We start from the raw sequence: 144,179 nt of genomic DNA, 5'->3' as shown, positions 1-144,179 counted from the left end.
TTTTATTAATCCTCTCGAAGCAAGGACACAACAATACCCCCTCCTTCTACCCCTTCTCTTCTCCCTTTCCTCCTCCTCTCCCCCTCCTTTCCTCCCTCTTTTCCCACAACAAAATAACTTCTCCTCTACCACTCCCCCTTCCTCTCCTCTACCCCTTCCCTCTCTTGCCCCTTCCTTCTCCTCCTGCCCTAACCTCCTCTACCCCTTCCCTCTCGTGCCCCTTCCCTCTCCCCCTGCCCTAACCTCCTCTACCCCTTCCCTCTCTTGCCCCTTCCCTCTCCTCCTGCCCTAACCTCCTCTACCCCTTCCCTCTCTTGCCCCTCCTCTACCCTTCCCCCTTCCTCTCCTCTACCCCTTCCCTCTCTTGCCCCTTCCCTCTCCTCCTGCCCTAACCTCCTCTACCCCTTCCCTCTCCTCCTGCCCTAACCTCCTCTACCCCTTCCCTCTCCTCCTGCCCTAACCTCCTCTACCCCTTCCCTCTCCTCTCCCCCTGCCCTAACCTCCTCTACCCCTTCCCTCTCCTCTCCCTTCCTCCCCTCCCTTCCCTTCCTCCCACACACTCATTTCAATCCATTATGCTGCTGGTGGAGGAATCAAAAGTTCACATCACACGCGCGTCTTTCTGATTAACACCCACGCACAGTTAGAATAGAACAATACCCCTTTCCTACCTCTTCTCCTCCCCGTCTTTCCCTCCCCACACACAATAATTTTCATCCCTTCATACTTCTGATTAACCTCCCCTTCCTCCCCTTCCTCTCCTTCTCTCCCCCTCCTCCCCTCCCTCTCCTTCTCTCCACTTCCTCCCCCAAGAGAACCTCCTCTCCTACTCTACCCATTCCCCCTCCTTCTTCTCTATCTCTTCCCCCTCCTCCCTCCAACCGCCCTTCCTTTCCTCTCCTTCCCTCTCCCTCCCCCCACACACAAAGCAACCACCCCTACTTCTCTTCCCCTCCCCCTCCTCCTCTATCCCTCCTCCCTCCTTCCTCATCCCCTCCTTCTCTTCTGCCCCAATAAAACAACCTCTCCTTCTCCTCTTTCCCTTCCCCTCCTCCTTTGTCTCTTTCCCCCATCCTGTCCCTTCCCCCTTCTCCTCCTCCTCCTCCTCCTGTCCCTTCCTCTTCCCTCCTCCCCTTCGCCACCCACCCCCCACCCCACACATACTCATTTCCATCCATTATGCTGCTGCAGGAATCAAAGTTCGCATCACACGTGCGTCTGTCACCTCTGTTTACACTCCTTGTTTACCTCCTCCCTTCTGAGCTGTTTATTTCCTCCGGCGCGACATTTTTTACCTCCCGGATGAAGAGGGGACGAAGCTGACGAAGGGAGGGAGGGAAGGTGAAGGGGGGAAAGAGAGACGGTGGAAGGAAAGGGGTGGGTGGGACGAAGTTGAAAGGAGGAAACGGAGAGTAGGAAAGAGGATGAAATGGAATGAATGAAAGAGATGGAAATAGAGAGGGTGGAAGGAAATAAAGGGTGAGAGGGACGCGGCTAACGAAAGGAGGGAGCAAAAAGAGTGAGAGAGGGAATAAGGAAAGAAGGAAAGGGAGTGAAATAGGGAGGAAAAATACGTGAGAGGGAGAAAGAAAGGCAAAGAAAGGAAAGAGGAAAGAGCATACGAGAGGGAAAAGAAGAAAGGGAGATCATGACGAAGGATAAGAGAGGGAAAGAGTGAAAGGGAGGGAAACAGGGAAACGAAGGAAAAAAAAAGAGGAAAATAGCAAGAGAGGAGAATGTAAGAGGAACAGAGGGGAAGGAAAGAAAGGAAAAAGGACAGGAAACGTGGATAAAGAGGGAAAGAAAGGGGAAAAGGACAGCTAGGAGGAGAGAGAGAGAGAGAGAGAGAGAGAGAGAGAGAGAGAGAGAGAGAGAGAAATCAAAACCTAAAGCAAAAGCAGAGGCAGGTAGCAGCGTGTCACAAGCAGAGAGAGAGAAGTGAGGGCAGAGCGAGGGGAAAGAGGCCACCCCAAGTCCCCAAACACAATCAGTATCCCGCCGGGGCCCGGAGAGAGTGGATGTGTTGCCGTCGCTCCGGGCTGCCTGGCGTCTGAGGGAACCCGCGTGTGTGTGCCTCCGCCAGAGTTTCCGTGGTGCTGACCTGGTGCTGAGTTCCGTGCTAGGGCGACGCTGACTAGGTGCTGGCGGCTCACCTCGTACCTACCGTGTTTGTGTGTGAGGGTAATCTTGGCGCCCACGTGTCCCGGCTTGAAGTTTTTGAGTGGGCCAAGTCACCTAACCTAACCTACCTGTGTGTGCGTGTGTTTGCGTGTGTGTTTGAGTGCGTGCGTGCGCGTGTGTGTGTGTGTGGTGTGGAAACTGACCCATCGCCACCACTGTCACTTCCGCTGCTGACCTTGGTGCTGTGGTGTGCTGAGCGGGAGTGTGTGGTCAGCGAGGAGGCAATCGCATCAGCTGACTGGCTAACCATTGAACGAGTGACTGGCTGTTTCCTCCTCCTCCGCCCACCGCCTCCTCGTCCGGCACTTCGTTATCTACAGGTGAGTGGGATGAGATGAGTGAGTGAGTGACTGATAACTGACTAACTGACATGACTTGCCTTTCACTTTTTGGCGATACTAAGGACTTGCCAGCTTAGAGTAATTCCACGTGGTCCTGACCGATAAACTGAGTGACTGAGCCCCTGCAAGTGGTAGAATCCCCCGGGGCGTAACAGAACCCCTTGTGGCTCCCCCTTTGCAGTAATGTGAAACCCCTGGCAAGTGGTTCGATTCCGCTGGGTGTGAGGCATTCCCCAGTGTTCTTGAGGGGCGTCAGAGCGTACAACGGGTCCCAGGGGAGAGTGGGGAGAGTGTACATAAGGGGAGGAAGAGGAAACATGGAGGCATGGAAATGCAGGCAACAGAAAGACTATTGGCTCATTACGAGGTTGCGCGCTCAGGTGATTTAATCTGCTCGGCAGCCAGTTGATGCCCGCAGAGCAGATGAAAGCACCTCGGTATTCAGTGTACTCCCGACCCAACGACATGACGGTCGATTCGATTTGTGAAGGAGTTGATGGTATTGGCATTTACTACTACCTGAGGGAAGATTGTTCCAGTGGCGGATGACTCGGTTTGAGAAGAAACTCCTGCCAATGTTTGTGTTACATCGACTCGACTGAAGGGGTAAACCGTTATTTCTAGTTCTTGAGTTGGTTTGCGGTTCAAAGAGCTTTGATTGAGGAAGAAGAAGAAGAAGAAGAAGAAGAAGAAGAAGAAGAAGAAGAAGAAGAAGAAAGTGGAGAAGAAGGAGGGAGGTGGAAAAGGAGAAGGGAAGGAAGAGGAGGAAAAGGGAAGTGGAGGAGGAGGAGGAGGAGGAGGAATGGGGTGATTAATTGCCTCCCCTGATATCATTAAGCAAACTAATGATAAAGATGGGTTCTGATCCTCCTCCCTTTCCATCCCCCTCCCCCCCTCCCCCCCCCACCCATCCTTTCCCTTACCTAACCGGCTGTGGGAGAAAGATGGAAAAGGAGGGAGAGATGGAAGGAGGGAGAAACGGAGGGAGGGAGGGAGGGAAGATAGAAGGGAGTGACAGATGTGGGTGGGGCTGAGTAATGGAGGGAGGGAGGTGAAGGGAAATGAGAAAAGTGATGGGATCAATAGAATGTGGAGAGAATGAGAGCAGAGTGAAGGAAGGGAGGAGAAAAGGGAAGAAAGGCAGGGAGAAGAAAGGGTGAAGAGAGAATATGGATAAAGAAAGCAGGGTGTTAAGGAAGGAAGAAGGAAAACAAAGAAGGAAAGGAGAAAAGTTCGTGATGAGAAGAGGGAAAAAGGAAAGAGAAGAGAAATGAAGACAGAAAAGAAGGAAGGAGAAAATGGAAGGGAGAAAGGAAGTGAGAAAGTGGAAGGTGAAAAATATAAATGAAAAAGTATTTATTTACCTATTTATTTATATTTTTTAGGTGCTGCCAATAGCTCGCTCTCTTGAGGGGTACCTTGGACGACACCTTCCCGAAATTCTTTCATTAATAGAAAATGCCAAAACCTTGCTTTTTCTAACTCTTCCCGTGACTTCTGGCATCTAGCCAAAAACATCTCCTCCAACTTCACTTCTTCATCTTTCCCTCCACTCCTCAGTCCTGACGGCAACACTGCCGTCTCATCTATCTCTAAGGCTGAACTCTTCTCTCAAACTTTTTCTAAAAACTCCACTCTGGACGATTCTGGGCATATTCCTCCTACTCATCCCCCCTCTGACTCCTTTATGCCTGTTATCAAGATTCTTCAAAATGATATTTTCTATGCCCTCTCTGGCCTCAATCCTCAGAAGGCTTATGGACCTGATGGAGTGCCTCCAATTGTCCTTAAAAACTGTGCCTCCGTGCTGTCACCCTGCCTGGTCAAACTCTTTCGCCTCTGCCTGTCAACATCTACCTTTCCTTCTTGCTGGAAGTATGCCTTCATACAGCCTGTACCTAAGAAGGGTGATCGCTCCAATCCCTCAAACTACCGTCCTATAGCTTTACTTTCTTGTCTATCTAAAGCTTTTGAATTAATCCTTAACCGGAAGATTCAAAAGCACCTTTCCACTTCTGACCTTCTATCTGATCGCCAGTATGGGTTCCGCAAGGGGCGTTCTACTGGTGATCTAGCCTTCTTAACTGACTCTTGGTCATCCTCTCTTAGCCGTTTCGGTGAAACCTTTGCTATTGCACTAGACATATCAAAAGCTTTTGATAGGGCCTGGCACAAATCTTTGCTTTCCAAACTACCCTCCTACGGCTTCTATCCTTCTCTCTGTACCTTTATCTCCAGTTTCCTTTCTGACCGTTCTATTTCTGTTGTGGTAGACGGTCACTGTTCTTCCCCTAAATCAATTAACAGCGGTGTCCCACAGGGTTCTGTCCTATCTCCCACTCTTTTTCTGTTGTTCATTGATGATCTTCTTTCCATAACGAACTGTCCTATCCATTCCTACGCCGATGACTCCACTCTGCATTACTCAACTTCTTTTAATAGAGGACCCACCCTACAGGAACTTAACGACTCAGGGCTGGAGGCTGCAGAACGCTTAGCCTCAGACCTTACTATTATTTCCGATTGGGGCAAGAGGGACCTGGTGTCCTTCAATGCCTCAAAAACACAGTTTCCCCACCTATCCACTCGACACAATCTTCCAAACAACTATCCCCTATTCTTTGACAACACCCAGCTATCACCTTCCTCAACACTAAACATCCTCGGTCTATCCTTAACTCAAAATCTCAACTGGAAACTTCATATCTCATCTCTTACTAAATCAGCTTCCTCGAGGCTGGGCGTTCTGTACCGTCTCCGCCAGTTCTTCTCCCCTGCACAGTTGCTGTCCATATACAGGGGCCTTGTCCGTCCTCGTATGGAGTATGCATCTCATGTGTGGGGGGGCTCCACTCACACAGCTCTTCTGGACAGAGTGGAGGCTAAGGCTCTTCGTCTCATCAGCTCTCCTCCTCATACTGATAGTCTTCAACCTCTTAAATTCCGCCGCAATGTTGCCTCTCTTTCTATCTTCTATCGATATTTCCACGCTGACTGCTCTTCTGAACTTGCTAACTGCATGCCTCCCCCTCCCGGCCCTGCTGCACTCGACTTTCTACTCATGCTCATCCCTATACTGTCCAAACCCCTTATGCAAGAGTTAACCAGCATCTTCACTCTTTCATCCCTCACGCTGGTAAACTCTGGAACAATCTTCCTTCATCTGTATTTCCTCCTGCCTACGACTTGAACTCTTTCAAGAGGAGGGTATCAGGACATCTCTCCTTTCGTATTTGACCTTGCTTTCGGACACCTCTTTTGCTTCTTTTTTAGGAGCAGCGAGTAGCGGGCTTTTTTTTATTATTGTTTTCTTTTTTTGTGTGCCCTTGAGCTGCCTCCTTTGCTGTTCGGTAAGTTTTGATATTTTCTTCTTGTCTTCACATTTCAGTTCTTGCCTAATACTTCGTTTTTAATCCTCTAGTGACTCCTGTTTTCCTATTTAATATTCTGTTTGTTATTATCATCATCGTCATCATCTTCTTCTCTTCTTCTTCTTCCTCTTCTTCTTCCTCTTCTTCTTCTTCTTCTTCTTCTTCTTCTTCTTCTTTTCTTCTTCTGGAGGTGAAGGGAAGTGGAGTGGGTACGGTCTCTCTCTCTCTCTCTCTCTCTCTCTCTCTCTCTCTCTCTCCTTGGTAATCCTTATTATTACAATTATTCTCTTCTTTCTATTGTTCGCTATATTACGTTCGATTTTTCCATCTTCTCCCCCCTCATTCCTTCCTTCACTCCCTCCTCCCTCCTTCCTTCCTCTCCCTTTCCTTCCCCCTCCCTCTTGCTCACCCTCTTGCTCTTCCTCTCCCTCCATCCATTACACCTCCCTCACTTCTGTTCCTTTCCTCCCTCCTCCTCTCCTCCCTCTCTCACACCCTTCTTTTCAGCCTTTTCCCCTCTCTCCCTATCACTTTCACTCCCTCCCTCCCTCCGTCCCTTCCTCCCTTCCATAACTCTTTCTCATTTTTATTCTTTTTTTTTTTGCTGTCCTATTATTCTGTTATTCTTTCCTCCTTGTTGCTTTTCCCACCCTTCTCTCCCTACCTTCTCCCTCACTCCTCATTCTCCCACCCTTTACTGCCGCTCGCACATGTTCTTTCTCCCCTATTTTCCTTCCCTTTCTTCTCGGCGGTGGTTGAGCGGTCAGCGTGCGGGCGTGGTGAGCCTTCAGACTTAGGTTCGAGTCCCACCGATACACGCTGACAGTTTTCAACCATCGGCAAGTGTGGCGGAAGATTACCCACATGCTGCCCAGATCTTCTCAGCCCTAACTTCAGCGACCTTGGTCAAAAGGAGCACTGTGGGGCAGCACGGGCCAAACAAGTCATATGTCACGGCAACCACCATAAATAAAATTCGCCTGCGCCACTTAACGGGAAGGGGTCGTCCAAGGTACCCCTCAAGAGAGCGAGCTATTGGCAGCACCTAAAAAATATAAATAAATAGGTAAATAAATACTTTTTCATTTATATTTTTCACCTTCCACTTTCTCACTTCCTTTCTCCCTTCCATTTTCTCCTTCCTTCTTTTCTGTCTTTATTTCTCTTCTCTTTCCTTTTTCCCTCTTCTCATCACGAACTTTTCTCCTTTCCTTCTTTGTTTTCCTTCTTCCTTCCTTAACACCCTGCTTTCTTTATCCATATTCTCTCTTCACCCTTTCTTCTCCCTGCCTTTCTTCCCTTTTCTCCTCCCTTCCTTCCTTCCTCCCTTCCTTCACTCTGCTCTCATTCTCTACACATTCTATTGATCCCATCACTTTTATCATTTCCCTTCACCTCCCTCCCTCCATTACTCAGCCCCACCCACATCTGTCACTCCCTTCTATCTTCCCTCCCTCCCTCCCTCCGTTTCTCCCTCCTTCCATTTCTCCCTCCTTTTCCATCTTTCTCCCACAGCCGGCTAGGTAAGGGAAAGGATGGGTGGGGGGGGGGGAAGGGAAGGGAAGGGTATGGAAAAGGAGGAGGATTAGAACCCATCTTTATCATTAGTTTGCTTAATGATATCAGGGGAGGCAATTAATCACCCCATTGCTCCTCCTCCTCCTCCTCCTCCTCCTCCTCCTCCTCCCCTCCTCTTCCACCTCCCTTTTCCTCCTCTTCCTTCCCTTCTCCTTTTCCACCTCCCTCCTTCTTCTCCACTTTCTTCTTCTTCTTCTTCTTCTTCTTCTTCTTTTTTTTCTTCTTCTTTTTCTCCTCTTCTTCTTCTTCTTCTTCTTTTTCTTCTTCTTCTTCTTCTTCTTCTTCTTCTTCTTCTTCTTCTTCTTCTTCTTTTTCCTCAATCAAAGCTCTTTGAACCGCAAACCAACTCAAGAACTAGAAATAATGGTTTACCCCTTCAGTCGAGTCGATGTAACACAAACATTGGCAGGAGTTTCTTCTCAAACCGAGTCATCCGCCACTGGAACAATCTTCCCTCAGGTAGTAGTAAATGCCAATACCATCAACTCCTTCATAAATCGAATCGACCGTCATGTCGTTGGGTCGGGAGTACACTGAATACCGAGGTGCTTTCATCTGCTCTGCGGGCATCAACTGGCTGTCGAGCAGATTAAATCACCAGAGCGCGCAACCTCGTAATGAGCCAATAGTCTTTCTGTTGCCTGCATTTCCATGCTTCCATGTTTCCTCTTCCTTCCCTTATGTACACTCTCCCCACTCTCCCCTGGGACCCGTTGTACGCTCTGACGCCCCTCAAGAACACTGGGGAATGCCTCACACCCAGCGGAATCGAACCACTTGCCAGGGGTTTCACATTACTGCAAAGGGGGAGCCACAAGGGGTTCTGTTACGCCCCGGGGGATTCTACCACTTGCTGGGGCTTTAATGTGATTGGGGAGGGGAGTCGTGGGGATTATGTCACATCCCAAGTTTCTGCCCCCCCCCCCCCCCTTCCCAGCCTTTCCCCCTCTTTTCCCACCCTCATCCCTCTCTTTCTCCATCTTTCTTCAACTTTCTCTTTCTCAGCTCTTTCCCCTCTTTCCCTTGCCATTTCCATTTGTTAGTCTTCTGTTATTCTCTTCTTCTTAATACCCCTTTCTCTTCCCTCGGTATTCTCTCCTCTTCCCAAGTTTTCCTCCCAATTTTGTCCCAGTTCCCTTCTCCTCTTTCCCCAGCTTCCTTTTCCTTTCTTTTTTCCAGTCTCCTTCCTTCTTACCCCAGTCTCCTGTCTTTCTTCCTCAGCCTCCTTCCCCTATCTTCGCTCTTTCCTCTTTATCTCCTCCTCCAGTTTTCTCTCTTCTTTTTTTCCCCAGACTCCTTCCTCTCTTACTCCTGCCTCCTTTCATTCTTCCTCCAGCTTCTTTTTCCTCTCCCCCCAGTCTCCTCCCAAGCTCTTCCAGTGTTTCCTCCTCTCCTTCCACTTTACCTCCATCCTTCTATATTTCTTCCCCCAACCTTCTTTCTCTCTTCCTCCAGCCTGTTCCCTTCTTCCACAGTTTCTCCTCTCTCTTTCTCCAAGTTACTGTCCTTCCTCTTCTGCCTCCTTCCCCTCCTTTGCTATCTTCCTGTCATGTGTCTTTTTCTTCCTCCCCCTCCTCCCCCTCCTCCTCCTCCTCCTCCTTCCCCAATTATTTCGATTCTTCCCTCTTTCCTTTCTTCCTGTATAGCTTCAATTATTTTTTTTCCGTTTTCTCGTTTCAATTATTTATTTTCGCGATCTCTTCTTTCCTCTCCAAAACTCTGTCCTCTGTTATTGTTTCCCTTTTTTATTGAATTTTCCGTTCTCTCTCTCTGTGTGTGTGTGTGTGTGTGTGTGTGTGTGTTGACCGCTCTTGACAGCACCGGAAATCGTTATGGAATGATGTTTCAGGAGCAACCAAAACAAGAACGAGAAAAAATAAAGAAAACCCGGAAAAAAAATAGCAAATCGTTGACGGTCATGTAAAAGAAAAACGGTGACAGAGCTAGAGTGAGTAAGCGGAGGAGGAGGAGGAAGAGGAGGAGGAGGTGGAAAATTGAAGGATTGGAGGAGAGACAGGTGTAAGTGGAGGGAAGGATACCAGAAAAATTGTGTCAGAAGGGGAGGGAGAGAAGACAACAAGAGGAGGAGGAGGAGGAGGAGGAGGAGGATAGTGACGGAAGACAGGGATGAAAAAGAAGAGAGGGAAAGGAAAACAAGGACAGAGTAAGGAAAGGAAAGGAAGACAGAAGGAAGGAAATATATGGAGGGTAGATACATGTAGATTAATAACATATGAATAGGAAAATAGGGTGGAAAAGGAAAGATGGAGTAAGGAAAGGAAAGGAAGGAGGAAAGGAAAGAAATTTGGAGAGAGGGGACAGGTGAGGAGGTAAGGTAAGAATGGAGGAAAAATGAAAAAAAGTGGAGTAATGAATGAACAGAAGAGAGGAAGGAGAGACAGACATAAGGGAAAGAGGGAATGGGTGATTATAGGTAAGGTTAGATATGGGAAAAAAAAGGGAGGGAAGAAAAGGAAGAAGGGAGAGGAAGAGAGAAAGAGGGAGAGATATTACTGATCAACTTTTTTTCTTTTTGTCTGCCTGTGTGTGTGTGTGTGTGTGTGTGTGTGTGTGTGTGTGTGTGTGTGTGTGTGTGTGTGTGTGTGTCTCATTAACATCGAATATCAGTAATAACATCTTTGAGCGTAGGTAGGAATAACCCCTTACACAATTACTCCTTAAATGACACTCCTCTAAGCAGGTCTGGGCGTGAGAGAGACTTAGGAGTCCTAGTGAGCGCTGACCTCCGTCCTAGGGCTCAGTGCATTCAGGCTAAAAATCGGGCAAACAGAGTACTTGGTCTCATCTCAAGGAGCGTGAGCAATAGGAGCGCTGAAGTCATCCTCAAACTTTACTTAGCACTAGTTAGACCTTATCTCGATTATGCAGTTCAGTTCTGGTCCCCCTATTATAGAATGGATATCAAGATGTTAGAATCTGTACAGAGGAGGATGACAAAGATGATTCAGGGGGTGAGAAACTTGCCTTATGAAGACAGGCTGAAGCATTTAAATCTACACTCTCTAGAAAGGCGAAGGTTGCGAGGAGACTTGATCGAACTTTATAAATGGATGAAGGGATTTAATAAAGGGGATGTCAATAAAATTTTGAGAGTGAAAGAGCCAGGTAGGACGCGTGGAAATGGTTTTAAGTTAGACAAATTCAGATTCAACAAAGACATAGGCAAGAATTGGTTCACCAATAGAGTGGTGGACGAATGGAACAGGCTTGGGAGCCATGTTGTGGGTGCCAATACCATAGATACATTCAAGAAGAGGTTAGATAAAGCCATGGATGGTGAGGTAAGGTGGGGTTGAGTGAACAGGAGCTGCCTTGTATAGGCCAACCGGCCTCTTGCAGACTCCTTACGTTCTTATGTTCTTATGTTCACCACCACCACCACCACCACCACCACCGTTACAACAAGCCCGTCTCTATTATTGACTCTTTTTTTTCCTCATTACACGCTCGATAGACTTCGGTAAACACGGTAATTATGTCTCTCGCGCCTTTATTGATCTCTATTTTATTATTTACGCTTTATTATTTTAGGGGAAACTTATGTATTATTTTTTTTATTTTATGTGGGAGGAAGGGTGTTATTTTCTTATTGCCTTTTTCTTCTTGTATCTTCTTTTCTTTTATCGACATTTGCATTCTTCTCTTTCTTCTTCTCTATTGCATTCGTCTTTCTTTTCCTCTTTCCTCTCTCCCACTTTATCTCTTCATTTGATATTTGCGTCTCTCTCTCTCTCTCTCTCTCTCTCTCTCTCTCTCTCTCTCTCTCTCTCTTAATATCATCCTCAGACACATTATTGCCTTCCAGACTGAACGACGTGATGAGAGAGAGAGAGAAAGAGAGAAGAAACTGTATCTTTGTATGGCTTTTGGAAATATATGTTGGAAAGGCCGAGAGCGTCGACGAGTGCGGGCCTCACATCCAACGCCACTCCAGACAACGAAAAACATGCCTGACACCTCCGGCAACTCAATTGTCGACGCTTTCCTTATTATTGCCGATTCTGAAGAGTGCCGCGGCGTGTGTCAGCGTGGAGGGGCGAGGCGAGGAATGGGATGGCGTCGTGGCGTTTGAGTGCTAAAAAACAAACAAAAAAAGAACAATGACGTGAGTTTTGAGAGCGGCGTGAGTGTGTCTCTAATCACTGAACGACAATCAAGGAAATTGACGTTTTTCCTTTAATTACGCCGTCGATTACTTTACCGAGAGAGAGAGAAGAATCGGTTTATGTATCAATATGATGCTTAACGTAATGGTCCTCTCTCTCTCTCTCTCTGTGGCTATTTTTTCTTCTCCGTTAATTCCTTCTCTCATTCCTTTCCCTCCTTCCTTCCTTTCTTTCTTTCTACCTTCCTTTCTTTATTCCTTTCATTCTTTAACCCTTTCTTTTTTCTTTCTTCCTTTCTTTTATATTTTCCTTTACTCCATTTTTATACATTCTTTCCTTAGTTTCATTTATCATTTATTTCCTTCCTCCTTTCCTTTTCTCCTTCATTTTCTACCTTCCTTCCTTGCTTTTTTCCTTTTTTTCATTCCTTTCTTTCATTCTTTCTTCCTTTCTCTTCTAGTTTCTTTTACTCTATTTTACGACATTCTTTCCTTCGTGTCATTCATCATTTTTTTTCTTCCCTTCCTCCCTATCTCCCTCCTTCCTTCTCACACCTGTCGCACCTGTTCACCTGCCTCCTCCCTGCGTGCCTCCCTTCCTTCCTTCACCTAAAAACAGGACACTAAAAGGTTCATGTTTTCCTAAGTGTTTTTCGCGGTAATATTCCTCCTCAAACAACTTTATCTTCGCCACTATTCCTCCGTCACGTTTGCCTCCTCGTCCTCCTCCTCCTCTTCCTCTTCTTCCTCCTCCTCCTCCTCCTTGTATTCTTTTTCTTCGGATTCTTCCTTCTCCCAAACATTCTCCTTGCTCCTTGCTTTCTGGCTCCTCCTCCTCCTCCTCCTCCTCCTGGTCGTTGTCTTTTTTCTCTCTTATTTCTTCCTCTCCTCCTCGTTGTTGTCCTTTCTCTCTTTCCTTCTCTTTTTCCTCTTCCTTTTCCTGATATTGGTGGTGGTGATAACGGTGTAGGCAGTGTTGTTGCTCCTCTAGATTACCTATATAAAATGTTTTCCTTCCTTCTTCTTCCTCTCTCTTTCTTCTCCCTTTCTTTTTTTCTCCCATTCTAACTTCCTATTCTCCCTCCGTCTTCTACATTATCGTCTTCCTCTTGTTATTACCTGTGTTTTTGATGTTGTTGTTGGTGGTGGTGGTGATGATGGTGGTGGTGGCGGTGGTGTCCCTTTAAATGCCCCGAGAACCAGCTTTGTGCTCTGCCAGATAAGTTTATTGTAACGTAATGTATTAGTTTGTATTTCTTTGTGTGTGTGTGTGTGTGTGTGTGTGTGTGTGTGTGTGTGTGTGTGTGATTAGAAGGGATGGGAAGGGAAATGAAGGGAAAAGAGATGTGAAGGAAAGGATGAGGAGGAGGGGAGGTGAAAAAGATTAGAAGGGATGGAAGGGAAATGAAGGGAAAAGAGATGTGAAGGAAAAAATGAGGAGGAGGGGAGGTGAAAAAGATTAGAAGGGATGGGAAGGGAAATGAAGGGAAAAGACATGTGATGGAAAGGATGAGGATGGAGGGATGTTAAAAAGAAAGTTAAGCATGTGAAATGAAGGGATAGAAAGGGAAGCTTGGTGGACGAAAATCTGTAAAGGAAGAAAAAGCGAGAAACAGGAAGAAAATTGAAGAAAGAAAAGCAAAGAGGATGGGGGTTATGGAGATGGCAAGAGACAGAAAATGTAGTTGACAAATGGGCTTGTGATATATTTTGTGGGGAGGGAGGAAAAAGGAAATAGGAAAAAAATGACTTAACAGGAAAAGAGATGTGAAAGGAAGATGAGAGGATTAGCAAGAACGTTTGATAAAGGAGAAAGATGAAGTAGTGTGGTATACTATAAAAGGAAACAAAAAGAAGATCGCAAATAATAGATAAGACAAAACAAGAGAAAGAAAATAAAACGCGAGGATGAGCAAGAGGAAGAAAAAGATTAATCACCACAAGGATGAGATGGAGGAAAGGAGAAGAGGAGGAAAGGAGGGGAGAGGAGGGAGAGGCAAGCAATAAAGATGTCATGAGAGGGAAAAAGAGAGAAGGAAGGAAAAGGGGAAAGTTGAATGATGGGATTATTAGTGTTGTTGTTGTTGTTGTTGTTGTTGTTGTTGTTGTTGTTGTTGATTGAAAAGAAGAAATGGCAAAGTATGTAACATCAAAAGAGAGAGAGAGAGGTGGGTGGGAGAATGGAGAAAAAGCGAGATCAAAGGTGTGAAGGAAGAATCAAAATAAAACTAGGATGGGAAGAATATGACTATCTTAAAATTAAAGCAGCACAATCAAACAAAACAAAAAAAAAAAATCACGGAAGGCACATAACAGAACAAAACCTTTACAGTGAAACACAAATAAAACAAACAAACAGACAAAGCCTGAAGGCGGATCATTGGCATATGACCACTAAACACACTGGACCACCAGACCTTACACGCCCCAGGTCACCTTGAACCTTACCTTAAAGGTCACGGTCGAGACAGACAGGACGAACAGACAGACAGACAAGGTAGACAGACAAGCACAGGCAGGCACGTCAATATTTGCCTCCTCTCTCCTCCATCTCTCTACCGTGCCTGCTATCTCCCTCCATCCTTCCTTTCTTCCTTCATATACTGCCAGCCTTCCTGTTTTTCTGATTTTTCTTTCGCCTTCCTTTCCTCTTACCTTCCTTCTCTCCCTGCTCCCTTTCTCTCCTTCCTCCCTCTCCCCTCTTCCTTCCTAAAACTGTTATGTTCAATTGTTTCCTCTTCAACTTCTTTCTCGTTTCCCCTATCTTCTTTATCCTTTTACTCCTTCCTTTTCTCTCTGTGAGGGAAAATGAACTTCAAGTACATAGAACATAAGAACACAGAAGCACAAGGAGAATGGAAGGCAGGTGGCCTGCACAGAACGCTCGGATCCCTCCTAATACTCACGACAGAGTGGCCTGCACAGGGCAGCCTGGGATCCCTCTAATACTCACGATGGGTGAGGTGTAATTTCAGGGGCACAGGGTGGAGGCTTCGATCCTCGTTTTACCGGCGGTACTAGGCACCAGCACCAGTAACCTGTCTGCCTTACTGCACCCACCTCCCTCCCACCTGTCATGCGGACATTAACATTGCTGTTACTTCCTCTATTGTTAACTTACGCTACTTTTAATCTAGGTTGTGGGGAGAATAATAATATATGCAATTTAGGTTTGACGTCTTGCTGCAATCTGTCTGAAAACATACAGCGAAGAAGGGTCAGTATAATCTTATACCCCCTGAAAGACTTATCCAATGAAGACTTGACAGCTATTGATACTCTGTGCGCTAACAACGCTGACAAAGGTGGGAGGTCTATTCCAGTGATCGACGACTCTATGTATTGAAGAAAAAACTTTTTGCGCATAATGTGTTACATCGGTTTCCTTTAACTTCATACCGTTGCTGCGTGTTCTTGTGTTGGTGTCCTCTCTGGAAATAGACTATCTGAGTTAATGGTAATGTCGAATCCATTAAGGATTTTGAACACTTCAATTAAGTCCTCTTATCCCTTCGCTTTTGAAGAAAACCATATCTAAACGCTTTAAACGCTTTCGTCATTAGCAAGTTCGGAGCGCTTTGGAACATTTAGTTTGGTTGCTCGTCGCTGTATCACTTTCTAGCAAAACTGTGATCTGTGATATAGTTCGGTGACCAGAACTGATCGGCGTATTCTAGAGTAATGGTCTTACAAATGCTAATATAATAATCTCTTCGCGCATAAAGTTCGGAACGTGACTTATAATCAAAAGTTTCTTGAGATTAGTCCTAACATCACCGTGAAAACTTTTTACTCGCTGCAGAACATTGATCCACTCATTTTAAGAGTGTTACTGCAATGGCAACACCTGGAATCGCTCATTTTACTTGTTTGCACTTCCTTTGAGCTCATGTCCTTGAATCTGATATTTAAAGTTAGGATTTTTTTTTCACCTATATTGCATTTTACTTTACCATTTATCTGCATTAAAACTCATTTGCGCATTTTTCATCCAGTCAGCAGAGTCTTACTAGAGTCTGATTAAGAATCTTTTTCGCAACTTTTCACTTATTCATTACAATTGCCTCCCTAATTTGGTGTCGTCGTGCGAATTTGGCTACTTTTGATAGAATATCAGTTTCTAAGTCGTTCCGCAGTAAATTATATGAATAGTGTTCTTCCCAGGACCGAACAGCAGGGCACGCCACTGGTGAGCAGGTTGCCAATCGATCTTCTATTGCAGAACTACCACTGTTTTTCTGTCGGTGAGAGCAGTCATGAATCCACGCACATAGATGGTCGTTAATACCGTGGGACACGCAGTTTAGAAATCGCGGAGTCTAACGTGAGGAACTTTATCAAACGCTTTCTGAAAATCTGATGGTCCAAGGCCATATGGGCTTCGGGCGTCCGAACGTGAATAAACATCGTTGAAAAAGTTAATAGGTTTGGTAAAGGCAAGACCAAATTACTACCCAAATCCATGCTGACTATCAAGTATTCAATCATTTTTCAAGGAAAGTGATCATTTTATCCTGATCATTTTTCGAATGAAGACATTTAGATGAGGACAGACGTAAAGGCTGATGGGACGATAATTACTGAAGCTTGTTTTTTATCTCCTTTTTTAAAGATCCAGGTATGTATTGGCCTTTTTCCATTCGAAGGCACACTGTCATGCTAATGACTTGTTGAATATTAATGTTATGGGTGGTTCAACTGTTGACTACATTCTCTCAACACGCGAGGAGATAAATAATGTCAGGCGGAAGGATTTATTTGGATCTATTTTCTGCCCCAGTACGTACGCACACCTCGCTGATATCAATGTCGGTCAAGTTCAAGCTTATGTTCTTCAGGGCCTTGAAAAAAATTTCTTCAGGGCTGGAGATCGATGTATGTTCTCTTTTGTAAATACTTCACTAGACAAGGTTGAATTTAGGACCGACGCCATGCCTTTATCATCACTAATCGTATTGTGCCACATAATAAGGTGGGCCGATATTATTTTAACGAGTTTTTGTTTCTGTATGTAACTGAAAAATATCCTGGGATTTTTCTTGGCATCGAGTGATATTTTCATCTCATATTCGCGTTTCTGTTTTCTGATTTTTCCTTTCGCACTCTCTTGACATTGATGTAATTAGTATGATCCTGTGGTGTTATGTGACAAGTTATATTGCTTTAGCATACATTTCTTTTTTCGACGATGATTTTTTGTAGGTAATTATTCATCCTGGCAACGGTTTTTGATTATCAGTCCTTCGTGGCTTGAGTGGGATGAATTTATTTACCTCGCTTTATGATTTGTGCAGTAAAACGATTAACCATTTCTTGAACGCTGACGTTGTTGAAGCAAATGATTCCATTTACTGGACCAATTCTCTTTTTAGGTCATAAAATTTGCTTTACTATAATTAGGGTATTAAAGTGAGTTTTGCTCGTGCTTTTTGTTTCAATATTTAAAAACGCATCTGATTATGTTGTGAATTCTGCTGGTTTACCAAATAAGCTCGCGCCTACACCTCACACACACGCAGTTTATGAGGATGGCTGTCGGTCGACGAAGACTAAATCCAGAATGTTATTTCCTCGCGTCAGCGCGGTAACTGTTACTGATAAAGAAATGTATTGCCAAAATTGAATAATCTGCGCGGTTCCCTTCCACCATCGGCGAAGATAGTGCAGACCAGTTAACAGAGGGTTATTGGAAGTCGCCGCATATTACTGCATTTCTGTTTCCTGATAGACATTTTATTTGTATCTCTGCGTAGAGATTTCCATCAGTCTTCATTTGATTTAGGAGGTCGGTGAAATTACGCCCAGAACATACTTTTCATTAAGGATCGTTAGCTTGTACATACAATGAATCATAAGCCTTTGTTTCGGACTGTATAAGCGTGAGCCGACTTCTAAAATTACTTTTAGCATATATTATTACACCTCCACCTTTTTTTGTGTAGACGACGACTTAGCAAAAGCGTTGTAACCATTGATAGCTACTTACTTGGCAACTGATGCTTGTCCGCGTATTTAGCCATGTTTCTGTGATCCATAAATGAAGTCGGGTTTTCAGTAGTGGTACATGGAATTATCAAGTGGCTACGCTTCTGAATAATGCTACGGGCATTTACATAGAAGATGTTTAATTTATTCGACGAGTGTGCGCCATATATCAACTGTCGATTCACTGAGACATAATTAGCAGAACCCGATTATCTACAACTACCTCTACCTCACCACCCACCTGTGGCTGTTGACCTGACCGCTATCAGGTATCCCCCACCTGGGATCCCAACGACCCTGACGATCTATCTCAACACTCAGCTACACCTGTGCTTCCTCCTCACCTGAGATTTTGACAACCTCCACCTCTGTGGACACTCACCAAGTCTGACTGAAGACTCCTCCCACTCCCAGCCAAGCCAGAGTTTCCACACCTCGTTCCCGCTGCACCTGACTTTTCTTTAACTCTTTCAAACTTCCTCATCAACACTCAGCCCCAGCCTCCGCTGCCTACCATTTAGGTGAGAAGTCCATCGTTGTAATGACAAGCTCCTGTCTCTTTGAATCAAAAAATGATCCCAGACGATCCACAAACACTGGCTCCCTCACATTTACACAGATCCCTGACACGTTCGACTAATCCCAGAAGCATTCCACTGAGAATGAGGAACTAACATGTCATGCCAGGAGCAATTCACACACAACTGAACGCCGCCTGCTGTCCCTCAACTTCCCGACAAACTTCATGTACTTGTCTGAGACCTCCTCATGACCAACAGCACAACTACATTGTTTGTTCCGACCAGAATGTAAACAAACACTGTCTTTCTCTGGTAGTGAGCGAATAGAATCAAATCAACCTTCTCAGCTACATACTCAATTCTACGTCCAGGAAAAACTACATGCCTCACCTCGCTCCTTCCTACAAAACTCCTGGTCCTGCTGCTCTGCTAAATGCCATGTACCAACATATGAACGATGCTAGGATCGCTCTCAACTTGAGTCTCCTAACACCTGGAACCTGTTCCTCGTCACGACCTCCACTGTAACTAACATCTGCTGCTACAGCCTTACTCCTTCTACACAACCTGCTGGGAAGGAATCCTAGTGCACCTACCTTCTCCTACTACCTGCTATACTCCAACCTCTCACTTTTCAACTTCACCTTAAACTCACTCTCCCAAACACTAGCTAGCATCCAAGACCCTAACACACCCTCCAGAAACTGTACCTGCTATCTGTGCCTCTAACAACACTTAGCATACCTCCTTGGAGGGAGGAGGAGGAGGAGTTAGAGAAGGAAAAAGAAAAAAGTAGTTGGAGTAAAGAGAGAAGATTCATTACAGGCTGACTGGAGAGATTGAGGAGGAGGAGGAGGAGAAGGAAGAAGAAGTAGGAAGAAGAAGAGGAGGAGTGTAAAAGAGGAAGGAGAAAGAAAAATACAAACATGCAGTAAATGGAGTAGAGAAGGCAATGGAAGATAGAATGGGAGAAATAGAAGAAGAAGAAAAAGAAGAAGAAGAAGAAGAAAGAAGAAGAGAGGGAGGAGGAGAAAAGAAGAAGAAGAATAAATACATAACATATTGGCCAAATTGAAAAAAGTTAAGAGAGAAAGAAGAAAGAAGGAGAGAGGAGGGAGGAATGATGAGGAAGAAAAAAATAGTTGCCAGGAGAAAAGGAAAAGAAAGACTGACGCGTAACAAAGTGGGTGAGAAGAAAAGAATCCCAGAATCTGGAAATGAGAGGAAAAAGAAACAAAACAGTGATACTTACTGCCTCCTGCTGCTGATGATGACGATAATGATGATGGTGATGAAGTAAATGATGAAATAGAACGAGAAGGAAAAGACTGAAAATGATAGTAAAAGTTCAGACGTAGAGAAATGGAAATAATGAGAAAAAAAAAAACGAGGGAAAGGAGAGAGGAGAGAGAGTAAGAGGAAGAGGAGGTAAAAAGGAGAACTAGAAGAGAGAAAAGAAACAGCGAAATTGGATTGATAGAGAGATGATAGGTAGGGTTGACAGAAGAGATTCAGGAAGAAGGAAAGAAGAAGAAGAAGAAGAAGAAGAACAACAACAAAGAAGAAAGGTAGATGATGATAACAACAAAAATATTAGCAAAATAATGAGAAAAATAATAAGAAGACTGACAATGAAAACAAAATATACTGAAATATAACAAGAATACAAAATCGTATGACAATAGTGACAAAAGAGGAAGAAAATGAGGTAAAAAAATACAGCAGCAGGAAAAAAAGAAAATGCATAAAGCAAGAAACACTATGAAGAGAAAAAAGAAGTTGAAGAGAAGAAGAGGAGGAGGAGGAGGGAGGAGGGAGGAGATGAGTGTGGGAGGAAGCGGCTGGGTTGACCATAGTCCTGCTACAATGGGAGAGAATCGTACCATTAACCAGCGTCCTGATGAAGCTTTATGTTAATGAGGCATCGATGAGAAGGAGGTGGAGGAGGAGGAGGGTGGCAGTGGAGATGATAGATAAGAGGGAAGAGTTTGGTGAAGGGCAATTTTAGGTGTTGACAGAGGAAAGGAGTGGAGAAGAGTAGAAGGAGTAGAAGGAGGAGGAGGAGGAGGATCAGGAAGTTAGGAAGGGAGAGGAAGGAAGTATCAACTGGAGAGGGGAGGTATGAATGGTGACAGATGGAGCGAGGAAGGAAGGAAGGAAGGAAGGAAGGAGGGAAGGAAGTATGAGAAGGAAGGAAGGAAATGAGGAATGAATGAATAGGTTAATGAATGGATGAAGAAAAGAAAGGAAGGAAGGTTTGAAGGAAGAAAAGGAAAGAGGGAAAATAGAAGTAAAGAAAGAGAAATGGAGAGAAAGAAAGTAAGCCAAAGAAAATACAAGAAGAGGAATGCAGAAAGAAGGCAGGAAGAAAGGGAAGAAGGAAGGAGAGGAATGCTGAGGAAGGTGCGAAAGATAAAAGGGAAGATGAATAAAATGAGAGGAGAAAAGGGAGGAGAAAGAGGAAAAACGAGAGGAAGGAGAGAAACAGTTGATAAGAAAAAGACAGAAAAGAAATTGAAAAAAACTATGATCCGTAGATAAAAATGATTAGATGATGAAGAGAGAGAGAGAGAGAGAGAGAGAGAGAGAGAGAGAGAGAAATTAATCATATACAGTGATAGATTTTAATGGTCTTTTAATATCCACACTTCTGAACAGTACTCACTATTTTCTTCATCCTTTTCTCTACTCTTTAACTCACTTTCTTCACTTAACAAATCCCTTCCTCCTGTCTCTCATTATCTTTTCCATCTTTATTTTTTCTTTTCTTCATGCTTTTTTTTTTTTACGAGTCTACTTACTTGATTTAATTTTTTCACATGCTCCACTTCATTCACTTTCTCACTTCACCTCTATTATTTAATATTCTTCCTTTTACCACACCTCATCTTTACCTTCCTGCCTTTCAGATCAAGAGGGACTTAGATGTGTTTTTTGTTATTTTTGTTGTTGATCCTTTTATGTATTCTTCTTATAGTAGTAGTAGTAGTAGTAGTAGTAGTAGTAGAATAGAGTAAGTAGTAACAATAATAATAAGCAGCATCACCATCATCATCATTATTATACGAAACTGCGTTCAATGCAGCTAACTTATTTTTTTATCATGGTCCCATGAAATGTTACCATCTCTCAAGCCGTGGAAACATTCATTTCACATTTTAAACTCTACATAGCTAAACAGGCTCATTTAAAGGAAAATAAAACAGTAAAACAGTAAACAAAAGAAACGAAAACAAAAAACTCTCTATCAATACTTAATTTCTGGTGCTCAACAGCAACAACAACAACAATAACACACACACACACACACACACACACACACACACACACACACACACACACACACACACACACACACACACACACACACACACACACACACCTTTACATCCCTTTTCTCTTTTTCCTGGCTCACTAAAACAGGTAAACCCTATACACCCTTTCAACCCTACATACCGAAGAATCAAAAACAAAGGTGAAACACATCCTTGCCTCAACAATGCATCCTCTCATCATGGTGTGCAGATCCCACTGACCTCCATAGTAGCTGGCACCCGATATGGGGCCTTGGCCATCTCTTTAGAATATTCCGATCCCTGAACAAGATTACATCCATCAAAACTCCTGTTGTTAGATTGTGAGGTGTGTGCCGGTGAATTAGAGTGGAGCAGAAGGAAGAGGAGGAGGAGGGAGGGAGGAGGGTGGTAAGTGATGGAGGAAGGTGGAGGAAGAGAGAGTGCTAGGAGAGAAAGATGAAGAGGAGGATGTGGGAGGAGATAGAGTTAAGAAAGTTAGGTGGAAGGAGGAGAGAGGTGGAGGTGGTATATTGATGGGTGAAGAGGTATGGTGGAGATGGAGTGAAAGAGGAGATGAAGGGAGGATGTATAGGAGGAGATCCTAGAGGTAGGAAAGGTTGGAGAGGAGGAGGAGGAGGAGGAGGAGGGAGGATGAGGAAGATGAAATGGAGGTGAATGATAGGGGGATGACAGAGAGAGAGAGAGAGAGAGAGAGAGAGAGAGAGAGAGAGAGAGAGAGAGAGAGAGAATGGTAAACGTGATTATTCTCTTGTATTTTTTTACAGCGTGTATCTTTTTTCTTTTTAATTAAGTGAGAAAAAAGTATTGCATTGTATTTTTTTCTTTGTTGACATTTCGGACGATAATTGGAGCACTGGATGAACATAGATGAAAACAATAAAAGAAAGAGAAGGTTTTGGTTATTGGTGCTTCTGATGCTGTTGTTGTTGTTGTTGTTGTTGTTGTTGTTGTTGTTGTTGTTGTTGTTGTTCTTCTTCAGCTGATATTCTTTTTTTTTGTTCATATTCCTATACTTATTCCTCATATTGTTGTTGTTTTTTTATATTATTTTCATTACCTCTTTCTCTCATTCTACAACACACACACACACACACACACACACACACACACACACGTCCGTATATAAAGAATAGAGGCGTTATACAGATTAATGGACACCATGAGCCAGCATTTCTCTCTCTCTCTCTCTGGGGATGGTTGGAAAGTAGGGACAAGAGAAGAAAAAATAGAAAATAAGAAAATAAAGGAAATAAAAGAAAATAAAGAAAATAAAGAAAATAACGAAAAAAATATATAAAAGGATAAAATAAAGAAGGAGATGAAGAAGATGATGAAAAAGAAGAAGAAGAAGAAGAAGAAGATGAAGGTACAGGAAAATGTTTGAAAGAAAAAGTGTGTGTGTGTGTGTGTGTGTGTGTGTGTGTGTGTGTGTGTGTGTGTGTGTGTGTGTGTGTGTGTCTTTTTTCTGTAATAAGAGAAGGAAAATATACAGAAACGTAAATCTAAATTAATTGTTTGAACGTTGCAGAAAAAAAGTAAAAGATTGGAAGTCAAGGAAAAATCGGACACTTTTGTTGAACATCCTCTTTACATGGAGTTGTTTAAGGTGGAAAAAAAAAGAGAACTGGTGGAGGAAAGAAGAAAAACTATAAAGGAAAAAAGACATTCTAAAAAGCAAGCGAGTGAATGCTTTATCATCAAGTAATTATTTTGTCCGAATCGAGGGAAAAAATGAACCAGAGAGTGAAGAATATATGAGAGAGAGAGAATAATGTGAATATCCAGAGAGAGAAGCAGAGAGATGAGAGAGTGTACTCTCTCATCAGAGAGAGAGAGAGAGAGAGAGAGAGAGAGAGAGAGAGAGAGAGAGAGAAAAAGAGATTAGTGAAGTGTATCTTTTCTTTTAATTAAGTGAGAAAAAGTATTGCATTGTATTTTTCTTTGTTGACATTTCGGACGATAATTTGGAGCACTGGATGAACACAGATGAAAAGAATAAAAGAAAGAGAAGGTTTTGTATTGTTGTTGTTGTTGTTGTATTCTGTTGTTGTTGTTGTTGTTGTTGTTGTTGTTGTTCTTCTTCTTCTTCAGCTGATATTCTTTTTTTGTTTCATATTCCTATACTTATTCTTCATATTGTGAAGTTTTTTTTAATATTATTTTCATTACCTCTTTCTCTATTCCCACCAGCCCCTCCCCTAACCACCACCACACACACACACACACACACACACACACACACACACACACACACACACACACACACACACACACGTCCGTATATAAAGAATAGAGGCGTTATATAGATTAATGGACACCGCATATCATCTCTCTCTCTCTCCTTCTCTTCAGCAGGTATCTCTCTGTATGGTTGGAAAGTATGGACAAGAGAGAAGAAAAAATAGAAAAGAAGAAAATAAGAAAATAAAGGAAATAAAAGAAATTAAAGAAAATAAATGAAAATAAAAGAAAAAAGAATAGATATAAATATAAAAAGGATATGAAAGAAGGAGATGAAGAAGAAGAAGAAGAAGAAGAAGAAGAAGAAGAAGGAATCAGGAGTCATAATGGCGTTGCTGACTTCACGAATAACTGACTTAGCCTCGATTTGCGAGGTGCTGACGCTGTGGCTAACCTCCTCGTGCTGACTAAGGAGGTGCTGGTGGCTGTGTGTACGTAGATGTCAGGCGGTTATCGATGATGTCACTTGCACGCAAGTGGTGACGGTGACTGATAGGAGAAGGGCTGACCAACCATGCCAGATTGTCGTACTCAGCTGCTTATATTTACCGACTTCCGACCCAATAACTGTCTCCTGGGCCTCAATAACGAGATTCACTTATAATTATCGTTAAAATAGTTAGTTCCTGATGTTTCTTGGCAATAGTTATGCGTCAGAAACCGGTAAATACTATGCTCTGAGTACGATGATCTGGATCTGTGGGTCTGACTCACTGACAGATCGGAGTAAAAATATGAACGATTAGTGAAGTTGAACAAATGAAGAAAATGCAGTAATTTGAAATCCAGCAACAAAAAGCAAAGAATATGATAGTGAATAGTGAATGCTCTCGTATCATCCTTCTTTACCTCTTTCCTTCTCTCTGATCGAGGTAAAAGAAAATAGGGAAGAGTGAACTTGAGCTGATGAAGTAAATATATATAATGAGAAAATCCAGCAATATAAAGCAAGCATAAGACAGTGAATGCTCTCTCATCATCATCATTTTTATCTCGCTTGCTAATCGAGGGAAAAATGAACCAGTGAATTTTAATATATGAAGACGATACAGTAATGTGAATATCCAGGAAATTTAGGCAAGAATGAGGTAGTGTTTACTCTCTCATCATCTTTCTGCTTTTTTCTCTCTTCGATCGAGTTAAAAAAAGATTTGTGAAGTTTAGTACGTGAAGAAAAAAGATTAGTGAAGTTTAGTATATGAAGCTTAGTATGTTTAGTATTCTTAGTATGTGAAGTTTAGTATGTGTTGATTAGTGAAGTTTAGTATGTTCAAGAATAGATTAGTGAAGTTTAGTAATAACAACTAGTATGTTTAGTATTGTCGTAATAATGTTAAGTGTGAAGGAATACTGGTGTCCATTGTCCGCTTTATCGCCCGGTTAAGAAAAAGTAATGGTAGTTCTCTTCAGCAGGTATCTTCTTATATAAATTCCATGCAGTTTTTCCATGCTTTTTTTCCTTTTTCCTCTTCCTTCCTCTATTGCTTATTTTTACTCCTATTTTCTTTCCTCTTCAGTCTATCTTCTTATAATAGTTAATCCAGCTTGTCAGCAAAAATACTGAAGGAACTCTCTGTTGTTTTTCCTTCCTCATCTCCCTCTTCCTTCCTCCCTGCACTGAATCATCTGTTACTATTATCGCCTCCCTCTTTTTTAATCGATATTCTCTCATTATCTCCATTCTCTGACTTATCCTTTTTCAGTCCATCCAGCGTTGAAAAATTTATTGCTATCATTAACCCTTTGAAACATTTAATACTACTACTATTATTAAACTTATATATATATATATATATATATATTTTTTTTTTTTCGTTCGTTCAGTCAGACCTTAATTAAAAGTGACCGTCAGGTATTAGGCGTGTAACAAAATTCATGTTACTATTTTTTTTCCTTTCGTTATTACCGGACCCGAGTTCATACGAGAGGATTCCAGTATTTTATTATTGCTTGTACTGACCCTGTGCCCTTTCCTTCTCTTCCCGTTCCCTTTCCTTTCCTTTCCTTTCCTTTCCTTTCCTTTCCTTTCCTTCCCTTCCTTTTCGCTGCCTTCATTTCCCTTCTCTTCCCATCCCTTCTCTTCCCATCCCTTCCCTTTCTCTTCCCTTCCCTTCCCTTTCCCTTCCCTTCCCTTCCCTCCCCTTCCCTTCCCTTCCCTTCCCTTCCTTTTCCCTGCCTTCACTTCCCTTCTCTTCCCATCCCTTCCCATTCCCTTCCCTTCCCTTCCTTTTCCCTGCCTTCACTTCCCTTCTCTTCCCTTTGCTTTCCTTTCCTCCTCATCTCTTCCTTTCCCTTTCCGTCTCATCCTTTCTCTTCTTTTCCCTTTCCTTTCCTTCATTTCCTTTTCTTTCCTTTCCTTTTCTTTCTTTATATTTCCTTTCCACTCCTTTCCTTTCCCTTCCCTTCCACTCCCTAACATCCTCTTTTCTTCCCTTCCCTTTCCTTTCCTTCCCCTTCCCTCCAACTATGTCTTATTCCTTCAAATTTCTCCTTTTCATACATTTCCTTCTTCATTTTTCTTTTTTTCTTTCTCTCATTTTTCCCTTTCAACTTCTCTTTTCTTCTTTCTCATTGTCCCTTTCTCTGTTTCCTTTCTTATATCTCCGTCTTCTCCCTTTCCTACGTCGCCTTTCCTTTCTGTTATCCCTTTTCACTCCTTTACATTCCTACTCTTCATTTTTTTCCTCTCAGACGTCACGGTCATTGCATAGATTTTTCCCTGCTCCTTTTTCTTTCCCTTTTTCTCCCCCGTTCCTTCTGTCTCTTAGCGCGTGTCTCTATCGGGAGAAATGTCGATTCGCGATCAGCTCCAATTACTTTTTTTTCTCTCGTCTTTGTTTTTTCTTATCTCGCAGCGTGGATTTGTCGCAAGCGTTCAGAGCAGTGATTATATTTATCGGCGGCACCTCGCGCTGTTTTGTGATCCCGAGCGAGTGGCGGAAAGGCTTGCGTCGGGTTCGTTGGGTGCTGATGGTTGTGATAGTGATGAAAGCGTTGGCGATAGGAGAGAGATAGAGTTGTTGTAGGCAGCGGTGGTGGTGGTTGAGGGAGTTGTAATGGTGGTTGTTGTATTAGTAGTAGTTGTAGTAGTAATGATGATGATAATAATGATGATTTTCTTTTTCTCAGGTATGATGATGATGGTGATTGGAATGTCTTCTCTTTTTTGTGTGGACCTTCTACATGTAAGTAAATTATTCTTGTTTTTGTTTTTCCCTGCTCTTGTTTTTTTGCTATTGTTTTTTGTCCTTGTTTTTTGTTATTTCTTGTTCTTTTAGCTTTTTTGTTCTACTTGCTCTTGTTATTTTTGTTCTTTTGTTCTTTTAGCTTTTTCTTTTTCTTGTTTTTTTGTTCTTGTTCTAGTTGCTCTTGTTCTTATTGTTCTTTTTTATATATATAGCTAGTTCTTTTTTCATGTTTTTGTTCTTGTTCTTTTCCTTGTTCCTCTCATAGCACTTGTTCTCTTGTTCTTCATCTTATTTCTTCGTCTATGCCCTCTTTTAGAAGAAGAGAGGAGTCGTCAGGAGTATGTCAAGAATGTGTTCCGTCATCGTATTGCAAGAGTATACTAATAGACAGCTAAATAAATGCTAAGTGATGAATAAGTAAATAAACTGAGTAAAAGTAGACGCATGAATACTGACAACCCATAACGCTGCTCGGCTAAACAAAATCTGGTCTGGCGGCGGCTCGTTATCAAAGTTTATTAACAAACCAACTGATGTGATGCTGATTAGCTGCTGACTAGACACCAGAGACGCTGCCTCATTAGACTACTCCTCCCCGTCACCCCCGCCACTGTAGCAGTCACCGCTCAAATTCCGTGTTCCTTCCCCTCAGTGTCATAAAGGCACTGTAACACAACACTGTACGCTTAGTGGGAACACTGTGACACTAACTGTTGCTGGGGACTTGCTGCACTGAACTGTTGCTGGACACACTGCACTGTACACAAGGATCCACAAGTGTAGGCTAATCCAAGACGGCGGTGGTAGATCCAGGAGGTGGTGGTTAATCCAGGGGGCAGCTAGTAATCCCAGTGGGGTGTCACACTGTGTTTACGTGTCTCTCTGAGTCTGTGTGGTGTGTGGCGGCGTAATCTGTAGCAGTCACCGCTCAAATTCCGTGTTCCTTCCCCTCAGTGACAAGAAAATGGGGTGCTGCAAAGAGAGACTAAGATTCTCAGTGTTTTCATGTAATGTCCATCGTCACTGTGTCTGCCAGTCTGTCTTGTCGCGTCTTCATCGTTAACTTTCCTTGTATTCGTTTACCTTTGACTGTCCGTCCACGTTCTCTTGTCGTCCACCGTTACACATTGTTCCACACATACACCAACACTTAAATGTTAACCTACACAAACAACATTCACACAAACGCATACACAAACAAACACCTATCATATGTGTTGTCCTTGTCGTAATGAGCTCTGTAAGTTTTGTCCAATAAAGTAACCCAGGCGGGTATGACTTTCTCTATCCGTGAACCGATTAGCACTTAGAACACTCGCTACCACCAACACCACCACCACCACCAGAAAAATAACAACAACAACAACAACAACATAACCACCGCCATCACCACATCCCCACCTTACTCATCGCCTTTAGTTTATTTTTTGTATTTTTTTTCATACTTTGCCTCGTCCTCCTCCTCCTCGTCCTCGTCTTCCTCCTCTTCCTCCTCTTCCTCCTCCGCCTCCGTATCCTCTTCCTATTCCTCCTTCTTTTCCTTCTTTTCCTCCTCCTCCTCCTTCTACAACTACTACCACAACTACTTCTACTACTACTACTACTACTGCTACTGCTAATGATAATACTACTACTGTTGAAATACGATGTTCTGTTAACTGATTTTATTCTACTTGTCGTTTATTTACTTATTTACTTTCTTACTTTTACGCATTTACTCTCACGTTTATTGGTTTTCGTTGACTCTGAGTAGCAACAAAGTTCGTCTGAGTGACCTTCGTTTTATCAGACTCAAGGAGGAGGAAGAGGAGGAGGAGGAGGAGGAGGAGAAAAGAGAAACGAGGGAATAAGGGTAAAAGAAAAAAGAGGTAAGGTGACATATGGTATAAAAAAAAGAGAGGGGAAGAAAGGGGAGGGGGGTAGGTGTTGAGGTGGGAAGGAGGGAAAAAGGAAGGGAGGAAGAGGGGAGTGGATCAGGTTATGTAAGACTTGAGGGATGGGAACTAGGAGGAGGAGGAGGAGGAGGAGGAGGAGGAAGAGGAGGAGGAGGCGGAGGCAAAGAGGGGGAAAGACGTAGAGAGAGAGAGAGAGAGAGAGAGAGAGAGAGAGAGAGAGAGAGAGAGAAGGGTACTAAGTGAGTTATCTCTTACATAAACAAAGACAGAAAGAAAAGGAACACGAAATAATGGAAACAAAAAAGAGAAACAGGAGGAAAGAAAAAGTGGAACGAAGAGACGGCAGGAAGGGTGAACACAAGGACATTAGGTACTAGACAGACAGACAGACATAGACAAACAGGATAGGGAGGAACATAAGACGGAGGGACAGGAAAGAGAGAAGGAAGGGACAGGACAAGAGTGACAGAAGACCAATTTTAGGGACAGAAGAGGGAGGGAAAGGAGAAAGAGGAACAGGAAAAGAGGGAAGGGACAGAAATGGAAGGGGAGAAGGACGGGAAATGGTTCTAAAAAAATATCAGCTGGAAGTATGCCTTCACACAGCCTGTACCTAAGAAGGGTGACCGCTCCAATCCCTCAAACTACCGTCCTATTGCTTTACTTTCTTGTCTATCTAAAGCTTTTGAATCAATCCTTAACCGGAAGATTCAAAAGCACCTTTCCACTTCTGACCTTCTATCTGATCGCCAGTATGGGTTCCGCAAGGGGCGTTCTACTGGTGATCTCCTAGCCTTCTTAACTGACTCTTGGTCATCCTCTTTTAGCCGTTTCGGTGAAACTTTTGCTATTGCGCTGGACATATCAAAAGCTTTTGATAGGGTCTGGCACAAATCTTTGCTTTCTAAACTACCCTCCTACGGTTTCTATCCTTCTCTCTGTACCTTTATCTCCAGTTTCCTTTCTGACCGTTCTATTTCTGCCGTGGTAGACGGTCACTGTTCTTCCCCTAAATCTATTAACAGTGGTGTCCCACAGGGTTCTGTCCTATCTCCCACTCTTTTTCTGTTGTTCATTGATGATCTTCTTTCCAAAACGAACTGTCCTATCCATTCCTACGCCGATGATTCCACGCCGATGATTCCACTCTGCATTATTCAACTTCTTTTAATAGAAGACCCACCCTTCAGGAACTTAACGACTCAAGGCTGGAGGCTGCGGAACGCTTAGCCTCAGACCTTACTATTATTTCCGATTGGGGCAAGAAGAACCTGGTGTCCTTCAACGCCTCAAAAACACAGTTTCTCCACCTATCCACTCGACACAATCTTCCAAACAACTATCCCCTATTCTTTGACAACACCCAGCTATCACCTTCCTCAACACTAAACATCCTCGGTCTATCCTTAACTCAAAATCTCAACTGGAAACTTCATATCTCATCTCTTACTAAATCAGCTTCCTCGAGGCTGGGCGTTCTGTACCGTCTCCGCCAGTTCTTCTCCCCTGCACAGTTGCTGTCCATATACAGGGGCCTTGTCCGCCCTCGTATGGAGTATGCATCTCATGTGTGGGGAGGCTCCACTCACAGCTCTTCTGGACAGAGTGGAGGCTAAGGCTCTTCGTCTCATCAGCTCTCCTCCTCATACTGATAGTCTTCTACCTCTTAAATTCCCGCAATGTTGCCTCTCTATCTTCTATCGATATTTCCACGCTGACTGCTCTTCTGAACTTGCTAACTGCATGCCTCCCCCCCTCCCGCGGCCCCGCTGCACTCGACTTTCTACTCATGCTCATCCCAATACTGTCCAAACCCCTTATGCAAGAGTTAACCAGCATCTTCACTCTTTCATCCCTCACGCTGGTAAACTCTGGAACAATCTTCCTTCATCTGTATTTCCTCCTGCCTACGACTTGAACTCTTTCAAGAGGAGGGTATCAGGACACCTCTCCTCCCGAAACTGACTTATCTTTCGGCCACCTCTTTGGATTCTTTTTAGGAGCCGCGATTTGGGGGCTTTTTTTTTTTTAATGTTTAATTTTTTGTGCCCTTGAGCTGTCTCCTTTGCTGTAAAAAAAAAAAAAAAAAAAAAAAAAGTAAAGTAGTATAAAAAAAAATGGAAACACAAGTGACAGAAGTATAAGGAAGAGCTGCAGTAGGCCATTAGGTAACAGCAGGAGGGAGGGACAGGAGATGGAGAGGGGGAGGGAGAGGAGAGGGGAGTGGAGGGGGGAGTCAAAGAGGGGGTATCCTAAATGAATTACCCCCCTACAGAAAGGCTTTAGAGGCGGCAGAACAGTGGCCGACTTAAGGAGAGGGAGGGACATAGCTAGAGAGAGAAAAAGAGAGACAGAAGGAGAGAGGGACAGATAGAAGGAGGAATAGGAAAAGGAAGAACAGGGCCCGTATCCTCGACAACTATTAATACTAAACTTGGTATTTTTTTTACGTTGTTGCCTATTGCGCCGGTAGGCATCTTCCCGGTGGGGCCTGATGGTCAGCCCAAGGCTTCTTCCAGGTGGGGCCTGATGGTCGGCCCAGCCCGTTCTGGCGCAGGCGAGTGTTTAACTTTCGACTTTGGTATTAACTTCACTCTCAAAGTGTATCCTCAACAACTATTAGCCTAATACCTACTCTTAACTTTGGTATTAACTTGAGAGTGCTGGCGAGGACTTCTAAACACTTAATAGTAAAGTTAATAGTGAATCCCAGACCCAGACCCATATCAACATGGCCGCCGGGCTTCCTCGTCCAGCCCGCCTCCGCAATTTAGAGTTTGATAGGGCGCTTTGGAACTGTATAACGATGGTGAACTTGTCAAGACATATATATTAGACCGTGCAGGAATGGAGTATGTGACTGATTTGGTGAGAAGAGAGCTACAAGATCCAGTTCAAAGGGAGCATTCCCTCACCCCGGGGTTGAAAGTGATTTTGACGTAAAGGTACTTGGCTACAGGAAAAATGCTGCAGTGTTCAAGTGATGAGTTAGGGGGTAAGCCAGAGTAGTGTAAGCAGGGTGATTGTGGAAACTCTGGCCGCCCTCAGTGACCCGTAGGTAGTCGGGAGGCTTATCCAGTCTCCCCTTGATAGGGTGGAGATCCGTGTAAAGCAAGCAGAATTCTCCCAACTTGCCGGTGTTGTGGGAGTGATAGACTGCACCCATGTGAAAATAATGGCACCAAAGGAAAACGATGTAGTTTATGTCAACAGAAAAAAAAAAAAAACACAGCTTGAACATACAATTAGTGTTTGATACCTTTGTTATTGATTAAAATGTGAAATATTCGAGTTAAGGAAAACAAAACATGGGAAAAAAACTTTTATTTGTAGCAGAAAGGTACACACATGCAAATGAAAAAGATGACATTAAAATTGCATTAAAATGTCATTTAGAATATGATTTATAATCATTGCTGCCGGTTATTCATATTGAGATAATGGTGGTAAGAAAGCTTGTTAGAGACGTCTGCCAGTGTGAGGGAGGAGGAACGAAAGGTCGAGGTGACCACATTGCGAACATCATGACTTATGAGTGAAGTAAAACGAGGTTACTTGGTTTCTGTTTACAAAGTTCCAAGTGGAAAAACAACTTTATTGTGAATTCAGTGTATACTTTTCTGTAGTATTGTGTTTACTGAGTGAATTGGTGACCAATCTGTTGCTATTTGTGTCTTGCTTGAAGATATTCATCATTGGATTCAAAGCTATGGTATTAATGTGCAATAGTCATCTTAACAAAATACGTAGTATTTAATTATATATGTCAACCTATTTATTTTCATGAGATCATGGTATGACCACTGAAAAACATAGTTTTTTTTATCTTGGCTTCATTACAAATTCAGTATATAATTACTCTATTAGTGGAATCTAGTTTTCAGCATCTTTTATTATTATGCCAATATTCTAAGCACTCAGCTTGCAAACATGCTTAGGTTTATGTTGTCAGCTTGGGTCGGACTTATGTGAACACTTTACCAAGTGACCTAAGATTACTCAATGCTCGCAAAGCTATGGTATTAACGTGCAATGGTCATCATACCAAAATACGTAGTAATTAATTATATATGTCAACCTAATTATTTTCATCAGATCATGGTATGACCACTGAAAACATAGCTTTTTTTTATCTTAGCTCCATTACAAACTCAGTATATAATTATTCATATATTCAATAAAGTAGTGGAATCGAGTTTTCAGCATCTTTTATTATTATGCCAATATTCTAAACACTCAGCTTGCAAACACGCTTAGGTTTATGTTGTCAGCTTGGGTCGGACTTAGGTGAACACTTTACCAGGTGACCTAAGATTACTCAATGCTACCATATAGGTATACTACATCTTTGATTGTGAGTTCATCAGAGAGCACTGGAGAGCAGCATGAGTCTAATTAGGTGCTAATGAATATCCTGCCTGCATCACAGACTACATAAAATGCAAATATGATCAGTGCCTAAAGGTGTTATAAGCTAATGATGGTAAATATATATATATATATATATATATATATATATATATATCTATATATATATATATATATATATATATATATATATATATATATATATATATATATATATATATATATATATATATATATATATATATGTATAAAACTGTCTGCCCTAATGTCCCTCCCACTTTTGAAGGCCAAATGACGCTCATGATTGTAACAACGCATCTTGTAACACCCATGACTGGGTGCCGGTGCAAATCTCCTCATTTAACACCGATAAATTAATCAAGGCTCTAGGGAACTCGGAAAAATCCAAGTTAGAGAGTGCTGGCTGTGGAGATTGAACCAGTGACCTTCGACATACAAAGCCATGTCTGTCAGTCGAGCCAATATAGGTAAAGGTAAAGTTGGGGCATACGCTGTAGCAGCGCGTGGCCTCGGTGCTCATCTCCGTAACATTGGACCTTGAGCCTGTGGTGGGAGGGAGCCCATTACCCCGGGACACAGGGCCAGTGTGACATCCGGGTTACCACAGTTTCCCCAGGTAGTCATTTATCGACCAGCCCGAGAGGGAGGATGATCAGCTGGGTGAGCTGCACGCCGACTGCCCAGGCCGGGATTCGAACCCGGGCCCGCGTAGAAGCCAGGCATGCTGACCACTAGACCACGGAGGCGTATTGGAGCCCAATCTCAAGTGAACCCACTCACAATGGCACACAATTTTTCTCCGGTAAATTTTGTGCTTTGAATGAATTTGCTAACCATTTCTGTCGAAAAACAGCAGAGATTATTTTTCACCCCTTACACCCTAACCTCCTCAGTAATAAAAAAAAAAAAGTGAAAATCATAGCCTTGAGGCAGTAATATTCAGCCCCAGCATCAAAAAATTATACTGCTGCCCTATGAAAGGCATCTCTTAACTCCGATGAAGTAGGTGGTGACTGTGGTGGAGCAGCTTCATTGTCATCCCTTGCAGTGGCAGGTGTCATTGGGCCAGCAGATTATGAAGCAGTGGCTGGTGTCATTGGGCCAGCAGATGATGAAGCAGTGGCTGGTGTCATTGGGCCAGCAGATGATGAAGCGGTGGCAGGTGTCATTGGGCCAGCAGATTATGAAGCAGTGGCTGGTGTCATTGGGCCAGCAGATGATGAAGCAGTGGCTGGTGTCATTGGGCCAGCAGATGATGAAGCAGTGGATGGTGTCATTAGGCCAGCAGATGATGAAGCAGTGGCTGGTGTCATTGGGCCAGCAGATATTGAAGCAGTGGCAGGTGTCATTGGGCCAGCAGATGATGAAGCAGTGGATGGTGTCATTGGGCCAGCAGATGATGAAGCAGTGGCAGGTGTCATTGGGCCAGCAGATGATGAAGCAGTGGCAGGTGTCATTGGGCAGCAGATGATGAAGCAGTGGCAGGTGTCATTGGGCCAGCAGATGTTGAAGCAGTGGTTGGTGTCATTGGGCCAGCAGATGTTGAAGCAGTGGTTGGTGTTATTGGGCCAGCAGATGTTGAAGCAGTGGCAGGTGTCATTGGGCCAGCAGATGATGAAGCAGTGGTTGGTGTCATTGGGCCAGCAGATGATGAAGCAGTGGCTGGTGTCATTGGGCCAGCAGATGATGAAGCAGTGGTTGGTGTCATTGGGCCAGCAGATGATGAAGCAGTGGCTGGTGTTATTGGGCCAGCAGATGATGAAGCAGTGGATGGTGTTATTGGGCCAGCAGATGATGAAGCAGTGGATGGTGTCATTAGGCCAGCAGATGATGAAGCAGTGGCTGGTGTCATTGGGCCAGCAGATGATGAAGCAGTGGATGGTGTCATTAGGCCAGCAGATGATGAAGCAGTGGCAGGTGTCATTGGGCCAGCAGATGATGAAGCAGTGGATGGTGTCATTAGGCCAGCAGATGATGAAGCAGTGGCTGGTGTCATTGGGCCAGCAGATGATGAAGCAGTGGCTGGTGTCATTGGGCCAGCAGATATTGAAGCAGTGGCAGGTGTCATTGGGCCAGCAGATGATGAAGCAGTGGATGGTGTCATTGGGCCAGCAGATATTGAAGCAGTGACAGGTGTCATTGGGCCAGCAGATGATGAAGCAGTGGATGGTGTCATTGGGCCAGCAGATGATGAAGCAGTGGCTGGTGTCATTGGGCCAGCAGATGATGAAGCAGTGGATGGTGTCATTGGGCCAGCAGATGATGAAGCAGTGGCTGGTGTCATTGGGCCAGCAGATGATGAAGCAGTGGCTGGTGTCATTGGGCCAGCAGATATTGAAGCAGTGGCTGGTGTCATTGGGCCAGCAGATGATGAAGCAGTGGATGGTGTCATTAGGCCAGCAGATGATGAAGCAGTGGCTGGTGTCATTGGGCCAGAAGATGATGAAGCAGTGGCTGGTGTCATTGGGCCAGCAGATATTGAAGCAGTGGCAGGTGTCATTGGGCCAGCAGATGATGAAGCAGTGGATGGTGTCATTGGGCCAGCAGATGATGAAGCAGTGGCAGGTGTCATTGGGCCAGCAGATGATGAAGCAGTGGCTGGTGTCATTGGGCCAGCAGATGATGAAGCAGTGGCTGGTGTCATTGGGCCAGCAGATGATGAAGCAGTGGCTGGTGTCATTGGGCAGCAGATGATGAAGCAGTGGCAGGTGTCATTGGGCAGCAGATGATGAAGCAGTGGCAGGTGTCATTGGGCCAGCAGATGTTGAAGCAGTGGTTGGTGTCATTGGGCCAGCAGATGATGAAGCAGTGGTTGGTGTCATTGGGCCAGCAGATATTGAAGCAGTGGCAGGTGTCATTGGGCCAGCAGATGATGAAGCAGTGGCTGGTGTCATTGGGCCAGCAGATGATGAAGCAGTGGCTGGTGTCATTGGGCCAGCAGATGTTGAAGCAGTGGATGGTGTCATTGGGCCAGCAGATGATGAAGCAGTGGCTGGTGTCATTGGGCCAGCAGATGATGAAGCAGTGGCTGGTGTCATTGGGCCAGCAGATGATGAAGCAGTGGCTGGTGTCATTGGGCAGCAGATGATGAAGCAGTGGCTGGTGTCATTGGGCCAGCAGATGTTGAAGCAGTGGCTGGTGTCATTGGGCCAGCAGATGATGAAGCAGTGGTTGGTGTCATTGGGCCAGCAGATGATGAAGCAGTGGCAGGTGTCATTGGGCCAGCAGATGATGAAGCAGTGGCAGGTGTCATTGGGCCAGCAGATGATGAAGCAGTGGTTGGTGTCATTGGGCCAGCAGATGATGAAGCAGTGGTTGGTGTCATTGGGCAGCAGATGATGAAGCAGTGGCAGGTGTAATTGGGCCAGCAGATGATGAAGCAGTGGCTGGTGTCATTGGGCAGCAGATGTTGAAGCAGTGGCTGGTGTCATTGGGCCAGCAGATGTTGAAGCAGTGGATGGTGTCATTGGGCCAGCAGATGATGAAGCAGTGGCTGGTGTCATTGGGCCAGCAGATGATGAAGCAGTGGCAGGTGTCATTGGGCCAGCAGATGTTGAAGCAGTGGCAGGTGTCATTGGGCCAGCAGATGTTGAAGCAGTGGCTGGTGTCATTGGGCCAGCAGATGATGAAGCAGTGGATGGTGTCATTGGGCCAGCAGATGATGAAGCAGTGGCTGGTGTCATTGGGCCAGCAGATGATGAAGCAGTGGCAGGTGTCATTGGGCCAGCAGATGTTGAAGCAGTGGCAGGTGTCATTGGGCCAGCAGATGTTGAAGCAGTGGCTGGTGTCATTGGGCCAGCAGATGTTGAAGCAGTGGCTGGTGTCATTGGGCCAGCAGATGATGAAGCAGTGGCAGGTGTCATTAGGCCAGCAGATGTTGAAGCAGTGGCTGGTGTCATTGGGCCAGCAGATGATGAAGCAGTGGATGGTGTCATTGGGCCAGCAGATGATGAAGCAGTGGCTGGTGTCATTGGGCCAGCAGATGATGAAGCAGTGGCTGGTGTCATTGGGCCAGCAGATATTGAAGCAGTGGCAGGTGTCATTGGGCCAGCAGATGATGAAGCAGTGGATGGTGTCATTGGGCCAGCAGATGATGAAGCAGTGGCTGGTGTCATTGGGCCAGCAGATGATGAAGCAGTGGCTGTTGTAGGAGCAGCTGATGGTATCTTTTCCACAAGTAATGAACAATGTGCTGGGATGGTCTCTAGCAATACAGCAGCGGGGCTGAAAAAAAGCGTCATATATAAGTCATGATTAATGCATGTAACTTAACCCCTTAACTGTGGCTTTCCAGCAAGAAAACGTCACCAAACTACAGAAATGGAACAAATAGTGGCTGCTACAATTCATTGAAGAAAATGTAGTCCTACACCTTGGGAGGGGATATCCAGCATACCAATACCACATGGGAAACACTCCGCTATCCACCGCAGAGGCAGAGAAAGACCTGGGACTATTATGTAACCAGGCTAGCAGTGGAAGCCAAATCCATGCCAATCGTAGCGGATGGGTTAAATAGGTACGTAGTTGAATAAAAAGGGTCTTAATGGTGAAATGCTACTTATTAACAGAAATATTCCACTATTTGTTATTGGTTGTAAAATAATTGACTGATAAAGTGTGTATCTACAAAGAATATGAATTTAAGAGGGATTTATATTCTCGCCAAAAACATACAGGCCAGTCAGTATTTCACTGTTGCTTGACTGCTGCTGCTGTTGTTGCTGTCCTATCCCTGGCACATCATCAGCTGTGTCAATGCTGAATGGTTCTGGTACCCCTTCAAATACATGAGACGAGCAGCCTATGATGTCATACACCAGTTTATCTACCACAGTTAATGTCATAGTTACATAGGCAGGCGCCTGTGTATCTGTGGTGGGGCACTCAGGTGCTGGGGGAAATGTCATTGTTATGAAGGGGCAGGGGTAAGCCAGTGTATGCTGTGAGGCCTTGGTGTGGAAGTTCCCTGTCTGAACTGTGCAGCTAATCCCCCATACAGTGAGGGCCTTTTTTACTCCCTCAGGGGCTGTGCAGCTGAGAGAGTGGTGTACATGAGTGTGAATGTGTGAGTGAGTGTGTGCCTGTCTTGGCTACCACCCTTCATTGGGGGAAGACAGCCAAGGTATTTAGATAGATTGATAGTCATTGACAGATGAACATTAAAAAAATTTCTGTATCAAATATGCAGTTCACTGCTATGAACTTATTAACTTTAAGCTGAAATAAAGGCGTTGTGGCCAGTATAGCTGCATTCTGTGAGCACATAAAAAACTAACTAATACAAGTTTTACATATCAAGACATAACAACTAAAAAAATTACCAGTCTGCCGCTGCTCATTCTTGCACTTGGCAATGCAAGGCTTTGATTTTTGTTGTACGTTGTACCAACGCCTCTCACAGTCATCCTGCGTACGGGGTCCACTCCCAGGGAAGGCACTGTCAGGGTATAAATGTGAAGCAAGTTTCTTAATCGTTTCACTATGGCATGCTGTTTATTTCCCATACCTTCTCCAATAACATGTAATACATGCTGTGATGGAAAGCTAAATCAGTACCGGTATTTTATTTACATGCATCATAAGACATTAACTTTTTAGTTGTTATGAACATGGCCAAAAATACTACTTTTCATTACCTACTTTTCTAAAATGCTTTTCTCTAAGTAGGATGATATTACACAATACAGCTATACAAAAAAATTCAAAGCATTAATCTTAATTTCATTCTTTTGAGTACTTCTAACCTAACATTATATCACCAGAAACTGTTTGACCAATGCTATTAAAATAATATTGTAATCTTACTTTACCATTCTCATCAAATCTACCTATTCCGATATAGTCTTAACATAAAATACTTGTAAAAGTGTTGAGAGTCTGGCATGCCCAACCCCCCCCCAAAAAAAAAAAAATCTAAAAAAAGAATAAATAAAATAACAGGTAAATATGACGGCTTATACTAATCCCCTTTCCACCCTAACAAACTTGGGGACCTACCATGTTAAGTTAGGACGTGTTAGGTAGGACAGGTTTAGCAGGAGTCGGTTTAGTTATGTTAGATTGTTGAGGGAGTGGGGGTTGCAGCAGAAATGGTCATGATGATGCTATTCACGTGGAGCAGTAGGAAAAAGTATGTTCTGTTTGGAAACTCTGTGGTTGCATTTGTATACAAAAATACCCATTTGACGAGGTTAGGTGAGTTTGCAAGTTACTTGAAGCATGAACATGTGAATATGTAACAAAAAAAAAACCAAAAAAAAAATAAGCATTAACCTTAATTTCATTATCTTGAGTACATTCCAATCTAACATTATATCACCATAATCTGTTTGACCAATGCTATAAATATACTATTTTAATCTTACTTTACCATTCTCACGAAACCTACCTATTCCCATATAGTCTTGACATAAAGTACTTGTAAAAATGTCCATAGTCTGGCATGCCTAGCATCCCCCCCCCAAAAAAAAAAAAAATAATAAAAATAAACAAATGAAAATAAATTAAGAATAAAAAAAAGGTCAAATATGCCTTAACTATCTATACCAACCCCCTCTTCCCCCCCAACAAACTTGGCATGTTAAGTTAGGATGTGTTCGGTAGGACGGGGCAGGTTTGGCATGGTTAGGTTTAGTTATGTTAGGTTGTTGAGGGAGAGGGGGTTGTGGTAGAGATGGTCATAATGAAACTATTCAGATACAGAATGAAAAGGTATGTTCTGTTTGGAAGGTCAGTGGTTGTGTTATTATGTAAAAAATACCCACTTGATTAGGTTAGGTTAGTTTGTAAGCTAACTGAAGCATGACTATGTGATTACCAACCTTGTTACAGCTTCTGCCACTTCAGTCCACGCTCTCTTCTTATCCTCAGGGGTGATGCTCTTCCCATAACACCCTCTGATTATACGTATTTTTTCATGAATTTGACGTAAGAAGACCGTTTCATCTGGCGACCAATTAAACTTACTCCTTTTCTGCGCTGGTTCTCCGGCCCGTAGATGTGCTCATTGGGGCAGATGACGTGGTTATGGTGCGGTAATTTCAGCAGAGCAAGTTGTGACGCAGGAGGGGAGATATGTCGGATGTTTACGTTTTGCACGGAGGCGTCCTTAGCAACGAGCCCGCCATAAAGAAGAAGATAATAGTAGCCAGGATTTGCTAATACTTACACTCAAAGTTGACGAGGATAGCTGTTACTCTTAATAAATTGAGACTATTAACTTTGATAGTAACTTTAAGAGTAAAAGTGAATAGCCCTCGAGGATACGGGCCCAGGAGTCTTGGGAATGGAGAGGATGTGTCGCACTCGGCTCCCTTTCCGCAACAGGCGGTAGCTGAGAGCGAGAAGACGTTCAAAGCAGACGTTTAACGTCAGTGGCATACCGAGGGGGTGGGGGTATGGGGCCATGGCCCCCCCCTTTTGCAAAGGAAAATAATAATGAATAAATAAATGTTACAGGAAAATAATAGGAATATGTATATTAGTATTACGATTATGAATGTGTGTGTGTGTGTGTGTGTGTGTGTGTGTGTAGTTGAGAGCTCAGTGGCACCGAGTGACCGAGCTATTTCCCCTTTGGTTTTGTTTTGAGTTAATGGTAGGATATAAGGTGTGCTCTGAGTGAAAAAAGTAAGGTGTTAATGATGGGTTCATAAAATTGTGTGTAGAGTGCGACGTCAAACTGTCAACTGAAAGCGACGGAGGGGTGTTTGTAGCGGGAGACAGGAAAAAGAGGAATACGAGATTGGGATGGCTCTGGCAGAGAGAGAGAGAGAGAGAGCACGAAAGTCGTAAGTGTGCCTCCTCTCCTTGCCTCTCATATTTACTTGATTTTAGGTGTAAGGTGCGGTCAAAGTGATTGGAGGACTATATAAGTGACTATATAAGTGAACTTGTCTGGTGACAGTGGTGAGTATGTAATAAGATTCTGTATTATGTCGGGGAGAGTGGCAGGCGACGCGAGACGCGTATGGGACCTGTAAGGTCGACCTTTGCCGCTATAATAATTGAGTGGCTGCGTTCTCTTCACAGTGTCCTCATGATATCAGGCTGTGTGGTGGACCGTCCCTTCCTGAGTGGACAATAGTCGTGTGGCAGGCTGGGCCAAGGTGCCAGAAGAAGACATTAAGTTTTTGAGAGATGGGATGAGAAGTTTTCAGGTAACAACTTGAGATAAGGACAGAGCAAGGGTGTTTGCTGTAGAGGAGAGGGCACAGCTGCATGTCACCAAAGAATAAACTTGATAGGGGAATGCTTTGCCTGGGATTCTTACACACTACTGACCCTCACACACCAGCTATTTCTTAAGGCAAAGAGAGAGGTAAAATGCATTCTCAGGAGTGGTAATTAGAGTTCATGGCACAGAAGCCTTGTCAAACTGCCACCAGGGTCACAAAATTACCCACGGAAAGGCCCACAACTCCTACAAAAGTCACGTCACGTGTGTGTTTGGGCGCTGGAATCTCTAAATAATGTGGCCCATTGCCCGCTCAGAACAGATGGCATCACTGTAAATACTCACCTGCCCTGCTCCATGACGGGCTCGGGCCGACCACCAGGCCCCTAAAGAAGGCCTACCAACTGTGGGCCAGGATGTAAAAAAAAAAAAATAAATAAATAAATAAATAAATAAATAAATAAATAAATAAATAAATAAAACAAAATAAATAGATAAATTGATAAATTAATAAATAAATTCCAGCAGCACTGACCTGCGGTGGAGTGCCACATGTTGAAGCAGTGGGAGCACACGTGGCCCGTCCAGTGGCCCCCGTAGTGGCCCTGGCCGGGGAAGGACGAGCGGGAAGTGATGAATGGCCGCCTGGCTCCCACACCCTGCAGGGGTCTGGCAACAAGTAATGGCCATATTGATAGATACTAAATGAAAGTATTGATATGTTATAAGAAAGAGGACTGGCGGGCACTCCTGAACTTGGTAGCTGCATGCCTCAACCCCTACCATCCATCATTTTAAACACTGGCTCGTCTCTATGCTGCCCTAATCCCTTATGCAGGAGTCAGCCAGCCAGCATCTTCATTCTTTCATCCCTTTGGCTGGTAAACTCTGAAAGAAAAACAGCCTTCCTTCATCTGTATTTCCTCTTGCCAATGACTTGGGTATATCATTAATACATTGTAACGATACTAAATGCACACCACAAACTTACTGCAAGCACATCACTAATGTACTGTGCCCATATTGAATGCATACCACAAACTTACTGTGAGCATATCCCTCCCTGCACCTAAAACTCTGAGCATCATAGACTTATGCACTGGTGGCACTCGTCTCTGACAGTCCGTAGAGGTTGTGGAGGTTGTAGTGGAGTCCGATGTAGTGCCTTGCTGACATGCAGACCGTGTGGTGAAGAGAGAGTCTCCGACCACTGGTGGCAGGAAGGGCGGACGCTCCAAGTTGTTCTGCTGACAGCTGTGGTGACTCCTGGACCAGAGGTTTGTGGGTTCATTCATGTCCTCAGAGTGAGTGCGTGAGTGGAGTAAGTACATGAGTGAGTGAGTGAGTGAGTGGAGAGAGAGAGAGAGAGAGAGAGAGAGAGAGAGAGAGAGAGAGAGAGAGAGAGAGAGAGAGAGAGAGAGAGAGAGAGAGAGAGAGAAACATTTGAAACATTTATTTATAGCTATTAGTTATACAAAATTATATATGTTATATGCATATATATATGGACAGAGCTTTAAGCTGTACAACTAAAGCTAGCCTGTCTAAAGCATAGCTTTTTAGGCAAGACATATATAATTTATTTGAAAATTAGTGGCTGTGACAACATTAATAATAATTGTAGTTAAGATGAAATGATTATGATAACTTTACATAATGTTAAAGTAATAGAATCATATATTGAGCATGCGAGATAACACAATAGAATAAACGCATACATACATATATGCATACACACACACAGACCTATATATACTCATACACACACACACACACATGCATACACACAAGCTTACACATATACATATGCGCACACATACACATGCGCACACATACACGCATACACCCATTCATATACATAAGTAAATTGCACATATGTTGCATTAATTCATTAACATAATATTTTAAAGTACATACACATATGCACATTTATAAGGAAAAAGTGAATTAGTTAATAGGTCATTATAATATTAGTTTTTGATCGGCTTTTGAATGTGTTGAGGGAAGGAGCTTCTTGAATTTGTTTGGGGATAGAATTCCAAATTACAGGACCCTAATAAGTAGTTGAATGTTGGAGTTTTGAAAGATGATGAATAGGAAAGATCAGATTGTCGCGGTGACGGGTACTATAATCATGAGATGGGAGGAGGTCACGCATTTCATTCTTATTTTTGTACATGAGTGTAGCTATTTCCAGTTTAGTTATATCATCCAGTTTTAAAATTTTGGTTTCCTTGAAGAGTGGACTAGTGTGTGCTTAATAGTTGCTGTTAGTAATAATTCTTACAATTTTTTTGAGCTGCAATCTTAGGGGGGTTAAATAGGTGGTGTATGTTGTACACCAAATGGGGTTGCAGTAGGTAATTAGTGAATAAATGTGTGCACAGTATATTGACTTTAATACATTTTGAGGCATGGGATCCTTTACTTGATAAAGTAAAGCAATGTGTCGTGATAGTTTCAGTGTAAGGTTATGTATGTGATATTTAAATGATAATGAATCATCATAATCTACACCAAGAAATCTCACTCTATCCATTTTATAAATTATTTCATTATTGATTTTTAAATTAATCAAGTTAGACGCTTTTTTAGTAGTGAATAGCATAAAGCAAGTTTTGTTTGTATTAATTGTAAGTCTGTTACATAGACACCATTGGTATAGTTTTTCGAGTTCATGATTTGCATTTAGTACAAGTTGATCTTGGTTCGGACCTGTTAAGTAGAGTGTCGTGTCATCGGCAAACAATATACTTTTAGCTTTAAAGAAAAGATTTGATATATCATTGATGTATATTAGAAACAAAATTGGGCCTAGAATGCTTCCTTGAGGTACACCAAGCTTAACAGTGGTAGTAGACGATTTTTCGCCGCTAAATACAGTACATTGATGTCTATCTGTTAGGTAATCCTTGAACCAAGAGAGTATTGGGCCTCTGATCCCATAGTGGTACATTTTGTTAATAAGAATGTTATGGTGTACTGTATCAAAGGCTTTAGCAAAATCTATAAATATGGATAAGACACGGAGTTTTTTGTCAATTGCAGAAAGTACATCATTAGAAAATACATTTAAGGCAGTAAAAGTGCTGCAGTTCCACCTAAAACCATGCTGAGAAGGGTTTAATATACTCTTAGTTTCAAGATAGTCAAGTAAATAAACCTTCATTAAAGTTTCAAATATTTTAGAGAAAATTGTAAGTTGAGATATTGGTCTATAATTTTTAGGGTCATCATCAGGACCAGACTTGTGGATAGGTGTAATTTTTGCAGTCTTCAACAGAGATGGAAAAGCTCCAGTTGTAACAGATTGATTAAAAAGTATAGCCAAAGGGATTGAAATGAAATGAGAGTTTCTTTTAATATAAGAGGGTGATATATCGTTAATGCCTGATTTTTTATTGTTTAATGACTTATTACTGTAGCCAAATCAAAGGTGGTAACAATAGGGCACATCATAGAATTTGGAAAGTTACCTTTAAGATAGTCTTTCGAGTATCTATTGAAGGCTTCCGATATATCTGACGGATCACTTAATACTGAATTATTATACTGCAATGACTTGATATTGTTTGCTTTGTATGTATTACCTTTTAATTCATTGACTGTTTGACAAATCTTTTTGGTATTTCTGCAAAAATTTGTAAATATTTGGAAATAATAGTTCATTTTGGCAACCCTAATATTCTGAGTAAGGTAATTTCTATATTGTTTAAAGGTCTCATAAGAAACTGTTCCAAGTTTATACATTTTAAACAAGTTACATTTATGTTTGATAGATTTAAGTATTCTGCCTGTAAGCCAAGCATTATGAAGTCTTTTTGTAGTTACATATTTTGTTTTAATGGGGAAACTTTTATTGTAACATTCATAAACTCTTTCATAGAAAAGATTAAAATTATCATTTGAGTTTTCTAGATTTAGTAGTTCCTCCTGGTTTATTTCATGTAGCTCATTGGTAAGTAGATTATGATTATTGGTGTTGAAGACAGTGATCAAAGTCCCTCTCTCTCTCCCTCACCTTCCACGGCAGCAGGGTGAGGAGGAGGAGGAGGAGGAGGAGCTCAGTGAGTATGGCCCACCAGGGAACACTTGGGGCTGTGGCCAGGGGTGGCCACATCCCTGCTGTGGACCTGTGGAGGGTTACGACAGGTCAGGAAGGGTCAATGTGTGTATGTTTACCTGTGTTTGTATATGGGAAAGGGTTACAATCCTCTACAATACATCTTTAGGGGTGAGAAACTTGCCATATGAGGACAGACCTAAACATTTAAACCTGCATTCTCTAGAAAAGCAAAGGGTGTGAGGAGACTTGACAGAGGTTTACAAATGTATGAAGGGCTTTAATTAATAAGGGTGTTAATAAGACTTTGGTGGTGTGAGGCCAGGTAGGACACGTAGCAATGGGTTCAAGTAAGATAAATTCAGGACACAGGAAAGAAATGATTTACTGACAGAGTGGTGGATGAATGGAACACACCTGGCAGTCATGTGGAGTGCCAACACAAGATACATTCAAGAAGAGGTTAGATGAGTTCATGGATAGTGAGGAGCTGCCTTGTATTGGCCTATCAGCCTCTTGCAGACTCCTTATTATCTTGTGTTACGTTATATCTCAAATGCATGAGTAGACTAATGGATGCCTCCTCCTCATCATATGCTAGCCTACTCTTATGGCTTGAAATAACACAAATAATGAATGCCTGACTCAGCGATGGGTTAGCTCAGGCAGGGGTTATGTCCCTCACTGACAGACGGACTGACTAACCGGGACTTCCTTGGGGTCACTGTCGTGCGGTAGAGCGGTGACTCACTGGACCACACGACTGGAGACAATGACGTCCTGATGGGGCACTGGCGGGGCGACGCAGGGGCAGCAGAGGACACGGCACAACAGGGCAGGGATGACAGGGAGGATTGAGTTTAGTTATGCACACGGCAGAGGTCAGAGTAAGTGTTCATTGATCCGTTTAATTTGTCAAGCGTAAGACTACCTAAGCCTTTCCTTGGGCATGAAAAACAGTATTGCCAGCTCTCCCTCACGAAGAAATGCCAACTATTACCAGCTCAAAAAACAATGTCAGCTTTTAAACTGTTTTCTGCCTCCCTTACATTCCATAGAGTTCATTTCCATCACTTTTTGGGGTCTGTTTGCTATTACTGACAGGGATAATGAGTGTGTTGGGTGTGGCCACTGACCCACAGCAGAGGTTCATGGGAAGCGTGTAGGGAACAGTGCCTGGCTGACTGACATTGCTGGGACTGATCTCAAGGCCTGGGTCAATATCCTCAGAGAGTTCAGGCCTCACACACCAACAATGGATAAGACTCTCTGGGTACTTCCATGGGTAGTGGTACGAGGCTAATTATAATTTGACAGGGCTTTGGTAGAGGTTGTATTAGTAGTAATATTTCCATGGGCAGTGTTATGAGCCAAGTGATAGCATGACAAGGCTTTGGTAGATGTTGTGTTAGTAGCATTTCCATGGGCAGTGTTATGAGCCAAGTGATAGCATGACACGGCTTTGGTAGAGGTTTTGTTAGCAGTATTTCCATGGGCAGTTTGAAGAGCAAAGTGATAGTTTGACACGGCTTTGGTAGTGGTTGTGTTAGTAGTATTTCCATGGGCAGTTTGAAGAGCAAAGTGATAGTTTGACAAGGCTTTGGTAGAGGTTGTGTTAGTAGTATTTCCATGGGCAGTTTGAAGAGCAAAGTGATAGTTTGACAAGGCTTTGGTAGAGGTTGTGTTAGTAGTATTTCCATGGGCAGTTTGAAGAGCAAAGTGATAGTTTGACAAGGCTTTGGTAGAGGTTGTGTTAGTAGTATTTCCATGGGCAGTTTTAAGAGCAAAGAGATAGTTTGACACGGCTTTGGTAGACTCAAGGATAATTTCCGGTAAACAAGAGAAACTGTTATGTAATGTATCAGTCTTTTTAAAATGCATAATGAAAATAGTTACAAATCACCAAGGATGAAGTATAAAATCACTGTTGAACAACTCCGCAGAGTATGTCGGGGATGTGTCTGGAACAAGAGGTTCACAACACACTGCTTGAAACTTGCTTTCCAGAGGAATGTTAAGGATCACTGGATCTCGGAGTGGCATTCAACAGTAAATCATCATGCAGTACTTATGTGACTTATAAGGACAGTTTCTCTTTTCAAAGCTACTTAATAAGGTTACCAAATCTGTACAGAATAAGTCTTTGTAAATTTAGAACTAATAACCACAGATTACCCATTGTTGTAAAAGGCAGGTTTACCAGAACCCCCAGAGAGGAGTTTTGTGGCAAATGTGGCAACAATAGTCTAGGATTACCCATAGTAAGTAACAATAGTCTAGGATTACCCATAGTAAGTAACAATAGTCTGGGTAGTGATGCCGGGGTGCAGAGATATAACCAACACCATACCTCTTCTTTGGCTCTGAAAGGATATGATGACCTGACTTGGCAACAGAAAATGGGAGTAAAAACATGAGTAGGAGATTGCGAGCTAAGATAGTGGTGCTGATGAGGCCGAATTAATACCAAGAACTCAATTTCTTTTTTACCTCTGAAATGACATATACGTACCGGGTCAACAGTTAGTGATCCCAGTGTTATGGTGGAGTGTCTTGCAAACACTTTTAGCCATATATACACAGCCTCGCCCCCAACCCTTCCTGCAGCTCACCAGATGTCTAATACTCAGTTTTCTTTTATTCTGCCATCTCTGGAAAGAGTTAAGTTGGCTATTGACAATTTGGATAATAACACTAGTATGGGTCCTGATGGCATTCATCCTCTGGTTCTGAAATCTTGTCAATATCATCTGGCTTACCCTTTACACCTTATTTTTACAAAATTATTAAATACTGGACAAGTGCCCTCAGCATGGAAAAGTTCTAACATAGTCCCTATATTTAGGAAAGGTTTGCACTCGGACCCTTTGAATTACCGTCCTGTGAGTCTAACATCTATATGCTGCAAGATGCTTGAAAGAATTATTGTGGAACAACTTAATCTTTACTTGGATAATAATTTAATTTTGTCTGATGCCCAGTTTGGCTTCAGAGCAGGAAGGAGTGTCAAGGATCAGTTACTCTTGACTTATGATGAAATTAGTCAAAAGTGTTGATGCAGGAGGTACAGTTGACCTAATCTTACTTGATTTCTCAAAAGCTTTCGACACAGTTTGCCATTCCATTTTGATCACAAAGCTACATCACTTGGGTATTTCTAGTAACATATTGTCTTGGATTCATAACTTTCTTACCGGCAGGAAAATGTCAGTTGTTGTTGACGGTTAGTACCTGCAAAAGTGTGTTAAGTGGTGTTCTGCAAGGTTCAGTCCTGGGTCCCGTTCTTTTTCTTATTTACATTAACCACCTGGCGTCATCACTTAGCTGCCAATATAAGATCTTTACTGATGACTTGAAAATTTATATGAAGGTTCAGAGTAATAATATTTCCTCCACAATCAACTGTATAGCTACTTTCCAGCAAGATATTGATGTACTGAATGGAATGGCAAAATCATGGGGTCTTAACCTCCACCCAGACAAATGTGTGGCTTTGAGATTTGGCAGAGATCTCCCTCCTGCTGGCCTTTTCGACCAGTACTTCATTGGTGATATTCCTATCCCATTTACCACTCTGAGCAGAGATTTAGGGGTAATGTTTGATGCTAAACTGAAATTTCATGACCATATTCGTTCTGTGGCTTCCAATTTACTGAAATCAACACTGTGTCGTAGAGGCTTGATCCTTGTTTACCTTTGGTACGGGTGTACACTGCTACCTTACTGTACCCACATCTCTCTCATCAGTCGTCTTCTCCAACGAATCCTTTGATAGCCTTTTTGAATTTTGCTTTGACTCTCATTCGACCGGCTTAGTCGCCGCACTACACTACCACCTGTCGTCCTCATCCATGTAGCTATCCAGTCTACTCTTAAAACAGGCTATCTTCCCTGCACTCACTATGTGATTGCTGAGTCTATTCCACTCCCCCACCACTCTATTACTAAACCAATGCTTGCCTATTTCCCTCCTACATCTATACTTTTTATAATTTAAATCCATTACTGCATGTTCTATCCTGCTGGCTAATTCTCAGTACTTTACTTATATCGCCTTTGTTATAACCCTTGACCTATTTGAATACTTTTATCAGATCTCCCTGCACTCTCTTGAGACATGTCACCTTGTACATGACCTTGTTCTCTCCCTTTACTCCATTCCATCTAAAAGGAAAACTCTCGAAGTGCACTCCACACTCTCTCTTTCCCTCTCCTCCATTCCATCTACAGGTAAAACTCTAGAAGTGCACCCACCCACTCTCTCTCTCTCTCTCTCTCTCTCTCTCTCTCTCTCTCTCTCCTCCTCCATGAAGGTCTGTGTACACTTGAGGGCCTGGCAGGCAGAGTGGGGCTGAGGGTGTCACAGGCTGACCTGAGGGTGTGGAGCCTGGCTGGGGCTGGTGTGGGGCCCTGAGTGGAGTCGTGGCCGGAAGTGTTCTACTGTGTGGGGCGCCGCGCCCTGGCCAGGGTGGGACTGAGGGTGTGGAGCCTGGCTGGGGCTGGTGTGGGGCCCTGAGTGGAGTTGTGGCCGGAAGTGTTCTACTGTGTGGGGCGCCGCGCCCTGGCCAGGGTGGGGCTGAGGGTGTGGAGCCTGGCTGGGGCTGGTGTGGGGCCCTGAGTGGAGTCGTGGCCGGAAGTGTTCTACTGTGTGGGGCGCCGCGCCTGGCCAGGTGGAAGGCAGTGTTGGGGATGAGGTGTCAGCCACACACCACTCTGTTTGTTTACATGTAGGGCGACATAGTCCTGATGATGATAATGATGTTGTTCCTGCCTTTGTCTTTGCAGCGGCGCCTCCCGAACGATGTTTAGAATATTTACATAGATTTACATAGAAAATCAGACCACACAGACCCCATGGTCCAGACTTGGTGGTCTGTCCTTAAACCTAAGTGATTTTACATTAATCAGAAGACTCCAAAACGTTGCATTTCTACTCTAGTTGATATTACGTTGAAGGAAGTGACGGTCGAGCTTATTATTGAAGGAGTCAATCGTGTTACACTGGACCACTGATGGTGGAAGCTTATTCCATTCTCGCACTACAACGTTGGTGAAGAAAAATTTGGTACAGTCTGAATTTACTTGTCTACATCTGAGTTTTACGCCATTGTTTCTCGTGCGCAATGTGTCATCGATCATAAGCAATGTTGATCTGTCTACATTCGTGAAACCATTAAGTATTTTAAAACATTCGATCAGTTTTCCTCGGAGGCGACGTTTCTCAAGAGAGAACATGTTAAGGGTAGAAAGCCTTTCTTCGTAGGATTTGTTGCGCAAGGAAGGGATAATTTTCGTTGCCCGACGCTGAACACCTTCTAATTTAGCAATATCTTTTGCATGGTGGGGAGACCAAAACTGTACCGCATATTCCAAGTGGGATCTGACTAAACTGTTGTAGAGCGGGAGTATTACATCTTTATTCTTGAATACAAAGTTTCTTTTAATGAAGCCCAACCTTCTGTTCGCTTTATTTGCTGCATCGATGCATTGCTGTGAGAATTTGAGGTTTGACGCGATTTTGACCCCCAAGTCTTTGACGCATTGAACGCTTTTGAGTTTAACGCCGCGCATTTCGTATTCGAACTTCTTATTCCTCGTTCCAACTTGAAGGACCTAGCACTTGTCTACGTTAAAGGGCATCTCCCATCTATCCGACCAAGCTGAAATTTTGTGCAAATCCTCTTGGAGGCTTTGCCTGTCTTCGTCTGTCAGAACCGAGTTACCAATCTTTGTGTCGTCTGCAAATTTACTAATGCGGTTATTGAGTCCAACATCCACGTCGTTGATGTAAATAATGAAGAGCACTGGGCCAGAACCGAGCCCTGAGGACGCCACTAGTGACCGGCGCCCACTCTGAGTTAAATCCGTCAATCACTACTCTTTGTTGTCTGTTGCTCAATCAATTCGCGATCCATTGGTTTACTTGACCGTCAATACCTATTTGCTTTAATTTGTAAAGTAATTCATGATGTGGGACTTTATCAAACGCTTTCTGGAAATCAAGATAGACTACGTCCACTGATTTGGTTACGTCATATATTGAGAAGAGATCGTTATAAAAGGTCAATAGGTTTGATAGACAGGATCTTTTGTTACGGAAGCCATGTTGTAAATCCCCAATCAATGAGTGGCTTTCAAGGTAACTCACAATTTTGTCTCTAATTATGCTCTCAGTAGCTTACCTACAATTGAAGTTGGACTAATGGGCCTGTAATTACCTGGTACTTTTTGTCTCCTTTCTTAAAATCGGTGTCACGTTAGCCTTTTTCCAATCTGAAGGACGATGCCTTGTCGCAAGGACATAGTGAATACAGAGAGTATTTCGATATTTGTTTCTTTAAGGAGTTTTGTATATACTTTTTAAGGTCCATGACTTTTATTTGTTTTAAGTGATTTGAGGGCTTTAAGGACTTCATCGGTTGTTATTTCAAAATTAGACAATGCATGCTCGAGATTTACAATAGTACTGGTGTTGGTGGTAGCGAAGAAGACTGTTAGTATTAAACACCGACGAAAGTAATTGTTAAAGAGGTTTGAAATGTGTTGGCTGTCAGAGAGAGGAAAAAAGGGGGATAAAGAAAGAGAATAAGTAAGACATTAGAGAACATATCAAAGAGGAGGTAATAGAGGGTGTTATGTGGTGATGAGGATAGTAGAAAGAGGAAGGGGAGAGGTAATCGATGAGAGTAATAAAGAGATTGATTGATAGTTTATTGTTGCAAGTAAACAACAATGGAGAAGGGAGGAGGATAGCTGGGCACGATAACAGAAAACCTTATTCCGGATAACCGATAACTGATAATGGAAAACCTTATCGGTGATAACCGATATTCGTTAACTGGAGACACAAATATAGGCGATAACCGATAACCAATACCGATATAAATCCACAATTCCGATAATAGCTAGCGATAAGTCCGAAAGGCGGTGGCTGAACTGGTAGCGTGCTGGGCCCACATTCACCGCGTGATGGACGACGCGGGTTCGAATCCCCACGCTACCACCTCGGATTTTTCAATCACCGCCGAGTGGCTCAAAACTACCCACATGCTGTCCTGAAGACCACCCATCAACAAGGACTCTAGAGGAAGCCGTCCAAGCGAATCAAGAACGAGTTCCGGGGGGGCAGCATGAGCCAATGCAAGATGGCGCCACTATAAACACTCGCCTGCGCCAGAACGGGCTGGGCCGACCATCAGGCCCCACCGGGAAGAAGCCTACCGGTGCAATAGGCTGCGACGTAAAAAAAAAAAAAAGGCGAAAACGATACTATATTGATATTTCAAATAAAAAAAAAACATAGATGAATTCAAATTTTCATTATCTGTATTTTAGAAAACTTACAAAACCTGAAAACCACACGTTGACACGTACCTATGGATGGTAATACTAGAAACACCTGAACCGGTGTTGTGTTATTTGGCGTCCCCACCGTCAAAAGCTGGCGCTTTTGTTACAGAGCTCCGAGGTAGGTGTGAAATCAATGAAGTTCAGTTTCCCACTGAGCACACACAGAGGCAGCCTGACAGGTTGATGCGTGATGACTGGTGCAAAGTGAACCTGTTCAAACATGAGAAGGAATGCTATCCCCCAACAAGCACGTTTCATTGGCAATAATATCACATTAATGTGTGTTCCCAAATGGGAACCTTGGCAGTTAATGGGTTAAATAACATACAAACATAAGCGCAGAGAGAGAGAGAGATACACACCACAACAAAGAACAAAGCAAACTTTAACTAGGAACACACACACACACACACACACACACACACACACACACTCCCTCCTCCCCCATCAAGGCAAAAGGAATAAAACAACACAGCAAAGTGGGAATGGGAATATGAAACGACGCTGCAGAGAGGGAGGAATAGGAATAGGAACAGGTGGTTTGGCGGGAGTGGGAAAGGAAAGGCAGAACGTTAGCAGGAATAGAAGTTTGGAATACCGTGACACAACTGGAAGATGAACCTGGAATGTAGGAATCAAGAGGAATAGGAAGCAATGATGCTTGTTGAACGGAATGGCGAGACGCTGCGTAAAGTAGGAATGGAGATGTGAGAAAGCTTGGAATACCGTGACCTATGCAAGATCCATCAGGAATTACTGGAACAATTGGAACCGAACCTGGAATACGAGGAAACGAAACAGACATCAGTAATAATAATTGCAAAGGAAGTGAAAAGGTTGAAATAGGAGGAGACTGAAATCCGTGAAATTTGCAAGATATACATTAGGAATTAGTTGAAAAATTTGAACATGAACCAGGAATACGAGAATACGAAACACACGTTAGTAATAGGTATCAATGAAGCTTGTAGGAATAAATGACTGGAAAGCCGTGAAATATGAAAAGTAGTAGTAATAGTAGTAGTAGTAGTAGTAGTAGTAGTAGTAGTAGTAGTAGTAGTAGTAGTAGTAGTAGTAGGAGGAGGAGGAGGAGGAGAAAGAGGAGTAGGAGGAGGATTGAGAGAGGGAAAGTGAGAGAGAGAGAGAGAGATTATGAACTATATCATAAACTATTACATGATAATTAAACTATTCTAAACGATATTATCCAAACTTATTCACTCATGTATTCACTCTCTTCCCCTTTCCCTCACCCTCCCTCTTCTCCAGGGTTGTTGATTTTATAAATATTTTTTAAAATAAAAAAACGGATTTTTTTATTTAAATCAGATTTTTTTATTTATATCGAATTTTGTAATTTCTTTTTTTATAAATGAAAATAATTAAATGAATGTAAACCTCAATATTCTCTACATTAGTTTGCAACACTTGTTGGAGTATTCTTGTATTATATTCCATCCTTATGAGTAACCCGGCTGGCTGTTTGAGCCGATCCTGAGACTGACCAGCCGCAGCCAGCCAGCCACTGGCCAGCACAACTCTGTCTACTCTCTTAACAGTCTAACCAGATCATGTCATGTTTTGGACATGTCCTCACGGATGTTGCACAAAGAAACATGACAGTAGCTTCAAATGGAAGTATCAGAAAAGGCTGTGGATGATCCATGTATGTATGTGAAGTGATTCTTTGAAAAACGGGCAAATGTTTCAAATATTTCCTTGACTGTCACTTCCTATAGTTGGTGATTTTTGTCCCTTTTAATAGGTTTTCTTTAGTTCATTTGAGTGTTTGGAGGGGCCCAAGACTACCCACATGCTGCCCTCATGATTGCCCATCAACCCAGACTCCAACGAAACTCTCTAAAGAGGATCAAGTGAAGTTCGGGAGGGGGGGATTAGTCAAGCAAGATGGCGGCAATATAAAACAGTTGCCTGCGCCACCAATTGGCTGGAACCATCCAAAAGAGTAAAGATGAGGGCATATGCTGTAGCTGAGCATGGCCGCAGTGCTCATCTCCGTAACATTGGCCCTTGAGCCATTGGTGGGAAGAGCCCATCACCCCGGGACAGGGTCAGCGTGACATCCGGGCTACCACAGTGTACCTTCCCCGGGCTTCCCCAGGTTCCCATTTATCCACCAGCCCAAAATGGAAGATGACCAGCTGGGTGAGCTCCACGCTGACTGCCCAGGTTGGGATTCGAGCCCAGGGCCGCGGAGTCATTGTTAGGCACGCACCACTAGACCATGGAGGCACAAAAAAAAATATCCACGGGGTGAGAAACTTGCTAGATGAGGATAGACTTAAGGTGGAAAGTCATTTTTACGGTTGAAAAAATCATTTTTTTGAAAATTTCCATATGAACTTGCGCGGCTCGTGCGGAGGTACTGCGCCGCACTGCCAAGCGTTAGAGCGTCATGGTGGCCTTTAATTAAATACCTACTACCCTACGCACGGGGTATTTAAACATATTCTGTCACTTCTCTTTGTGTATCTTCAATTTGCATCCTCTTTTTCCGATTTTTTTCGTGATTATATGTAATTATGGTACTGTATGATAGTCTCTCCACATCTCCACGCGAGAAGAGTGAGTGAGTAGCGGGGAGGCAGAGTATTGATTTTGTGGCGCGGGAGGTACACGCTCCGCCCTCACACGTGCATTTCGCCTTGGCCTGCTTATACCGTCTTCCAGTGGATTTTCAGACACTATGGGGAAGCGGAAAGCTGTGGCTACATCAAAATAAAGCAAAGTTTGCTGGCCTAAAAAGGGTAAGATTTATGTCTCGGCTCATAATACTTGAGCACAACTTGGGATATGAGGCAAATAGATACATTGCCTATATAGGCTTCCCTTCAACTCCTGAGGCAACAATAACAAGAAAACAAATGGATAAAGCCAGGATTTCTCCACACCAACCAAAAAAGAAGAGAAATGAAAGAAAAAGTCGCTAGTCTGCAGATTATCAGGCAGGTGGCTTTGATGCATAAACCTGGCGACAATGAATGAGTTGGGTGGCGCCCAATGATACCCTCCCCTCTGAGGGATTGATAGTTTGTCTTTTAGAATACATTGTGCATTCCTACATGTATTATAAGATACAAAAGGGGACCAGGTGCCTAAATCTACTTAGAGGAAAATCAATTGTGAGCACATCCTCCCCGTAGAAGTGACCTGAGATGACCTGAAAGAGCTTCCTTGGAAATCTGACCTCTTGAACATTATCAGAGGAGTAAGATAAGGAACGAGACATAGTTGTGTTGTGCTAGAAAACATCTCTGTACCATACATTGTCACCTAAACATAAAAGTGCGTTTTTCTCAAAATGAAAATTTTAATGTAAAGAATTATATATCTCGACCAGTATTTGGACGATTTTTTTTTTCAGCATAATACTCAGAAAATAATTATCTACAAAACTGCATATTGAGATTTGGTAATGTCGAGGTTTGTAGGATCTGTGATTTTTTTTTCGATAGTTTTTACAGAAAAAAAAATTACCGCTTGAATTGATTTTGTTTTGTGCACTTATTATTTGCGATATACAAATGATAATATGTAGTATTGTTCCTTTGGGTGTCATTTAACCCGGCAGCGTCGGTGGACCCATTTTTGGGCTCCCGCGATTCGGTCCGCTGAAACGGCGGACCCAGTTTTGGGCTCGGCTCAAAACACCTAATTCGAGCTAATTGTAGGCGGTGGTGGCATAGAGCAGCCCACAATGCATGAACTGGGTCATTGTGGTGGGTGATTGATCTTGAGGTTGGCTTATTTGTCATAGGTAGTGCTGTAAGGTCATGGCAGACTGAATTAGCTATCCATACAGTAATCACTTGTCAAATCCTCTAAAGTAGACAACAAGTGACTCTCGGCTAGATGCCACGTGTCACGAGACTGTTTATTTTGTAACAAACACCACCAACAAGAATGGAGTTTGAGTATAAGTAAATATTTTAACGGCTTTATGATCATGAGAGGAGTACTCTGATGTACGGTCCATGCTCTTTTCTTAGTCTCAAAATGCAGTGTAAGGTTACCGTTTCTCAGGCACTTCTCAGCTTTCCCATAGCCGAAGCCCGAGGTTAAATCTTAGATAAAGGATAATAATTTTTTGAGCATGTACAACTTAAAAAACAAAAATCCTTCAATTTTTATGAAAATTATATTAGGGGTACCTCACTGTCTAGTGTTTAAACTGTAAAAAAAATCATTAGTCTAGACGAAAAATTACGCCCACAGGAGATCAAAATGTTCGAACACGACCGTAAAAATGACTCTCCCCCTTAAGAATCTAATGCAGTCAATGTTAACAAGATAAGAAACTGTATGGAGTATGCATCTCATGTGTGGGGGGGCTTCATTCACACAGCTCTCCTGGACAGAGTGGAGGCTAAGGCTCTTCGTCTCATTAGCTCTCCTCCTCATACTGAAAGTCTTCTACCTCTTAAAGTCCGCCGCCATGTTGCCTCTCTTTCTATCTTCTATCGATATTTTCATGCTGACTGCTCTTCTGAGCTTGCTATACTGCTACTACACTAAACACGCGGTTGTGGGCGGAGCAAGAGTATGGGATCCCTTGTACAGCCTTGCCGCGTGTCTCCCAGCCCGCGATGTAGAAATGTTATAATTTAAGTTAAACCATGGCAAATGTGATCAGCAAATATGCATACACATTTAATCTTAGTATTATAACGTATGGAAGAACAGTTAACTTATTATGGATAAGATATTTGTAAGCATACAAAGAAACGTGGCATACATATTTTACAGTGTTGCTAAAAAATGCTATACTTATTATTGAGTTTCACTTACGTTTGGGATGGGTAAGGGTTTCACAATTATATTAAGATTATATCGTGTACGTTAAAATAAGCTGACATAGGTATGAAAAAACATTAAAATCCTCGCGGTAACACTCCTTGCCAACACCCAGACACGCCCGCCATCCACACAGGTAGAGAGGTCAGGTGACTCCACTCAGGTCAGTCGGCGTCCTTGACCAGACACGATCGATATGGCTGCTCCACCAACACTCCCCCAGCATCTACATAGCCAAACAAAACAAGTTATCTTCAATGTCCGCCAGTATTTTGAACAGGAAAAGCAGAATGGAAGCACTCTTGAAGCCCTGTCAAAGGTTACTCGTCGCACAGCTGTAGCAACTCATGTCAGCGAAAGACCTGTGGAAAAAAATAACAAAGAAGCGAGAGAAAATGTTGAGAATCGCGCTCCCAAGTTTACATCTCCCAAGAAAAGGCAGCGATCAAAACCCATCATGGACTTCTTTGATAACACTAATGAAGATGTACTGCACAGAACAGTTTTGCGGTTCTACGCAAGAAAAGAAATCCCCACACTCGAAAAAATTCATGAAGAAAGGAGGAGGAGGAATTAAGAGAGAGAGAGAGAGAGAGAGAGAGAGAGAGAGAGAGAGAGAGAGAGAGAGAGAGAGAGAGAGAGAGAGAGAGAGAGAGAGAGAGAGAGAGAGAGAGAGAGAGAGGTGGTTAAAACTTGTCAACTCTGTACTGCCGCGTATTCCCTAGAGGCCTACGTCACAGCCGCTCGTTTGAGCTGGTAGTATTATAACAGTATGCCTCCTCCTCCCCGCGACCCCGCTGTACGCGACTTTCTACTCATGCTCATCCCTATAGTACTGTCCAAACCCTTATGCAGGAGTTAACCAGCATCTTCATTCTTTCATCCCTTACACTGGTAAACTCTGGAACAGCCTTCCTTCATCTATATTTCCTCCTGCCTTTGACTTGAATTCTTTCAAGAAAATTGTATCAATTTATTTACACAACCTTCAAATTTCTCTTTCACGCATACAGGCAGACAAACACATCTGGATCACGGGTGATTTCAACCTCCCCGACATTGACTGGACTGCAATATCCCCATTTGACCCTCCCGATGCTGACGCCCCAGACAACTATTCCCCACACAAACAGACTCCATCTACGACACATTCGTTGACATCATAATTACATTTCACTCTCACAAACAGTACTCCAGCCAACACGAACACATACTGTAACGCGCCCACTGGCACGGTGGCCCTTTGACCACAGCACACACACTTGACCTTTTTCTCACCAACAACATTCTTAACATAACAAACACTCAGGTTGTTCCAGGACTTAGTGACCACGACATACTCATCGTTGACGCTGGCCTCCGACCGATAGACATAAACAGAGACCCAGACAGATATTCCTTTTTTCAAGGGCTGACTTAGACATGATCAAACAAGACCTAACTGCCTTCAGCACCGACTTTTTTGCGACAGACCCACACACAAGACTTCCTTCCACCAACTGGAACAACCTGAAACACACCATACACACCTCAATGAACAGACACATACCACAAAAAACATTTTCTAACAGGTACACACTCCCCTGATTTTCCAGGGATCTACGTAGACAACATCGCAAGAAACAAAGACTCTACAGACGCGCGCAGACATACAACACAACAGACAATTGGACCGCCTACAAAAACCACCAAAAGACATTTTCCAAAAACATAAAAGTAGCGGAACGCAAACCCAACAACTTACCCCAGAGACAACGTAAGAAATAACAAAAGAAACTTTTCAAATTCTTTAAGATGCGCAGACATGACACTAACACGATTACATCACTTAAAGTCAACACTAACACATTAGTAACCAGCCCACAACACCAAGCACAAATACCCAACACACAGTTCCAATCGGTATTCACACAAGAACCCAACCTGACACCAAACATGCCACTGCCCTTCCCCCATAGCCCCCTTGACATCACGACTAACGGAATACAGAAATTCCTGGAAGGACTCGACACAACTAAATCCACGCCCCGACAACATTCCCGCCTTCATCCTTAAATCCTTTGCCCCCATCCTTGCCCCCATCCTTCAGGCCAGATTCGCCCAATCACTGTCATCCACCTCATTACCCTCTGACAGGCTCATGGCAAACAATAATCCTTTATTCAAGACAGGTGACCGGACTGACCCAGCCAATTATCGCCCCATCTCACTAACATCGATTCCATGTAAAATTTTCGAACACATAATACACAAACACATAATGAATCACCTTGACACAAACAACATCCTTACTGACTCACAACACGGCTTTCGACCCAAACGCTCATGTGAATCGCAACTCATTACTACATATCACGACATGACGAGGCTACTTGACCGACGTGACATTAAACAAGTTGACACTATTGTTTTAGATTTTGCCAAAGCCTTCGACAAAGTCCCGCACAAAAGACTGACATTAAAATTGAAATACTACGGTATTCCAGGACCTATTCTTCACTGGATCACTGCATTTCTTACTAACAGGACTCAACGTGTTCTTCTTGACGGATCTTCATCCGACACTGTCCCTGTTTCTTCAGGTGTCCCACAAGGCACCGTTCTAGGCCCCTTCTTTTCCTCCTGTACATTAACGATCTTCCACTGTCAACGCCTAACTCCTCCACTAGACTATTTGCTGACGATAGTTTACTGTTTAAAGCAGTAAAGACTACTGACGACTGCAGACTACTACAAAACGACTTGGACGCCCTCGAGCGGTGGGAGCGCACCTGGCATATGCACTTCCGACCAGACAAATGCAAACTATTAAGATTCCCCAGAGCGCAAAACCCCATCCCTCACACTTACACTCTCCATAATTCAGATTTAGAATCAGTTCACACACACAAGTACCTTGGTATCCATCTCTCAACTAACTTGAAATTCAACACTCACACAGACCACATCGGTGCCACAGCCAACAGAACACTGGGGCTCCTGAGGAGGAATTTACATAACTGCACACCTGACATTAAACACATAGCTTATGACACACTTGTGAGACCAACACTGGAATACTGCTCCACGGTGTGGGATCCTCTCACACACAGAAACATTGATAGGCTAGAACAAATCAACACCAAGGCGGCTAGGTTCATTACAAACAATTACACTCGAACGCCTGGAATCACAACACGGATCAAACAACAGATAAACATGGAACCTCTTCACATACGCAGACAAGCACACAGACTTACACTTATGTACAAGATCACAAACACTCACATCGACATTGACCCACACACATACCTACACAACGCAAACAGTCAACGTACTCGTAACACACACATATATAAATACCAAACATATCACACTAACACTGACGCATACAAGCACTCATACTTTCCACGCACCATACGTGACTGGAACAGCCTCCCTCAACAGATTTTAGACTGCGGTACAATAGACTCATTCAAAAAACAAATACACACTCACTTGTCACCACAACACACCAACACTAACAATTACACTTGAATCACTTCCCTCCCCTGCACACCCGGCTCCCCCGTCCCCCCAACAGCCAACAAATATGCGTGTTATGCACCTGTACGGCTGCCCTGCGCATTATTGTCCAGATCCAGATCCAGAATTAAGACACCTCTCCTCCCGAAATTGACCTCTCTTTTGGCCGCTCATTACTTATGTTTTTGTGGGAACAGCGATTAGCGGGCTTTTTTTTTTTACAGCTTTGTTCGCTGCCCTTGAGCAGTTTCTTTAGCTGTAATAAAAAACAAGAACAAATGAACAGAGGTTGCTAACCCATGGTTGCCCTGCACACATTCTGAATGTTTTGGCTCATGATTTGGAAATTGGTAACATAGAAGAACATGTGGTTCATGTTGTAAAATACTTATAAAACCATCACTCTGCCTCAGCAAGATAACGTGAGAAAGGCGGTCAACGTCTTGTTCTGCCCCAGGACACTAGACGGACCAGGCGTGGCTGACTGAAGATGTATATCTATATTAGCTCAGGTAAATTTGTGAAGTTGACAGGGAAAATATTGATATCAAAGCTAGAGAGTGTTTTATTTGTTTATTTTTCCATTCTATATTGTTGCCCTGCAATAAGATCAAGATTTAAATCAATGAAAAAAAATATATATAAATCTTGATTTAAATCAATGACTTAAAAAAATAGATAGTTCGACAAGACTTTAAGCGTTGTGAATTTTGAATGTAGCTCAAAATAGATGTTCTGGATCGTTATCCACAAACATTCACATTCAATAAGGCTTTCATAGCGGTTGTGGGTGCTTCTATGGGTAGTTATGTGAGTAGTAACAAATGTACGGAAGTGGGGGTTGCCTCAGCGGGGGGGACTGGAAGTGGGGGTTGGGGGTGAGCAGGGGCTACGGCCTCTGCAGGGGGGACTGGAAGTGGGGGTTGGGGGTCAGCAGGGGTTACGGGAGTGGGGGTAATTTGCGGGGGGGTTACGGAAGAGGGGGTATCTAGACCCCCCCCCCTCACACCCATCTCTTTTACCTTTTCACCCCCCCCCTCACCCCCCCTCCTCACCCCCCCCCCTCACCCCCTCTCGGCCTAGCGTACGGAAGCGAGAAGGTGACGGGAGTAGGGGTGCCCAGCAGGGAGGGGGGGGGGGGTGACGGGAGAAGGGATACTTGAAGGGTTAAGATAAGATCTTTCTTTGACCCTCGAATGACCACGAGATTATAATCACGGAAAAGGTTAAGGACATTAGGTTAATGACCAGGCTGAAATATGAATTTACTCTCTAATGCAAGTCCGAAAATAAAATAAAAAATCGCCATTGAACGTAAGACTCGATAAATTATTTAAGTTTTTGCTGGATGTATTGTATCATTATCTTCTTATTTCTCATTTCTCAACTTGTTTCTTCTTATTTCTTTCCTCAACTTATATATATATTTTTTTACTCCGGTTATTTGGTGCCATCTAACCCTAAACACTGCAGCACCAAGTCTTTTTTTTTCTGATTTTGCATTAATTAATGTCTTATATCTCATTTCTTTTCTCAACTTGCATTTCTTTATATTTTCTGCCTGCTCTTCGATGTCATATGACCTTAGGCGTTGCCGCATCGAATTTACCTTTTTCCGTGAAAAAGGGATCATGTGTGTGTGTGTGTGTGTGTGTGTGTGTGTGTGTGTGTGTGTGTGTGTTCCATTCCCCTCCGATTCTTGAGAAATCTGCGGCTAGCTCGAAATTTTGTGGGCCATCTTTTTTAGCCGATTATATGCTCCGAAGCGGAATTTAGTGAGGATTCTTATGGTATCTTCAAATTCCTCATACGTCTATTAGTTCCCGAGTTACACCGAGAAAACTGAATTTTTTTTTCTCTCGTCAGAGTAGCATAACAAATAAAAATCACTCATTAATTAATGTCATATATTTCATTTCTTAACTTATTTCTTCTTATTTCTTTTCTCAACTTGCATTTCTTTATATTTTCTGCCTGCTCTTCGGTGTCATATGACCTTAGACGTTGCCGCATCGAGTTTACCTTTTTCCGTGAAAAAGGGATCATGTGTGTGTGTGTGTGTGTGTGTGTGTGTGTGTGTGTGTGTGTGTTCCATTCCCCTCTGATTCTTGAGAAATCTGCTGCTTGCTCAAAATTTTGTGGGCCAACTTTTTTAGCCGAATATATGTTCCGAAGCGGAATTTAGTGAGGATTCTTATGGTATCTTCAAATTCCTCATGCGTCTATTAGTTCCCGAGTTACACCGAGAAAACTGAATGTTATTCTCTCGTCAGAGTATCCTAACAAATAAAAATCACTCAGAGCTCCTCATCTACGTTCCTTAGAAAGATTGCCATATGTTACTATTAAGAAACTTATCCCAACAACTGCAAATTTGACGCACTTTCATCGAAAACTTTATTTTTAATATTTTTTTATTTACTTTTATGGCGCGTTTCGCGTCATCGTCCTCAGAACCTTTTACCCTTGATGACATGAAATGCGTCATCGTGCGCGAGAGGGTTAAATAAGTCAGATTTATCTCAAATTCACTGTCTGGGCAGACAAATATTCGGAAAAAGAGAAGGCAAACCAATTTGTAGATCTATATAAATATGCCGTATATTCACGTCCTTATGGATATATTCTTGTTTATTAGGGTATAAATACTCCTGAATCCTACAGTTTCGCTCAAACATTGTTGGAGAGCCTCCCAGATGAACGCGTATTCAATGGTGAACTCCAGGAAAAAGGAACTCTTACGTTCTATACTCCCAACATAACGAACCCTATGGTTTAAGCTCTCAGCTACTTCTGATCTTACTCTCTTAAGCCTTTGCAGTTACTTTCTTAAACCATCGAAGCCCGCCTTCCTGAAGTCAGGTATTAAGTGTTGTTTCTGCTGACTCTATCCTCCCATTTAATATTAAATTTAATTTCCTTATGATCACTGTTACCTAATGAACCCCCAACCTCAATGTTGCTTATTATGTCCTCTTTATTAGTTAACAACAAATCCAAAATATTTTCTTCCCTCGTTCGCACTGTTTTGTATATAGAACGAACTTACATTAGCTGAACTCACACTGTTTTGATTATAGAACGAACTTACATTAGCTGAACTCACACTGTTTTGAATATAGAACGAACTTACACGAACTTACATTAGCTGAACCCACACTCCTGGAAGAAGCTAAAATTTTCTAAAGGCTACAATAAAATCAATATGACCGATGAAGATACGGCACGTCACAATGAACAAACTCACTGTCTTCTCTGTAAATACGGGTTTTAAAAGGTAAAGGAGTAAAACATCATGACCATGAAAAATCAGGAAAGAATTACATTGAAGCTTATTGTAATAGATGCAACCTTCAAATGAAAAAAAAAACAAATTGCAGCGCACTCTCATTGCGGATTACGACATGACGTTAATCCCGCGTGAATTAACGCTACCTGGCTTTGAAAATCAAACTAAGACCAAAACATTCAGTTCAGAAATACCATGAAGTCATCATAAATGACTTGAGATTTATTGACACGTATGTCTTTATGTCTGGTTCACTCGCGGCTTTAGCGAACCAATTCATCAGCACTGGGAACGAGCCCATGTGCACACAACAGATGTTGAAAGATGTGCCAGCACCTGCGTTACCATTATTGATCAAGGGAAAGCAGGTTTTTTGTTATGACTATATGGACTCGATGGAACGACTTTCTGAGACACGTCTTCCATCCCGCGAAGATTTTTTTCAATTCGCTTCAAGAAGCAGAACTTTCCGAAAGTGATTATAAACATGCTCAGAATGTTTGGAAAGTAGCTGGATGTCAGAGCCTGATGGACTATTTGTTGCTTTATGTAAAAGTGGATGTTGGCCTTCTATGTGATGTCTTCCTAGAGTGGAGAGGTATTTTGAAAACCCAGTGGAGGTTGGATATTGTAAATTATGTTAGCCTGCCAGGATTTGCCTATGACTCTTTTTGTTAAAAACACAGCAGGAATTAGAGATGCTTAGTAGCCCACATATATCATTGCATTCAAACAAATGTGCGTGGGGCTACACAAGTGTTGTGCGTCGTTTGTACGCACCAATAACATCTACACGAACCCACAGTTTAATCCAAAACATGATAGAAACACTTTCCTTTCATATCTTGACTTCAACAGTCTTTATCCCACTGTAATGCAATAGAAGTTACCATTTGGAGATATGATAAAACTATATGAGACAGAAATGCACTGGTTTTTGAGCGGGAGGGGAGCTAGGTCAATCAAGCAACCGATGGCGATTTTGGATACCTCATTCTGTGCAATACTGAGGCTGTCTCACGTGAAGTCATTGAGAAAACGGATGACCTCCCACTGACCATCAGAAGACACAATATCATCAATAGAGATATATCGTCAGCCGCACACGAATGGTATGAAGAAGAAAACCGTCAGTACCGTGTAAGAACATAAAACAGATTGGAACACATGTTGCTCAGGAGAAAATGCTGTTTGCTATGTCCCTCCTTAAACTGCTATTCAACTAGGCCGGGTTGTTAATAAGTTCATGCTATTTATATGTTTCAGCAAAAGCACTTTCTTGCGGACTTCATTCAGGATAACATAGAAGCCCGCAAAAGTGCTGCTTGCCTATCAAGAAAACTGCAATCAAGTGTATTTCAAACAGCATTTTGGTCGATACCTGATGAACGCGGCCAAATATAGTGAAGACATAGATATTGTCACCAACCGCGAAAAGTTTTTGAAGCTGGCCCGAAGTCCTTACTTTAAACGCGTTGTACCCTCAATGATGGTCATGTAGTTGTAGTTCGCCATAAGAAATATTCACAGGCGAATCATCCAAACTACATTGGCTACTACGTCCTAGAGCTGTCCAAGCTGCGACTATATGATTTCTTTTACAGTATCATGAAGGCTCATTACGGGGATCGGGCGAAACTAGTGTATTGTGACACTGATTCCTTAATAACAGAAACTGAAACTACTGATCTATTAACAGAGTACTCGCAGGAACCCTTTAAAAGCTATATAGACACAAGTAACTTTAGCTCCTCACATTCCTTGTACAACACAGACAACAAAGGCAAGCTCGGATTTCTCAAGTCTGAAGTGAGGGAAAGAACCATCTCAGAATTTGTAGGTGTAAGAACAAAGTGCTACTCCATCCCCATGGCAGACAGTGACCGGTTGAGTTCAGCTAAGAGCGTTCCAAAGCTCATAAAGAAAAAAAAATTGCTCATCAGCGATACAAAGACGTCCTATTCCAGAAGCAAACATTTACCTTTGGCTATCAGGGATTCACAGTGCGTAATGGACGAATGAGTACAGTAAAATATCCCAAGAGAGGGATATCTGTAGTTCAGGACAAAAGACACTGCTTTAGCACCTTGGAGTTACGACCTTACGGTCATCCCGATAAATCTACGGGGGTAGAGGAGGAGGAGGAAGAGAAGGAAGCTGTAATCATAATTTGACCAAATTCCAATAAACATTGAGTTTGTTTGACTTGTTTATATGTCCTGTCGCATCCTGTCGTCGCATGATGTCGCCGCAGGGCCCGCTGCTGCCGCCGCCGCGCACATTTCGCGAGTCTTTTTTTTATTTTTTTATATGAGCCAGATCGAAACATAGACGCGTTTTGTCTACATGTTTCCACAAATCGAATAAATTTTAAGACAATTATTGTTTTTTTCATTCATTTTTTGATAAAGGACAAATAAACAAGTCAAACAAACTCAATGTTTATTGGAATTTGGTCAAATTATGATTACAGCTTCCTTCTCTTCCTCCTCCTCCTCTACCCCTGTAGAATTATCGGGATGACCGTAAGGTCGTAACTCCAAGGTGCTAAAGCAGTGTCTTTTGTCCTGAACTACAGATATCCCTCTCTTGGGATATTTTACTGTACTCATTCGTCCATTACGCACTGTGAATCCCTGATAGCCAAAGGTAAATGTTTGCTTCTGGAATAGGACGTCTTTGTATCGCTGATGAGCAATTTTTTTTTCTTTATGAGCTTTGGAACGCTCTTAGCTGAACTCAACCGGTCACTGTCTGCCATGGGGATGGAGTAGCACTTTGTTCTTACACCTACAAATTCTGAGATGGTTCTTTCCCTCACTTCAGACTTGAGAAATCCGAGCTTGCCTTTGTTGTCTGTGTTGTACAATGAATGTGAGGAGCTAAAGTTATTTGTGTCTATATAGCTTTTAAAGGGTTCCTGCGAGTACTCTGTTAATAGATCAGGAGTTTCAGTTTCTGTTATTAAGGAATCAGTGTCACAATACACTAGTTTCGCCCGATCCCCGTAATGAGCCTTCATGATACTGTAAAAGAAATCATATAGTCGCAGCTTGGACAGCTCTAGGACGTAGTAGCCAATGTAGTTTGGATGATTCGCCTGTGAATATTTCTTATGGCGAACTACAACTACATGACCATCATTGAGGGGTACAACGCGTTTAAAGTAAGGACTTCGGGCCAGCTTCAAAAACTTTTCGCGGTTGGTGACAATATCTATGTCTTCACTATATTTGGCCGCGTTCATCAGGTATCGACCAAAAATGCTGTTTGAAATACACTTGATTGCAGTTTTCTTGATAGGGCAAGTAGCACTTTTGCGGGCTTCTATGTTATCCTGAATGAAGTCCGCAAGAAAGTGCTTTTGCTGAAACATATAAATAGCATGCACTTTTTAACAACCCGGCCTAGTTGAATAGCAGTTTAAGGAGGGACAGAGCAAACAGCATTTTCTCCTGAGCAACATGTGTTCCAATCTGTTTTATGTTCTTACACGGTACTGGACGGTTTTCTTCTTCATACCATTCGTGTGCGGCTGACGATATATCTCTATTGATGATATTGTGTCTTCTGATGGTCAGTGGGAGGTCATCCGTTTTCTCAATGACTTCACGTGAGACAGCCTCAGTATTGCACAGAATGAGGTATCCAAAATCGCCATCGGTTGCTTGATTGACCTAGCCCCCCTCCCGCTCAAAAACCAGTGCATTTCTGTCTCATCTAGTTTTCTCATATCTCCACATGGTAACTTCTCTTGCATTACAGTGGGATAAAGACTGTTGAAGTCAAGATATGAAAGGAAAGTGTTTCTATCATGTTTTGGATTAAACTGAGGGTTCGTGTAGATGTTATTGGTGCGTACAAAACGACGCACAACACTTGTGTAGCCACGCACATTTGTTTGAATGCAATGATATATGTGTGGGCTACTAAGCATCTCTAATTCCTGCTGTGTTTTAACAAAAAGAGTCATAGGCAAATCCTGGCAGGCTAACATAATTTACAATATCCAACCTCCACTGGGTTTTCAAAATACCTCTCCACTCTAGGAAGACATCACATAGAAGGCCAACATCCACTTTTACATAAAGCAACAAATAGTCCATCAGGCTCTGACATCCAGCTACTTTCCAAACATTCTGAGCATGTTTATAATCACTTTCGGAAAGTTCTGCTTCTTGAAGCGAATTGAAAAAAATCTTCGCGGGATGGAAGACGTGTCTCAGAAAGTCGTTCCATCGAGTCCATATAGTCATAACAAAAAACCTGCTTTCCCTTGATCAATAATGGCAACGCAGGTGCTGGCACATCTTTCAACATCTGTTGTGTGCACATGGGCTCGTTCCCAGTGCTGATGAATTGGTTCGCTAAAGCCGCGAGTGAACCAGACATAAAGACATACGTGTCAATAAATCTCAAGTCATTTATGATGACTTCATGGTATTTCTGAACTGAATGTTTTGGTCTTAGTTTGATTTTCAAAGCCAGGTAGCGTTAATTCACGCGGGATTAACGTCATGTCGTAATCCGCAATGAGAGTGCGCTGCAATTTGTGATTTTTTTCATTTGAAGGTTGCATCTATTACAATAAGCTTCAATGTAATTGTTTCCTGATTTTTCATGGTCATGATGTTTTACTCCTTTACCTTTTAAAACCCGTATTTACAGAGAAGACAGTGAGTTTGTTCATTGTGACGTGCCGTATCTTCATCGGTCATATTGATTTTATTGTAGCCTTTAGAAAATTTTAGCTTCTTCCAGGAGTGTGGGTTCAGCTAATGTAAGTTCGTGTAAGTTCGTTCTATATTCAAAACAGTGTGAGTTCAGCTAATGTAAGTTCGTTCTATAATCAAAACAGTGTGAGTTCAGCTAATGTAAGTTCGTTCTATATACAAAACAGTGCGAACGAGGGAAGAAAATATTTTGGATTTGTTGTTAACTAATAAAGAGGACATAATAAGCAACATTGAGGTTGGGGGTTCATTAGGTAACAGTGATCATAAGGAAATTAAATTTAATATTAAATGGGAGGATAGAGTCAGCAGAAACAACACTTAATACCTGACTTCAGGAAGGCGGGCTTCGATGGTTTAAGAAAGTAACTGCAAAGGCTTAAGAGAGTAAGATCAGAAGTAGCTGAGAGCTTAAACCATAGGGTTCGTTATGTTGGGAGTATAGAACGTGTAAGAGTTCCTTTTTCCTGGAGTTCACCATTGGAATACGCGTTCATCTGGGAGGCTCTCCAACAATGTTTGAGCGAAACTGTAGGGATTCAGGAGTATTTATACCCTAATCAACAAGAAGATATCCATAAGGACGTGAATATACGGCATATTTATATATATCTACAAATTGGTTTGCCTTCTCTTTTCCGAATATTTGTCTGCCCAGACAGTGAATTTGAGATAAATCTGACTTATTTAACCCTCTCGCGCACGATGACGCATTTCATGTCATCAAGGGTAAAAGGTTCTGGCGGACGATGACGCGAAACGCGCCATAAAAGTAAATAAAAAATTAAGTTTTCGATGAAAGTGCGTCAAATTTGCAGTTGTTGGGATAAGTTTCTTAATAGTAACATATGGCAATCTTTCTAAGGAACGTAGATGAGGAGCTCTGAGTGATTTTTATTTGTTAGGATACTCTGACGAGAGAATAACATTCAGTTTTCTCGGTGTAACTCGGGAACTAATAGACGCATGAGGAATTTGAAGATACCATAAGAATCCTCACTAAATTCCGCTTCGGAACATATATTCGGCTAAAAAAGTTGGCCCACAAAATTTTGAGCAAGCAGCAGATTTCTCAAGAATCAGAGGGGAATGGAACACACACACACACACACACACACACACACACACACACACACACACACACGATCACTTTTTCACGGAAAAAAGTAAACTCGATGCGGCAACGTCTAAGGTCATATGACACCGAAGAGCAGGCAGAAAATATAAAGAAATGCAAGTTGAGAAAAGAAATAAGAAGAAATAAGTTAAGAAATGAAATATAAGACATTAATTAATGAGTGATTTTTATTTGTTATGCTACTCTGACGAGAGAAAAAAAAATTCAGTTTTCTCGGTGTAACTCGGGAACTAATAGACGTATGAGGAATTTGAAGATACCATAAGAATCCTCACTAAATTCCGCTTCGGAGCATATAATCGGCTAAAAAAGATGGCCCACAAAATTTCGAGCTAGCCGCAGATTTCTCAAGAATCGGAGGGGAATGGAACACACACACACACACACACACACACACACACACACACACACACACATGATCCCTTTTTCACGGAAAAAGGTAAATTCGATGCGGCAACGCCTAAGGTCATATGACATCGAAGAGCAGGCAGAAAATATAAAGAAATGCAAGTTGAGAAAAGAAATGAGATATAAGACATTAATTAATGCAAAATCAGAAAAAAAAAGACTTGGTGCTGCAGTGTTTAGGGTTAGATGGCACCAAATAACCGGAGTAAAAAAATATATATATAAGTTGAGGAAAGAAATAAGAAGAAACAAGTTGAGAAATGAGAAATAAGAAGATAATGATACAATACATCCAGCAAACACTTAAATAATTTATCGAGTCTTACGTTCAATGGCGATTTTTAATTTTATTTTCGGACTTGCATTAGAGAGTAAATTCATATTTCAGCCTGGTCATTAACCTAATGTCCTTAACCTTTTCCGTGATTATAATCTCGTGGTCATTCGAGGGTCAAAGAAAGATCTTATCTTAACCCTTCAAGTATCCCTTCTCCCGTCACCCCCCCCCCCCTCCCTCCCTGCTGGGCACACCTACTCCGTCACCTTCTCGCTTCCGTACGCTAGGCCGAGAGGGGTGAGGGGGTGAGAAGGGGGTGAGGGGGGTGAAAAGGTAAAGAGATGGGTGGGGGGAGGGGGTCTAGATACCCCTCTTCCGTAACCCCCAAATTACCCCTCCTGTAACCCCTGCTGACCCCCCAACCCCACTTCCAGTCCCCTGCAGAGGCCGGCACCCCCCCGCTCACCCCCCCAACCCCCACTTCCAGTCCCCCCCGCTGAGGCAACCCCCACTTCCGTACATTTGTTACTACTTATGTGAGCCTAGTGATAGTTTGAGAAGGCCTCTGCACCGTGAATGTGAAAAACACTTATGAGCCAAAAGCGACGCAAATGTAAAATGATTTACTTCGACCTAAAACAAAAGCACCGCCTGAGAAGATTTGAGCAGAAGAAAATAATCAGTCATTTGCACCGTGTTATACTAAATATGATTCCTTGAGTCAACGAAACACGCTCCTGACTGATTGGTGTTAGCGTGGTGATGAATCTATTAGCACCACCACCACCACCACCACCGTCACCACCACCACCACCATTTCCTATTTTCACTACCATCACTTCAACTACTAAAAACAACCACTATCTCTACCACCATCACCACCACCACCAGCACCACCGAAGTCAACAGTTACTATCATTCTCTTGTTTCCCCGTCAAGGCGATTTTTCCTTCACTTTATCGACGCGGCCATTCACGGGCGAGGGAAAGGTAGTCCGCTCGAAACTGTGTACACAATTACACATTTTGCCCCCGCCGCCGTCGAAAGCATTGTTGATGTGGTATCCAGAAACTGCTCAAATATTAGCCAGGAAAGAGCGGCGAGGCGGGGCGCGGGGTAGTCAACGGAGGCCGAAAAGTGACCAAGCCTGGGTGGGTCGCCGCCGAGTTTGGGATTTTTTTTGAAGGCTGTTATGACTGTTATTATTGTTATTATTATTGTTCCGCCCGTTTTGAAGAGTGTGGCGGAGGCGGGGACAGTGTGTGTGTGTGTGTGTGTGTGTGTGTGTGTGTGTGTGTGTTGCCTCACGAGGTGTCAAGTAGAGTTCAAAGGCTGCTGCTGTGTCACGCTATCAACATATACAAGTCACTGGACGCCCCCGGACACTCCGAGATGCCCGTGTCAGCTGACCATCACCGGAGCGACGGCGGGGCGCGGCGAGCACTGCACAGTGCACACCCTGCGGGGCTCCATCGCGCTGCCTCGCCTCACACTGTAAAATGGCCGCCCCAAACACTGCCCCGCCACGGCCGGAGCTCTCACATGCTTACCGCTGCTACGTCATCTTCATACTGATTTTTTTTTTTAAACACAACGTCCACTAGGAGGAGTGCCAACAGCCCGCAGACACAGGAAAGCCGCCTACGCTAGTGTAACACGTGTGAATGAGTCACAGCGTAACGGCCATCACGTCACGGGCTGCCGCTGCCGCCCCGCCCTCCGCCACCGCCGCCACACCGCCCCGGCCCTTCGCTGCCCTGCCCGTCCCCTGCTGCTGCCCGGCGGGGTGCCTCCATTGGCCTGAAGCTCACATTACCTCGTCTCGGTGTGAGAGGCGCCAGTACCGGCACAGTATAGGGCGACAGATAAAGCACAAAGTGGCCTCTGGTGACGTGCCCGCCGCCTGGCGACACCCGTCCTTCTCTCTCGCCCCGCGCCCCGCTCCTTGCCTCTCATTCCGCGGCCCTGGCCTCTCCTTCCCCTCGTCACCGTACTGTGGGCATGGTAACAGTCACTTACGACTGCTGGCGGCTCGTCCGTGCATGCAGGGTGGCAGGAACAATGACGCTGAGGGGAGAACACAATGTCGGGGTTGGCCGCGAGCTGACCAATCACATCACACGGGTTGCACTCACGCGGGCGCCGCCGCCCATTCCAACAAACCCTCTTCTCTGCCTCCCGCCCGCTGTGCCCCACGCCGCCGCTGCCTCACGTCACTAAATCATTTACTCAATCCTCTCGTCACCTCATCTCCGCGTGAAGGGCGCCGGTAACAGCTGCGTATCCCTTAGAGCAAGGATTGGGGAGGGAGGGGAGGAGGGACTGGGTGCGCGCGGAACATGGCCGCCACGCGCTGGGACCCATATCATGGAGGTAGACCCATATAGCCTAGTCAAGCCCCGTTATCCTGCCCTAGCGACTCCACGTCCCATCTTCCTCGTGTCCAAATGAAATGGTTAACCAGAATCTCCACTCTTTCGTCCCTTCCAGTAGTAAACTAAACAGCAGCCTCCCTTAAACGGCGTATTCTTAATTAAACATTTTGCTACAACTGTTGGCTTCATACTCTGTCAAGAGAGTCGAGTCGGGAGATGGGTCCCCATGCACCATGGTGACATATTTTTCTCACTTACATGTTTGTAATCCTCGAGGTGTCTAGTAAACAGATTTTTATGTTCCCGTCATGAAACTTGTCCCAAGGGGTTCTTTAGCGGCCATCTTGGATTTCCGACGATAATCAATAATCGCATAACTTTTGAGCTAGTCATCATGCAGAGACAAATGAACAATTTTTTCTGGGTAAAGTTGACTTGAGAAATTGACTGATGGGGTTATCTTTGTGATCAGGTTAAGTTGAACACATTAAAACTCGGTAAATATGCAAAAAAAAAAAAAAAAAAAAAAAGATCAACACTCATACACTTGCAAATGAGTTATTTGCATATATACAAAACTATAATAATCCGATGAGTTCTGCAATCACCGATAATTGCTAGTAATTAGGAAAAGAAATAAGATAAGCAGGTAGTTACTGAGCCTACCTGCCTACATATTAGACTTAGTCCTAACCAATAATGGGAACTTGCTACGTGAGTTGGAGGTGGGCGGAGAGTTAGGAAATAGTGACCACAGAACGGTTCGTTTTAGCTTAGACTGGGCGGTAACCCGCGAACCAAACCCAGTGTTAGTGCCAGATTTCAGAAGAGCAAATTACGAGGGGCTTCGAAGACATCTTGAAGGGGTAAACTGGGATAATCTAGGGATTCATGAGGGCCAGAGCTGCGGATTGGAGAGCCAGGAGAACCAGGTAGAAATGTCTCACAATAATTTAGTTAGAGTAATAGTAGAGGGGCAAGGACAGCATATACCACAGCGAACACTTAGAAAAGAAAACAATGATCCTAAGTGGATGACTCGTGGACTAAAACACGAGATTGGGTTAAAGAAGGGAATTTATCAGAAAATAAAGAATGGTGAAACACATCTCAGGGGCCGGTACGTCGAACTATCTAGATTAGTTAAGAAAAACACCAGGATAGCAAAAAGGAACTATGAGATCAAAGTAGCAAATGAGGCGAAAAGTAATCCTAAGGGCTTCTTTCAGATGTATAGAACAAAAACACGGGAGAAAATTGGGCCGCTGAAAACAAACACAGGGGAGCTAGTAGAAAATTACGAAAATATGAGCACATTGTTGAACGACTACTTTCTTTCAGTATTCACACAGGAGGATCGAACGACTATACCGGAAAGAGTTCAGGTGTACGAGGGCGGGGATGGCGATAAATTGAGGGATATAATCATTACCAGGCAAGTAGTTCAGGATGAGATAGATAAGCTTAAGAAGAACAAGTCGCCAGGTCCTGACGGGATATTTCCGAGGGTATTAAAGGAATTAGATGATGTACTCAGTGACCCACTAACCGACATCTTTAAGATGTCGGTAAATACTGGTTATGTGCCGAGCCTATAGAAAGTAGCTAATGTGACGCCGATTTTTAAAAAGGGGGACAGGTCAGTTGCTTCAAACTATCGCCCAATTAGCTTAACATCGGTTATAGGCAAGATGCTGGAGTCCATAATAGCCAGGAACATTCGGGAGCATTTAGAGAAACATAGCTTATTTCACGACTCGCAGCATGAGTTCACAAAAGGTAGGTCATGCCTCACCAATCTCTTGTCCTTCTACAATAAAGTATTTGAGGCGGTTGACAGAGATGAAAATTATGATGTAATCTATCTTGATTTTAGTAGAGCGTTTGACAAAGTTCTTCACCAACGAATGTTGCTTAAATTACAGGCTCACGGAGTAGAGGGTAAAGTTTTGAACTGGGTCAAGGCGTGGCTTAGCAATAGGAAGCAAAGAGTGCAAATCAATGGTAAAAGATCTAACTGGGGATGTGTTACGAGTGGGGTCCCACAAGGTTCGGTATTAGGTCCACTTTTGTTTATTATTTATATCAATGACTTAGACACAGGAATTAGTAGTGATGTTAGTAAATTTGCAGATGATACCAAGATCGGTAGAGTAATTGAGTCGGATCAGGACGCTAGTATTCTCCAAGGTGAACTCAACAGATTATATGACTGGGCGGATAAATGGCAGATGGAGTTCAATGTAGGGAAGTGCAGTATTCTGAGTGTAGGTAGGAACAACCCCTCACATAACTATCGCTTAAATGACACTCTCATAAGCAGGTTTGGGTGCGAGAGATTTAGGGTCTTAGTGAGCTCTGATCTCCGTCCAAGGGCACAATGCATTCAAGCTAGAAATCGAGCTAATAGGGTACTGGGATTTATTTCAAGGAGCGTAAGCAACAGAAGCCCCGAAATCTTCCTCAAACTATATTTAGCATTAGTTAGACCTCATCTTGACTATGCGGTTCAGTTCTGGTCACCTTACTATAGAATGGATATCAAAATGTTAGAATCGGTGCAGAGGAGGATGACTAAGATGATTCAGGGGTTGAGAAACTTGCCATACGAGGAAAGACTCAAACAGTTAAACTTGCATTCTCTAGAAAGGCGAAGGGTGCGTGGAGACATGATCGAGGTTTATAAATGGATGAAGGGCTTTAATAAGGGAGACATTCATAAGGTTTTGTTGGTAAGAGAACCGGGTAGGACACGAAGTAACGGGTTTAAACTGGATAAATTCAGATTCAACAGGGACATATGCAAAAATTGGTTTACTAACAGGGTGGTGGTTGAGTGGAATAGGCTTAGCAGTCATGTGGTGAGTGCCAATACAATTGTCACATTCAAAAATAGACTAGATAAATTCATGGACAGCGATATTAGGTGGGGTTAGATACACGGGAGCTTAGGGTCAAAGGAGCTGCCTCGTACAGGCCTACCGGCCTCTTGTAGACTCCTGCGTTCTTATGTTCTTATGTTCTTATCTTATATACTTTCACTGCCAGATAAATGCTACTCTTGTAATAATATACTTTGACTCATGAATTCGAGCCTTAATAGAACAGTCGAGGAACTGAAATCTATTTTAAAAGGAGTGAAGGTTATGCAAGAGGCAATTATCGAAGCGTCTCGTTCTCGTGCACAGTTCCTTTTAGTCACATCCACTTCATACCTTTTCTTGATTTTATGAGCTCGAAAAGGAGGTTGCAGGTCAAAGGGGCGGGAGCAAGGAACGGAGTGAGAAGGGCGTTAGTAGAGGAAAGAAGGGTGAAGTGCAAAAGGAAGAAATGAGAGAGACAGGAGGAGAAAAATGGAGGGATTTTGACAAGGAGAAAGGTGTTGGTAGAGGAAGAAAAGGTGAAGGTTAATAGGAAAAGAGGAAAGAGACAGGGGGAGAAGATAAGAGGGGTGCAGACAAGCAGAAGGGTATTAGAAGCGTAAGGGAATGATGATAATGGGAAAAATAAGACGATAGAAGGAGGAGGAGGAGGAGAAGGAGGTAGAAAAGAAACAGAAAGAAAAAGAAAACAAAGAGAATGAAAGAAAAACAGAGAGGAGAAAGAGAAAGAAAAAGAAAGTGAGGAAGAGAAAAAAAGAAAAAGTGAGAGTAAGAGGAAGAGGAAGAGGAGGAAGTGGAGATGGAGGTGACGGTGGTGGTTGAGGGAGAAGAGGAAGGGATGCGAGACGGTACGGCAGACGCGAACGAGATAATTAGAGAGATACAGGTGCGCCCGGTTGTTAGCTGAGATTAGGAGAAGCCTCGGAAGATACGGGGAGAGAGTGAGAGGTGAAGGGTGCGATGAGGGTCGATAACAGGTGCGAAGGACGGTAGGGAAGGCCGGGAGGGACATGCAGTTAGGGAATAAAGGAGAAAGAGGAGGCGGGGCAGGAGGTGAAACACGAGAGGGAAAAGGGTGTGATACAGAGCGATAATGTGTCAAAAGGCAGAGAGGAGGCGGGTGAAAGAGGAGGCATGGAAAGGTTAAGGATCTGTCAGAGGGTGAGATAAAGAGAATGGAGAAAGAGCAGAAGGTGGAAATTGATATATAGAGGCCTGTAGGAGCTAAGTAGAAAGGCGTGCAGTCCTGGGAAGTGAAGAAGGCTGAGGGCGTGCATCTTGTGCTGGTTAAGAGATGGAGAAGGAGCAGGAGGAAGAGGAGGCGGCAGGAAGAAGTGCATGCAACTATTATTTGGCAGATGAAGAGATGGAGGAGGAACAGGAAGAGGAGGAGACGGTACAAAGCAGGTGGAGTCAGAAAGTGATAGAAGCGTGTTGGGAGCTGATGTAGAAAGGCGTACGGTGAAGAGAAGGAGAAGGAGCAGGAGGAAGACGAGGCGGCAGAAAGAGGGAGCAGGACACAGAAGTACATGCAACTATTTTTTGGCAGATGAAGAGATGGAGGAGGAAGAGGAAGAGGAGGAGAAGGTACAAAGCAGGTGGAGTCAGAAAGTGATAGAAGCGTGTTGGGAGCTGATGTAGAAAGGCGTACAGTATAATTATCATCGTAGGTTTTTAGTTAGACATTCTCAAGTCAAGGTTCTTTTACAGGGTACGAGCAGAGAACAAATTGCGGTCTGGTAGCCTGTATCATTAAGGAATTGCGAAGATACAGATTCGTAATGATCGGCGCTCTCGTAGAAAATTAGCAGGCAAATTAATAAGAGGTCCTGTCTAGTGAAAACGAATCAGATTAACGCGCCTGTATATAATTTGAAAATGGTGGACGTGCGGAGGAGGCAGCGGCGATGGCTGACAAGCTGAAGGTTGATAGTGACCAACCGCGCAGCATAGACCCCCCCCACCCCCACCTTGGCAACACCTCCGCGCACCTGGGTCATGTCCCCCCCAGTCCAACACACCTGCCTGAACCACTCCACAGACCAACCCAACTCCCTCCATCACCCCCCCCCTCCGATACCCCCCCCCAGTTCTCTCCCCCCCGACTCCCCTAACTCTTCCCCGCATGCTCACTGCCTAATTTTCCCCAGGATTTCCACTCACCTCCAGTTCGCCCCTCTTCCCCCCCTCATACCCTTTATATACCCTCCCCAAACTCACCCCCGCAGTTCTCCTCCACTTGCCCACCCCTCAGCTTGCCCCCACGCATTTATCACAAGTCTTCCACGCGTCCCTATACCCAAGTTAACTCTCCCTGCAGGCCCACTCTCTCCACTCTCATCTGTTTTCCCCCTTCCAACGTTCCCCTGCATTCCTACCCCCCGACACTCTTCTTTTTATGCTTAGTACCCTCCAACACCCCCTGCATACTTACCTCAGACTCCTCCCCGCATGTCCAACCTAATGCTTCTCCCTCGCGCTCCCTCCCACCCCCCCAATCAACTCCCCCGCACCTCCATCTCCAGTTCTCCCCAGCATGCCTGTCTGCAGCCCTCCCTCCCTCCCCTTCCCCAGCCCTCCTCTGATTACTGCTCCCTTGACCAGCACAGTAACCCTAAGCACGAGTACTTCACCTAATGTCTGCCAGCCCCCTTGTGTTTGTCTGTCTTGAGGATGAAATATGAAGATTTAATTACTCCGACGATGACTCAGCCGCCCCTTCTTTGTTTGCCTTACTCTACATGTCGTTTGTTCCCCTGATGTGCAAGGCGACTTAAGCACAAATACAGTTAGCCAAGAGAGAGAATCCAAGTAGAGAAACAGCTACTCAAGAAAGATAACTCACACACAAGCAAACTAGCTCGGGCTGATGGGCAGTAAAAAGTATTGATTTTCGCGTATACAGATGCACTAAAAACTCTGCAGAGCATTTTCAAGTCGATACAACACAGCGAGGGAGACAGAGTGATTAAAGCAGGAAAACAGTTACCCCAGACAGAGAACCTTGCCCCAAACCACGAAGTAATAGGATAACCGGCTGATGCTTACGTCACTTATGTAAGCAGTGTCTCTCCTTCCTAGTTTTCGCTCATTCTCAATATATAGCGCTGGTAAAGTGGGGGATATTTTAGGGGAACGAATATAGTATGCTTCACCTCACACCCAGGCGGAATACGTACGAGCTCGCGTGCGCTTGTTAATGGATAGCTGAAAAATGACGTACCGAAATATACTTCCCAGCACCACTTAAAAGTATTTACTGCCACTCGCGAGGACGTTGATGAGCTTGAAACACCCAAAACGTCTTACCCGTACATTCCATAAGTTCCCCCGAGTAGAAGGCACGGCTTGGTGTGTTCAGGGGTTTGCGTGCGAGTGTTAATGACTCGTTAATATGCAAAATAGTTCTCGTGCATGCTTAGGCTTTCTCCCCGCCCAGTGCAGGTGAATATGTAGAGGAGTGAGTTGAGGGAAGAGAGAGGAAGAGAAAGACGAGGAAGAAAGAAGAATGGAAGGAAGGAATTTAAGAAGAAGAGAAAAGGAAGAGTGAGGAGTGAGTAGAGGGAGGAGAGGGAAGAGGAAGAGAAGAATGGAAGGAAGGAATTTAAGAAGAAGAGAAAAGGAAGAGTGAGAGGAGTGAGTAGAGGGAGGAGAGGGAAGAGGAAGAGAAGAATGGAAGGAAGGAATTTAAGAAGAAGAGAAAAGGAAGAGTGAGAGGAGTGGGCGGAGGAGAGGGAAGAGGAAGAGAAAGACAAGGAAGAAAGAAGAAATGAATGAATGAGTTTAAGAAGAAGAGAAAAGGAAGAATAAGAGGAAGAAGAGCAGGAAAATGAAGAGAAAGAGGACGAAGAAGAAAGACGAGAAAGAGGAAATTTAAGAGGAAGAAGAGAATAGGCAGATCAAGAGGAAAAAAGAGGAAGAGAAGGAAAGGATGAAGACGAAGAATACATGGATCAACATCGACCTATTCCATGTGTTTGTATCGTGTTTGAGCCCGATTTCTCACTGCGTCGCGTTTGTTTGTTTGCATATCTTGGCCCCCGTATTATGCCTTGCCTGTTGAAGTAATGCTCGATATACCACAAGTCTGCCCTTCCATATGAATGCTTTTTGTCTCCCATTTTCTTTAAGTAGCTCGATCTATCTGGTCTTTTCCATTATAGTTCGTTTTGTATGCTATATGAATCCATGGTGATGCCCTTCTCTCACGCCCCCTTCACAAGCTCCCCACCCTTAACTCTCCCCTCCCTCCACAAGCTCCCCCTCTCTTATCCTTCGCTCCCTCCCCCACAAGATCCCCCGCAGCCATGACCTCCTGAAAGTACCGTGACATTTGCGTTACCTTGTAACGATGCAATAAAATCAATTTCCATCAAGCTTCAACCGCAATCGCATGTCTTTTCTTTTCTCCGTCTTAATGCCACGGCGCCCTTCCTCTTTCGTCTTCCTTCTGCTCACAGCTGTACTTTTCTGCCCTCACGTGTCTACTCCTCTCTCTTCACTAGTTGCCCTCTCTTCTTTCTTCCTGTCACTGCTTGGGCTTAGCTTCTCCTTTCTCTTCCTCTCGCTGTTCGCTTTCACCTCTTTTTTCTCGCTCTCCGCCTCTCTCCATCACCGTGCTTGTTCTCTGCTTTCTTCCTCTCTCTCTCTCCTCTCTCTCCTCAGCTTCCTCCATACTGAGCTTTTATCTGTCAGTTCCCCGTTTTTTCCTCTTCGCGTTCCACAATTTAATTTCTTCCTTCTCTTTTATATATATTTATTTTCCTTTTTTCCTGTTTCGTTCTTTTTCTTCCCATCGGCATATTCAACTGGTCGTTTGTTCAACTAACATTTTTTTTTTTTTAAACACGGTGTGTTTAAATTTTTACCAACCTGACAGCCGCCACCTCTTATGTCTTAACTCCCTTCCTCTTCCTTGGCTTTCTCTTCCTCTTTCTTCTCCATTCACCCATAGATCGCAATATGTATAATTATCGTGTTTGTCATTTCCTTTTAATTTAGAAAACTAATTAATGGGGATAGGCAACATCGCATAACAAGACTAAGAGACATCCATTGACCTTGAGCTACACACCAGACGTCTCCCTCGCATATATATTTGTTTATTATATTAAAAGCACAAATCTTTGCTTCTCAAACTACCCTCCTACGGTTTCTATCTCAATTTTTTTCTCTGAGTGATCTATCATTGCTGTAGTAGGCGGTCACTGGTCTTCCCCTAAACCTGTCAACAGTGGTGTCCCTCAAGTCTCTGTCCTATCTCCCACTCTCTTTCTGTTGTTCATTGATGACCTTTCCTAAACGAACTATCCTATCCATTCTTACGCCGATGACTCTACTCTGCATTACTCAATTTCTTTTGATAGAAGACCAACCCAACAGGAACTATATGATTCCAGGTTGGAGGCTGCTGAACCCTTAACCTCAGACCTTACTATCATTTCTGATTGGGGCAAGAAGAACCTGGTGTTCTTCAACGCCTCAAAATTTCTTCACCTATCAACTCGACACAATCTTCCAAACACCTATCCCCTATTCTTCGACAACACTCAGCTGTCACCTTCTCCTACACCAAAAATCCTCGGTCTGTCCTTAATTCTTACTGTCCATATACAGGGGCTTGTCCGCCCTCGCATGGAGTATGCATCTCAAGTGTATGGGGGCTCCACTCACACAGCTCTCTTGGACAGAGTTGAGTTAACGGCTCTTCGTCTCATCATCTCCCTTCCTCTTACCGATAGTCTTCTACCTCTTAAATTCCGCCGCCATGTTGCCTCTATTTATATCTTCTATCAATATTTTCATGCTGACTGCTCTTCTGAACTTGCTAACTGCATTCCTCCCCCCCTCCCGCGGCCCCGCTTCACTCGACTTTCTACTCTAGCTCATCCCTATACTGTCCAAATTCCTTCTGCACGCAAGAGTTAACCAGAATCTTCACTCTTTCATCCCTTACACTGGTAAACTCTGGAACAGTCTTTCTTCATCTGCATATCCCCCTGCCTATGAACCTCTTTCACGAAGAGTTTATCAAGACACCTCTCCACCCGAAACTGACCTCTCTTTTGGCCACTCTATACCTTTGTCTGTTGTGGGAGCGGTGAGTAGCGGGCTTCTTTGCTACACTCTTTTTGTTGCCCTTGAGCCATCTCCTATGTTCATGAAAAAAAGGATACATGGTCTACCTTATTGTCTGGGGATTGTGAAAGTGGATCTGAGACGTCGGAGGATTAGTATGCAACAATTCAGTGGACACGTTTGTGGGTTGAGATAGTTTGATAAGAATAACTGTATATGGATAAGCCTTGGCAGGATACAACTAGAGTGGTCGTAGGAGAAAACAAAAATTCGAGAGATACGAGGCAATTAAGTTAACGAAGGAAAGGGTTTTGGAGAGCACCAGGCTGGACAGGGCAGAGTTGAAGATTTACATAGATTTACATAGAAAATCAGACCACACAGACCCCATGGTCCAGACTTGGTGGTCTGTCCTTAAACCTAAGTGATTTTACATTAATCAGAAGACTCCAAAACGTTGCATTTCTACTCTAGTTGATATTAAGTTGAAGGAAGTGACGGTCGAGCTTATTTTGAAGGAGTCAATCGTGTTACACTGGACCACTGACGGTGGAAGCTTATTCCATTCTCGCACTACAACGTTGGTGAAGAAAAATTTTGTGCAGTCTGAATTTACTTGTCTACATCTGAGTTTTACGCCATTGTTCCTCGTGCGCAAAGTGTCATCGATCATAAACAATGTTGATCTGTCTACATTCGTGAAACCATTAAGTATTTTAAAACATTCGATCAGTTTTCCTCGGAGGCGACGTTTCTCAAGAGAACATGTTAAGGGTAGAAAGCCTTTCTTCGTAGGATTTGTTGCGCAAGGAAGGGATCATTTTCGTTGCCCGACGCTGAACACCTTCTAATTTAGCAATATCCTTTGCATGGTGGGGGGACCAAAACTGTACCGCATATTCCAAGTGGGGTCTGACTAAACTGTTGTAGAGCGGGAGTATTACATCTTTATTCTTGAATACAAAGTTTCTTTTAATGAAGCCCAACATTCTGTTCGCTTTATTTGCTGCATCGATGCATTGCTGTGAGAATTTGAGGTTTGACGCGATTTTGACCCCCAAGTCCTTGACGCATTGAACGCTTTTGAGTTTAACGCCGCGCATTTCGTATTCGAACTTCTTATTCCTCGTTCCAACTTGAAGGACCTGGCACTTGTCTACGTTAAAGGGCATCTCCCATCTATCCGACCAAGCTGAAATTTTGTGCAAATCCTCTTGGAGGCTTTGCCTGTCTTCGTCAGTGAGAACCGAATTACCAATCTTTGTGTCGTCTGCAAATTTACTAATGCGGTTATTGAGTCCAACATCCACGTCGTTGATGTAAATAATGACGAGAACTGGGCCAAGGACCGAGCCCTGAGGGACGCCACTGGTGACAGGCGCCCACTCTGAGTTAAATCCGTCAATCACTACTCTTTGTTGTCTGTTGCTCAACCAATTCGCGATCCATTGGTTTACTTGACCGTCAATACCTATTTGCTTTAATTTGTAAAGTAATTTATGATGCGGGACTTTATCAAACGCTTTCTGGAAATCAAGATAGACTACGTCCAGTGATTTGCTTACGTCATAAACAGTGAAGAGGTCGTTATAAAAGGTTAATAGGTTTGATAGGCAGGATCTTTTGTTTCGGAAGCCATGTTGTGAGTCCCCAATCAATGAGTGGCTTTCAAGGTAACTCACAATTTTGTCTCTAATTATGCCCTCAAGTAGCTTACCTACAACCGAAGTTAGACTAATGGGCCTGTAATTACCTGGTACTTTTTTGTCTCCTTTCTTGAAAATCGGTGTCACGTTAGCCTTTTTCCAATCTGAAGGACGATGCCTTGTCGCAAGGACATATTGAATACGGTTGTGAGGGAGGAGAGTATTTCGCTCTTCGTTTCTTTCAGCAGAGTTGGATATACTTTGTCAGGTCCAGGACTTTTATTTGTTTTAAGTGAATGGAGAGCTTTAAGGACTTCATCGGTTGTTATTTCAAAATTAGGCAATGCATGCTCGAGATTTACAATAGTACTGGTGTTGGTGGTAGCGAGAGGAAGACTGTTAGTATTAAACAAAGAGAAAAAGTAATTGTTTAATAGGTTTGCAATGTGTTGGCTGTCAGTCACTAGTGCACCGTCGCTGTTTGTTAAAGGTCCAATACCACTTTTGATCGCCTTTCTGTTGCTTATGTAACTGAAGAAAGATTTCAGGTTATTTTACAGTTGGCTGCAATATTTTCTTCATATCTACGCTTTGCCTGACCTACTAGTCTTTTTACTCGTCGCCTGGCATCATTATAAAGTCTAATGTTCTCGGGCGTGCTTTGTTCTTTCTTTAACCTGTAACACAATTTTATCTCATTGACTGATTGTTTAATTTCGCTATTAAACCACGGTGGGCTTTTATTAATGTTAATTCGCTTCTCGCACAAGGGGACGAATGTGTTCTGCTGAGTGAGTAAGTGATTTTTAAGGCTTAGCCAGGCTTCCTCTACGTTGCCGTCATCTGATAGTTGTATTTCTGTTAGTTTTTGTCGGATTTCTACGAAGTTAGCTCTTTTGAAATTGGGCACCTTTACTTTATTTTCAGTCACTGATGATTGAGCTTTAATGTCGACGCGCACTAATTTATGATCGCAAGAACCGAGGTGTTCTCCTACCGTGACACTACTGACAAGGTTATCTTGGGTCGTTATAACAAGGTCGTGTATATTATTTTGTCGAGTTGGCTCAGAAACCATTTGGCTTAGATAATTTTCTTCTAGAAATTCGATCATTCTATGTGACTCGCCTTCTGTACCTGACAGTGTCGCCCAGTCGATATGGGGAGGTTAAAGTCTCCTAATATCAGTGAGTCGCTGTTATTAAGTGACTGCCTTAAGACGCTGTACATTTCAAGGTCGTCATCAGTGATTGCCCGGAGGTCTGTAGGTGACAGATATATTATTTAAATTGACTTTTGCAATGTTTACTCGCACGCACAAATGTTCAACGTTACTGTTTCCAGTGTTTTGTCAGTGGGTTGCAAATAGCTTTTGACATAAAGAGAGAGAGAGAGAGAGAGAGAGAGAGAGAGAGAGAGAGTAGGTATCAGCAGGTGTGTGTGTGTGTGTGTGTGTGTGTGTGTGTGTGTGTGTGTGTGTGTGTGTGTGTGTGTGTGTGTGTGTGTGAATATTTGTAGTTCAATGCTAACAAGAGACAAATCCATCACCAAGGCTCCTGGAGGGCAAGGCGGGACGATCCAGTAGTTAACAAAGCCTCACGCCGCTGAACGCGTCATCTGTGAAAATTCAGAAGAAAAAAACTACCCGAGAAATCGTATTGTTGCAGCAGCTAAATATTTGTAACTGTAAATATTTTGTACGCCTCCCTTCATTGCCAATAATCAATATAAGGGAAATATATTTGTGTGACATGTTATTATTCTTGTAAGATTAATAATACGAAGTTCTTGCTGGGCTTGTGGGAAGAATTTTCGGCCGAGTGGTTCATTGGGTAAGGTGGGCACGATGCGGCCAGTCCCAGCTCACGGCGGCTTCTCGGTGTGACGAGATGTGTGTTACGGCGCCGGCAGGTTTAGGTGAAGGTGAGGGGATGAATTATGAGGGTTGGTGTGAGTAGAAGGAGCTAGGAGCATGAGGGCGTGGGTGCGGGGTTGGCATGGGCGTAATACTTGTTGCAATCATTCGGCCAGGGATGAGGGAGTGGGTTGTGTGGGTTGGTGTTGGTGGCATGAGGGCGTGGGTGTGGGGTTGGCATGGGCGTAATACTGGTAGCAATCATTCGGCCAGGGATGAGGGAGTGGGTTGTGTGGGTTGGTGTGGGTGGCATGAGGGTGTGGGTGCGGGGTTGGCATGGGCGTAATACTGGTAGCAATCATTCGGTCAGGGATGAGGTAGTGGGTAGTGTGGGTTGGTGTGGGTGGCAGGAGGAGCATGAGGGCGTGGGCGGATGGGCGCACTACTTCCAGCAACATTTCGTCACCTGCATTACGTCCCATCGCCCCAGCGTTACACTCTCAGCCTTTTCTTTGAGCGTCCCCGCCAGTGGTCGGTGTAGCCAAGGCGGAACACGACGAGGAGAAGCCATCCCAGAAGAGGACAACGTTGATGACCTGCACGTTCCTGCTAAAGATTGTTCATTTACATTAAAATGACTCAGCAAAAACAAGTGAAGAAGTCTTGGTGCTGCGGGTGCTTCGGCTGGCTCTTCGCCAGGCGGAAGCGCCGCAGCCCCTCCGAGGAACCTGACGACATCGTCGAGGAAACCGAAAACGCGGGTGCCCAGGCCGATGCAGGGCAACAGGCCCTGGTCTGCCTGAAGAAGGCTGCTCAGCCTCTCTCAGTGGTGGAGGAGGAGATCCCCTCCGACACCCTGCTGGATGCTGATGGGGTGGTGGGGAAGGGCGAAAAGGAGGCCACTGGCAGGAGGCGTCAGACTCTCATCATCACAATCCACTTGGTGAAGAGAGAGAAGGTCCACAAGCCAGTGGATGATACAACAGTCGCACAAAAAGACTGCACGCAATTGGAGAGCCATGGCAAGAGGGTTCAAACTCTCGTAATTACTCTGCACATGGTCAAGAGAGAGAAAATAAAGGAGGTATACGATGAGCTCCCCTCCGGGCACCAAGGCACGGCTGGGGACGCTCCTTCCAGCAGGAGCAAGGCCGTTACCGGCCCACCGGAAAAAAGATGCCCCTTATCAGCAGCTTCAAACAGCGGGACGCATCTCAAACACCGGTCAAGAAAATGATCAGGTTCAACTTCCAAAACCTGAACACTTTCGTCAAAATTCGTGAGCTGTACTGTGCCTACGACTACTTCAAATATGGCTTCCCTCTCTCCAGCATTCGTCCTGAGCTGAAAAGCCTAAAGGAGAGAGCAGTGGAGCCACAGGAAGAGCCAGCAAAGGAAGCAGTAAACAAACTGCCAGAGGCTAAGAAAACAGTAACAGAGGAAGCAACAGATTCAGCCAACAAAATCAATGAGCCACAACACCTCACAGGGATCCTCAAGAAAGGAAAGACGGCCAGCACCGCTCATAAATGTGTGCGCTTTAACTTCCAGAACCTGAACACTTTCGTCAAGGATCGTGAACTGTACTGTGGCTACGACTACTTCAGGTATGGCTTCCCTCTCTCCAGCATTCGTCCTGAGCTGGAAAGGCGAAAGGAGAGAACAGTGAAGCCGCAGAAAGGGTCAGCAAAGGACGCGGTAAAGAAACACAACACACGACACCAGCAAACAGTTGGAGCAGCTCGCTGTGCACAAATGAATACCACTACTGAAGGGAAGTCTCCTAAAGGTATCCTGAAGAAAGAAAAGATGCCACGGTCCACCTGTCCAGGACATGTGCCCTTCAACCTTGGTAACCTCCGCGCCCCCGTTAAGGAACGTGAGGTGTACCGTGGCCACGACACCTTCAGATACGCCGCGCCGCTCCAAGTCACTCAGCCTCCCAACTTTACCTCGAGGCCTCACCAGCAGCCCGTTAGATCCGCCTCTAACTCGCTGCGTGGCGCACCTCGGCACTTCGAGAGGCCGGCACAGCGGAGGAACGACTCCTTCCAGCAAAACAGTGGCTGGTATGCTGCACACAACTACACCAGCAGCCGCCACTCACAGCACCGCCAGCACAACGCCAGCAGCCACGTCCCGCCAAGATACGAAACAAGGCATTTCTACGAGGGACAGACACATCAGGGCACCAACTCCTGCAGCAGAAGTCGTGCCAAGAGAGGTGCAAAGCCGAGTGGTGGCGAGTTTCTGTGAGCACCGGGCGAGTACACAGCGTCGTGATCAAACTCAAATGTTCAGCGACGTACAGGTGACGTACATTCCGGTGCATTTCTCAACACCCGCTGAACAGTAACTGTCGCTGACTGGTGATAACAGAGACTGAGGAGTGCCAAGAAGCACCACAATCACACTGAGGAACGGCTCGCCAGCTGACTAAAATCACCATGCAGAGGAACGCATCCCATGGAACGGTGCCACTTCTGCGGAACAAATTGTTCAAGAGTGTCGCATCTGTGGGGAGTGTTTGGACGCATGTGTGTGCTTACATTTCTTATCTTATATTTCAAATGAAAAAATAGAAAATATTGTCTTACAAAAAACCTTAGGTAGGGATAGTGGGGTCGTGTTGCACCTCAGAACAAGAAACGTTATGTAAGGAGTTGTCTGAACGACCAACTGTTTTAAAACTATATTTAAATGAAAGGTATTAGAATGCTCTTGCCATTATGCTTCAGCTCAGTGTGATGAGCTGAGTTTTATTTTGTCTCTCGTTCTCTGCGGAATGATTATAGCTTCCAGGTCTGAGACGCGTGCCCAGAGCGTGACGGAGGTGAGATCGGGATGGAGCCACACATTCCGCGTTATTCATTTATCACGGCAAAACTCCCTGGTTCAGTCACGCTTGTTCGCGTGCTATCAACGATTGAGGCAGCTCACAGAAAGTGCCGGAGCCTTAGAACTTTTGCTAAAAATGGTCTTCACATTTATGCCAAGAATCGTGCCAAATCTGTTCTCCGACTTGCCAATAACTCCTTCATCAATAAATCAAAATATTGAAATTTTGCTAACAAAATTGTTTCCATTTACCTGAAAATAGCTCCCACAAAACTCTCTCTCTCTCTCTCTCTCTCTCTCTCTCTCTCTCTCTCTCTCTCTCTCTCTCTCTCTCTCTCTCTCTCTCTCTCTCTCTCTCTCTCTCTCTCTCTCTCTCTCTCTCTCTCTCTCTCTCTCTCTCTCATACACACTTATGTATCTTCGACCTTTTTATGTTGAAAAGACAGATGAACTTGACGAATTTTACGGGAAATGGAACATAAGAACATAAGAACATAAGAACGTAAGGAGTCTTCAAGAGGCCGGTTGGCCTATACAAGGCAGCTCCTGTACACTCAACCCCACCTTACCTCACCATCCATGGCTTTATCTAACCTCTTCTTGAATGTATCTACGGTATTGGCACCCACAATATGGCTCCCAAGCCTGTTCCATTCGTCCACCACTCTATTGGTGAACCAATTCTTGCCTATGTCTTTGTTGAATCTGAATTTGTCTAACTTAAAACCATTGCTACGCGTCCTACCCGGCTCTTTTACTATCAAAATCTTATTGACATCCCCTCTATTAAAGCCCTTCATCCATTTGTAGACTTCGATCAAGTCTCCTAGCAACCTTCGCCTTTCTAGAAAGTGTAGATTTAAATGCTTCAGCCTGTCTTCATAAGGCAAGTTTCTCACCCCCTGAATCATCTTTGTCATCCTCCTCTGTACAGATTCTAACATCTTGATATCCATTCTATAGTAGGGGGACCAGAACTGAACTGCATAATCGAGATGAGGTCTAACTAATGCTAAGCAAAGTTTGAGGATGACTTCTGCGCTCCTATTGCCTACGCTCCTTGAGATGAAACCAAGTACTCTGATGGCCCGATTTTTAGCCTGAATGCATTGAGCCCTAGGACGGAGGTCATCGCTCACTAGGACTCCTAAAGGTGCGGTCACACTAGCTACTGATATCGCTGGATCCAGCGGTACGGCTTGATCGGCCAGCCATTTGCGCTGCACGAGCTAATGATATCGGCTGCTTTGAGCTATCGATACGGACCGTTTTCACTGGCCGTACTGCTGGCGGCAGCGGTAGCCGAATGGAAGGGAATAAGAAACTATCGTTTATTCAGCATACATGCAATCAAAAAATATTCCATTTCTTTTTTGGGGAGGGACTTTAAATGCGTAATATAAAAGCTAGACGACAATACAAGAAAATTTCCAAATGTATTTTTTTTCTTTGATGGAAATATAATATTCATTTCTTATTTGACCTCGGTGACTTTCTAACGGGTCACCTGTACAGCAAGAGCAAGAGCAAGAGCGAACACACTTGCCAGCCATGGTCTTATCCACTTTCGTTTCACTTTTCTTTTCTTCTTTAAGTCCTCACTGGCTACAAAACAAGTGGCAAGAGTAATTGTGGACAGAGCGAATCCAAGAAGTGCTTCCTCCATAGCGGCTAGTGTTGTTATGATATGATCCGCTAGCTAGCTAGCTAGCGGACTTTGCATGTGGTGTGACCAGACTGCCGCGCGTATCGCTGGCAAGCCAGCGAAAACAAAAGCCAGGCTTGCGTTAACAATAGCAAGTATGACCGTAGCTTAAGTCTCTCTCACGCCCGGACCTGTTTAGAGGAGTGTCATTTAAGGAGTAATTGTGTGAGGAGTTATTCTACCACTCAAAATGCTACACTTCCGACATTGAATTCCATCTGCCACTTCCCCGCCCAATCATATAGTCTGTCAAGCTCATCCTGGAGAACCCTAGCGGCCCTGTCTGATTGGATTACTCTACCGATCTTGGTATCATCTGCGAACTTACTGACATCACTACTAATTCCTGTGTCCAAGTCATTGATGAAAATAATATAAAGCAGAGGACCCAGCACCGACCCTTGCGGGACGCAACTCGTGACACTGCCCATCAAATCCCACACGCGGCTCTGCTGTGTGATTGGCTGTCAGGCCACGAGAAGGGCGGGGCGGAGGAGAGCTGTGCAAAAATGTGACACAGAACGGGAATACGCGATCACACACACACACACACACACACACACACACACACACACACTGGAAGAATAGTCAGTGAAACATGGTACATCAAACCCGCAGATTCAAATTCAAAATAGGCATACCTACCAACAACATTATAAAGAACTCCGCCACCACCACTACTAATCACCCACCACTTGGATAACTACCATTAATACCATCATGGCAGGCACTTCAACCGCCAGAACTACCATACAGCCGCCCCCCACCAGTCCATCACCACCACTACTGCAAAAGAGGAAGAGAATAGGAGGAAAATGATAAAAGGGGAACCCAAATATCGAAGGAAAGTTTTTGAGCAGAAAAAAAGAAGAGAAGGAGAAATATGGAAATAATAAGTATGAGTAAGTGAGAGTTTTGAAGGAATAAGATTAAGAAAAGAAGGAAAAGTAGAGGAACGGAGAAGAAAAGTAAAGGAAAAAAATATTAGATGAGGTGAAAACAAAATATGCAAACACGAAACAAGAAGATGAACAAGAAAACGGGAGAAGGAAGCGGAAGAAAAAATGTCAAGGAATTAGAACTCAAAGAACGTGAGGATACAAAAAGGAGAGTTAAGAGAAAGGCGATGGAAGAATTAAAGCGAGGCAGAGTAGGGAGAAGGGATAAGAGGCGAAATAAGACTTAGAATATATGAAAAAGTAAGAGGATATGAAAAGAAATAGAAAAAGTTGGAAGAAAACAATAAAAAGGAGAAACTAAACACGGATGGGAAAGAAGAGAAACAAAAGAGAGTATTTAAATGGGTAGAAATTGGGAAGATTAATATTATGAGAATGTAAAACGCAGGAAAGCAAAACGAGGAAGTACTAGTAAAAACAAAAATAACATACAAAATTGAAATAGGAGGAAGGAGGAAGATGAAAGGCAAGAACAATAAAATGGAAAGACAAAAAAGACAAAACAGACGATACAAACAGAAAAGAAGAAGGATAAAAAAAATATACGAATAAGGCTGAAAAAACGAAATAAAAGGAAGGATAAGTAAAAACACGGTTGGGGAGGAGGAGTAAGAGGAAGAGATGAAAGGAAAGAAAACAAAATGGATGACAAAATTTAGATTGAGATAATGAGGAACTAAAAGAGGGGTTGGAGAATGGCCGCGCGGGAGAAAAGATGTGAGCCAAATTAAGAATGAGAGGGTAGGCAGGAAAAAAAAAAAGATTAGAAGCAAAATTTGGAGTAAGATAATGAGGTAGCAGAAGAGCGTGACGACTGGAAGGAAGTAGAAGAGGAAGAGGAAGAGGAAGAGGAAGTGATTGAAAGAGGAGGAGAAAGAGGAGATTGAGAAGATTGACGTGCGAGAAAAAAATGTGTAAAGGCAACATAAAAAAAAATGAAAGGGATGAAAAAAAAGATTCAAAGCAAAATTTGGAGTACGATAATGAGAAGGAAGAGCGTGAGGTCTGGAAGAAAGTAGAAGAGGAAGAGGAAGTGATTGAAAGATGAGGAGAAAGAGGAGATTGAGATGGAAGGAAAAAAAGATATGAGATAAAAAGCAAAGTTGGAGTAGGATAATGAGGAAGAAGAAGAGGCGAGTCAGGAGTAGAAGGAAGTAGAAGAGGAAGAGGAAGTGATTGAACTGAGATTGAGAAGGTTGACGTGGGAGAGAAAAAGTGTTAAAGGAAAATAAAAAAAGAAATGAAAGGAAGAAAAAAAGAACAAGATTAAAAGGAAAATTTATAGTAGGGTAATGAGGAAGCAGAAGAGCGTGAGAACTGGAAGAAATAGGAAGAAGAAACTGAAGAAGGAAAGCTGAGAATCAAAAAAGGAAAATCAATGGGAAACAGTTTAATTTGAGCAGAATGTTATGCAAAGACCGTCAGAAAAACAAATAAAATAAAATGAAAAAAAAAGTAAAGAGGAAAAAAGGGAAAAATTGAAAAAAAAACGATGAATAGAAAAGAGTGGAAGATAAAAAAGAAAAAAAAAGATGAAAACGTAGAATTAAAACTGGGAGAGAATGATCATAAGCAGGAGTAAATTAGAAGATGGGTGAGCGGAATAAGCAGACTAGACAAAAAGAGAGAGAGAGAGAGGAGTCAGCAGGTGGCAGTAAGAGGTGGTGTTGTGTGTGTGTGTGTGTGTGTGTGTGTGTGTGTGTGTGTGTGTGTGTGTGTGTGTGTGTAGTTCAATGCTAACAAGAGACAAATCCATCACCAAGGCTCCTGGAGGGCAAGGCGGGACGATCCAGTAGTTAACAAAGCCTCACGCCGCTGAACGCGTCATCTGTGAAAATTCAGGAGAAAAAAACTACCCGAGAAATCGTATTGTTGCAGCAGCTAAATATTTGTAACTGTAAATATTTTGTACGCCTCCCTTCATTGCCAATAATCAATATAAGGGAAATATATTTGTGTGACATGTTATTATTCTTGTAAGATTAATAATACGAAGTTCTTGCTGGGCTTGTGGGAAGAATTTTCGGCCGAGTGGTTCATTGGGTAAGGTGGGCACGATGCGGCCAGTCCCAGCTCACGGCGGCTTCTCGGTGTGACGAGATGTGTGTTACGGCGCCGGCAGGTTTAGGTGAAGGTGAGGGGATGAATTATGAGGGTTGGTGTGAGTAGAAGGAGCTAGGAGCATGAGGGCGTGGGTGCGGGGTTGGCATGGGCGTAATACTTGTTGCAATCATTCGGCCAGGGATGAGGGAGTGGGTTGTGTGGGTTGGTGTTGGTGGCATGAGGGCGTGGGTGTGGGGTTGGCATGGGCGTAATACTGGTAGCAATCATTCGGCCAGGGATGAGGGAGTGGGTTGTGTGGGTTGGTGTGGGTGGCATGAGGAGCATGAGGGCGTGGGTGCGGGATTGGCATGGGCGTAATACTTGTTGCAATCATTCGGCCAGGGATGAGGGAGTGGGTCGTGTGGGTTGGTGTGGGTGGCATGAGGGCGTGGGTGCGGGGTTGGCATGGGCGTAATACTGGTAGCAATCATTCGGCCTGGGATGAGGGAGTGGGTTGTGTGGGTTGGTGTGGGTGGCATGAGGGCGTGGGTGCGGGGTTGGCATGGGCGTAATACTGGTAGCAATCATTCGGCCAGGGATGAGGGAGTGGGTTGTGTGGGTGTCAGGAGGAGCATGAGGGCGTGGGCGTGGGATGGGCGCACTACTCCCAGCAACATTTCGTCACCTGCATTACGTCCCATCGCCCCAGCGTTACACTTTCAGCCTTTTCTTTGAGCGTCCCCGCCAGTGGTCGGTGTAGCCAAGGCGGAACACGACGAGGAGAAGCCATCCCAGAAGAGGACAACGTTGATGACCTGCACGTTCCTGCTAAAGATTGTTCATTTACATTAAAATGACTCAGCAAAAACAAGTGAAGAAGTCTTGGTGCTGCGGGTGCTTCGGCTGGCTCTTCGCCAGGCGGAAGCGCCGCAGCCCCTCCGAGGAACCTGACGACATCGTCGAGGAAACCGAAAACGCGGGTGCCCAGGCCGATGCAGGGCAACAGGCCCTGGTCTGCCTGAAGAAGGCTGCTCAGCCTCTCTCAGTGGTGGAGGAGGAGATCCCCTCCGACACCCTGCTGGATGCTGATGGGGTGGTGGGGAAGGGCGAAAAGGAGGCCACTGGCAAGAGGCGTCAAACTCTCATCATCATAATCCACTTGGTGAAGAGAGAGAAGGTCCACAAGCCAGTGGATGATACAACAGTCGCACAAAAAGACTGCACGCAATTGGAGAGCCATGGCAAGAGGGTTCACACTCTCGTAATTACTCTGCACATGGTCAAGAGAGAGAAAATAAAGGAGGTATACGATGAGCTCCCCTCCGGGCACCAAGGCACGGCTGGGGACGCTCCTTCCAGCAGGAGCAAGGCCGTTACCGGCCCACCGGAAAAGATGCCCCTTATCAGCAGCTTCAACCAGCGGGATGCATCTCAAACCCCGGTCAAGAAAATGATCAGGTTCAACTTCCAAAACCTGAACACTTTCGTCAAAATTCGTGAGCTGTACTGTGCCTACGACTACTTCAAATATGGCTTCCCTCACTCCAGCATTCGTCCTGAGCTGAAAAGCCTAAAGGAGAGAGCAGTGGAGCCACAGGAAGAGCCAGCAAAGGAAGCAGTAAACAAACTGCCAGAGGCTCAGAAAACAGTAACAGAGGAAGCAACAGATTCAGCCAACAAAATCAATGAGCCACAACACCTCACAGGGATCCTCAAGAAAGGAAAGACGGCCAGCACCGCTCATAAATGTGTGCGCTTTAACTTCCAGAACCTGAACACTTTCGTCAAGGATCGTGAGCTGTACTGTGGCTACGACTACTTCAGGTATGGCTTCCCTCTCTCCAGCATTCGTCCTGAGCTGGAAAGGCGAAAGGAGAGAACAGTGAAGCCGCAGAAAGGGTCAGCAAAGGACGCGGTAAAGAAACACAACACACGACACCAGCAAACAGTTGGAGCAGCTCGCTGTGCACAAATGAATACCACTACTGAAGGGAAGTCTCCTAAAGGTATCCTGAAGAAAGAAAAGATGCCACGGTCCACCTGTCCAAGACACGTGCCCTTCAACCTTGGTAACCTCCGCGCCCCCGTTAAGGAACGTGAGGTGTACCGTGGCCACGACACCTTCAGATACGCCGCGCCGCTCCAAGTCCTCAGCCTCCCAACTTTACCTCGAGGCCTCACCAGCAGCCCGTTAGATCCGCCTCTAACTCGCTGCGTGGCGCACCTCGGCACTTCGAGAGGCCGGCACAGCGGAGCAACGACTCCTTCCAGCAAAACAGTGGCTGGTATGCTGCACACAACTACACCAACAGCCGCCACTCACAGCACCGCCAGCACAACGCCAGCAGCCACGTCCCTCCCAGATACGAAACAAGGCATTTCTACGAGGACAGACACATCAGGGCACCAACTCCCGCAGCAGAGGTCGTGCCAAGAGGTGCAAAGCCGAGTGGTTGCGAGTTTCTGTGAGCACCGGGCGAGTACACAGCGTCGTGATCAAACTCAAATGTTCAGCGACGTACAGGTGACGTACATTCCGGGTGCATTTCTCAACACCCGCTGAACAGTAACTGTCGCTGACTGGTGATAACAGAGACTGAGGAGTGCCAAGAAGCACCACAATCACACTGAGAGGAACGGCTCGCCAGCTGACTAAAATCACCATGCAGAGGAACGCATCCCATGGAACGGTGCCACTTCTGCGGAACAAATTGTTCAAGAGTGTCGCATCTGTGGGGAGTGTTTGGACGCATGTGTGCTTACATTTCTTATCTTATATTTCAAATGAAAAAATAGAAAATATTGTCTTACAAAAAACCTTAGGCAGGGATAGCGGGGTCGTGTTGCACCTCAGAACAAGAAACGTTATGTAAGGAGTTGTCTGAACGACCACCTGTTTTAAAACTATATTTAAATGAAAGGTATTAGAATGCTCTTGCCTGTATGCTTAGAAGGAAGTAGAAGAGGAAGAGGAAGTGATTGAAAGAGTAGATTGAGATAGACGTGGGAGAGAAAAGATGTAAAAGCATAATTAAGAAAAAAATGAGAGGGAAGAGAAAAAAAGAGAAAAGATAAAAAGCAAAATTAGGAATAGGATAAAGAGGAAGAAGAAGAGCGTGAGGACTGGAAGGAAGTAGAAGAGGAAAAGGAAGAAGGAAAACGGAGAATCAAAAAAAGAAAATCAATGGGAAACCGTGAAATTTGAGCAGAATGTAAAACGAAGAACGTCAGAAAAAAACAATAAAAAATGAGGAGAAAAAAGTAATGAAAGACGAAAAAGGAAAAAAAAGGAAAAAATTGAAAAAAACGATGAATAGAAAAAACTGAAAGATGAAAAAGGAAAAAAAGATGAAAACGTAGAATTAAAACTGGGAGAGAATGAACATAAGCAGGAGTAAATTAGAAGATAGGTGAGCGGAATAAAAGAAGACTAGACAAAAAAAGGAGAGAGAGAGAGAGAGAGAGAGAGAGAGAGAGAGAGAGAGAGAGAGAGAGAGAGAGAGAGAGAGAGAGAGAGAGAGAGAGAGAGAGAGAGAGAGAGAGAGAGAGAGAGAGAGAGAGAGAGAGAGAGTCAGCAGATGGCAGTAAGAATCAGAATCAGAATCAGAATCAGAATGCTTTATTCCATTAAAGTACAATGTACAATGGCTTTTCTCTTAATTACTAAATACTTTACATGTAGTACAAATATCATATATAAGACTTTCTTTAACTAATCTTTTATCTTAATTACTAAATATTTACATGGGATATCATATATAGGAACTTGCTAGATATAATACATATGTACTAGATAAGCGTATATTATGTCCTTCACGCGTTCTTTAGCAAAAGCCTCCTTGAAGAGCGTGAATAGTTAGGGCTTTCTTGAAGCTCGTGAGTGACGGGAGTTCTTTTATATTAGGGGGGAGCTTGTTCCATGCTCTTGGTCCACTTACTAATAGTGACCGCGCACCATTGTCTGTTCTCACTCTTGGGATAAATAGGTCTCCGTTTTGTCTCGTTACAAGCTCGTTAATTTGTGTTACATATGGTAAGTTTAGTAGCCACTCAGGATAATATTTATGGGTCACTTTATACACCATTATGCACTGATCGAATTTCACTTTTTCTTTCATCTTTATCCACTTTAGTTCTTGTAACACAGGAGTAGCACGGTCGCGTCTTTTGTAGCCCACATCATCAACTTTGGCAGAGAAGTTTTGCAGTTTTTGCACTCGCTGCATGAGGGTCTCATTGGTGTTGCCCCATATTTTTAGTCCGTAATTGATTAGACTTAACACTAGTGTCTTGATAACAATCACTCTGGTGTCCTTATCAAATATGTCATTAATTCTGTTTATGAACATTATAACCCCTATTACTTTTTTGTTGAGTTGATGTATGTGTGTGTCGAACGTCATGTACTTGTCAAAGTAAACACCCAATATTTTAACATGTTTGCTTATTGGTATATCACTTCCGTCAAAGTTGATGGTCATATCATCTGGTAAGCTCGATAACAGTTGCCGTGTGCCGATAAATATAAATTGGGTTTTGTTAGAATTCAACATAAGGCCACTTTTTAGGAAGTAAGTCTTGGCATTCGACAGTGTTACTTTAGCTCTGGTTATTAGCTGGTCTATGTTATTAATGTTGTCACTGTGGATAAACTGTGTGTCATCTGCGTACTGAACCAGTATACAGTCGCTGATGTGATCCGAGATATCATTAACAAAAATAGTAAAAAGAATAGGGCCAAGGATAGAGCCTTGTGGGACTCCATGTGTTATTAAGGATTTGGGTGATATGTGATTGTTTAGCCGGACTGATTGAGTTCTGTTGGATAGGTAGTCTTGGATCCAGAAAGGGTCTATACGTAGTTTAAGGCATCGCTGCAGTAAAATGTCGTGGTTAACACTGTCGAATGCCTTCGATAAGTCACATAAAGTTATCAGAGTAATTCTCTTGTTATGTAGGTTACTATATACATTATTGGATATTACTGTGAGAGCAGTTTCAGTAGATAGCTCCGGCCTGAATCCGTGTTGAGAGTTAGAAAATAAAGCATTCCCTTCTAGGTGGTCAGAAAGTTGCTTAGCTACAATTTTTTCTAAGACCTTTGATATTACAGGGAGGAGAGATATAGGTCTGTAATTGGAGTTGATATTGCTATCCCCTCCTTTAAAAATCGGGACAACAATGGCATGTTTCCATGGGGTGGGAAATTTACCTGTAACTATTGAGGTGTTGAATATGCATGTTAGGTAGAAGGCTGTAACAAAAAGGCTGTCTTTTGTGAAATTTAAAGAAATGCCATCGCTACCTACAGCTTTGGTCTCCTTTAGTTTGGATATCGTTAGAATTACAGTCTCAACATCAACTGGTTTAGGTCTGAAGAAGTTATTTGTGTCTAAGTTATCAGTAGTGTCATGAGTTACTCGTACGTTGTCTGAGTTAGTATTATTGTTAGTAGAGTCATTTTTGCACCTCTCAAAAGTTTCTCTTCCTACGTTAGCAAAGTAGTTGTTAAAATCCTCCGCCTTGTCATTAATATCTTCGTTAGTGATGATGTTGTTATTAGCTTTATTGTTACGCACTATACCTCTAATATTACTCCACATTTGTGACGAGTTGCCTTTACTTTGGCGGAATTTATTATGATAGTATGTCTTTTTTGCCTTGTGGAGCTTATCCTTAACGCGTTTCTTTTCTTCTTTATATTTGTTGTAAACTTGTGTGTTGTGTCGATCTAATTTTAGCTGGCCTTGTAAGCTATCCCTGTACTTCATGTTATCTCTTACTTCTTTGTCAATCCAAGGAGCAGGTGGTCTATTTATATATTTAGTCGTCATTGGGGCAACTTGATCTAGGCAAGAATTGAATATTGTGTTAAGTATATTCACCTGTTCGTCAATGTCATCAGTTAACGTGATACTATTTAGGCAGTCTGAGCTGGTTAGCAATGCTTCACAAAAGTTATCTTTATTGTATGTGGCCATGCTTCTGAAAGTTTTCTTTATTTTTGTCCGTTTGGGTTTGCTGATGTCGATTTTTGAGATAATCATGTCGTGATCTGCGATAGTACTGGGAAGGCAATCAGAGGTAACAATACTTTCTTTTTTGTTTGTGATTAGGACATCAAGTAGTGTGGCAGACTGGGGGGTGACACGTGTTGGTTTACTTATTACTTGGAATAAACCGCAAGCTTCAATTATTTTCTGCAGGTTGCTGTTGTTAACTAGAAGGTTATCGTTAAGATCGCCGAACACATACATGGGTTTCTTTCTTAGGTTAACGTGCTTGAAGACTTCCATTAGATAATCATATGAGGTAGCGGGGGCCTTGGGATGTCTGTATAAGCATCCTACAATGATTGATGGTAGTTTTCTGCTTTGAACTGTGATCCATATGTTTTCGATTCCAGTACAGGGTTCAACATCTGGTGTAATGATCTTGGAGCTTAGATTATCCTTAACATAAAGACACACTCCACCTCCGCGGCCCTTATCGTGTCGAAATAAATTGTAACCTGGTATTATTATTAGTGAGTCAGGTGTTTGTTGATGAAGCCAAGTCTCACTAACACAGAGAATGTCAATATCACGGTCATATAATAGTAATTTTATTTCCTCGAAGCTAGATAGAAGAGACTGGGCATTGATGTGTTCTATGGAGAGACCGTCCTTAGCTTTACTATAATGTTCAACGGCAACGTCTTCTTCGCCAATGACCTATCCTCTGTAGAAGTTACATAGTCTATTTTTGTGGCCTAATTGGTAACATGTTGTGCACCGTATTTTATGGTCAAACCTGCATGTGTTTTGCGTGTGGTTTGTTTCCCCACAGTTGTAGCACGCTCCTCTTCTGCGTGGCCATGGTTGCGGTGGTGGTGATGGTGTGGAGCTCTGGGTGTGGGGGTGGGGGTGGCTTGGAGTCCATCCATGGGAGAGATGCTGTTGAGAGTTGTCATATCGGAGGTGGGAGGTCGGGTAGTGAGGGTTAGTGCCCCTCCTATCGTCAGGTGTGGGACCAGGTGTTGTCAGGTTACTGTCCCGCCTTCCGTGACCCCCATGAGGGTAGGGGTGGGGGTGGCGCGGAGGATTAAGGTCACTGTTCCACCTTCCGTGGTTCCCAGCAGGGTGAGGATGGGGGTGGCGAGAAGGATTAGAGTGGTGGGCCTGGGCGGATGGGGGTGCGTAGGTGCGCCGCCCCGCCCTTCTCCATCCGTCGCTGTCTACCTGGCGTGCTGGTGTGGTGGGGGTGGGGGGGTGGCCAGGTGTCCTCTGTGTTTGCTTGTTAGGATGTTTGTGGAGGTAGTGTGACTGGAGATGTTTTTTGAGATTTTCCTTGTTCATGTGTCCCTGGAGAGGCGTACACTGGCCAGCCATGGCACGAAGTAGTCTTGTGGCCCCTAGTCTGATAAGCATGGATCCTTGGTGCTGGCCATAAGCGTAGTAGCAATCCTCATCAATGTTACCATCCCCCAGCCTGAATAGCGGGTCAGGGTTTATAATGGGTATTTCATTTTCATTACCCCATTTTTGGAGGTGTTCATTGAAGTCATTTATTTTGGCCTGCAATGTATCACTCTGCAGGCTTGGCACCAGCTGACTGACATAGATGTCCATGTTTTCGTTTTTCGTTTTTAGTTCACTGATCAAGGCTCCGAGGTTATCCAGGGCCACTGTGTACTCGGATCTTTCCAGAATGTCAAAAAGGCCAGCGTAGATTATGCAAGTGGCCGGAGACCAGGAGAGTTTTTCTTTCACCCAGCAGCTCATGAGATCATAGTTTGCCTCCCCTAATGTTCTCACACTCCAGCTGTCTGATAAATCGGATACCTGGATGTTGCTGAGATTGACGTCACCAAGAATTAGATGTTTTTTCACTGGAGAGTCATGATTAGGCTGTGTTGTCTGGTGCACATCACTTGTATTACCACTTGCCTGTGTGTTTTCACTCGCTTTTTCCTCCAGATCACTGATACGGTGGCTTAGGCTAGTTAGGCTCACCGTATTTCTGACCTCAGTATTAACGTCACTATGACCTCCTCTACTTATGATCCTTTCAAGTTTAGTTAGGCGTTCATCCAAATGATGGAAACAGGTGTTCATTTTCTTTATTTCCTCGTATGAGTGTTCGATTTCGTTGTTCATACTTTGCAGCATTCCGTACAGTTTATGTATTTCACACTCCAGTTTCTTGTGATTCACTGTAGGTTCTTGAGGGTCATTACTTGAGTTTGAGTTACTGCCGTGTGAGAGAACATTGTCATGGTCACTGCCCAAAGATGCTACACTTTCACTTTCGTTGTTGAGAGATGCAGGACTTTTGTCACGATCACTGCCCTGAGATGCTGCACAGACGGGTTCACTACTGGGGTACACAGCACGTTCACTTTCACTTTCGCTGTTGAGAGATGCAGGACTTTTGTCACGATCACTGCTCTGAGATGCTGCACAGATGGGTTCACTACGGGGGTACACAGCACGTTCACTTTCACTTTCGCTGTTGAGAGATGCTGGACTTCCGCGTTCACAAGAATGATTGTTAACACTACAGCGTTTGTTGGTTGTCGATGTGCTGCACGGTGAAGGAGCTCCGTCGCTGTGGTTTGCCATTATCAATTCCACGAGCTGATCTTTGTTGGCCCACACATTTGTTAGTCCTATATTGCGGCAGTGTTTCTGCAGCTGAACTTTGGTGAGGTTGTGAAGGTATTCTGTGGAAGGATTTGCCATGGAAGGTTCATTCTTGTTTTCCACACGTGTTGTCTCGAGTGCAGAAGTAGACGGATCCATGTTGCTTGCTGATGATGGTATTGCAGTATGCGTCTCTATTAAACACTGACACGTATGTAGTTGCGTTGCTCTAGTGTGTTATCCTTGAGTAGTGAGGTTTGAGGAATATGGAGCACATGTCCCGCGGCTAGCGCGGCACGGAGCGACCACTACTTCTCCCTACGGCGGACAGAGAGAGAGAGAGAGAGAGGGGAGCAAGAGAGGAGGAGCGAAAGAGCGAGTGCGGAAGGAGAGAGATAGAGAGTGGCAGGTGGGGGGTAATTATGAGATTAATAAGTCTCTGGGGAAAAGTCAGGTCGAGTCGCTCACCACACCTGTGATGGAGTGGAGCGTCGCCACGTGGAATATGAAATTATCAATAAATAGGACGGAGTGAAGCACTAATGTGTTGTGTTTATGTGTATATGTGTTTACTGATGGCTACGTCGAAAAGGTAGATAAAGGGGAGAGGTAATAAAATTAAGGGCAAACACTTATCCTCTCTGCGATGCATAATGTCGTTCGCAGGACTATCAGATCACACAGCACACGTACTGTAGACGGCTCACAGTCTCGGCGCAAAGCAACACGGCACAACAGTCAGCACAAATCGTTTGGCTAGCAACACTTTGTAACAAGCGGTGAGTACTAAAGACGTCTGCAATAGCGTATCCCAATCCACGAGGATGGGAACGAGGAGCGAGGAAGACGCTTGACCCCGTGACCTCTCGCTGTGAAGAGCGGGTAGCGACTGAGAGAGAGAGAGAGAGAGAGAGAGAGAGAGAGAGAGAGAGAGAGAGAATTTACATAGAAAATTAGACCACACAGACCCCATGCTTCAGACTAGGTGGTCTGTCCTTAACCTAAGTGATTCTACATTAATCACAAGGCTCCAAAACGTTGCATTTCAGTTCTAGTTAATATTAAGTTGAAGGAAGTGACGGTCGAGCTTGTTTTTAAAGAAGTCAATCGTGTTACACTGGACCACTGAAGGTGGGAGCTTATTTCATCCTCGCACTACAACGTTGGTGAGGGAAAATTTGGTGCAGTCTGAATTTACTTGTCTACATTTGAGTTTTATTCCATTGTTCCTCGTTCGCAAAGTGTCATCGATCATAAACAATTTTGATATGTCTACATTCGTGAAACCATTAAGTATTTTAACACATTCGATCAGTTTTCCTCGGAGGCGACGTTTCTCAAGAGAGAACATGTTAAGGGTGGAAAGCCTTTCTTCGTAGGAATTGTTGCGCAAGGAAGGGATCATTTTTGTTGCCCGACGCTGAACACCTTCTAATTTAGCAATGTCCTTTGTATGGTGAGGAGACCAAAACTGTACCGCATATTCCAAGTAGGGTCTGACTAAACTATTGAAGAGCGGAATTATTACATCTTTATTCTTGAATAAAAAGTTTCTTTTAATGAAGCCCAACATTCTGTTCGCTTTATTTGCTGCATCGATGCATTGCTGTGAGAATTTGAGGTTTGACGTGATTTTGACCCCCAAGTCCTTAACGCGTTGAACTCTTTTGAGTTTAACGTCGCGCATTTCGTAATCGAACTTCTTATTCCTTGTTCCAACTTGAAGGACCTGACACTTGTCTACAAGAGAGAGAGAGAGAGAGAGAGAGAGAGAGAGAGAGAGAGAGAGAGAGAGAGAGAGAGTTAATGGGTAATAAAATTCTGAAAAGGAGGTAAAATTGGAGTGTTTGAATTGGGCAAAAGCTCTCACTGCTTAAAATGAGTGTGACAGTCAAATGTTTTTTTTTTGCAACCTTTTTCCCACTTTCTGCGACTTTTCGTTTCCTTTTTATTGGTTCGACTTTTTTTCTAATAATTTCGAGTTTCTCGTTTACTGTACGATCGTTCATTTCCCTTTTTTTCATTTAGTGTGTTTCTTGTTCCCATCGTTCTTTTCTATACTTGTTTTCATTTTCAGTTTATTTTTCATGTTTTTGTTGTGCTTCTTCTCTTCTTACTTTGTGTTTTTGTTTCTTCCATACTGTTGTTCCTATTAACTTGACCTCCTCCTCCTTCTCCTCCCCCTCCTTCTCCTCCTCCTCCTCTTCATCATCCTCATATTCCACTTCTATTTTTCACCTCTTCCTCCTCCTTTTCTTCATCCTTCTCATCATCCATCTACTCTTCCTCCTCGTTACGTTCTTAGTGCAAGTTCTTTAATCTCTACCGTAGATCTTTAATATCCTGACTAACTTAGGAAATAAGCAGGCAGCCTCATTATAAGCCATCAGACACTCCTGCCTACCCTTCCTTGTTTAAAAGTTTCCATGTTTTCTCCTCCACCTCCTCCTCCTGCTATTGCCACTCCTCTTCCTTCCACGAGATTGTTCAGGAGAGAGAATTTGTCGCATTTCTCCGTTTTATTTTATCCCATTTCTCTCTCTCTCTCTCTCTCTCTCTCTCTCTCTCTCTCTCTCTCTCTCTCTCTCTCTCTCTCTCTCTCTCTCTCTCTCTCTCTCTCTTATTCTCATGTCCGATCCTGTCTCATTCTTCCTTTTCTTTCTCTTTCTCCCTCCTTTCTTCTGTCTCTCTCTCTCTCTCTCTCTCTCTCTCTCTCTCTCTCTCTCTCTCTCTCTCTCTCTCTCTCTCTCTCTCTCTCTCTCTCTCTCTCTCTCACCCATGATGGATGAATTAAAGATGAGAGCAAATGGCCGTCCATTTTCCTCACCTTCCAACACTCGGATACGAAAAAAAAGATGAAAAAAGATAAGAAAATGAAGAAAGATGGACGAAATGAGAGACGTGAAGACGTGTCACGATACTGGCTCACAGTGACGTAACACAAACACAACAATGAGAACACAATAATAAAAGAAATGGGGACAGTAATCACTGCTCCTGTAACATACAATAGTACACAATAATAAATCCTAACAATTCCTAATCTATGCCGCACTGGACCTTAATCTACACAGCTCACACTTCTACTCACGAACAATACAGAAGACAGTAGCTTGGGTGAAGGGCAGGGCTCCAACGCTTCTTCTATCTTGTCTCTTCGTTTCTTCTTCCTTGACTCTTCTTTCTTGAGCTCTTGTTTCTTGAGTTCTTCTTTCATGACTTCTGGCTTGAGTCCTTCTTCCTTGAATTCTTCTTTCATGACTTCTGGCTTGAGTCCTTCTTTCTTGAATTCTTCTTTCATGACTTCTGGCTTGAATCCTTCTTTCTTGAATTCTTCTTTCGTGACTTCTGGCTTGAGTCCTTCTTTCTTGAATTTTTTCATGACTTCTGGCTTGAGTCCTTCTTTCTTGGTTTCTTGTATCTTGCTGCTTCTGCTTGTCGCGAGTGAGTGGAGCTTTGTTCTGTTCTTGTTCTGTAGCTGTTCTGGAGCTGTTCTCTGGCTGGTGCTGGCTATTTTATATGCAGTCTTGGACGAGGATGAGGGAGGAGCTCGAAGGGTGCTCGTAGGACCTAGGAGGTGTGGCCTAGATTGCTGCTTGCCCTGGGTTTGGCGTTTGTCCTGGCGTAGGAGCTCAGGTATTTTTCGCGTCTCGTGGGTGGCTCTTTTGTTTCCGTGAGCTCCCACGGGGCCTTTGTTGCTACTGTACGCTCAGCTTTCGTGGATTCTTCGGAGCCTTGTGATTGGCTTCTAGTAGCGTGTTGTAGCTGTGACACACTGGCGTTTCTTCCGCGAGGCTGGAGGCCAATTAGTATGGCCAACGCTGTAGGTGTAAAGGTCAGATGGGCGTTGTCCGTTCTCATTTGCCTCACCTCGGAGTCAGGTGTCGTTGATGACTAATGAGTGGTGTCACTTACACTTATCATCCTTGCTTCGGCGTAAAGTGGCGCTGATGACTAATGACCTCTCCTGTCACTACTGTTTGTAACGCACGCGCCCGCTAATGGGCCGCTAATTGTCTCAGCGAGAAGGGACAGGGCTTGATGGTCCAACAGCGTTTCCATATTCTCTTCGTCCTCGGAGAGATAACGCCCGAGTCGCTGTGGTGGTGGTGTTGGTGGTAAAGGAAGGCTGGCGACGAGGGACTGCTCCGCATGGTATGTCGTCCTTTGGACTACCCGGTTGGTTACCGAAGCTACCAAGATTACCCGGGTGGTTACCGACGTTACCAAGAGGAGGGTTTGGGTTACCCGCAGGGCTACCACATGTTGCCTTAATTGAAGCTTTCTTTTTTCATTGTTGTATTTTGCTTATTTCTCTTTTAATCTCTGTCATCATCCATATTGGCTCTATTTACATTTCATTTCCTTGTTTAGTTCTCCTTCTAATTTTTCTTTTCATATGTTTTTTTTCTGATATTTGTCTCATAAGACTCTCAAATGTCATTTATAGTGTTTGTTTTTATTTCATTTTCCAATTCTGCTATATACTCCTTTAACAAACTGTCTTCACTTATTTTCATGTATGTGATTTCTTGTTGTTATAGTACTTACATTTTTCTAAATTCATTTGTATAGATACACTTAGAACAGTCAGACAAATCATACTTTTCTTTGTGTTCATCTCTATGTGTCAATACTACATTCTTTGGTTCATCATCACAAAGTTATGCCACGGCCTTCCCAAGTAGTTTCTCCGGTACAGTTTGTGTTTAACAATACTATCAAGTTCCTTTTTTCAAGCCAGTTAAGCACTCTCTCACCATTAACCTCTTGTGTCCCAAGAAACCCTGCATTAAAGTCCCCTACAAAGGTTCCTCTTCAATTTTATGAAGCATGTTGTTTATTTCAACTTCAATAACTCTGTTCCTTGCTTGGTCACATGTACACAAGTAACAACCTAAAACTGTATTTCCTACTACACATTTCACATGCACTGTGCTTGCTATTCACTTTTTCTGTAACTAAATAGTCATTTTTTCTGTGCATAACACATGAACCTTTCTTGTCTTTCTCATCTCTGTTTGAGTCTGTGTACTTTAAATCATCCAAAACATTAACTTTCATATATTTTTGTTGTGTTTCCGTAAGGCACAAAAGTGTATTTTCCGATACTAGTTTTACTATTTCGCATTGTTTCACTTGTCCCTTCCCCCCTTCCTCCTTCCCCCCTGTGTCAATTCCCTCCCCCTTCCCCCCTTCCTCCTTCCCCCCCTGTGTTAGTTCACTCCCCCTTCCCCCCTTCCTCCTTCCCCCCCTGTGACAGTTCCCAAACTAGTCTCGACGATGGGGTCTGTGTGGTCTGATTTTCTATGTAAATTCTCTCTCTCTCTCTCTCTCTCTCTCTCTCTCTCTCTCTCTCTCTCTCTCTCTCTCTCTCTCTCTCTCTCTCTCTCTCTCTAAGAGTTCGATTACGAAATACGCGGCGTTAAACTCACAAGCGTTCAATGCGTTAAGGACCTGGGGATTAAATCGCGTCAAACCTCAAATTCTCACATCAATGCATCGATGCAGCAAATAAAGCGAACAGAATGTTGGGCTTCATTAAAAGAAACTTTTTATTCAAGAATAAAGATGTAATACTTCCGCTCTACAATAGTTTAGTCAGACCCCACTTGGAATATGCGGTTTAGTTTTGGTCTCCCCACCATGCAAAGGATATTGCTAAACTAGAAGGTGTTCAGCGTCGGGCAACAAAAATGATCCCTTCCTTGCGCAACAAATCCTACGAAGAAAGGCTTTCCACCCTTAACATGTTCTCTCTCGAGAAACGTCGCCTCCGAGGAAAACTGATCGAATGTTTTAAAAAACTTAATGGTTTCACGAATGTAGACAGAACAAAATTGCTTATGATCGATGACACTTTGCGAACGAGGAACAATGGCACAAAACTCAAATGTAGACAAGTAAATTCAGACTGCACCAAATTTTTCTTCACCAACGTTGTAGTGCAAGAATGGAATAAGCTCCCACCATCAGTGGTCCAGTGTAACACGATTGACTCCTTTAAAAACAAGCTCGACCGTCACTTCCTTGAACTTAATATTAACTAGAGTAGAAAAGCAACGTTTTGGAGCCATCTGATTAATGTAAAAGCACTTGGGTTTAAGGACAGACCACCTAGTCTGGACCATGGGGTCTGTGTGGTCTGATTTTCTATGTAAATCTAAGTAAATCTCTCTCTCGTCTATACCTCTGAGAAATAGCCTAATCCACGCTCTCGTTTTCTTTAACTCCTCATTACTTTACGTTTTCTATGTATGTTTTTCAGGGTAGACTTTGAAATGTATTATCTTATGTTGTACAATTATTAGAGAAATCAGTGTATATTTGATGTCGACACCCTCATAATTAAAGATATTGTCTACAGTGTTGATTATGGAAGTGTTTTTAATAGTTTTGGCCTAAAAACAGAAGGAAATGAGCCAAGTACGGCAATCTCCTTAGCTTAGACAATTTAGTTAGGCGCAAACTATTAACCCCAACACACGTGAAAACACTTCCTCAATATAATTTAAACCCGTCAAAACAGTAATCATATTTTCTTCAAGCATTTCCCGCCATTAAAACACACATAGAACACAAAATAAGGAACAAAATAACACAACACGATACAGGTAACAGGTCAAAGAAGAAGAAGAGGAAGACAAGATGGCCGCCGACCTCTCCTTTCCAGGCAAACACATTATTTTACCGTTTTCTCCACTTGTAAAGCCTGACGGAGGTGTCTGAGGCAGTATATCATGTGGTAATCGTTCTGCTCGCCTTTAGAAACCCACAGTAACCGCCGGAGACCAAGAGAACACGGAGAAAACAGGGAGTGGAGATTGTGGGCGGATTTTTCGTGTTTATAAGTGTGTGTCACGGCACGTCACTTATGGCTGTGTTTTATGGCGTGTGTGCGGGGCTGTGTGCGTGTGTGAAGGCCTGTGTGCGTGTGTGAAGGCTTGTGTGCGTGTTTTGGAGGGCGTGTGTGCGTGTGTGTAAAACTCTAGAATGACACCCGCACTGCCTTACACAACGGCCCTTTCCCTCACACACACGCACACACACACACACACACACACACACACAGTCTTGTTTCCATGTGTACAGTATGATATATAGTGTCCCTGTCTTTCCTTACAACCACACAGTTACACTACTAAACATTTCAAAGTCACTTATTTTGTTCGGCAGGCTCAAACTCCATCCTGGAGCTCCAGAAGAGGCCCTCTGGACTGGGGCCCAAGCAGCGGTGGACTCTCAACAACAACAACAACTCCGTCAAGTAACCCAGTAAGTAAAGTCTTGGTTCAGTCTGCTTGTGTCTGGATGCCTCCTGTTACCTTCACCAAAATGGCATATATTTGAATTTACAGATAAAAAAATACAAATTAATTTAATGTTTCATACTTGCATTGTGCTAGTGTGATTGTTAGTAAGTTTATGTGAGCAAGGCGGGGGCTTCATGGTACAGTGGTTAGCACAGTCGGCTCACAACCGAGAGAGCCCGGGTTCGATTCCCGGCGGAGTGGAAAAATTTGGGTGGCATTTCCGATACCCTACGCTCCTGTCCACCCAGCAATGTACCAGGTATTAATCGAGGGTTGTGTCCCATCTCCTGGGGTCTATTCCCTTCTCCTATAATTCCTTCCCCTTCTGTCTCTCTCCAGCATATGACCACAGATGTTGTGCCCAACTTTTTATGTGAGCAATGCAACAAGCTCTTCCACATTTGTGTGTCAAGGTTTACTGCCTCAGCTGATGAGGGAGGAGTTGGCATGAGGGCGACAGAGGGAGTTGTTATAAGTGTGTCTCCTCATGACCAGTGACATGTTTACACAAACGCAATAACTGAGAACAGTGACCTGCAAGGCGTGGCGTGGGTCCTGCCTGCTTGGGGCACTGTCCCGTCATACCCCTTTCATGTACAGTTAACCCGGTAGCAGTGACGGGCAAAATTTGTGGCTTTACCGTGTAGCAGCGACGGGCCAAATTTGTGGCTTTACCGTGTAGCAGCGACGGGCCAAATTTGTGGCTTTACCGTGTAGCAGCGACGGGCCAAATTTATGCCATGATATAAACCCCCAAAATAGATGATGCATAAACTGATCACAAATGCATTGATATATATATATTATGAAATGGTTTATGAGAGTGATGATTTTTTTCTCATTTTTCTCACTTAGAGTGACCATTAAGAAACATGATCCCCGCTGCTACTGGGTTAAAACATTAGCCTCCTTGGCTGTTCCATTGGGGCGCCTCAACGCTCCGTGACGCATCGCTGGGGTCCAGGGGGTTAAGGAAGGAGCCTCGCTGCTTTCAGGGGTGTGTGCATACACACAGTCTCCCCTGGGGGGGTCACAGTGTGGTGGAGAGCCATGTTTTTTCACCACTTTGGGCTGGTGTAATATAGCGGTATAGATTTGGCTTCATAATGCAGATTTTTTGGTGTTTTGTGATTGTCTTTTGGGTGTTTTGTGGGCCTGAGGAATGTGTCGCCCCCTGACACACAGCCCAGCGGGGGTGCGCTTCACTTACATAAACATTTTTGTGTCATATAAATTTTGTTTCTATTTTCTGGAAGTGTTTCTTTACTGCACTGCATTCAGGGACCAAAAAAGTATTACCTTGCCTAGAGGCAACACTGTCCCCAGAACATGACCTGTGGGACACTGGTGGACAAAAATGTTTCTTTCTGGGAGATTTTGGTGCTTTTAAATAATGGCCCACCTGTTTGTTGACCCCTTCTCCACCCTTTCAAGGTTTGCCGTAAAAATGCTGGGTGCCGCCCTCTGACCTAACCTGACAAAACCACACGTCTTTACTCCAAAAAATCATCTGTTCTTCCGTACAAATGAGACATTATTATTATTATCTGAGTGAGCGAGGTCATTCTTTGTTATTTTATGCCAGAAGTTGTGTGTGTTTGAAGACTTAGCTTGGGTGTTTTGGTGCCAATCTGTGCCATTACAGTCTGAAGGAGCTCAGTGGTTGTTGACACAGTTTTTTATGATGCAGAGAGAGGAGGAAGAGCATGGACAATTTACAACAATATGCACAGACAACAACAAGAAGAAGAGGAGGAAGAAGAAGAAGAAGAAGAGTAAGAAGATGAGGAGGAGGAAGAGAATGGAAAAGAAGGAGCAGCACACACTATTGGTGAGTGTTGAGTTTATTTTTTCCTTGTTTCCTCCTCCTGCTTGTTGTTGTTGTTGTTGTCTTTTTTCTTCTATGTGTTGTGTCCCTCCTGGTGACAGTTCCTCCTGTGTGTCCAGCAGCTGTCCCCTGCTGATAGCTTACACTTTCTTCCACCGAGGACTACCCCAGCAGCTTACCTAAGGACATGGTGTCGTGCCGTTCATGGGCACTCTTTTAATTAATTATGTAGGTTCATTATAGCTCAAAGTAGAATTAATTATTGATTATTTAAACCACGGAGTAAAATTAGTAGTTTATTCACCCAGTCTTATAAAGCACCATTATCGCACACAGGATCATCACCTGTCCAAGTAATATAGGTAACACGACTTTAAGAAAGTTACTTGAGGTAATTATTGCTTAGAGATTCTGATGGTGAATGGTGGACAGGGTCCACTTATTAGAGGTTAGCTTACGTATCTTACATCACTAATTACATTTGTAAATACCATGAACACAGGTTAACATTAACACCTTAAACTAACATGCACACACATGGCATAATAGCACCCACATAATAACTGTTTCCACCCACACGGGGAAACACAGACTCCACCATTCCACACCTTAATTAAGTCCTAACTAAAACTAGTGAGTGTTTGCGCTTATCCATTGTTACCCCTGAGAACGACACACATACCACCCTTTTGGCCTTCTCCTTCCTTCCTCTCTCACACCCTGCCACAGGCAATACTAACGCAGCTTCAAAAGTGTTTACTGCTGCATGTTGGCCTTGGTCTGGACGACGCCCAGCTTCCCATCTGTCAGGCTTGCCTTTGGCGCACCTGAAAGGGGCGATGTCGCTCGTGAGAATCCAGTCTCAGTTATAGTATTATAGCCAAAGTGAGTTGAACACCGTGAACAGTTCTTTCCTCACCTGAAAGGGCGATGTCGCTCATGAGAATGAGCTCGCCCCACAACCTAGTGCGAGGAAGGGCGTTAGTCTCGTCCCCAAAATGCCTTGGTGTGACGTCACGGAGTGACAAATTGACCGCAGGTTAGGCCTGCTTGAGACCTGAGATTTCCTTGGTAGGCCTCCAATATCAATATAAGGTCACTAGTATTTTATTTCCATTATAAATATTTACCGTTCTCCCGCAATAATTAAAAGAAGGCAGATTGACCGCCTTTGGCAACGATACCCTGTTTTGACCCCTGACACCTCTGAATTTTGTTGACACTACAGATTGTAGGGGAGATATGGGAGCAACAGCCTCTTTGTTTCAACCCCATCTCTTCCCTCTCGCTCTCTCTCTCTCTCTCCTCTCTCAAACTTCTTTCTTTCTCTCCTCTCATACTTTTCATTTTTCTCTCTTCTCTCCTCTCTCTCTCTCTCTCTCTCTCTCTCTCTCTCTCTCTCTCTCTCTCTCTCTCTCTCTCTCTCTCTCTCTCTCAGAAACCACACACACACCATATGGTGGTTACAAACACCCACCCCACTCTATTTACATGGGGAAAAAATACCATTACAATTGTAGTACATTTCAGGCCATTACAATGGAAACAAAAATAAAATAATACCTCATTACACACACACACACACACACACACACACACACACACTATGAATATGAGTATATGTTTGAGTCTGTGAGTGTGTGTATTTACCTAGTTGTAATTTTACAGGCCTGGGCTTACGCTGGTGTGGTCCCGTCTCCGTATCTATAATTATCCAACTTTCCCCTGCACACTCTTTGCCGATACTATTTCTTCACTTAGTCTTTTCCAAAGCTCTATATTTCTTTGTGGGAAGCTATATTTCTTTATGTCTCTTGAGCATCTTCCCTTCCTCAACTTTTTACTATGTCCTCTAATATTCCTGCTGGAAGGTTCCTCTCTTAGTAGCAATTTCTCGTTATCTACTTCTTCCGTTTTACTCAATAGCCTATATATTTGTATTAGGTCTCCTCTTTGTTCTAGTGTTGCTAAGTCCATTTCCTTTAGTCTCTCTTCATATGTCAGTCCCTCCAGTTCTGGAACCTTTTTTTTTTTTTTTTTTTTTGTGTGTGTGTGTGTGTGTGTGTTTATGAGATTAATTTGTTCCTGAATTTAGTTCCCAAAGCAAAAGATCATAAACCCAAACAAATTTCCCCATTTCAATTAATGTTGTTTCCATTAATGCGTTCCCAAAACTATCCCCCCAAATGAGCGCCCTAATCCTTCACAATGGTGCCAGGGGTGTGCTCAAGCTGTTTCTTTACAAGATATTTGCCAAAAGCGCTGCCTGGCTCAAGGCCCCTCATAGTAAGCTGGCTGCTATCAGTAGACTCTTAATGCAAACTCTTTTCAAAGGCAAAAAAAGGAGATTATTGGGTTTGTAATGAGTCTTTTTTTCACATTGACTGTACAGAGGCAGCCCGCAGAGGGGTCATAAACTCCCCTGAAATGGCCAAGCTCCCCAAGGCTCAGTCATGGGAAGGCAACATAAGCATTCACCACACCATGCTGTGAACCTGTTACAAATATGTGGCTCATAGTGTTGGTTCCTGCCAGTCATCCTATATGACCCATGCCTAGCCCGTCTGTGTCTGTTTTTTCAGCCATAAACTCAATATAATCATCATGTATTATATATAAAAACATGCAGAATTAAATGGTGCACATAAAGAAACATAGATTATTTGATAATTTTGAGATGTAAGCATAATTTGCCAACGCTTTCCTAGGAGTTGTGGGCATTTCCAGGGGTAGTTTTGTGACCCTTCCTCTGTACCGTGAACCTAAGGAAACACACATTTGCCAAGGCTTTCCTAGGAGTTGTGGGCATTTCCAGGGGTAGTTTTGTGACCCTTCTTCTGTACCGTGAACCTAAGGAAACACACATTTGCCAAGGCTTTCCTAGGAGTTGTGGGCATTTCCAGGGGTAGTTTTGTGACCCTTCCTCTGTACCGTGAACCTAAGGAAACACACATTTGCCAAGGCTTTCCTAGGAGTTGTGGGCATTTCCAGGGGTAGTTTTGTGACCCTTCCTCTGTACCGTGAACCTAAGGAAACACATTTGCCAAGGCTTTCCTAGGAGTTGTGGGCATTTCCAGGGGTAGTTTTGTGACCCTTCCTCTGTACCGTGAAACTAAGGAAACACACATTTGCCAAGGCTTTCCTAGGAGTTGTGGGCATTCCCAGAGGTAGTTTTGTGACCCTTCCTCTGTACCGTGAACCTAAGGAAACACACATTTGGCAAGGCTTTCCTAGGAGTTGTGGGCATTTCCAGGGGTAGTTTTGTGGCCCTGGTGGTAATGTGACCCTTCCTCTGTACCGTGAACCTAAGGAAACACATATTTGGCAAGGCTTTCCTAGGAGTTGTGGGCATTTCCAGGGGTAGTTTTGTGGCCCTGGTGGTAGTGTGACCCTTCCTCTGTACTTTGAACCTAAGGAAACACACATTTGGCAAGGCTTTCCTAGGAGTTGTGGGCATTTCCAGGGGTAGTTTTGTGGCCCTGGTGGTAGTGTGACCCTTCCTCTGTACCGTGAACCTAAGGAAACACATATTTGGCAAGGCTTTCCTAGGAGTTGTGGGCATTTCCAGGGGTAGTTTTGTGGCCCTGGTGGTAGTGTGACCCTTCCTCTGTACTTTGAACCTAAGGAAACACACATTTGGCAAGGCTTTCCTAGGAGTTGTGGGCATTTCCAGGGGTAGTTTTGTGGCCCTGGTGGTAGTGTGACCCTTCCTCTGTACTTTGAACCTAAGGAAACACATATTTGGCAAGGCTTTCCTAGGAGTTGTGGGCATTTCCAGGGGTAGTTTTGTGGCCCTGGTGGTAGTGTGACCCTTCCTCTGTACTTTGAACCTAAGGAAACACATATTTGGCAAGGCTTTCCTAGGAGTTGAGGGCCTCCAGCAGGCGTCCCGAGTCAGCATTTCACTCATCTCGCCGCTGTCTCGACACTTTTCCGTTGAACATCTGGCGACACTACCGCCTCACACCACCCCTTCGCTCGACCATCCCGACATAATTCATAAATTCATATAATCCGATAATGCCTACATACATATCTACCACATTAATCTATCTTTCGCCGCGGAGCCGGAACAGCGGCTACACCTTCCCTTCCCTTCCCTTCCCATCCCTTCCCTTCCCATCCCTTCCCTTCCCATCCCTTCCTTTCCCTTCCCGTCCCTTCCCTTCCTTTCTCTTCCCATCCCTTCCTTTCCCTTCCCATCCCTTCCTTTCCCTTCTGATCCCTTCCTTTCCCTAACCTTTCCTTCCCTTCCCTTCCTTAGCCTTCTCTTCCCATCCCTTCCCTTCCCTTCCCATCCCATCCCTTCCCTTCCTATCCCTTCCCATCCCTTCTCTGCCCGTCCCGTCCCAGCCCATCCCTTCCCATCCCTTCCTTTCCCCTCCCATCCCTTCTTTCCCATCCCATCCCTTCCCATCCCTTCTCTTCCCTTCCCTTCCGAGCCCATCCCTTCCTTTTCCATCCCATCCCTTCCTGTCCCTTCTCTCCCCTTTCCATCCCTTCCTTCACATCCTTTTTCTTTCCTTCCTTCCCTCCCTCCTTCCCATCACTTTCCTTCCTTCCTTAACCCTCTCTTCCCCTCCTTCCCATCCCTTCCTTTCCCATCCTTCCCTTCCCCTCCATTACCATACCCTCCCTTCCCTTCCCTTCACTTCACTTTCCTTCCCTTCCTTAACCCTCTCTTCCCCTCCCTTCCTATCCCTTCCTTTCCCTTCACATTCTCTCTCTCTCTCTCTCTCTCTCTCTCTCTCTCTCTCTCTCTCTCTCTCTCTCTCTCTCTCTCTCTCTCTCTCATTGATTTCCTTACATTTAGGAGGCTGCGTTTAAACCAAGCGAGTCTCGTTGCGTTAAGATATTTGATGCGATGATTAACTCTGTTTACAGTGACTGCCTCAAGAGTCAAGTCATTGACCCATTTGATTTCATGGAGAATGTTTTTGTTTATTTTTTTATTAATTTATCTTATGTATTTTTGTTTTCCATTGGTCTTTTTTTTTTTCTTTTCTTTTCTATTGGGGCGACACATGAGCTAGGTTTCGGGAGACAGGTCAGGTCATTTTGCAGACTTGTGATACTGGGCCAGACTGCACGCTGAAGTAGCACCCAATTTATAATGATATATATATATATCAAAGTATGGTAATGTTTACACAGTTAACACCAAACCTGATTTCCAGACACTAGGAACTGAAGAAGATGAGGAGGGACAGAGTGGTGAGTGTTTACTAATTTTTCTCTTATTCCTACATTGATTTCCTTTCTATTGGTGTTTCTTTTCTTCTCTCCATCCTGTTAGTTCCCACCATGGAGGTTTAATGTGTGGAAATGGTTCCAGTGTAGCTATCAGTAAACAACACCGTCACAATGGATAAGACACAGCCCGAAGCATGACCTCTCACCCAGGTAACCACCATGTTTTGACGGCACGAGAATGACAGGTTGATGTCAAGGCAGTGAATGGCATCATGTCCACTCCACCAATTATACCTCCACAGCACACACACCCTTGCCACTTTGTTTGCCGCAGGTATGGCCTGATTAGGGCTGGTGGCCTAGAGACAGATATTTCATTATTAAAGCAATATAAGTTTAGCAGGTTTGGAGTTAAAGTCCTTGCTTAACTTGTCTTTTTACTGGTTGTGTGTCTTACACGGAGCGGTGATGTGAACTCTATCTACACGAAATGATGACTGCCCTCGGCAGCCGCACAAGCTATGTGCGTCATCTTTCGTTCATGAGGTTGCCTAGTCACAAAAGGATTTATACAGATAGAAGGAGAAGAAGTGGAAACGGATAGATATTTAGGATTAATATTTACATGTTTACAATGCTCGGTCAGGCTAGCGTGGCGCCCACGCCACGATGAAAGTAAAACTCTATGTACAAGGATGGCCGGGCAAAATGAGGTATAGAAAGTATGAAGACGAGAGAGGAAGTACATAGTAAAAGGGAATGGGAAAAAAAATAATGAATGGGATACAGGATGAGAAGCCCATGAGGGACAAATAGCAGTTAAATGCAGTTAAACAATTGGCACATGGTTACATGACCTATAGTAATGGTGTATAAACAAATAAAAACAAGTGCACAAAAAAAAAAATATTTGTTTTCTAATATCTAAACTCCCGGGAGAATGATTTATTAACTAAATATAACATGAGAAATAATATATAGTAGAAAATATGATCATGATCATGGAATAAATGGTATGGGAATACATACATGGTTAAGTTAAAATATGGAAACAAAAAAAAATTGGTTGTATATGGAGATATAGGCGTATATACAAATGGTAAACAGATACATATCACAGAGGACTTGCATGTTAGTTAGTTATTGTAAGAAATTATCCTGTCCTCTGGGTATAGATAAATGGCATATGAATACAATTATGCTCAATGAAAAAAAAAAATATTATTGGACAACGGGAATATGGCCTATGCCGTTGCGGGCTGTAAGGGGCGCTGGAGGACGGCTCGACGCAGGAAGGCGTAGCGGCGGTGGAAGACACAGATGAGGAGGGTAGCCAGGATCACAGTGAGCGTCAGTACCGTAGTCAGTGACGCGAGGATGGGGTATACTGTGTCGGGGCGAAGTTCTGGCCAGATGGTGAGAGAGGAAATGGGTTGTAGGGTGATGTTCGGTGCAGTGAGTTTGGGTAAGGTGTCTCCTAAAGAGTGTAAGGGTTCGAGTTGTAGGGGAGTTGTTGGTGTCGGCAAGTTGAAGGGTTTGAGGTTGTAGGTATGAAAGGTTTGGTTGAGCAATAGATGGTTAGATTGTTTAGTTGTTAGGTTGTGGGATGTGAGACTGCAGGCCTCCAAGATGACAAAGGAGCCGTGGACAGCGGTGTTGCTAGGTCGGGATCCAGGGCAAGTGACTGTAAGAGCAATGGGATGATGGAAATAGAAGTAACGCCAGGGTTTCACTCTAAGGTGGAAGATGGTGGTATCCTCGACTGGGGTGAAAAGACACAGAGATTCAATTGGGGAGTTTCTAACTAGACCCAGCTCACAAGGATAATGACTGGTAGGCAAAAAGACGTACTGATAAGCAGGGCAAAGGTACATCTGGAATCGGGTGATATGGCAATCATGAAAGTCAGCTGGAAAAGCAATGTGCATGAAATCTGATGAAACCAAGAGAGTGGCATGAGATGTAGATAGTTGGTAGATGGAAGAATTGACAACTGTAGGGAATGGATGAATGTGATAGATAGTGAACATATCTGGCGACCTAAAGGGGATATGCACCAAGATACCATCTGTAGTCAATGTTGCCTCCATGTAGGGATAATAATATTGAACCTGGGTCTCACTGAAAACAGGAGTTAAGCCTTTTCTGTTCTGGCCCAATCAATGACATGCATAAGTTCCTGAGGGGTGAGAAGGGAAGGGGTTACAACACCATCTAACACGTCTCTGAGGAGTGTAAATGTGTCCTGCAGTGCTAATTTAAAATTTGTGATTGCAAGGTAGACAGCTCTGAGGTTTGCTGCCATTAAAGCCAAATGGTGAGCCAATAAGTACTGGTGTTGGTCCTGCTGAAGCTGGGTTATGAGGGATGTGAAGTTGTTGAGGCGGTCTATGATAACTTTTTGAGTCTTAACAACCGTCTCAATAGCTTTGTTTTGGGAACTGAGAACAATGGCCTGGTTATTCAAAATAGTACCCCATTTGTCTAACTGATCGTGAACCTCAGCAACATCGGCTTCCGTAGCTGTACCAATGAGGCCTTTTAACAATCTCCCACCAATGTCGATGAGACCACGCTTGGACCTGGCGTGGGCTACTGGTGTTGTAAGGTAAGTTGAAAAAGGGGTCCATTCTAGCAGACTATCAAAGGATTGTTGGATATTTAGGAAAGATAGCATGAGAGAGAAATATGTCAGCGTGAGTGGATGGTTTAGTTTATGAACTGTGTCCGAGGTCTGCTGGAGAACCGCTTCCGCTTGCAGGATCTGGCGCCGGAACTGGGGTATATGGAGTCGCTCCAGCTCACGAAAATCGCATAGGGTAATGCGGACATCGACCACGTCCTCCACCACCATCACGGGGCCGTCTGGCTCCACGATTGCCCCCACACGTAGGTGTTGTTCATAGGAGGGCTGCTTCGTGGCATTTGTGGGGAGGACCAGGAGAACACCTCCCAAGACACATAGGCAAGGGAGTAGCATCGCAACTGGGTGAGATAATAGAAAGTGGTTAGTGGATGGATAAGGTAAAAAAAAATATTGTGGGAGAAGAGAAGGGACACTAAGGGATGAAGATGGTTCTCCGTACAAATGCATCAGTGTGCAGATGTGTATGATCTTAGTTTCTTCCTGTAGTCGTTGGTAGTGTCCGCCTCAGCTGGGCCTGGAGGATTTGTCGGTGTCGTTAGAGGGTCGTCAGGCGCAGGGGTCGACTCCTCACAGGTTGAGGAAGAAGGTCGGTTAGTGCGTTTTAGGTGGTCTAGGTGTGCAAGCTTCGTTTCCAAGGTAGTCAGGTGGCGGATCTTGACCTTATTCCCTTTGTCGTAGGACAGTACTCGGTACGGTCCCTCAAAGCGAGGTGCTAGTTTGTTTTTGGGTTCCTGAATTTTTAAATAGACAATGTCCCCTGTGACCAATAATTTGTCGGTTGCTGATTTCCATTGTGACGCATTCATGGCAGCCTTGCTATCCTCGATGTTGGAGGTAACCCGTTTATAGATCTTCTGGAAGTCTGTCCCTCTGACTCGAACGTAGTCATCAAAATTATAGATGGGCGTGTCCTCTTTGAGGAGGAATGAGTACGGCAATCGATGGTCCTGGCCAAAAATGACAAAATGAGGTGTGTCACCTATTGATTTATGGAGAGATGAGTTAAGAGAAGCCATTACCTGAGGCATCCATTCGTGCCAAGTTACTGAGACATCACCGACCAGAGAGCGAAGTGTCTGAATGATTTTTCGATTTTGTCGCTCGACCATGCCATTGGAAGCTGGATGATAAGCCATGGTATTTACCTTATCAACTTGGTATTCCTTGCAGATTGCCTCCAAGATTTTATTGTTAAATTCTGTGCCATTATCTGAGATGAGGACTTTAGGGGTGTTATATTTACAAAAGACTTCATCAATGAGAGCTTTAGCCACAGTAGTTGCTTGCTTGTCCACTATGGGAACTAGAACCGAGAAACGACTGAAATGATCAATGGCAACCAATAGGTATTTGTGGCCTTCAGTAGTTTGGGGTAATTTCAATAGGTCAATAGCAATGGTATCCCATGGCTCTAAAGGTATGGGATAGCTTTTGATGGGGACTTGCTGAGTAATGGATCCATAATTTTCTGCACAAGTGTGGCAGTTGTTGATGTAATCAATGATGTCGAGCCGCATACGTGGCCAATAATATAACAAACGGGCTTGCATCAAAGCTCTACTTTTCCAGGATGGCCGGCATGAGGGAAGAATGTATGTTATGCAAGATCATAGAGACTAGGCTTTCTGGTACGACGATTTGTGTAACTTCCCTATGCGGACCGTATTTAGTTGTGATGTATGTATTCCTGACGAGGATGCCGTCGTTGAGATCAAAGTCAGTTAAGGGGACAGGTAGTGTTGGCAAGGAATTGGGGTCGCCACTCTGCAGATAGTATAGGATGGGTTGACAGAAGTTATCGGTTTGTTGCGCTGCGCGTATGGAATCATTCAAAGTTGGGTCATGAGTTCGACTTGGGTCTTCAAAATGATCTACATCCATGTCCATTATCGCGCCGATATTTCTGGATAGGGCGTCCGCTACCTGATTTACTGCTCCAGGGACATGAGCAAATGAGGGATTAAAGTCTTGGACAATGAGGCTCCATCGGGCCAATTTCCCCGTGAGGGTTTTAGTATTGAATAATTCCACCACGGCTGCGTGGTCGGTTCTGACATGGATATTGTAGCCATAAATGATGTCACGAAAATGACGTAATGCCCACACGACCGCAAGGGCCTCAAGGTGGGTAGTACTGTAGTTTGATTCTGCTTTGTTGAGCGTGCGACTTGCATATGCTAGAGGTTGTAATTTATTTCTAACATCATATTGCATGAGAGCGGCTCCTAGGCCCTGCCACAAGCATCTGTGTACAGGAAAAAGTCTTTTGTGTGGTCTGGGTAGGCCAGGACAGGCGGGGATGTTAGTGTTGTTCTAAGGGAATCAAAAGCTTCCTGATGTTCCGCCCCCCATGTAAATGTGGAGTCTTTGCGCAAAAGTTGAGTGAGGGGTCTTGCAATGCGTGAATAGTCCTTGATAAAGGATCGATAGTACCCGGACAGTCCTAGGAAGGAGCGGACAGATTTCACGTCTGTTGGCACAGGATAGTTAAAAATAGCCTTGACTTTGTCAGGAGTCGTATGTACACCATTCTGATCTAGGACATGGCCTAAGTATGTGATGCTTGGACGCAAAAAATGACATTTTGGGAAACGCAGAGTTAGACCTGCCTGGTAAAGGCGATCAAATACTTCTTGTAGTAAGGTAATGTGTGAGTCGACATCCTGTGACACTATGATGATGTCATCTATAAAGGCGAAAACCTGTTTGCCAAGGAGGCCATGCAAAACTTTGTTGACTAGCCTTTGGAACGTTAGTGGCGCACCACTAACTCCAAAGGGGAGTTTACGAAACTGCCAGTGACCCGAAGGGGTAGAGAAGGCTGTAAGCGGTTTACTATGCTCATCGAGGTCTACCTGCCAATAGCCACTTGCTAAATCTAAGGTCGTGAAAACCTTGTTGTTGGAGCCCATGCTGCTTAAAATATCCTGCAAGTGAGGTAAGGGGTATCTTTGAGGGTGCGAAACAGCATTTAGTTTCCTGTAGTCAACAACTGGCCGAAATTGGCCGTTTTTCTTCTTCACAAGGAAAATGGGAAAGTTCCAGGGAGAAGTAGTGTGTTCTATAATACCTGATGCTAACATGTCTTTGACTGCAGTATCTAGGATAGCTCTTTGAGAGTGTGGTGTTCTGTATGCAGGCACATAGATGGGGTTGGTATTGGGATCAACCGGTATTGAATGTGTTAAAACATTTGTGGATCCAATAGGATCATCCGGCAGACTGACAATGGAGTGGTATGTCTCTAGTAGGTTGTGCAATTTCTCCCTTGCTTCTGGAAAAGCTAGATCTTCGAGATGAGTAGCTAGATAATCATTTACTTTTTGTTTATGATGATCACTCCGCAAGATCTCAGAGGGGGAGATGATCTCTGATTCCTGTACGCTACCTATGCGTTCAGGTAGAACTTCAAAGTCAACGACGCATGTCCCTTGACGGAACTTGCGTACGTATGGGGATGAGTTGTGCATTATTAGGAAGGTTTGACCATATTTATATACTTTGCAAAGTGCATCCTCCATAGTCATGGCATTCATCTTCAAGCTCTCACTCATACAGATAGCCTCACATTCATCACTTATACCAGCAAGACGCATTTGAAGCATAGCTGATCCACGTCCTTCTAACGTGACGTCAGTCGCCAGAACGCCGTGGACCCTCAAATGCTCTTGCGAAGAGGAAGAAGAGGGAGGGAGGAATGGATTGGAGGATGATGCACTTTGTTCATAATAACATGCACTGCTGGAGATGAAGTATCAACCAGTGACCGCTGGGCCACGCTAGAAAGATGAGTATATTCTCCATCGGCGGAGGGAGAAGTGCACAACAATGGCTTTGGGGCCGTGAGTGTTCTAATTGGTGTTTCATGTTGGTAAACACAATCTTCTGCTGGAGCTAGGGACAAGCAGTGTTCCCGCATAGATTGAAGACCCAAAAGAATATCACCTGGGATATTCAAACCATGACACACATGAAAGGTGGCTGTAATCGGGGACAGGGAGTTAGCCAACTGGATAGACAAAGGGGTGTGTCCAACTACTTTAAATGATGTGTCATCTAGTCCACTTAATTTTAGGCAGGGAGGTTCCAATACCAAGGTTGTCTTTGCGTCATGTAAGGCACGCAATGTACCGATGTTAATGATATTGGGACATGCCCCTGTGTCCATGAAAACACTAATTTGGCGACCGTTACACTGAGCAGGGACAGTCATGGCAAGGGAGGATTGGGGATAAAGAGCGATGCGATGGTGTTTCATGGTAGTGGTTTCAACATCCGTAGGTTGGGTTTCAATGTCAAAATGAGCTGTGGATGTACTTGGTTTGTTTAAAGGTGTGCGGGTTAGGGGTGTTGTATGAATACCACGCACCTGGTGTGATTTTGTACCTGAGCCTATGTTATCGCGGGAGACATGGCGCGCGAGGCTTCCCCCGACGAGGTACCTCCCCGGGGCCTCGCGCGGCAATCCTTGGTGTTATGGCCTGATGTCTTATGGTAGGAACAATATTGATTTGACTGTTGGGTGTTGCTGCCGTACCAGCAATTACGTGTATGGTGTCCTGTGATTCTGCAGTTGTAACAATATTGAGTGTTATAGCCACGCCCGCGACCCCTGCCTCTAGTGTAAGGGCGGCGGCCGCGGGGTGTGGTAGAGCGGTTCCTAGGGGTCTGAGCTCCGGTCGGGGAGCGACTTTGGGGACGCCCCCTCTGAATTCTGACACCCCTCACCGCTGAGGATGGGGGTTCTGTTGGTGGCTCTCGTCCCGACAGGGGACTGATGTGGTTGAAAAGGGTTCTACCTTTTGGTAGGGGTTCTTCCTTTTGTAACTCTTTGAAGAGTGTCTCCGTGCAATTGAGGAGAAAGACAAAGTATGAGAAAAGGCGGCTCACATCCTCAAGGTTCATTTTCTCATCGGAAGTCCACGGGGAGTGACGGAATTGGGTTTCAAACTCTGTGAAGGCTCCACCCGCGACGCCTAAACAGTCATCCACTGCAATATTAGCCTTTATTTTGGGACGGTAGGTAGCCGCTAGGCGGAACAAGACTGACAGGGCACCTTGTTTGCATGTGGAGCCGAAATGGTTGATGAGATTCGCTTTCGCTTCATCATATGTTTTGGCTTTCTTGAATGCGTCACTTTTATACTGGATTGAGCCCGACACGCGCCCGGGTGGATGCTGTCGTAAAGGTGGGCCAATTTCTCCTTTTCATTTGTATAATGGAATTTGGTAAAAGCATCCTCTACCCTCTGCAGGTGAGTTAGGAGGTCGGGGCCGGTCTCCTCTGAGCCCGTATATTTTGGATTTTTATCCTCGCCCCTTAAAATGACGTTTTGAGGTTTTTCACTCATGGTTGGGTCACTTTGGTGCTGTTCTGTCTGGGAAGAAGTAGTCCGGGAAAGCTCTGGGGGGGAGTCTGAGGGGAGCTGCTCAGCAGGAGGTAATGGGGTTGCTGGGGGAATAGGTTTTGGATAAGCAGCTCCTGAACGGAGGACTGTGTGATGGGGAGTATCAATTGTTAAACCGCTGAAGGCAGAGGATAGAGCCTCTTCCAATTTTCGATCCTGGGACATGGGGAGTTAGACGGGGGAGTCACTTAGCTGTGTCCGATGCATTTGTAAGGAGACCAGAGCATGACGGTATGGCTGATGTATGGTGAGGGGGGAGACTGGGACGCAGGAGATGTGGGTTAACTCACTTCTCTCTGCTCTCCGGAACAAGCTGTAATGTAGGGGAGATATTAGGACGTATATAAGGAAAATTATAGGAAGGGAAATTTTAAGTAAGATTAAAGGGAAGTTTATAGGAAGATTCGTAGGTAATCCGTAAGGAAATGGTAAGATACCTTGGGTGTGAAGCAGTCGTGAGGTCGCTGGAGGAAAGAGTGGGTCGGTACAAGGGCATAAATGACTGGGATCAGCAGATGTGCAGGTGGCGACACATATCACTGGGATCAGCAAGGCGGGGCTGCCGCCGGCGAAAGAGGGGTAGGGCTGGTGAACGGGGAGGGGAGGAGCGCTGAAGGCGAACGGTATGGATTACAAGAGAGTAGGGATAGGAATTTAAATGTAATCCGTGTAAGGGATTAAGAACAAATGAAATGGCGATTATATTTGGGGAAATTAGTGGAGAATGGGAGACGAGGGTGAGAATGTTATTTGAAGTGGGGGGTTTCGACAGTACATGTACTAAATTATGGAACAACGTTTCGTCTTACTTGAGTGATAGTTCAGGTGACAAACCAAAATTGTGCGGCGTGTTCCACTAGCCGGGGGTGGGTGTTGCCGATGCCGTGATTGACGGCACGCTGACGCTGACCGCTGACGCGTTGAATTGAGCTGCCTGGCCGCGGCTACTACCTCTTCACTACTAATATGGCTTCCTCTTCCTCCTCTTGTGACTGTGAAGATACAGGGTTGGGGGAGCTCGGCAGGGGGTTAATCCCGTTAAATGAGGTGGGATTTTTGGGTAGACTGGTCACGGACGTTTGCTGAGTGGTGGCAAAGATTGTTGGTTTGGTGATACAACGTAGGTGATGACCTCTTTTGTAGGTGCAAGTACGAGCGATGGGGCTTGTAGTCGTCTCTTAGGGAGTGTAGTAATCCCGTAATTGTAGAGAGGGTGTGCTGGATTTTTCGATTGTGCTGGAGTTCACACTGGTTCACTGGTAAGGAGTCACCACGTAATTTGAGGCACTTTGTGTAGGCCAGTATTATTTGATGATAAATCCTTTGTAATCGCTTTGTAATCGCTCTGTAATCGCTTTGTAACCGCTGCCACCAATATAAGTTTAGCAGGTTTGGAGTTAAAGTCCTTGCTTAACTTGTCTTTTTACTGGTTGTGTGTCTTACACGGAGCGGTGATGTGAACTCTATCTAGACGAAATGATGACTGCCCTCGGCAGCCGCACAAGCTATGTGCGTCATCTTTCGTTCATGAGGTTGCCTAGTCACAAAAGGATTTATACAGATAGAAGGAGAAGAAGTGGAAACGGATAGATATTTAGGATTAATATTTACATGTTTACAGCAGAGGAGGGAAGGAAGGAAAGAAAGGGGAGTATACATAGGAATACATAGAAAGAACAGACACCTGTTGGACTATGGTGGGAGGAGGGAGTGACACTGGGCTGGAGGCAGCTATTTCATTATTAAAGCAGAGGAGGGAAAGGGGGAGTATACATTGGAATACATAGGAAGAACAGACACCTGTCGGACTATGGCGGGAGGAGGGAGTGAGAGCAGAAGGAAAAAAAGGTCATCTCCCATAGCTCCATTCTTTCCCTTCCTTCCCATGGGCGGTGGAGTGGCACATTGATAGGCTACTTTGTCATTATGTGATAAGTATTCAAGCTATTTTTCTTTCTTTAGTAATACAGTCGTCCCTCAAATAGCACAGTTTCCAATAGTTCGGATTTGGTTTTATGTGGATTTTCTAAGAAGATTTTTAAGGAGCAGGAAATTTAAAAATCCTAAAAGATCTTCCACGACAATCCATATAAAACTGAAACCAAACTATTGGAAACTGTCCTATTTGAGGGACGACTGTAGTGATTTTTTTTCCCCAACCCTCACACCTTATATAAATCCCAGAGCTGGCAGTTTTCTTTCGTAATACCCTACATAGACAAGCTCAGGAGAGAGGGACTTGTACCAAACAGATCATACTCTATGTCTTTTCAAATTCCTGTGTTGTCTCATTTATGTAAAGCCTGTGTCAGTGAAAGAATGGTGCTTTAATAATGTATGGCATGAGTATCACAGTATTAGCCTACCAGCATCAACACCCACGTGATCTAATATGGAGCAGTGGTTAGAAGGCCTCACACAGCTGTTCATCCTTCCTGTGTAGATGGTTGATGAAGAGTTGTACCTGGGGAAGGTAAACTGAGGCAATTCTGGCCTTCCTATCGGCCCATATCCCAGTGTTCAAACCTAACACAGGCCCAGAGACGATGAGCGGATTTACGTGCACTAAATTATTGAAATACCTTTTAGTTGCCCTTACAAAGCTTTGTGATGAGGTGAACTACAGGCATTTAAAAGGCCGCCTCAGTTTGCTGGAATGACCAATACTTAAGCTGCTGCTGCATGTCATATTATCAGTACAAATTGGCATGTTTGGGGTTTATATAAGGTGTGAGGTTTTTTTTTATGTTTTTTTTTACTTTGAAAATGCATACTAAAATAAACTACAATTCCATCTTATAGAGAAAAGCCTCTGCAGCACGACAGAAACTTAAGGCTATAGTTCTTACCTACAACACCAAGCTTACTAAGACCTGAGGAATGCATATAAATAGCCACGAAGCTTTTGTTACTGTTTCCCAAGATTCTGACTAACTTCTTGCACTAGTGAAAGAAATTTAAGGCTATAGTACATTACATTGATCCATTATTTCTCTCACACTGTTTTCTCCCCTCTGTATCTTCCCGTAAATCTCACTATCAAATTTATATCCATGTTTTCTTGTTATCTTGTCATAAAGCTTATCTATCTAAGGTGTTCCACATCAGAAGGGACAATTTTTCTCCCCAAGTTCAGAGAAAGGGAAGGAATGAGCAAGGAAAGGAGGGAGGGAGGAAAGTGAGCAAGGAAGGAAGGGAGGAAAGGGCTGGAGAGAACATAAGAACGTAAGGAGTCTGCAAGAGACCGGTTGGCCTACACAAGGCATCTCCTGTACACTCCACTCCACCTTACCTCACCATCCATGGCCTTATCTAACCTCTTATTGAATGTATCTATGGTATTGGCACCCACAACATGGCTCCCAAGCCTGTTCCATTCGTCCACCACTCTACTGGTGAACCAATTCTTGCCTATGTCTTTGTTGAATCTGAATTTGTCTAACTTAAAACCATTGCCACGCGTCCTACCTGGCTCTTTCACTCTCAAAATTTTATTGACATCCCCTTTATTAAATCCCTTCATCCATTTATAGACTTCGATCAAGTCTCCTCGCAACCTTCGCCTTTCTAGCGAGTGTAGATTTAAATGCTTCAGCCTGTCTTCATAATGCAAGTTTCTCACCCCCTGAATCATCTTTGTCATCCTCATCTGTACAGATTCTAACATCTTGAAGTAACTTACCTTCTTGTATAATGATTTTTGTTAAAAAGTGGACAAATGTACAGAAAGGCCTTTAACGTCCATTTAAAAATACCAAGACTTGTCAAGTTATTGCTCTTAACTGTCAATGAACAATGTTACATACAAAAAAACAAAAATAAAGGGAATATAAGCCCTCAAAAGAGCTTGCGTATATATATATATATATATATATATATATATATATATATATATATATATATATATATATATATATATATATATATATATATATATATATATATATATATATATATATATATAGATATATATATATCTATATATATATATATATATATATATATATATATATATGTACTAAACACTTCCCTAAGAGGTACGTGTATGTACACACACTCAAAAAACTATCGTTACCGTGGGGTCCGAAGAACTTCACAGTGAGCAACCCGGTAATCTCGGCAGGGTTGGTAAGGGTGCTGTCACCCCCATCACCTCAGCTCTGCTGGGGGGAGCAGGACAGGGCCCCTGTAAGGGAGGGATAGAGAGGAAGGGAGACACTGAGACACCAGATATCACCATAATATTAACGGAGTGATTTGAGTGACACTTGTTTAAGCTTTTTATTCACAAATTATTAAACAATAATGCTCATGTGATATACGTAACAGCGGTGGGTAGAAGTATTCTCCCTTATCAAAGACAAAAACAACCATCAACGTATGTCAGATATAGTTGAGTCCATGATGTGCCATCCTGGAACTAATGCTTCCACTGAACGTGTCTTTTCTTTCATGACAAGTTGTGGACATCTGAAAAAAAAAACAAATTGCAATGCTAATAGCATTGCTGCTAAGAAAGATAAAGTTTAAACAGAGTTGGATGGACTTCTACAGGTTGTTTAAATCTACTCTCTTGTGCTGCCTCATTGCCTAATAAAAAGTAGGAACTTTGCACGCTTTTTAAGTTGACGAATAAGGAATTTGGTGCGGGCGTTTTGAATTGCCTGTTCTCAATGGCTTCATCCTTGGTGTCAGTTTGTATCGTGCTGAATGTGTATCGATAGTTTTTTGAGCGTGTGAACGTACTAAACACTGTACGGGTTAATGGTCCCTCTAAGCAAGAAAAATGAGAAAAAATCACCCCTCACACAAAGCACTTCATAATATATATATATATATATATATATATATATATATATATATATATATATATATATATATATATATATATATATATATATATATATATATATATATATATAAAAGCATTTGTGATGAGTTTATGCATCATCTATCTGGGGGGGTTTATATCATGGCACAAATTTGGCCCGTCGCTGCTACACGGTACAGCCACAAATTTGGCCCGTCGCTGCTATACGGTACAGCCACAAATTTGGCCCGTCGCTGCTACACGGTACAGCCACAAATTTGGCCCGTCGCTGCTACGGTACAGCCACAAATTTGGCCGTCGCTGCTACACGGTACAGCCACAAATTTGGCTCGTCGCTGCTACACGGTACAGCCACAAATTTGGCCCGTCGCTGCTACACGGTACAGCCACAAATTTGGCCCGTCGCTGCTACACGGTACAGCCACAAATTTGGCCCGTCGCTGCTACATGGTACAGCCACAAATTTGGCTCGTCGCTGCTACACGGTACAGCCACAAATTTGGCCCGTCGCTGCTACACGGTACAGCCACAAATTTGGCCCGTCGCTGCTACACGGTACAGCCACAAATTTGGCCCGTCGCTGCTACCGGGTTAATGCAAGGCCATCCAGACGGGAGGCCTCTCCACTCCCTCAGTGACCCGTCAGTCGGGTAGGGACAGCGGTCGGGTCAGCCTGGGCTGCTGTCAACCTCACTGTTTTCCTTGTGTTGTTTGTTTGTTTGTATTGTTTTAACATACATAACGAAAAGAATGCAAACAAATAATGTGTTCATTAAGTATGCATAATAGTAATAATGATACATATACATCAATTGAAACTTATCAGCAAAATCTTGAATGTTAAAGAACATAATGTCAAGACATATCAGCTTCTTGATGGATCAAGGAATACACACACACACACACACACACACACACACACACACACACACACACACACACAGTATAATGGTACGGTATAACTCATATCTAACACACACACACACACACACACACACACACAGTATAATGGTACGGTATAACTCATATCTAACACACACACACACACACACACACACACACACACACAGTATAATGGTACGGTATAACTCATATCTAACACACACACACACACACACACACACACACACACACACACACACACACACACAGTATAATGGTACGGTATAACACATATATAACACACACACACACACACACACACACACACACACACACACACACACACACACACACACACACACACACACACACACACACACAGCATAATGGTACAGTATAATTCATGTCTAACACACACACACACACACACACACACACACACACACACACACACACACACACACAGTATAATGGTACAGTATAATTCATGTCTAACACACACACACACACACACACACACACACACACACACACACACACACACACACACACACACACACACACTATAATTCAACACTATAATACATGTCTAACACACACACACACACACACACACACACACACACACACACACACACACACACACACAGTATAATGGTACAGTATAATTCATGTCTAACACACACACACACACACACACACACACACACACACACACACACAGTATAATGGTACGGATACCTTGCCATGAAGCAAGGCTTTGCCGTTTATTGCAACGTGTTGTAATATTCATATCATATCATTTATATATTGATACCATTGTATGATATTCAAATTCATATATACTCAATATAACACATTCATGTCAGATAACATGTTTTTCATTGTATCCATGCCCTAGCAAATACTACTACTAATCACATCATTCATAACACCCTATCACATCTCACTAACATACATGGTATATATATATATATATATATATATATATATATATATATATATATATATATATATATATATATATATATATATATATATATATATATATATATATATATATATATATATATATATATATATATATATATATATATATATATATATATATATATATATATATATATATATATATATATATATATATATATATATATATATATGCATTTTTCATTCATCTCATATAAGCATATTTTATTCATATCATATATTCATATGTATTGCATCTAGTATATTCATATCCATGTTTAATGTTTATATTCATATAATTATATCATGTTATTCTTTTTTCACACATATTATGCCTAGCATATGTAAAGAACCACATCATGTTCATACTGTATTCATCAGTGATTGGTCACACCACATACATAATCATATCACAGTCACATTCCTCTCATAACGCATCATATTCATATATTCACATCACGAATATTCATATATAATAATACATGTGTAACACAGGCTATTTTATGAACTATATTATTGGCTGTTATAATGCCTGACAAACCCTCATCATTTAATACAGCCGTAATGGGTTTTGTACCTGCTGACTGTACTAACTGTCGCACTGTGCTGAACATGTTGTCATGCAGCAGCTGCTTAACTCGTTTGTTTGTGGCACGCAGCGCACGCCTCCTCGTCTTGTGGGAAGGAAAACACCATCACTCTGGGTCCAGTTTTGAAGATTCCCTCCCAGTAAGGCACACAGCACTTGTATGGCAGTATTGTTATCTGGGTAAGAGGCAGAAACAATGTTAACAAGTTTTTCACTGTTTTCAGAGTCAATAATGCACAAAACATTTAGCATGACCACTCCTGACCGCAGCTTCCCCGCCACTACCTGGCACTACTTGGCCGACGTCACGGCCTACCCCCCCCCCCCCCCCCCCCCCGTGAAGAGGCCTCCCCCTCTAGATGGCCTTGGTTAATGGCAAAAAAAATTATTTCAAGTTTCTTTACAATAGTCTATCGATTTTAACTTGAGCCCTTGGGCGTGACTCAGTCGTTGTCTTTCCCTGTAATCCCAAGCCATTCATAACACCATGCAGTCGTATTATGACTATGTGTATATTCCACAAATAGATAACGTACAGAATAACAGTGAGACAGATTGCCATGTGCAGGTCATCGCTAGATCTGTCAACAATGGAGGTTTCCCCGGCCCAAGCCACAGAGCTCAAGTTAGAGTATAGTGACTTTATTTTGTTGTGATTTAACCGTGTAGCAGCGATGGGCCAAATTTGTGGCTTTACCGTGTAGCAGCGATGGGCCAAATTTGTGTCTTTACCATGTAGCAGCGACAGGCCAAATTTGTGACTTTACCGTGTAGCAGTGATGGGCCAAATTTGCTTTACCGTGTAGGCAACGACAGGCCAAATTGTGGCTTTACCGTGTAGCAACGACGGGCCAAATTTGTGGCTTTACCGTGTAGCAACGACAGGCCAAATTTGTGGCTTTACCGTGTAGCAGCGACGGAGGCCAAATTTGTGGCTTTACCGTGTAGCAGCGATGGGCCAGATTTGTGACTTTACCGTGTAGCAGTGACGGGCCAAATTGTGCGGCTTTGCAAATGTAGCAGCGACAGGCAAATTGTGACTTTACCGTGTTGCAGTGACGGGCCAAATTTGTGCCACGATATAAACCCCCAAAAAAGATGACACATAATCTGATCACAAATGCTTTGATATATATTATGAAATGGTTTGTGTGAGGGGTGATTTTTTATCATTTTCTCGCTTAGAGGGACCACTAAGAAACATGATCCCAGCTGCTACCGGGTTAATTATTTTTTTTTGTGTGTGTGTTTATGTATAGTGAGTGACCCGTTTCCCCCCTTCCAGCACTGCCGACACTTCCTGAACGCCTACAACAGCACGCTTGGGGACAGTCGACAGGTGTTCACCGTGCCCTGCTACACTATTCACATTGGGAACCTCAAGCTGTGCAAGCCTAAGGTATGCTGCTGCTGCTGCTATTAATACGAATGTTAATGATTTTTATTTATTTATTTATTATTATTTTTTTTTATGGGGTCTTCATGGTGCACTGATTCACACACTCGGCTCACAACCGAGAGAGCCCGGGTTCAATTCCCGAGTGGAGTGGAAAAATTTGGGCGGCTTTTCCAATACCCAACGTAGCCCCTGTCCACCCAGCAGTGTACCCGGTATTAATCGTGGGTTGTGTCCCGTCTCCTGGGGTCTGTTTCCTTCTCCTATAATTCCTTCCCCTCTTGTCTCTCTCCGGCATATGACCACAGATGTTGCGTTCACTAAACAAAACTTTTCTCTCTCTCTCTCTCTCTCTCTCTCTCTCTCTCTCTCTCTCTCTCTCTCTCTCTCTCTCTCTCTCTCTCTCTCTCTCTCTCTCTCTCTCTCTCTCTCTCTCTCTCTCTCTCTCTCTCTCTCTCTCTCTCTCTCTCTCTCTCTCTCTCTCTCTATTGCCTTTGAGCTGCCTCCCTTTGCTGTAAAAATAAAAAATAGAAAGTTTTCACAATTTTGATATATTTTTTTTTCATTACCTACTGATCATCCTTTTCTTCCCTGCGGCCCACAGAGTGTAAGTTACCCGAGGGTTTGGATTGACTTCAACCTGGGCACCTCCTCCATCCTCATCCTGTGCCAGGTGGAGAGCACGGCCCAGCCCTCCCACCCGGTAAGTCAGTCAGGTAGTTGCTAGGTGACTAGGGGCTGTATAGCTAAACATTCCGTCGCCAAAGTTCACATATTTGACAAAGCATTCATTGGAGTTTTGAGCAGGATTAGTTTTATGGCCCTGGTGGTAGTTTGATTCTTCTTCTGTACCGTGAACCTAAAGAAACACTCATTAAAACCTGATTGACCCACTCTTTGACCTTTAGAAATAGCTGATATGAGAAGCCAGAATGTCTTATAAGACCGACCCAGGTCTCCCACTCTGATGATCATATACTCTCTCCCAGTTGTTCATCCTTCTCATGTCTTCCTCCACACACTGTCTCCAGTAGGGATGTACCGATGTATTGGTATCGGTGGTATCGGCACATTTTAACCCGTCCACTGCAATTGGAACGAATTTGGCTTTCACTGGTAGCCTGATAACATATACTCCCATGTCTTTCTCTGCCTCTGTGGTGAATAGTGGAGTGTTTCCCATGTGGTATTGGTGTGCTGGATATCCCTTCACTGGTAGCCTGGTAACATATACTCCCAGGTCTTTCTCTGCCTCTGTGGTGAATAGTGGAGTGTTTCCCATGTGGTATTGGTGTGCTGGATATCCCTTCACTGGTACCCTGATAACATATACTCCCATGTCTTTTTCTGCCTCTCTGGTGAATAGTGGAGTGTTTCCCATGTGGTATTGGTGTGCTGGATATCCCTTCACTGGTAGCCTGGCAACATTTACTCCCATGTCTTTCTCTGCCTCTGTGGTGAATAGTGGAGTGTTTCCCATGTGGTATTGGTGCGCTGGATATCCCTTCACTGGTAGCCTGATAACATACACTTCCAGGTCTTTCTCTGCCTCTGTGGTGAATAGTGGAGTGTTTCCCATGTGGTATTGGTGTGCTGGATATCCTTTCACTGGTACCCTGATAACATATACTCCCATGTCTTTTTCTGCCTCTCTGGTGAATAGTGGAGTGTTTCCCATGTGGTATTGGTGTGCTGGATATCCCTTCACTGGTAGCCTGGTAACATACACTCCCAGGTCTTTCTCTGACTCTGTGGTGGATAGTCGAGTGTTTCCCATGAGGTATTGGTGTGCTGGGTATCCCTTCACTGGTAGCCTGGCAACATACACTCCCAGGTCTTTCTCTGCCTCTGTGGTGGATAGTCGAGTGTTTCCCATGTGGTATTGGTGTGCTGGGTATCCCTTCACTGGTAGCCTGGTAACATACACTCCCAGGTCCTTCTCTGCCTCTGTGGTGGATAGTGGAATGTTTCCCATGTGGTATTGGTGTGCTGGATATCCCTTCACTGGTAGCCTGATAACATACACTCCCAGGTCTTTCTCTGCCTCTGTGGTGGATAGTTGAGTGTTTCCCATGTGGTATTGGTGTGCTGGATATCCCTTCACTGGTAGCCTGATAACATACACTCCCAGGTCTTGCCCTGCCTCTGTGGTGGATAGTGGAGTGTTTCCCATGTGGTATTGGTGTGCTGGATATCCCCTCCCAGGCTACAGGACTTTACAAATTTTCTTCATTGAATTGTAGCCACAGACACCCCACTCCTATAGGTTGGTGAGGTCTTCTGGTAGGAAATCCACAGTCAATGGGCTAATTTTCAAGGTGCAGGGTTAGGAAGGGACGACCCCAAGTGAAGCGAGTTTTGTGTGTAAAGTCCCGCCTAGGATTGTTAAGGGTTGCCAAGGGGGTTGTATGGTAACAGGGTTATCAAGGAGTGATTGAGGGGCCAGGCTTAGAGCTGTAAAATTATTGTGTTGAATTTAGGTAACCGTCAAAAGAATGTATTATTTTATAAGGTATCAATATTTATACAGCTTATTAATCCCTCACTTAATATGCAGGTACTGCCAGAAGAAGACAAGGAGGAGGAGGAGGAGGAGGTGGAAGAGGAGTCATTTGGTGAGTGTTAATTTTGTTCTGTTGTTTCTTCCTCCTCTCTCAATCCTTTTACTCTTCTCTGATTCATTTGCATTCTACAATTGTTCCTTCTCTCTCTATTCTGTTAAAGTCTTTTTCTTCCATTCCAAGGTCATGCTCCAACTCCTGCTGTCCCCTCAGAGTATTCATTTCCCTCATGTCATCTCATGAGGGACATTAAGTGACGGCCACATACTTTTCCACAAATGTTTACACTTCTGAGGTGATAGGAGGGGGACATTTCAAGGGGTTAATTTTCAGCATTTATAGTCACTGTAGAGTTTTGAGATTTTTGGAGGATCATGAACAAGAATCTAACTCCTTACACACCAAAAATTAGCTTCATAAACCTTCACAGTCATTCTTAATGTTTGCCTCAAATTTTGTGTGTTGTGTGGCCTGGCCTGACATCTGGCCCTGGGGCGAGACTCTCAAAGCTGTTAGGAGCCACACCCAGCCACAAGCATGCAATGCCTTCACTGTTAGGAGCTTGTAAGCCACACCCACTCCATACACACAATGCCTTCACTGCTGCAATTCTCAGAGATACATGATCGTTACCTAAGTTGAGTGGGTCGGGTGCAGTGTTGAGACTTGCTGTCTTGCTGTACATGAAATGCATTATAATTACCTAGTGTTCCCAACATGAAAATAGGAAGGACATGTTTTCAACAAGTAAATCTATCTGTTACAGTGAACAGCAGAGAGAGAGAGAGAGAGAGAGAGAGAGAGAGAGAGAGAGAGAGAGAGGTGTAACAATTGGCTTTTGAAATAATACATAATTTCCTTCCTTCCTTCCTTTCCCTTCCTTTCCTCCTTCCTTCCCATCCTTTCCTTCCCAATCCTTCCTTCCCATCCTCCTTCCTTCCCTTCCCATCCTTCCTTCCATTCCTATCCCTTCCTTTCCTTCCCATTCCTTCCCATCCATCCTTCCCTCTCCATCCTTCCTTCCCATCCCTTCCTTCCCATCCCTTCCATTCCTATTCCTTCCTTTCCCTTCCCATTCCTTCCCATCCCATCCCTTCCCTTTCCATCCCTTCCTTCTCTTCCCTTCCCTTCTCTTCCCTTCACATCCCTTCCTTTCTCTCCCCTTCCCTTCCCTTCCCTTCCCTTCCCTTTCCATCCCTTTCTTTCCCATCCCTTCCCTTCTCTTCTATGGAGGCCGACTGCCAACTTGATCAAGCATCTCTAATCTCAATGGAATGGAATGGAGTTACAAACCCAACAACCAACACATAACATAATATACAATAATTAACCCTCACTGATCATTCAATAGGCTGTGATGCAACTGTCTGGAAGATTCTGTTTCCTCCATTAAAGCAGTTAGGGTATGGAATGGCTAGTGCCATATTATAAGGATAAATAGCATTATTGTATGTCCAAAAATGTCTGAAAAACTAACATTGCTGTCATTATATCATGAACCTGATTTCATTACAAACTGTTGTAAAGAATGTTGGCTGCCTCCACATCCAGGCCAACACACAAGTGCAGGACCATGTATCGTGATATGGATTGTGTTCAGTGCTTGATTGGCTCCCTCGCAGACACTCAAGTGGGAACACATCTTGCATGCTGGAGTGCTTCTTTGTTACATGCCGTAGATTACCCAGACGCATACGCAACTTGAAACATGGTGTCATCCCTAGGCTCAACAATTTCTTTTGTAGCCACATTAGGATTCCTATTACTAATTGTTTGAGAAGGTTTCGTGTCTTAACCGCCCCGTTGTTTTTCTCCTTTCTTACCCTCTTTAACTGAATGAGAGCATGCTTACCCCCCAGCAGATCATTCATACATAGAAATTACCCTTAGTACTAACTTGAAAAATGGCAGATAAACATTTAACCCGGTAGCAGCAGGGATCATGTTTTTTAATGGTCCCTCTAAGTGAGAAAAATGAGAAAAAATCACCCCTCACACAAACCATTTCATAATATATATATCAAAGCATTTGTGATCAGATTATGTATCATCTATTTTGGGGGCTTATATCATGGCACAAATTTGGCCCGTCACTGCTACACGGTAAAGCCACAAATTTGGCCCGTCGCTGCTACACGGTAAAGCCACAAATTTGGCCCGTCATTGCTACACGGTAAAGCCACAAATTTAGCCCGTCATTGCTACACGGTAAAGCCACAAATTTGGCCCGTCACTGTTACACGGTGAAGCCACAAATTTGGCCGTGGCTGCTACCGGGTTAAGCTCCTATAAGGAAGAAAATTCTTCTTTTAGAACCAACTTATGGCAACATGAGCAGCATACTTAATTAAACATCCAAGATAGTTTCTCCTCTCATAGAACAATTAACTTTCTTTCACGACCATATTATATTAGCAATTGTACTAGTAAACATAACATTTGTAGGCTACATAACAACAACTGTATTTTGTAATATTAACCGCTACATTATACTAGAAAATCCAGCTATTGAAGTAGTAATTTGAACATCTCTCCCCGCTTTCATTCTGATTTATATTGGTCTTCCTTCCCTCCGATATCTTCTCCATGAAGTCAATAACCCTTCAGTAACTCTTAAGACAGTCGGACATCAATGAAGATATGAATACTCAGATTTTTTACAGGTAGAGTTTGATTGATATGTAGTTCCGTTTAACGAATTAGAAGCCTCAGGATTTTGTCTGTTAGATGTAGATAACCGGACTGTACTCCCAATAAATACGCAAATTCGGGCGGGGGCTTCGTGGTGCAGTGGTTAGCACACTCGGCTCTCAACCGAGAGTGCCTGGGTTTGATTCCCGGGTGGAATGGAAAAATTTGGGCCGCTTTTCCGATACCCTACATAGCCCCTGTCCACCCAGCAGTGTACCAGGTATTGATCGGGGGTTGTGTCCCGTCTCCTGCGGTCTGTTCCCTTCTCCTATAATTCCTTACCCTCCTGTCTCTCTCTCCGGTATATGACCACAGATGTTGCGCTGCCCACTAAACAAAACTTTCCAAAACTTTCCCAAATTCTGGTCGTAATTACTGCAGCCAAAGTCACTCATTCCTGAACCATCCAATCTCTAGGTATTAAAGCAGATGCAATTCCAGGCCGACTTAATCAATCAAGATTTTAACCGGCCTGGACTATTCTGAGCAGTGTTCAGAAATTTGTGGAGCAAATCACAGATCTATTGTTATTGAAAGAACTTGTATTAACTCATTCTTAAACTGAATTTCTTTATCAATTGAAACCTCCCCCCCTAAACCTTAGCTTAATTATTGAGGTGATCCTATTCTTTTTTATGAATTCCTTAATTATGCCACAACTAGTTTATTTATGTTTTCTTTTTCTCCTAAGATTCCTCCTAGTCTTTATATTTAATATGAAACCTTTTTCTAAAATTAGCTTTTTGCCCCACAACAGAAAAACTTCAATTTCTCAATCTTGAAAATTATAATTAATCTATTCTCCATCTTTGAACCTTCTCCAAGAATCTTCAACTTGTCAGTAAAGTGAATTTCCACTATCTTGATGGTGTTGCTGCCTCACTGGGCTTCTCCTCGCTGATCTTTGTCAGGGAGAAAAATGATTTGAACTCTTCATAAAGAATTGAAAGCTCCTTTACAGCCTTCCCATAATGGCTCCACTGTGTTATTTGTTGCCTTGTTCAGACTAATTGCCTTTAATATTTTTAGGACTTTATGTGTTTAGTAGATCTGGACACATAATGACACACCACTATCTCCTCCACTGTGAGTCATAACGTTGGGATGGCTCAAACACACCAAACATGTGTTTAGTAGGTCTGGGCACACACCACTATCTCCTCCACTGTGAGTCATAATGTTGGGATGGCTCAAACACACCAAACATGTGTTTAGTAGGTCTGGGCACACACCACTATCTCCTCCACTGTGAGTCATAATGTTGGGATGGCTCAAACACACCAAACATGTGTTTAGTAGGTCTGGGCACACACCACTATCTCCTCCACTGTGAGTCATAACGTTGGGATGGCTCAAACACACCAAACATGTGTTTAGTAGGTCTGGGCACACACCACTATCTCCTCCACTGTGAGTCATAATGTTGGGATGGCTCAAACACACCAAACATGTGTTTAGTAGGTATGGGCACACACCACTATCTCCTCCACTGTGAGTCATAACGTTGGGATGGCTCAAACACACCAAACATGTGTTTAGTAGGTGTGGGCACACACCACTATCTCCTCCACTGTGAGTCATAATGTTGGGATGGCTCAAACACACCAAACATGTGTTTAGTAGGTCTGGGCACACACCACTATCTCCTCCACTGTGAGTCATAACGTTGGGATGGCTCAAACACACCAAACATGTGTTTAGTAGGTCTGGGCACACACCACTATCTCCTCCACTGTGAGTCATAATGTTGGGATGGTTCAAACACACCAAACATGTGTTTAGTAGATCTGGGCACATAATGACACACCACTATCTCTCCGGAACTTTGGCAGTAACGCGTCTGGTGGTCACCTACTTCTAACTTTGTTAGGAAGTACTGGAACATCTCCCTCTATTTAATCCTTTTATTTACTCAAATACTCCTTATAAATTTAGACTCTGACGTTGCTATTATTCAGTCCTATGTATTTTCAGTTTTAAGAACTATTTATACTAGAGAAATTAACTGGTGCCATCATCCCATGGTTTTCACCCCCATCACCTAGTAGCCATGACTGGCAGAGGTGGGCGCAGTTCTGAAAAATCAGTAGTGCGGCTGTGGTAGTGCGGTACTTTTTCCGGAGTAGTGCGGTCCCATTTTATTATTTCCCAGTGCGGTACGCAGTGTGCGGTACTGCGGTAGTCAAAATAAAAAAAATACTTGAGTGGCTATCCTGGCTTTCCAAACAAAGGAAACATGCTTAAAATAAAGAATGAAACATCTGCCTGCACCACGGACGGCTTGAAATGGCCGGCACCGCGCGGGTTAGAGAAGACTGGCAGTGATGTAGTTTAGTCTGTCTATTTAGTATTTAATTTTGAACAATAACTGAACAGTCAGAATGATTGAATCACTGATTCTGATGACTGATTGAGTCCGATTCACTGCAAAACAAACCCTTTTCTGTGAGCAGCAGCAGCATGCCGCTGCGCTGCAAATGTCGTCTTTGATAGTTTTGAAAGTACTGCAGGATTTTTTAGTGTGGTCCGCGGTAGTGCATTAGTTTTAGAAATCTTGCGGTAGTGCTGTTGTGCGGTACTTCTTTTGTGGTACTGCCGCACTAAGTACCGCACTTGCCCACCTCTGCTTACCGGCTCTGTTATGCCACCGGCTTAGTGACATGATTTCACCAGCATAATATAAATCTCCTTATCATGAGATTTGTTGTTGGCACTTTACTAATGGCCAGATATTGAAGGCACTCATGAAGGATCTTGTACCAAAGGTCTCCGTTGAGGTATAATTTGTTGTTGCCACTTTACTAATGGCCAGATATTGAAGGCACTTATCGAGGATCTGACGCTTGTACCGTTATAAAAGCTCTCTGTTGAGGTGTAATCTTATTTATTGTGTCAGAAGTTTTCTTATCTTACTTTTGAACCTTTTTCCATAGAAGCCTGATGTTCCCCACGGAAGAAATTGGTATACATTGACCCCCTCTTGGCATCCAACCTTTTACCTTTTCCAATTCCCCTCTTAAGTCTTACAAGCCTTCTTTCTTCAGTAACATGAGCCCACCACGAGAAGCTCCCAAGCCATCCCAAGACTCGGCCCAGCTATTATTCTATGGATTTATTTCACAATAGTACTTGAAGAATATATTGCAGCTTCCCTCACTATTCAGTATTTGGCTCCACATTCTTGGTTGTGACTGGCCTGCATGTCATAATTGGAACCTCTTCCTTACTAGTAGTCTGCTTTATGCGGCTTTATAAATGTTCTTCTGCACATCATTTGAAGCTGATGCTTCATTTTGTTGATGTTCTTTGATTATTTTTATACATTTTCATTTATTGATGATGAGGATAATTTTTTTTAATATAACAAGTACAGTAGATAGTCCGGGAGCCAAATGCATATTTTTGACCTTACCTGGAAAATGGTTCTTAAGTTTTTTTCTCAGTGTTTTCATGTTATACAGGTATTGTACTGTATGAAACTGCATGATGGCATTCTCCCTCCATTGAGCATTTTCATATAACAGCTTTTATACAATTGCGACTCTAAGGATGAAAAAATATTGGTTTTAACAGGGTTGGGGAAATATAAATCCTTTTATATTGTCATAAGTGTTCAAGCTGGGGTGTGGAATATTCGCATATAGGTGTATCTTGATCATAATTATGTCTAGGTAAAAGATCAAAGGCATAATTCAAGGACAAAAGTCAAATATCTTTGTCAAACTGGTACAAATCAGCACTGTAATACACGATGGTATATTTCTTATTATAATGAACCTGTATCCATTATTATAATGTCCCATGTGTTGTTATAACATCTCCTTGAGCTTAATATTTAATAAGATATGCTAGAATACATAGGATTTATTATGTTCTTTATTATTTATTGAAAAGAAGATGCATCAAATCGAGCCACACGAATGATTTGTATATGGTGGTCATAGCAATGGGGTACAAAACTTGCATATATTATGGATTTTGTATTGACATTTTACTTACAATACATACGCATCATTAATTATCAGAGTTATTTTCATCATCATATTCTTCATCATCACTTGTTTCATCATCACTCTCATGTGATACAGTATTCAGCGTGTTGTGACATACTGATACTGCATCCTGTTGCTGACACGTACAGAAGACTGAGCAAGTCATTCCTGCCTTGTTGCATCCACATCGAACACTTTCACATGGTGTGTCACTGGAGCAGTTACAACTGATGATCTTTTGGATGTAGTCAGGGACCAGTTTATATCCTGATGAAACTGTGGTTGGGCACAGCATATCCCCATCTTTTTTCCATCCAAACTCTAACGGATCTAATTTCTGAGGCACAAGCTTCAAAGCATTCTTCCACAAGAAAGTTTGTAGGTGAGCTCTTTTCAAATTTTCCTGGAAAGCAGCATCAGTTGGTGGCAGTGAACAAAGTTTTGGCATTCTGCTGCACCCTTTGCCAATTCTGGTCTTCCATACCTTTGCTCTAGCCTCGTTGAGTGTATTGCAGCTTTTCTGGCCATAAGTAGCAACAGCGAATTGAGTTGCCTGCTTCACTATATCAGGCCAAGGGGCCTCGATTTTTCCAAGAAGACTCAATGAGTGCTCTTTTATTGTGTTCAATATCTTCTTCTTCCCAATTCCGAAACATCCTGCTACAGTGTCACAGCCGGATAAAGCGTGTCCTGCAAGAAGGTTTGGAATGAGGTCTGCATATTGAGCAACAGTTGCCTTGATGTCTATGACACTTCTTCCATGTATAGGAGATTGCATTATAAATGGGATATCAAGATTCTGCTCCAGATAGTGGTGCAACAAAAGGGCCCACACACACCACAGATGTTATAACAACACATGGGACATTATAATAATGGATACAGGTTCATTATAATAAGAAATATACCATCGTGTATTACAGTGCTGATTTGTACCAGTTTGACAAAGATATTTGACTTTTGTCCTTGAATTATGCCTTTGATCTTTTACCTAGACATAATTATGATCAAGATACACCTATATGCGAATATTCCACACCCCAGCTTGAACACTTATGACAATATAAAAGGATTTATATTTCCCCAACCCTGTTAAAACCAATATTTTTTCATCCTTAGAGTCGCAATTGTATAAAAGCTGTTATATAAAAATGCTCAATGGTGAGAGAATGCCATCATGCAGTTTCATACAGTACAATACCTGTATAACATGAAAACAATGAGAAAAAAACTTAAGAACCATTTTCCAGGTTCAGCTCCTGGCTCCGGGACTAAGAGCCCCATTTAGCGCAAGAATTAGGTGGATGAAGCGGTCGCGCTAATTGAATAAAGTAACCAATATGAAAAAAAATATTTTGTGCACACGTGGGTCTGACTTTTGGGTTTGATAATTACTCAAAATAATCACTCACATTAAAAAAAAAAAACTACGATTGGCTGAGCTCTGAAAACATGCTTGTGATTCGCTAGGAGTCCGATGACGTAATCGCCGGCACTCACCCGGTCAGCGGCCTCGCTGCCTTAACCCTTTCACTGCTAAACGCTCACAGCGAGTGTTAGGCGTATTTGCTGGTGGTGGTAAACGCTCGCTGCGAGCTCCAGCCACACTCAAATCTCCCGTGTATGAGAGTGTTCCAACACTAATTCTCACAACACAGGATTGACAATTGAGTGTGTTCTTCACTAAATTTGGTGGAAAATCATATCAGCCCAGCGCGGCAAATCTTCGGACGAGTAACTGGTGGATGTTCTTGCCCAATATAGCGTCATTTTTGCCTAGCTTCACATATCACCGACTGATTCTTTGACCAAATAGTTGTAAATATTGCAGTTGGCAATGCTTCCTTGCCAGAATCTGAAGGAGAGATGTCCGCAGGGTGTAGTATTCCTGGAGTTGTTAATAGAAAGCACTGCAGTGAGTTAATGGGTGGAGTGCTGAGGTCTTGACTTGGTGAGAGATGGAAGGAAGAGCGTGCCTGGCCAGC

The 144,179-nt window shown here is 43.6% G+C and overlaps 3 protein-coding genes and 1 long non-coding RNA gene across 5 annotated transcripts; 3 read left to right on the top strand and 1 right to left on the bottom strand.

Annotated features, from left to right (window-relative positions):
- Positions 1-42,379: 42,379 nt before the first annotated feature.
- On the bottom strand, positions 42,380-49,986 carry LOC126992095 (uncharacterized). Of its 2 annotated transcripts, none has more exons than XR_007746169.1 (5): positions 49,748-49,986; positions 47,888-48,026; positions 46,081-46,166; positions 45,334-45,445; positions 42,380-42,610 (listed from the first exon to the last, which is right to left on the bottom strand). It is a non-coding gene; the product is annotated as an uncharacterized LOC126992095 (long non-coding RNA). The 2 variants fall into 2 exon arrangements; XR_007746170.1 differs by having other exon boundaries at positions 42,380-42,578.
- A 36,373-nt stretch (positions 49,987-86,359) lies between these two features.
- Positions 86,360-109,165, top strand: LOC126992090 (uncharacterized). The gene is made up of 3 exons (XM_050850770.1): positions 86,360-86,683; positions 94,448-95,719; positions 109,097-109,165. The coding sequence occupies exons 1-3, from the start codon at positions 86,360-86,362 to the stop codon at positions 109,163-109,165; spliced, it is 1,665 nt and encodes a 554-aa protein (XP_050706727.1).
- On the top strand, positions 86,683-96,023 carry LOC126992094 (uncharacterized). The gene is made up of 2 exons (XM_050850772.1): positions 86,683-88,036; positions 95,795-96,023. The coding sequence occupies exon 1, from the start codon at positions 86,902-86,904 to the stop codon at positions 87,979-87,981; it is 1,080 nt and encodes a 359-aa protein (XP_050706729.1). The 5' UTR covers positions 86,683-86,901; the 3' UTR covers positions 87,982-88,036; positions 95,795-96,023.
- Positions 108,766-135,764, top strand: LOC126992096 (synaptonemal complex protein 2-like). Its single transcript, XM_050850773.1, has 7 exons — positions 108,766-109,169; positions 110,898-111,038; positions 116,213-116,249; positions 132,840-132,953; positions 133,555-133,653; positions 135,508-135,569; positions 135,725-135,764. The coding sequence occupies exons 3-7, from the start codon at positions 116,232-116,234 to the stop codon at positions 135,762-135,764; spliced, it is 333 nt and encodes a 110-aa protein (XP_050706730.1). The 5' UTR covers positions 108,766-109,169; positions 110,898-111,038; positions 116,213-116,231.
- The last annotated feature ends 8,415 nt before the right edge of the window (positions 135,765-144,179 follow it).

Source organism: Eriocheir sinensis, unplaced genomic scaffold, assembly GCF_024679095.1.
Source record: "Eriocheir sinensis breed Jianghai 21 unplaced genomic scaffold, ASM2467909v1 Scaffold399, whole genome shotgun sequence".
Taxonomy (NCBI): Eukaryota; Metazoa; Arthropoda; class Malacostraca; order Decapoda; family Varunidae; genus Eriocheir; species Eriocheir sinensis.
The sequence above is the reverse complement of the archived record's forward strand: the minus strand, read 5'-3'. Positions and strand labels throughout refer to the sequence as shown.

Coding starts and splice junctions, on each gene's coding strand:
- LOC126992090 (XM_050850770.1), top strand. CDS start 86,360: ATGACTCAGCAAAAACAAGTGAAGAAGTCTTGGTGCTGCGGGTGCTTC. Junction 86,684..94,447: donor ACTTGGTGAAGAGAGAGAAG/GTCCACAAGCCA, acceptor AAGAGAGAGAAG/GTCCACAAGCCAGTGGATGA. Junction 95,720..109,096: donor GCCAAGAGGTGCAAAGCCGA/GTGGTTGCGAGT, acceptor CTGGAGCTCCAG/AAGAGGCCCTCTGGACTGGG.
- LOC126992094 (XM_050850772.1), top strand. CDS start 86,902: ATGCCCCTTATCAGCAGCTTCAAACAGCGGGACGCATCTCAAACACCG.
- LOC126992096 (XM_050850773.1), top strand. Junction 133,654..135,507: donor CGGCCCAGCCCTCCCACCCG/GTAAGTCAGTCA, acceptor CTTAATATGCAG/GTACTGCCAGAAGAAGACAA. Junction 135,570..135,724: donor GAAGAGGAGTCATTTGGTGA/GTGTTAATTTTG, acceptor CTGTCCCCTCAG/AGTATTCATTTCCCTCATGT.